General features: G+C 43.7%; 1 protein-coding gene and 1 long non-coding RNA gene across 2 annotated transcripts; one reads left to right on the top strand and one right to left on the bottom strand.

Moving 5' to 3' along the window:
- Nucleotides 1-33,308: 33,308 nt before the first annotated feature.
- LOC143784491 (uncharacterized) lies at nucleotides 33,309-33,962 on the top strand. Its single transcript, XR_013217796.1, has 2 exons — nucleotides 33,309-33,592; nucleotides 33,875-33,962. It is a non-coding gene; the product is annotated as an uncharacterized LOC143784491 (long non-coding RNA).
- A 3,142-nt stretch (nucleotides 33,963-37,104) lies between these two features.
- Nucleotides 37,105-142,712, bottom strand: PIK3R2 (phosphoinositide-3-kinase regulatory subunit 2). The gene is made up of 16 exons (XM_077272782.1): nucleotides 142,534-142,712; nucleotides 90,479-91,251; nucleotides 71,434-71,526; nucleotides 67,441-67,503; nucleotides 54,353-54,484; nucleotides 52,364-52,565; nucleotides 46,581-46,666; nucleotides 46,101-46,203; nucleotides 45,595-45,693; nucleotides 45,255-45,435; nucleotides 45,048-45,173; nucleotides 44,818-44,960; nucleotides 42,553-42,729; nucleotides 40,983-41,054; nucleotides 38,038-38,208; nucleotides 37,105-37,943 (listed from the first exon to the last, which is right to left on the bottom strand). Exons 2-16 carry the CDS (start codon nucleotides 90,807-90,809, stop codon nucleotides 37,754-37,756), a joined length of 2,169 nt encoding a protein of 722 aa, XP_077128897.1. The 5' UTR covers nucleotides 90,810-91,251; nucleotides 142,534-142,712; the 3' UTR covers nucleotides 37,105-37,753.
- Nucleotides 142,713-144,179: the final 1,467 nt, after the last annotated feature.

Here is a 144,179-nt window from a genome sequence, read left to right as displayed (position 1 = left end):
TGGTATAATGTGTAATTAGCATATTAGCATGAGAGCACAAGCTGACATGCCTCCTCCTGAATGTTACATGCTGCTCTGATGATCTGCAATGCAGAAGCATTGCAGAGTATTAGATCACCGATCCGTCATTATATAGTTAATGTCCCATTCCGGGACAATGTAAAAAAGAAAAAAAAAAATAGTTAATAAATTGTAAAAAAAAAAAATTTAAATCACAAAATAAAGAACAAAAAAAAAAATTAATCCAATAAATACATTTATTTATGTAAAAAAAAAGTACACATATTTGATATAGCCGCATCTGGAATGACCCGACCTAAAAAACTGTTCCACTAGTTAATTCCTTCAGTGAGCACCATTAGAAAATGAGGCAAAAAATTATGCTTTAGCATCATATTACAGAACAAAAAGTCGAATAAAAAGACCAATCTACAAAAACGTCATCTTGTCCCGCAAAAAACAAGCTGACATACAGCTCTGTCTGTGGAAAAATAAAAAAGTTATAGCTCTCAGAATAAAGTGATGCAAAAATAATTACTGACCTGAAGAATAAAGATGTCTTATCAATTTTACCACAAGTGGAAAGGCAAAACGAAAACCAACAGAAAACAACTCCTGAAATGCTGAATGTTTGTTCATTCTGCCTCCCAAAACTAAGAATAGACAGTGATCAAAAAATGTCATGTGCCCAAAAATGATAGCGATAAAAAGCATAAACTTGTCCTACAAAAAAAATAAGCCCTCACATGACTATGTCAACAAAAATATGGAAAAATTATAGCTATCAAAATATGACGATACAAAAGCAAGTATTTGCAATAAAAAGCGTCTGTCACGGGTTTACCATGACAGAGAGGAGCCAGAAGACTGCAGCATCTAATTTCTCCTACTTCTGCACTTTTTCGAAGCACTTCCCATTCATATGAAATGGTGTAGGTTTCTTTAAGCAGTGCAGGGGTTAATCTGCTCAGTTGAGAACTCCTTGACGCTTTCCTGCTTTAAGGCTCAGCTGTTCACTGTTAGCTACTCCCATCTCCTATATATTCTGGGCTGTTTAAAAATGGCGCCAGCGCAGTAGCAGCTAACGGTGTGTATAGAGATCCGATAGCTGCTATTGCTCGGGCGATCTCCGAGAGGCGCAGGCGGTGCTATCTACCGAAGCGTTTTTTGTTTTTTTCTTCAGTATGTACAGGTATTCATTATGCAAATTAGGGGGTAGGTTACTGAGGGATCAGCTAATAGGAATAGCTAATCAGAGCACCACATGAAACCCCTCCCCCCACAGGCGGCCTTGGGTACGAGCATATCATTAACACAAAACTAAAAATAAAGATTAAACAACCACAAGACAGATTTCATCAACCAAGGTATCATTTTTATCAGTATAATGGCTCCGACCTGACACTGTGTGTAGGTTACTGTTCACAATGCTGCTGACAGTTTCCCTTTAAATTGTGCCTCCAGTGGATCAGCCATGCTTGCTGGTACCTATGGTTCCTTGTGCAGTCTCCTTATTCCACTGCATAGTAAAGGGTTTGTAAAGGGCAACCTCCACTATTATTACATCACCGGACAGCCAATCACTGAAGCCCTGGAGACACAATTTTTATTAACGTTTACATACCAATACACCCCACAGTCAGTAAGGCATTTCTGATGCTGACTTGCCATATCCATTATGGTGATCTTATTAAAATACTGGTTATATTTTATTTCATATTCAGATATTTTGTATATTTTATAAAAAATCTTCTTATACACTTTCATGTACACATCTTTTTATACACTAATGTGTGTTTGTGTATGTAATTATTATTTATGTGCATTTGTATGCATATACACTTGGTAGCATGTACATTCCACTTACATATTCACTTATTAATATCCTTTTTACACATCTTTTTATATATAAGTTTTGTATACTTAATCACATTTATTCACTAATGTATTCTTTTGTCTGCTATACACCTTTTTACTTTTATTATTTTACCCATTATTTTATTTCATATATTTCTTTATTTCACTTTTCTATCTTTTTTGTTTTTACATTTTTATTCTTTCGTCTGTGTTATTGTGGCTTCTGCTCACATGATTTGCTATTACAATGCTGCTCCCTGCTTGCCTTTCAACCTGCGCTTTTGTATAATAGTCATATTTGTGCTGTGCGCCTGACGCCTTTTCAGCCATGCGTTCGCTGTCAGTCAGGCGCTTCGTCTGCAACAAAGGTGTTCTATATTTACACTGTACCTTCACTTTCCCAACAAAAGTGAATTAATCTTACTTTTGCAGAGAATAATAATACTGTTAGCAATTACAAGAAACATTGCAAATATAAATTGCATAAATATTACAGTCAATATCATATTCAGAATTACATTATGCATTACAATTAACAGTATATCTTCATGGGATGCTTCTTCTGCTATACTCTTACATACAATCTATGAACGATAGCATTGGTAAATCAAGCTAACATCTGTCTGCTGTGGTTGAAAAATAAATGTAGTAAACTTCAGTAGAAATCTGACATTCAGTTCCTCTAAATAACTGAAGAACTGACATTTTTGGTGTGGAAGTTCCCTAATAATGTGGAAAGTGACTTTTATATTAAATTAGTAACACACTTATCCTGTTTTGCCTTGTTTAATTTTACTTACTGTAACTGCAGCGTAAAATGTATATGTTTAACACAGTAAAAAAAAGGTAATTAATTGGTGATACTATCTGAAAATGTACTCTACTGCATTTTTGTTACTTACTCTCTCAACATTTGGAAGAGACATTTCTTGTAATTGTAAACATTTGTTCAGGAGCTGTGATTCGAGATGTAATTCTAATACGCCTCCTGAGGAAGTCTTGACGAAACGTGCGTTGGGGCGGTGGGGACCACTTGTCACCAGCACACTGCCTATTTACATTTTGTAAGTATATCATACCTCCTTATTATAGCTTGATTATGCACTTTAATGGTCTGTTGTGGACATGACAGCATGCACTATGCACTTTTTTTGCACTAAATTTAAGACTGCCATGTTTACATAGAGCTGCACTGACAGCCTTATACTGCCCATATTGATGATCACATTTGTGATTTTGTTATTTGAGAGGTCATGAAATAATTACTGTTGTTTCTATCTTCACTAAAGGCATTGATTTTGTGCTGGTCACATTTTGTCCTTTGATGAGTGGTGTCCAGAAGTGTTGTTTTTAAACAATTTGTGATTTTTTGTATTTCATTAATAAAAAACGTGAATCTAAGGATTATACTCATTATGTGGTCTCTGCGCACCATTCTTTTTGATGTAATATGTAATAGTGTGTAAGAAATGCTGCAAATTAAGAATGCTTTAAAAAATTTAACTGTTAATGATTTATTTTTATGAATTAACGAAATGCAAAGTGAAGAAAATTTTAGGAAGGTGGCGAAAAAAAATTGCTGTAACGTAAGAATACTTACAATAATAATTTGGCTCTTATCCTAATGTAGGGGTTCAGCCCCTGCCAAGAACTGAGTTACACTGTGACTTTAAGAGGCTCTTTTCTGATTTGTGTGCACTTGGACTATTCCTTTCCCACTGCAGCTTGCTGTGTGTTGGTTTGAGCAAGAAGCAGGAAGTTAGATTAACACACTGAATCATAATGATACTAAGCAACACTACCATGGATACTAAATCCCCACACAAGGCACAAACACTAAAATTATTGACATAGTAGAAACTTTGTTGTTATTCATATTTATAATATAAAGCTAAAAGACAAGCAGATATCCCAGAATGTAGCAAACAGATATCACACGACTTCACACACAAATGCACTCTCAATGTTAGCAAAAATGCACTTGACAGTGATAAATGGACTAAATAGCTCTATAGATGAAAAAATAAAGTCCAAATGCTATTGTAATTACAAAGGTTCCACTACCCGTTTGTCCAACAACATTAATTAGAATGGCAGTGTAAAGGTATGGGTTTGTAGGAGGTGCATAATCATTGAGAACAATCACATTACTACTTACTCTTTTAGAAAGAGAAGCCTGTGTGCACCTGGGCTAGCACCCTGATGTTTCTGTTTCGCCTAAGCTTTTTCCAAGGGGCGATTGTATGCACCTCCTTCAAACCCATACCTTTGCACTCCCATGCTAATTAATGTTTCTGGACAAACAGGTAGTGGAACCTTTGTAATTGCAATAGCACTCGCACTTTATGTTTTGATCTATAGCGTTCTACTTTAATAATATTACAAATCCCAAAATCATATTAATAGTCTGGGAGAAAACACATGTGTGTTATATGTAACCAGACACATCAAGTCCGCTCCATAGAATATGCATAAAAATAGGAGAACCCGGAGCATAAGGTAAGAATATAAACAACTTCTTTATTGATACAAATATTTAAAAGCCACATATCAGCAATATATTTAGTGCATATTTTCCAATGAATAACAAAGATAAGGGGGAAACCCACCCCTCTATAGTCCCCATACTAAGTAGTAACCATATAAAAGAAATGGAACAAGAGACACTTCCATGTGATATATCCTAGTAGTGTGGCAAGCCGGTCAATGGTAAATATCAGTCCTTGCAGCCAAAGCAAAATATCACAAACCAGCTTACCGGCACAGAGGGGAGACAGAAGAGGAGGGTCCCGCCGGAAAAAAGGCCCCAACGCGCGTTTCGTGGCTTTGCCATGCCGCCGCTATTTTATGTGGCTTTTAAATATTTGTATCAATAAAGAAGTTGTTTATATTCTTACCTTATGCTCCGGGTTCTCCTATTTGTATGCATATTCTATGGAGCGGACTTGATGTGTCTGGTTACATATAACACACATGTGTTTTCTCCCAGACTATTAATATGATTTTGGGATTTGTAATATTATTAAAGTAGAACTCTACAAGTGTCTCTTGTTCCATTTATTTTATATGGTTACTACTTAGTATGGGGACTATAGAGGGGTGGGTTTCCCCCTTATCTTTGTTATTCATTGGAAAATATGCACTAAATATATTGCTGATATGTGGCTTTTAAATATTTGTATCAATAAAGAAGTTGTTTATATTCTTACCTTATGCTCCGGGTTCTCCTATTTTTATGCAGAGTTCTACTTTAGCCCATTTATCACTGTAATGTGTATTTTTGCTAATGTCGAGAGTGCATTTATTTCTATGATATCTGATATGCTACATTCTGGAATATATTTGCTTGCCTTTTAACTTTATTTTATAAATATGAAATAACAATAAAGTTTCTACCATTTTAATGATTTAGTATTTGTACCTTCTTGTATGGGGATTTAGCATCCCTGGTAATGTTTTTAAGAAGCAGGAAGTGTCTGATCCGAAAGTGGGGACCAAGAGAGACTCGTGTCTGTGTCAGGAAGACAGAACAATAAGGATGTTGTAACAAGCTGGGTAGTAGAACCGCTGTGCCAAAGCCCTAGGAAAGAAGGAAAAGTATGGCTGATTAGGGAGCTCAGACTAAAACAGACACTTGTTTTAGATAGAAAATAAACTTCTTTACTTGGTCATTATCTCTTCACAAAGCTTTTCAGGACCTGATGAAGGTGGATTCACCACCGAAAAGTTTTGTGAAGAGATAATGACCAAGTAAAGAAGTTTATTTTCTATCTAAAACAAGGTCTGTCTTGGTCTGAGCGCCCTAATCAGCCGTACTTTTCCTTCTTTGCATTTTACACTCTTCTGGGTGAGCAGCATGGTGCAGCACGGACCCAGCAGTCTATCAACCTTCCAGCAGGACCTGAAAGATAGAGGACCTACAGTGAAATCAGCATCATGTGACATTCCACGTGACTGGCTACCCTCCGAACCGAGAAGCCGGGACCGTGAATGGTGCACGATAAGAACCACAGGCTCTGCAAACATGGTTATACCAGCAGTATAACCACGTATATACCAGTAGTATAACTACGGCAGGTTAGTGTACTTTGTTCTTAACCTCCTCCAGTTGACCACCGGGTACCACACCAGGAGAGCCCCCTCCTCTCTCCTATATTGTTTCTACTATAAAGCCCAAGGAAGACCTGGAGAGGCGTGACTAGGAGCTTCACCCAATCTGACCACGGACATGCAGCAGCTAACGACACCGAGGTCCGTGGAGAGACAAGGGAGGTGATACAGGTGCTAATCCAGGACTGACCTTGGGTAGATGGCAGCTGATCCCTAGGAACGGGTAGCTGGGATGGCCTGGGGGAATGTCCAACAGATGCAAGCAGGCAGAGATGACAGGAACAACAGGTGCAGACAGGACAGTCTGATGGAGAGATGAGCACTGGCAGTTGCAGCAGGCTCGGCTGCCATTGAGGTGAGCACTGGCGGTTGCAGCAGACTCAGCTGCCATTGAGGTGAGCACTGACGGGTACAGCTGGCTCAGCTGCTGTTGAGGTGAGGACTGGGGGGTGCAGCTGGCTCGGCTGTCATTAAGGGAAGCTCTGGCAGGTGCAGCTGGCTCGACTGCCATTAAAGAAACAACTGGCGGGTGCAGCAGGCTAAGATATAAGTACTGGGACCTGAGAACTGACAAGCAGGTTAGGAATAAACTCACAACATTGCACAGGCACCTCCATGTTGTAGGAGGTGCTTTAAATAATAAGTGACCTCCAGCTATTGGCTGGGGAAACTTAAGAGGAACGTGTGCGGCCCCTTTAAGAAAGAGGGCATGTGCGCACGTGCACTAAGCACACTGCCTGGAGACCTGCTAGGAGCACACGCACCTCAGGCAGCAGCAGACCCGGAAGGAGCAGGACGGGAGCCTCGGTAGTGAGTACACTGGTGACTCTGAAGGCAGACATGTGGGCGCTACAGATGTCTGAACACTAAGAGACTGTTAAACGAATTAGAATTAAGGGAGAAAATAGTGCCCAGTTGCCATATGATCGGCTAGCAGGACTGTGTCAGAAGGAAGGATTCGCATAACACAGCCAAGTCAGTTTTCCCCAAGCACCATAACCTGGAGAGAGAAAACAACGCTGTGGTACCAGTGATTCCTCAGCATTGAAAGTGGGACGATACTTGCCCAGACCCAGAAGAAGACGGAACCATTAACCTGAAGGAGAAGTGCAACACAGCAACAGACTTTCTCCTCAGCACTCAAGGTAATTTTTTAAAAAATCAGTAATTCAGTAAAAGAGCGAGAATATATTTGCGTTGCCAATAAAGTATGTTTAGCACTTTGGCTAGTATAGTGGTGGTGTATGATGAGCAGGAGGTGTGTGTTTGATGAGGGTAGGGGGTGGGGAGAGCTCAGAGGACCATGCCTGTAAACTTTTTTTTGCTTTTCTAACTTATGTGTGCACATTTCGGCTAGCCAATCAGGGCTCAGGAAACATCCACAATGTCCAGACACAATGGTTTGTGCCATTGGCTGCTGAAATCACATGTCCCTCGCTATATAAAGAGCAGACATTTTGTTTTAGCACCATTTTGTCAGTTTAACAGCTCAGAGAAGTTGCTCGTGACGCTGGTCCTGGGTGCTGATAGATTTTAGCTAGTTAGCTAGACACTATCTTCTAAGTAAGATAGTTGAGATAGCTAGTTTCCTGTGTGGCTGTGAAATCAACCTTCCAGCAAAATTTTTTTTTTTCTTGTGCCATTAGTGAGGTCCACAGACAAAGACAGCAGGGCACATTTCATAGAAGTGTGTTGTGCACTGCTTCTATTGTGCTCCATGCACAAGTAGACCTTTCACAATCTATTTTTTTTCAGTTGCTAAATGTGACTCAGCACACCAGATCTGTTGCAGAGTAAAAAGGACTATTTTTACAAACGTAATATAGCATGCCATATCCCACCTTGTCATTTAGTGGCAGTGAAATTCATTTTTGTGCACAGCTGTTGCAGAGTAAAAAAAAATATTTTTTTCTGTTACAAACGTGATGCAGCACACCATATCCCACCTTGCAATAAGGGGGTGTAAAATTCATCTGTGTGCCCAGATGTTGCAGATTAAAAAATATATTTGTTTCTGTTACAAATGTGATACAGCATGCCATATCCCACCTTCTAATTTTGTAACGTTGAAATTAATCTGTTTGCACAGCTGTTGTAGAGTAAAAACCCATATTATTTTCTGTTATAAACGTGATACAGCACGTCATATCACACCTTGTCATTTAGTGGCGGTGAAATTCATCTGTGTACACGGCTGTTGCAGAGTAAAAAAAACCTATTTTTTTCTGTTGCAAACGTGATACAGCACACCATATCCCACCTTGCATTAAGTGGCTGTAAAATTCATCTGTGTGCACAGCTGTTGCAAAGTAAAAAAATATTTGTTTCTGTTAAAAATGTAATACAGTATGCCATATCCCACTTTATCAGTTAGTGGCGGTGAAATTCATCTGTGTGCACAGCTGTTGCAGAGTAAAAAAACTATTTGTTTCTGTTGCTAAACACTTTGACTTTTAGTGGCAGTGAAATTCATCTTCCTGCAGAGTTGTTGCACAGTAAAAAAAAAATTGCAGTGGCTAACGTGATTCAGCACACCATATCTCATTTTGCGATTTAGTGGCGGTGAAATTAATCTTTGTGCAGAGCTGTTGCAGAGTAAAAAAAAACTATATTTTGATGTTACTAACGTGATACAGTAGGGGAGATCTCAATCTGAAATTGTTTGGCACATATAGTCTATGTTATAGAGGCCTCATCAGCAGTGAAAAAAAAAATACTAAAATACTTTCTTCTGTTAGCAACATCATACAGCAGGCCAGATGTCAGTTTGAAATTTTTGGGTGCTGATATTGTTCTCTATACGGGGGTGCACATGATAAAATCGAAATTGGTTTTCTCTCTATTGTGCTACCTAAAGCAGGCTACATTTCGTCTTTTCATTGCTTGGTGCAGATATTGTTCTCCATACAGGGGCACACATGCTAAAATATTAATTTGTTCTGTTACTACCGGGCTCCAAAAAGTTGGCCACATCTGAGGTTGTAATTCTTTTCTGCTGTATCCAAGGCTCATCCAGAGTAAAAAAAATCTATTTTTTTTTGTTACTACCATGCTACACAAAGCAGGCCACATTTTATCTTTTAATTATTTTGGGTTGGTATTGTGCTCCAGCCAGGAGTCTACATTTCACAATATAAATTCTTTGTACTAATAGCGTTGTCCTGAAACCATACCACATTAACCCCTTTTTGACCTCGGACAATGACCTTTGTACTAATAGCGTTGTCCTGAAACCATGCCACATTAACCCCTTTCCGACCTTCTCACAATGAGAAAATGCTCTTTTAGTGAGTCCACGACAGCACCCACATGAGAGAGGGGATCTGCCCATAGGAACAGGAAACCTACAGAATAAAAGGAGGTTGTCCCTCCCTCCTCCTCAGTTTGGTTTTCAGAGTACGAGAGGAACCATAAAGTGTTAGTTCTATTCTCATCAGACAATACTAATAACTTAAGTTAGATACTTTATACACCGACGCATTACTGAGTGATCTTTGTAAAAAATAAATAAAATATATGTATATATATATATACACCAGATTTTCTGGTGTATAAGACGACTGGGCATATAAGACGACCCTCAACTTTTCCATATAAAATATGGAATTTGGGATATGCCCGCTGTATAAGACGGGGGTCATCTTGTACGCCCAGTCATCTTATACGACGTGTGGTTCCCAGGGTCTGAAGGAGAGGAGACTCTCCTTCAGGCCCTGGGATCCATATTCATGTTAAAAATAAAAAATATGTATATACTCACCCCTCCGAGAAGCCTGGCTGTCACTGCTGCAAGCGTCTGCCTCCGTTCCTAAGAATTGCAGAGCATGAAGGACCCTCGATGACGTCGCAGTCCTGTGATTGGTCCGTGACCGCTCATGTGACCGGTCACCTGACCGTGACGTCATCGAAGGTCCTTCACGCTCTGCAATTCTTAGGAACGGAGGCAGACGCTTGCAGCGGTGACAGCCAGGCTTCTTGGAGGGGTGAGTATATACATATTTTTTTGTCCATTAAGAGAAACAAGCGATCCGCACCACTAATCCGTAACGCTGTGAGCATGTGAATAGGTTAACCCTCGCTGGTCTGCAGAGTATCGGGTGCTATAGCCAGAGGAATACGCTGTAGTGCATATGATCAATGAAGAACGCGGCAGCACTCACCAATCTTCTGTGCAGATCACTTTATTATACCGACATCTTCACGGCACGGGGGTGTATGTACAAGGTAATGTGGCAGCTGAACGACGGCCGTTTCGCACCTGTCCGGTGCTTCAACGGGTTCGATAGGCGAGCGGACGTGACGCCTTAAGAAGAGCACACAATCCGTGTACCTCCCTGCAGCGTCACTCCGCCGCCCACTCACGGCACAAAACACATTAAAACACATTAAAAACAACGTATTAAAAACAATACTCACATAAAGCATAAATGTGCATATTGAACTCGTCTGTGCATCTTATCATAACTGAACTATAACCAAACTATGGGAGCAAGATAGAATTTGCTATCCTCATGTGTTCCTTTTATATAGATCAACTCACGGCTTCAATGGACAATCCCCATCTACTAGTGGAAGATTTGGATGGAGTACGTACATTAACTATTATCCACCCTCACATAGCTGAAACTATGTACTCGTTAATTGGCACTGGCTCTAAATGTATCCATATATGAAAATAGGAACGGATCGCTATTTTGTCAAACCTATGCGTTATTATAAGAATATTGACATATCTATTTTTTCGTTTAACCCTGCCGGGCTCATCGCTCTTGCTCGCATAATCCATGTTGCCTCACACCTGAGTAGAGCATTGTGATGGTCACCCCCTCTTCTAGATCCCCTTACCTGCTCTATACCAGCAAACGCCATAACTGTTGGATTTCCACCATGTGTTTCACGTATATGATAAGCCTTGGCACCCCTTTTCCTGTTATCACTGATCTACAGTGTTCCCTGAAACGTATATACAGACACCTGATGGTTTTGCCTATATAATATCTCCCACACGGGCACCAGACAACATATACTACATTTTTAGTACGACAGGTAATGAGCTGCATGACTTTGTGCTCAATGGGCCCGATATGTAAGATCCTATCCGTGACGTGCTTTCCACATTGTGAGCAGTGCCCACATCGATGGTTACCTAGAGGGGTAACCCGCTCTAGCCAATTGTTGGTTCTATCATCCGTGATTCGATTCTGCACGATTATGTCCCTTATCCGGGTGCTCCTTCTATTCGAGATTAGGGGGCCCCTAGCCACTACTTCAGCCAACTCCCTATCCCTATCTAGTAGGTGCCAATTATTTCTAATTGCTGCCCTGATTTGTTGATCCATAGGACCATACTTAAAACAGAACGTGAATCGTTTATCTATGGAGTTGTCTACATTTCCCGCTCTGCTACTCTGGCTACCCATTTTTCTCCGAGCTTCCTGCCACACATGGTCAGGGTACCCCCTATATTTCAATCTTTGTTCCAAATCACTGGATTGTCTAGCAAACCCCTCCACCGTATTGTTCGCTCTTTTTGTTCTTATTAGAGATTATGTCACCACCGAGTCTGATTCGAGTCAGAGTGAGGGGGCGGCCGCTCCAGTAAGTTCGGCGGAGGGCCACAGCACAGGAGCGCTTGATGAAAGTTTCCCTTTAGGAGGAGACGGACGCGCCGAGGAGGCAAGAGGCGGCAGATTCATGCAAGAGCGCAAAAGGAAATATGTGTCGTGGAGGCAGAAGCGTTAAGAGAACATCACGAGCAGCATGTGGTGAATCTTACTAGCCACACATTGAATCATGCACACTTGTCATTACTTGCGAAGGGCCTTAATTTTTGTATCCCTAATGAGTTTGACTTTATTGAATTTAAAATAGATTTATTCAAATCAACTCGCAAGATCCATTTGTTCAAACATTTTTTGAATAGCCCGATGGCTGAGAACGTTTTGAAAGGAGAACAACCGTGTAGGATAGGTCCTTTGGGCTTCATGGCGGGGGAGGGGCTACAGAGACTAGCGGATGCCTACAGCGGGGCAGAGCTGCTGCTTAGCCTCACTGGGGAGGTATCAGATGCACCCACCCAACACACAGCTCCCATCGAGCCGTTCACAGGAGGCATAACGTCCAGATATATGCCCCTGGTATCCCCTGGTAATGCCATTGATCTATTCGAGGCACAAGTACTTAGAGATGTAGAAGCCCTGGTGTATCCTAAAGCTCCATCAAATCTCACATCCCAAGAGAATAAAGCGTTAAAAGAAAAAGCTAGTTGGAAGGACACTATAGTCCGACCCGCCGATAAGGGGGGCAAGACTGTACTTATCCCCAGAGAAATGTATGTCAATGAGGCTCATAGGCAATTGTGCGACGGCAATACTTATAAGAGACTAGCAAGTGACCCCACTAATAAGTTTAAAGATGAATTAAGATCGCTGCTTCGGCAAGCAGTTGAGATTGGGGTTCTTTCATGTAAAAGAGCGGAGAAATTGCTGCCGGAGTTCCCCATGAAGCCACATTGGTACCACGTCCCAAAGATTCATAAGGCTATTGACAACCCACCTGGCCGACCCATTGTGTCGGGGGTGGGTTCTCTTACAGAACCGCTCTCTAAATATATAGATTGGCTACTCCGTCCGTTATTAGTACACATTCCGTCATACATCAAAGATACCGGTGCGTTTTTAGCACAAATTCAGCAATTTACTTGGCAACCTACGTTCAGATTGGCATCCATAGATGTCACAAATTTGTACACGCGGATTCCACAAGATCAGGGAGTCGATACGTCAGATCTTGCAAACCACACAGAAAGAGAGTAATGTTGTAGAGTTCATTTGTAGTAGCCTTAAATTCATTCTAACGCATAATGCGTTTACATTTATAGACCTCTTGTACCTTCAGGTAATTGGCACTGCCATGGAGACTCCGGCAGCATGCACGTTTGCAAATTTATATTTGGGTCATTTTGAGGAGCTTTATTTATATTCAACCAGGAACATATTTCTTAAACATATTAGGTTATACTTACGCTATGTCGACAACATGTTTCTGGTATGGGATGGGTCAGAGGAAATCTTTGAAGAGTTCGTTACTCTCTTAAACGACAACACCATGGGGATGGCTTTTACTTCAGTATTTGGAGGCTTACACTTGGATTTTCTAGATGTGGCCATCGATATAGTGGATGGAGAAATTAGAACGTCATTATATCGTAAATCAGTAGCCACTAATGCACTCATGCACTTTGATAGTTACCATCCTGGTCATACTAAGCGGGCATTACCCTATGGCCAATTAGTCAGAACAAAAAGAGCGAACAATACGGTGGAGGAGTTTGCTAGACAATCCAGTGATTTGGAACAAAGATTGAAATATAGGGGGTACCCTGACCATGTGTGGCAGGAAGCTCGGAGAAAAATGGGTAGCCAGAGTAGCAGAGCGGGAAATGTAGACAACTCCATAGATAAACGATTCACGTTCTGTTTTAAGTATGGTCCTATGGATCAACAAATCAGGGCAGCAATTAGAAATAATTGGCACCTACTAGATAGGGATAGGGAGTTGGCTGAAGTAGTGGCTAGGGGCCCCCTAATCTCGAATAGAAGGAGCACCCGGATAAGGGACATAATCGTGCAGAATCGAATCACGGATGATAGAACCAACAATTGGCTAGAGCGGGTTACCCCTCTAGGTAACCATCGATGTGGGCACTGCTCACATTGTGGAAAGCACGTCACGGATAGGATCTTACATATCGGGCCCATTGAGCACAAAGTCATGCAGCTCATTACCTGTCGTACTAAAAATGTAGTATATGTTGTCTGGTGCCCGTGTGGGAGATATTATATAGGCAAAACCATCAGGTGTCTGTATATACGTTTCAGGGAACACTGTAGATCAGTGATAACAGGAAAAGGGGTGCCAAGACTTATTAATCATATACGCGAAACACATGGTGGAAATCCAACAGTTATGACGTTTGCTGGTATAGAGCAGGTAAGGGGATCTAGAAGAGGGGGTGACCATCACAATGCTCTACTCAGGTGTGAGGCAACATGGATTATGCGAGCAAGAGCGATGAGCCCGGCAGGGTTAAACGAAAAAATAGATATGTCAATATTCTTATAATAACGAATAGGTTTGACAAAATAGCGATCCGTTCCTATTTTCATATATGGATACATTTAGAGCCAGTGCCAATTAACGAGTACATAGTTTCAGCTATGTGAGGGTGGATAATAGTTAATGTACGTACTCCATCCAAATCTTCCACTAGTAGATGGGGATTGTCCATTGAAGCCGTGAGTTGATCTATATAAAAGGAACACATGAGGATAGCAAATTCTATCTTGCTCCCATAGTTTGGTTATAGTTCAGTTATGATAAGATGCACAGACGAGTTCAATATGCACATTTATGCTTTATGTGAGTATTGTTTTTAATACGTTGTTTTTAATGTGTTTTAATGTGTTTTGTGCCGTGAGTGGGCGGCGGAGTGACGCTGCAGGGAGGTACACGGATTGTGTGCTCTTCTTAAGGCGTCACGACCGCTCGCCTATCGAACCCGTTGAAGCACCGGACAGGTGCGAAACGGCCGTCGTTCAGCTGCCACATTACCTTGTACATACACCCCCGTGCCGTGAAGATGTCGGTATAATAAAGTGATCTGCACAGAAGATTGCTGAGTGCTGCCGCGTTCTTCATTGATCATATACATATTTTTTATTTTTATTCTTTTTTACATGAATATGGATCCCAGGGCCTGAAGGAGAGTTTCCTCTCCTTCAGACCCTGGGAACATCCAGGATCGCTCCCTGCACATGCCGTACCTGGCGTATAAGACGACCCCCGACTTTTGGGACAATTTTTAGGGGTTAAAAAGTCGTCTTATATATACCGTATTTTCCGGCGTATAACTAGGGAGGGTAATTAGTGGGTGCTGTCGTGTACTCTCTAAAAGAGCATTACTGGTAAGTAATCTGGCTTTTTATTTGGGTCCGCTGCACCCTGTTTGTGCATTTGTATTGAGGCCCATTTAGACAGGTAAGCATCTCTGCCTGTTTTTGGTGTTTTCATGTCTCCATACCACCTAGAGGTAATTTACATGTGGCTACAGTTTTATCAATGATCAGCTAGTAGCAAAACAATTGTTTGTACTATATCCTCTGATCACTCACTAGTTTTTGCTGTCCAAGTCTTCAGTAACTCTGCACTTGTACCTTATTCCTACTGTGTACCCTAAGGAAGGGCCGGCTCCAGGTTTTTGAGGGCCCCGGGCAAAAGAGTCTCAGTGGGCCCCCCTTTAACACATACCACGATTCATGATCGCATATAACACAGCCATGTAGTATATAACACAGCCCACATAGTATATAGCACAGCCACGTAGCATATAACACAGCCATGTAGTATATAACAGCCCACGTAGCATATAACACAGCCACGTAGTATATAGCACAGCCCACGTAGCATATAATAGCCCATATAGTATATAGCACAGCCACATATTATTTAACACAGCCCACGTAGTATATAGAACAGCCATGTAGTATATAGCACAGCCCACGTAGCATATAGCACAGCCCACGTAGCATATAACAGCCCATATAGTATATAGCACAGCCACTTATTATATAACATGGCCCACGTAGTTTATAGAACAGCCATGTAGTATATAGCACAGCCATGTAGTATAGCACAGCCCATGTAGTATATAACATGGCCCACGTAGTATATAGCACAGCCATGTAGTATATAGAACAGCTGTGTAGTATATAGCACAGACATGTAGTATACAGCACAGCCCCCCTCCCCCCAAGAATGGCCCCATAGTCCAGTACTCACGGTTATAGTTACAAAAAAAAAAACACTCCTCACATCTCAACGTTCCCACGCCGCGCTGCTCCCTCCCTGCTCCAGTCTTGGCGGCTGCCGCTTCACTGCCTGACACACAGCGAGTGCGCGATGATGTCATCGCGCACTCGCAGCGGCAGTGTCAGAGGCAGAGTGGGGAATGATGGGAGAGGGAGCATCAGGTGACGCTCTCTCCTCCATCATTTGCTTTGAACTTTACCGGCAGACGCCGGTAAAGTTCAAAGCGGCGGCGGGGGAGTTGGCACTTGCCACAGGCGGGCCCCCCTGCCTCACAGGGGCCCCATAGCAGCTGCGTGATGTGCCGCTAGCTGAGGGCCCCTGGGGGAGTGGGGGCCCTAGGCACTGGCAGCTGCCCCTAACGCCGGCACTGAATGGGCCCCCGTCTAAACCAGGGCCCCGGCACTTGCCCGGCCCTGCCCTTATGTACATGCTTGCTGCATCATTCCTGTGTGTATTTATTTTACTATTGGTGGCATGTATTCATTTATTTATATCTCTAATCTATTTATTCTCATGAGTCACCACAGTATATTGTAAGAATATTTTTCCGTCTCCTGGCTTAGTGCCTCTTTTTCTGGAATTCCCCCCCACCTTATGGTGTACCACATCTTTAATAAACATTATCATTCAATATAATTTGGGCACGAGTTTGGTCTTTTTGTTCTTCTTTCCTTGCTTATAATTGCGGAGTTGTCCATCATTTTGTCCATGTTGGTATACATAGTAGTCGTGATTGAGTAATTTTGTCTCTTTATATATATATTTTTTGATCGATTTACTTGCATGTATACCTCGCCTTGAGATTTGTGTTTAATATATATTAATGTTGTAGATTCTTTTCTACTTAGCAAGAGTGTATTGACAAGATCAAGAGAGAACCCCCTTGATCTTAATAGCTGCCTCTCAAGTTCCATGCCATTAAGTGTAGGCCCTTCTCCTGAGGATGGAAGAATGGACCTTGAGAAAGCAGCTTCGGATCTGATGGAAGGATCCAGGGGTCGCATAGTGACATGGCTCGGAGACAGGAGAACTAAGGCCTCTTCGGCCAGAGGGGCACGATCCGGATCACCCTTGCTTTTTCTTTCCTGATTTTCCTGACCACCAGTGGCATTAGCGTGATCAGTGGAAAAGCATATGCTAGATCGAACTTCCAGGGAAACTGAAAAGAGTCCACCAAGTCCGGTGGATCTATTTTGTTTAGGGAGGTGAATCTTTGTACCGGTCTGTTTTCCCTGGTGGCAAACAGATCTATTTGTGGGAGACCCCATAAGTCCACTATCTTTTTGAATATGTGGCCATTGAGAGTCTATTCCCCCTGGCGTAGCATGCTTCGACTGCGAAAGACGGCTTTTGAATTTTCCACTCCTTTGATATGGAGGGCAGTCAGAGATAGTAGATGAACTTCCGCCAACTGAAAAATATCCTGTTATGGACATTAATTTTTGCGATCGCGTTCCACCTTGATGATTTACATATGCTACTGTGGTGGTATTGTCGTAGAGGAGTCTTACGTGGGACCCTTGAATCTATGAAAGGAAATGATTCAAAGCATGACTGACTGTTTTTAATTATTTCCAATTAGAAGAGTACTCTAATTTCTCAGAGTTCCAGCAATCCTGTCCTAGGCTATCCCCCATATGGGCGCCCCATCCTGAAGAACTGGCGTCAGTGGTAATTATTTTGGAAGGCTCTATTATCCATGGCACTCATCTGGAAAGATGGTCTCTATCTAGCCACCAGGCCAGAGAATCTAATACACTGTGAGAAAGAATTAACTTCCTCTCCAGACGCCCCTGTAAATATTCCTGTGCACATAAAATTTCATGCTGTAAGGTCCTAGTATGGTATTGGGCCCATTGGACTGCTGGAATACATGAGGTAAGGGATCCCAGTAGAGACATGGCCTCCCTTAGTGACATCTTAGGGTTCTTCCTTGCTGACCTAACTTTTGATATTGTCATTTTTTTGGATTCTGGGAGAAGACACCTCTGACTTACGGAGTCCAGATGTAATCCTAGGAAGGACTGGAAGGTTTCCGAAACCAGTCTGGAGTTTTTGAAATTGACGATCCATCCTAACGGCTGTAAGGATGAAATCGTATTACACAGGCAATCCTTACATTGGGAGACAGACTTTCCCACCACTAGAAAATCATCTAGGTAGGGTACAATTAGTGTATCCTGTTGATGTAGGTAAGCCATCACCTCTAGCATTACTTTTGTGAATACTCGAGGAGCCATCGAGAGATCAAAGGGCCTTGCTGTATATTGGAAATGACAGATTTGGCCTGCCAGGTTGATTGCCACCCTCAGGCACTGTTGGTGCTTGGTGTGTATGGGAAGATGGTAGTAGGCATCTTTCAAGTCTACTCCTGCCATGACACATCTGGGAAACAAAAGTTTGATAGTGGACCTGATGGGAGTGCCAAATTGCTGCAACACATATATGCATAGTGCCTGCTGGCCAGTCCTAGTAGTCCCAAATAGGACATTCACCGGATTTTTTTTTTTTTCCTTTTCCCCAATCCGGTGAATGTTTGTTCTATTTGGGACTACTAGGACTGGCCAGCAGGCACTATGGATATATGTGTCGCAGCAATTTGGCACTCCTAAAGAGGGCCACTTGGACAAGGTGATTTACACTTGGACAAGGTGATTTACACTTGAATGCCTGTGCATGTGTCCGGGTTGCTGTTACATTGGCTGACAGCCTTGCCAGCACCATAGCCCTAATGGACACATTCCCACAAGGGATGTATATTGGTGATTTTGTAAGTTTGATTTGGATGATATCCATGCAGGCTTAAGTCGCTCAGTGGGCATATTTCTTTTTTTTCTTTTTCCAGATGTAAAGTGGTATTAAAGGTTGCCAAAAACATTGGAATATCTAGATTTAGATTCATGCAGACGTAATGATAAGGGAGCCTCTATTAGATACTCATCTTTATCTTGTACCACGGTGCGCATGCGCAATGTGCCTTTTGATTCTTGGAACGCAGCCTTGACACGCACGGTGACCGGCAATCTTGCTGAATGACGTATTTCCTTGGACCACTCCACGTGTTTCCGGAACGCCAACGCAGATGTCGGTGATCTAGGTAACAATGTAAGTGCACTTACACAGTATTTCATCTCCCCTGACGAAGCTGTAAGGCATAGCGATACGCGTAGGGACGCGGCATGTTCTATCCTACACTGGCCTAGGTATGTATAGTCAGCCTTTTAATAAAAGAAAACAGTTCATTTTGTGAGTAGCTGGGCAACATGGGCTTATTGCGGCATTGTTGGTTTTTTCCTTCTCCTAGTACTTTGTATAAACTTATGATCGGTTTAACCATCTGTATTTTATGATGGTAATACTTTATTATTATTATACATTGTTATAGCGCCATTTATTCCATGGTGCTTTACATGTGAACGGGGCAAATTTAGACAAGTACAATAAACATGAGTAAAACAAGGCACACACAAGTACAGGAGGAGAGAGGACCCTGCCTGCGAGGGCTCACAGTCTACAGGGGATGGGTGAGGATACATTAGGAGAGGGTAGAGCTGGTCATGCGGAGGTTCAGTAGACTGAGGATCACTGCAGGTTGTAGGCTTGTCGGAAGAGGAGGGTCTTCAGGTTCCTTTTGAATGTTTCCGTGGTAGGCGAGAGCCTCATGTATTGGGGTAGAGAGTTCCAGAGTATAGGGGAAGGATGGAAGAAGTCTTGGATGCAGTTGTGGAAGAGATGAGAGAGTAGTAGAGAAGGAGGTGAGACGATCAAAGGTTGCGTGTAGGTAGGTACCGGGAGACCATGTCACAGATGTATGGAGGAGTCAGGTTGTGAATGGCTTTGTATGTCATTGTTAGTGTGTTGAACTGTAGACTCTGGGCAATAGGAAGCCAATGAAGGGCCTGGCAGAGAGGAGATGCTGGGGAATAATGAGGAGACAGGTGGATTAGTCGGGCAGCAGAGTTTAGGATGGATTGGAGTGGTGCCAGAGTGCTAGAGGGGAGGCCAGAGAGTAGGAGTTTGCAGTAGTCGAGGCGGGAGATGATAAGGGTATGTACTAGTGTTTTTGTGGTTTTATGGTCAAGGAATGCACGGATCCGGGAAATGTTTTTGAGCTGGAATTGACAAGAGGAGGCAAGGGCTTGGATATGTGGCTTGAAAGAGAGGGTAGAGTCAAGGATCACCCCGAGGCAGAGAGCGTGTGGAACCGGGGAAAGTGAGCAGACATTGACATTGATGGATAGGTCGGGTGGAGGGGTAGAGTGAGGTGGGGGAAAGATGATGAATTCTGTTTTGTCTATGTTCAGTTTTAGAAAGCGAGCAGAAAAGATGAAATAGCAGACAGACATTGTGGGATTTTGGTCAGTAAGGTAGTGAGCTCAGGTCGAGATAGGTAGATCTGCGTGTCATCAGCATAGAGATGATATTGTAGACCATGAGATTCTATGAGCTGTCCCAGGCCAAAGGTGTAGAAGGAGAAGAGTAGGGGTCCTAGAACTGAGCCTTGGGGAACACCGACAGAGGGCGAGATGAGGAGGTGGTGTGGGAGAGGGAGACACTGAATGTCCGGTCTGTTAGATATGATGAGATCCAGGATAGGGCCAAGTCTGTGATGCCAAGAGATGAGAGAATCTGTAACAGGAGGGAGTGGTCCACAGTGTCGAAGGCAGAAGACAGGTCCAGGAGGAGGACAGAGTAGTGTCGCTTGCTCTTGGCGGTTAGTAGGTCGTTGGTCACTTTAGTTAGGGCAGTTTCAGTTGAGTGATGTAATTGGAAGCCAGATTGTAACTGGTCAACGAGGGAGCAGGAGAGGTGGGAAGACAGTTCAAGATGGTCATGCTGTTCCAGTAGTTTTGAGGCATAGGGAAGAAGGGATATCGGGTGATAGCTGGACACAGAAGATGGGTCGAGGGAGGGTTTTTTGAGGATAGGTGTGGTTGATGCATTTAAGTGAGAGGTTGAAGAGTTGTGTTAGGGTTGGGATGAAGACTCTTGCGATGTTAGGGATGAGATGGGAGCGGGTCAAGCGTGCAAGTGATGAGATGTGATCTTGACAGAAGGATGGAGAGCTGATCGTCTGTCATGGTGGAGAAGCTTACACCATCATTTATTTTTGTAAGGAGACAGAGAGGAGAGTCATTCAATCCTCATGAGCATGTATATATCGATTTAGGCTTGACGTATACAACTACATGTCTAGGATACTTGGGCTATAGTATAGAAACTATCAGTGTTTATTACAGTATATTCTGTTCAATCTATGTATTTGTATTAGTGGTCCAATTTTAGACATACTTTTGTAGGCATAAGCTGCACTCTTTGTAAGTATTTATATATTATATATAACGAACTACTAAAACTACTAATATGCAGTAGTAGACACACGCTTTGATAATACAGTGTTATAGCTTTGACCTACACAGGCCAGGAGAGTTATTGTACTTTTTATATGCCCTATTGTGAGTCATTTATGTGTCACCCTTGTGTGAATTTTAAATGTTTTTAATTGTTTGCACGGTTTGTTACTTAATAAAGCTTTTTTACACTATATTCAGTGGTGTGCACCGTTACTTGCGTCTTCTTTTCTTGTCATAGCATTCTCTGGGCGCAATGGTAGCACCCCGGTGGTAATATCTTATTTTTAGTGGTGCCCGCTGTTTTTCTATATAGCCATACATTTCTTTCCCTTGGTTTGGGAATGATAGGTGCTGGCCACAAAATGCTGTACTTGTATTATTTCGCAGAGGCTCTCCATCAGATCGGACATTAACTGGGTTCCCTGATCGGTTAACATTTCCCTGGGGAAACCCATACAAGAGAAAACAGTCAGTAAAGCATCCGCCACTTTGTCTGCTTGGATGGAGGACAGTGCCACAGCTTCCGGGTATCGTGTAGCATAGTCCACCACTGTGAGGATGTACTTTTTGCCAGAGCTGCTAGGGATTGCAAGTGGCCCTATGATATCCACAGCCATTCGCTGGAAAGGCTCATCGATCACAGGCAGTGGTATCAATGGAGCTTTCTCTATATTCCCAGACTTTCCAACTCTCTGACAAACTACACATGATCGACAGTAATTGGCAATATCTGTTCCCATCTTGGGCCAATAGAAGTTATGTGTGAGGCGAGCTTTAGTCTTTTGTATTCCAAGGTGTCCGGCCAAAGGAATTTCATGGGCAATTCTCAATAATTGTTCCCTAAATGGATAAGGGACGATCAGCCGCCTTTCAGAGTCCCAAGATTCTGTAGTATCCGTAGGGAGGGTCTCTTTATACAGTCTGCCCTGGTCCCAGTATACTCTCTTTTTGCCAGAAGCAGCAGGGGGTTGGTCTGCAAGATATCTGAGCTCTTCCAGACTGACATCTGTCCGCAGGGCCTCCTTGAAGCTGACTGTCAGCTTGCAGGCCCTTTCCTAGTGTGACTGCCAGGCTCTGGTCTGAAGCAGAGTCTTCAGCGTCTGTTATCAGGGGCCATGTAAGGAGGCTCCGGGACCACAGTATGGGCCTCCTGGCAGTTCTGTCTGAGATTCATCCTCTAATCTCTTGGCCTGAGCCACAGCCTGACTCCGGGTCACAGCTGCCACATATTTACAGTCCTATGCATTGGGATATTTTCCCTCCTCGCACGGGATCTCAGGTGCTTCACTTTCTTCCTTCTCTGTATCATTTACTTGCAAGGGAGGAACACAGTGGGACACCATCCTCCCCTGGTCCGTGCCTAACAACACATTGGTGGGCATAAGCCTCTGATACTCCCACTTCTCTCAATCCTTTCCCTGCTCCCCAGTCCAGGTACAGACGGGCCATGGGCATGGCAAGGCTGACCCCTCCAATCCCGGTTATAGACATAGTCTTTCCTGGTATGATATCAGCAGGGGTTATCATGGCTGGATGTACCAGGGTCACCTCTGTCCCAGTGTCCCTGAGACCAATGGTGACTTTATTGCCAACTGTAACAGATTGAGTTTTCATTAGCTCTCGCATCAGTGCCAGCCACAAAGTGGACAGACGGTGAGGGCACAGATGGCTTTGTGGTTGTAGTTGGGCGTTTCTCCCTATCAGGGCTAGATAAGGAGAAATCATTAGATAGCGCTAACATGTCCCACTTTGTTTTACAAGCACCGGCGTGCATCGCCTAAAGAATGTCTATTCCCCGGGGCCCCATAGAAGGTGGGCTTGGACAGCACTGGTGATCGGCCGGCAGAGGGAGAAGGGTCCCCGTTTGGCTTACCTCCCCTCCAGCTGAATCCCGATGGCTTCCGCACCTCAGGCATCCTGTTAGCCACATAGCAGTCTGCAATCCTTGCAGCCTGATCCGCAGTTTGTGGCTCCAGATCACACACAAATTGTCGTACATCCGTGAGGCACATGTGAAGAAATTGATCCTTGACCATAAGATCCGTTAAGTCCTCAAAACTGTTGACAAAGTCCCCTGATCCATTGGTGGAACGTGGTCCTCAAGGTGCTCACAACATCTGCATAGCTGTCAGTTGATCCACGTTGTAGGTTCCGGAACTTTCTCCGATACACTTCTGGTGTTAGGTTGTATTTCCTGATCAGGGCCTCTTTTACGGCCTCATAGTTCCCATTTAGCTCTGGTGGGAGGCCAGCAAAAACCTCCAGGGCTTTGCCTCTCAACCCTGGGGTTAGGTACTGTGCCCACTGCTCACGGGGTAGATGGTATTTCCTGCAGGTTTTTTCAGACCCCCGAAGGAAAGTATCTAAGTCCATATCCTTCTCCATCACAGGGAAGTTTTCCAGATGTGGTCTCCTTGAATTTATGTCCTGGGAGGGGGTTAGCTGAGGATTGATACCCTTTGAGCCATCTGAAGCTGGAAAGCTGTCCTCCCGCCATTCTGCAGCCTCTCTCAGCCCAGCCCGCTGCAGCCTCTCTCTCAGCCTGTCAGTCCCGGTGTTTTGCAGCCTCTCTCTTAGCCTGTCGGTGCTGTAGAATAAGCTGCATGCACAGATTGGGATCACTTGTTCCCAGCCGTTGTAAGTCCATTTGCAAAGTACAGGCCATAGGCTCCTCAGCACTGGCATTACTGGTATTTCCATAAGGTATCTCCGGAGCAAGAGCTGGCATTGCTGGGTCTCTCTGAGGTGGGCTCTCTCCCACTGGTGTAGCTAGAGCTTTTGCTGCCCGGGGCTGATTCTGAGTTTGGCGCCCCCCCCCCCCATTGCCGTCACTCAACACCGGGCACCGCTCCCTCAGCACTGTTTACCCATGAAATCAAGCGCCTGCGCTGTGTATCGCTGTTTGGTGCAGGCGCAGAGAGCTCTGGCCGTCTGACGTCACAGCCAGGCTTGCAGACTGCGCCTGTGCGGCCACCCACCTTGGTAATCCCAGCCCCACAGTGTGTTATGCATTATGCAGAGTGCGGGGCTGGGATTCACAAGCAGGGCGGCCGCACAGGCGCAGTGTCCAGCATTGCCCCAGTGTGTCCAGCATTGCCTTAGTGTGTCCAGCAATCTGCCCCAGTGTCCAGCATTGCCCCTAGTGTCCAGAATTGCCCCCAGTGTCCAGCAATCTGCCCCAGTGTCCAGCATTGCCCCCAGTGTGTCCAGCAATCTGCCCCAGTGTCCAGCATTGCCCCCAGTGTGTCCAGCAATCTGCCCGTGTCCAGCATTGCCCCCAGTGTGTCCAGCAATCTGCCCCAGTGTCCAGCATTGCCCCCAGTGTGTCCAGCAATCTGCCCCCAGTCTGTCTCCAGCAATCTGCCCCCAGTCTGTCTCCAGCATATTGCCCCCAGTCTGTCTCCAGCATATTGCCCCCAGTCTGTCTCCAGCATATTGCCCCCAGTCTGTCTCCAGCATATTGCCCCCAGTCTGTCTCCAGCATATTGCCCCCAGTCTGTCTCCAGCATATTACCCCCAGTCTGTCTCCAGCATATTGCCCCCAGTCTGTCTGAGTCAGACATAAAGAAAAAAAAAAGTAAAATCCTCACCTCTCCCGTTCCCAGCGCAGGTCCCGTGCACTCAGCGTCTCTCTGCCTCTGCAACGCTCAGGACAGAGAGGCTGAGCGCGCAGTGATGACGTCATCGCACCCTCTGCCCTGAGACGTCGCAGTCAGAGGGCGCTGAAGACGCTGCAGCTGCCGCAGGAACCAGGAGAGGTGAGTATTAAAGGGGGGCCCAATGCCAGCGCTGGCACCGGGAGGGGGGGGGGGGCCTGGTCGTGGCGGCGGTCGGCGCCGCCCGAAGATTTAAAGGGCCCGCGTCTTTTTTTTTTCTTCTTCCTCCTCCTCTCTGGGTCGGAGCCGCCCCCGACATTGTGCCGCCCGGGGCGGCCCGTCCCCCCCGCACCCCCCTTCCTACGCCACTGCTCTCTCCGTGCCCAGATGTTCCAGCACTTTGCTCTATGTCCTGCTCGACCAAGGCGCGTATCAGAAGCTCCCTGGATCTGTCGGCCGTCCCTATTCCTCTCTGCTCACAGAGGCCAGTCAAAGCCTCTTTGTTCTGCTTCTTGTACTGGGCTGCCATATCGATGAACAGCCTTTGCCAAATAAAAGATAGAAAAGAAAAACAGGGAGGGGAAACTGTTTGCAAGTATGTCTAAGTAAGCACTGAATTGAACCTTGCAGAACTTATGCACTCCTCGCAAGGATACCAATTCATTAGTACAGGGAATAATTGCTTAAATCATGCGCTAATGCTCTAATAGAATTCTATCCCACCGCTCTGCCACCAATTGTCACGGATCCCCACTCCGTGGTGTCACTAATTCGTCACGTGCCGGCGCTCAGCACGTGACTTGGGGTTGTGCCTGCAAGGGTTAATCTATCTCCCCAGTCTCAGTCCAGCATTCAACCTCTGTCCTATGCTGTAATGGGAGCATAAATCACACACCGACCCAGACCACACACCCGCTCATACACGCTGCCACCACTCATCGAACACACGGGCGATGAGTCCCGGAAATATTAATACTAATAATGTCTAACACTCATAAGGCTCACACACCTTAGGCTATGGATTCTTTTACAACATTCAATGTTCAACTTGTTAAAGTTTTGTACTTTAATACAAAAAGGTTCAGTGCTTACAGTAAGAAAAAGGTATGAAAATATGATAATAAAAAGACATAAAACTTATGCAAAACAGTATAAAAATAAACAGGAGAAAACTTACAGAAATCATCTAACTGGTAGTTTGCTTTCTGCTCCCTGAGGAAGGGGTGAATGGAGTTGGTGGAACACATCAGCGTCTCAGGCTGCCCTCACATGTGTATGCGTTTTTAGGTATACAGGTCTAATTTATAGCTTTGGTCTGGAGGTCAGGTTTCTAGACCAGCCCCTCAGATTAATATCACAATTGCCTGTTTTTTGATTGGACCACGGCCGCGGCCCCCAATAAATATATTATTTTCTCTTGAGATCCTTTGTGTAAAAGTTCTCACAGAGATACTATCAGGCCGTAATTATCATCTCTCTTCCAAGAGCTAGGAGGTGTCAAATGTTACCTTTCTTCTTGGCTTCCAGCAGGACCCCCTGGTGAGATAGGAGACAGAAGTCTACTTGTCTCAGGAAAATACATAAACACCTGGGTGCGACCTGCAGCTTTTCAAGACAGATGTTACATTATTGCCAGTGACACAATAAATCTATACATAGTCCACTGCACACACACTATATATATATATATCACACACACACATACACACACATACATATTTCACCACACCAATTATTACAGAAAATTCATAAAGATTTTTTTTTCTGTGATCGCTAAACCTATAACTGATCTCACCAAGAAGGGTTCCAATACTGTTCAATGGTCCTCTGAGGCCGGTAAAAAGCTTTTGAGCATCTCAAGGAGAGGATTAGCTCTGCTCCTGTTTTGATCCAGACGGATGAGACCAAGCCATTTCTGGTAGAGGTTGATGCCTCTTCAGTAGGGGTGGGGGCAGTTCTGTCACAGGAGGGAGAGGATAGGGTGCATCCCTGTGCTTTCTTTTCTAAAAATTTTTCAAGGACTGAGCTCAACTATGATGTTGGGAACAGAGAGTTGCTGGCTATTAAATTCGCGTTTGAGCATTGGCAACATTTTTTGGAGGGGGCCAGACATCCGATACAGGTTTTTACTGATTATAAGAATCTGATATATCTGAATGCTGCTAAACGTTTAAATGCCCGTTAAGCTAGGTAGGCACTGTTTTTTGCCCGGTTTCATTTCTCCGTCACATATATCCCTAGGACAAAGAATGTTAATGCGCATGCTTTGTCTCGTAGTTTCTCTCCAGCAGTTAATACTGAAAAGGAGGAATGTATTTTGCAGAGAGGGGTGGTGGTGGCAGCATTGGGTTGAGTTGGAGAGTAGCATCCTAGAGGCCCAGAATGCTGCACCAACTAACGCTATGTATGGTAAATTATTTGTGCCTAGAGCCTTATGGAGAGCTTTGTTTGCTGAACGTCATGAGTCTCGGTTGGCGGGTCATCCAGGGATTTCGGAAACTAGAAAGTCAATCGGTTGAAGTTTCTGGTGGCCAGGGTGGCAAAGAGAAATCATCAAGTGGGTGCGTCAGTGTACTGTGTGCGCTAGGTCGAAGGCTTCACATGCCCCGGCTGCAGGGTTGCTGTGCTCTTTGGAGGTTCCTAGTTCGCCATAGTCACATCTTGCTATGGATTTTATCACCAATCTGCCACTCTCTGAGGGTTTTTCTGTCATCTGGGTTTTTGTGGACCAGTTTAGTAAGATGTGTCATCTGGTCCTGTTCAATAAATTACCCTGCGCAAGACTCTAGCTAAGGCATTTGTGAAAGAGATTGTCAGGCTCCATAGGGTTCCCACGGACATTGTTTCCGATAGAGGACCACAGTTTGTGGCTCGCTTTTGGCGTGCTTTTTGTGACAGATTAAAGGTTCATTTATCATTTTCGTCAGGTTATCATCCGGAGTCCAATGGCCAGACCGAAAGGAAGAACCAGGACGTCAAGCAGCTTTTGAGATGTTTTGTAGCAGACAATCAGGATATGTGGTTGGAATATCTACCACTAGCTGAGTTTGCTCTTAATAATCATACATCTTCCTCGGCTGGGTGTTCTCCTTTTTTTTTGCTGTACAGGGAGGCATTCATCTTTTGGTCCATTTTCTAAGATTGGGGCAGCGGTGCCTGAGGAGAGTTTTTCTGGAAATTTGGACAGGGCTTGGACCAATGTACATCATAATCTGAAAGAGGATAATAGGAGGTCAAAGAAATATTTTGAGAAGAAAAGAAGGGAGGCGTTGTTTGCAGTTGGGGACATGGTCTGGTTGCCCTACAGGAATCTGCGTTTGAAGATCTCGTCTAAAACTGGGGCTTAAGTTTGTAGGACCCTTCAAAGTGGTTCAGGTGGTCAACTCGGCAGCGGTGACATTAGACATCCCCTCGTCTTGGAGAATTCAGTTTTCATGTATCTTTACTGAAGAAAGTTGACACACCAGATAAGGAGCCTATGCCGACTGTTCCTCCAGTTGATGAGGACGGCGAGTTTGAGATTTCATGCATTTTAGATTCCAGGTGGCACAGAGGAAGTTTGCAGTATCTTGTGTCCTGGAAGGGTTTCGGTCCCGAGGATAATTCCTGGGTAAAAGCTGAGGACGTCTCGGCCTCAAGGCTGATTAAGGCTTTTCACAGGAGATTTCCGAACAAGGCTCGGCCAAGAGGATCCGGAGGATCCTCATGAAAGGGGAGGTACTGTTAGAATCTGTTTTGTTTTGACCATTAGCCATCTTGTGGTTTTCTGGCTGCTGGTCCTTTTCCCCTGGTGCTGGGTTGTCTTGGTAAGGTGATTGTATCACCCTTTATTACCCAGCACCTGCCTCCCATTCCTTGCTGGACAACAGTGTTAATTCGCTAGAGTTCTCACTAGGTGCTTAGACAGCTTTCTGTCTTTGATATTTTGAAGTTCTGGGATCTCTGGTTCTGCTATCTTTTGTTTGTTTTCAGTTTGTTTTTTCAGCCTTCTCTGTGTTTCCTATTAGGAGGTGACCTGTTTTTTGTACCCAGTCCTTAGATCTGTTAGGGACCTCCTTCCCCTTATCTATAGGTCTTCGCTGAGTTTAGACTAGGATCATCGGTGGGTCTATTCGCAAGGAATGGGTCGCTCACTCCATCGTAGGGTTTCAGCCTAGTCTTAGCGCAGGGTCAGCTTTCCATCTCTCCTAGTTCTGTGCTGCAGTTTCGTAACAGGCTGATGGCCTACATTTATATGGGAAGGTAGAGACCAGGTGTGAACAAAAGCTTACAAAGAGTAGTCATCTCCATACACTAACAACTGTGAGTGCAACTCTGTTAGTTATACACATTTTGTTACTGTGCTAGTATATGTTGTAAAGCCTTAATTCAAATTCATTCTTCCATCGCGGTATATATATCAAACACCACAATTGTTTTCATCTGCTTTTATTTCTTTTTTTTTGTTGTTTTATTTGTTTTGAAGTACCATACAAAATGTCATTTTTGAGTACCAGTCTTGGAAACAAATACTGGGTTTACATTAGTACACATTAATAATCCGAAACATCGTTAAGAAAAAAAAAAAAGAAAAGAAAGAAAATCTCTGGTAACATTCAACGGGTAGCGTTAAATCTTCCCAATGTTCACTGGATAAAACAGCTTATGGTAAAAACATATGGAAAATTAAACGCACAACAATAAAGCCAGCTTATGTCAAAACTTTCAGCATTTGTGTCCAATGGCTTGTCGTGTTAAAAAGAAAAAAAAAGGCTACATGCTACAGAGCATCAGCTTACTCTAGGAACTAGCGGAAGTGATTCGCTCTACACGTCTTAGTAAAAGGGTACATATATGTAGAATTTTCACAGTTTGCTTTTTTTTCTCCTGCATAATCTACAGCAACAAAAGCTTAAAGGTAATCTAAAAGTGAAATGGAATACATCTATATATAAAACATGGTTAGGTATAAAAATCTATAACACTTTCCAAATTGTCTCTCGTCTGCATAGGGTATAAAGTATAAAAGAATTTAAATTCTCTGCCCTGAGAAACAATCATAGCAATGTCTCTGGATCAGGCACTAAAGAAGATGTGAAGCAAAACACACAGTGCATTCTGTACACACGCCTTGTGAGATGTACATCCAAATCTATGTCAACTCTTGCAGTCTTTTGTGCAAGCGGCATCATGTTTCGGAAGAGAAATGGAATACACTACTGGGAGAGACTACAAAAAAGAAATATCGGAAACCCAAGAATTGGTCTCCAAAAAGTCCTTCTTCACAAACTGAAGGATGATGGCTTCATATGATACAGATTCATACTGAGCTAGTAGATGTCCATAGTTTTTTTCTAATTGTGAATCATCTACTCCTTGCTACATGCTTCAAGTTTCAGGAGGAGCTTGTACACGAAGCAGCAAATCTGAAAAAGCAAAGCTGCAGTGTGAAGCATAGGAGAGAGCAGCGGATGACACAAGAGGTCGGTTTTCGACTGAGGTTTTGTGCACAAGGCATACTACTTCAAGCTATGGAAATTTTTCCATCTGGAAAGTTGGTGTAATCAAAACACTAATAGTGCATCTACATGGGCCAGTAATTGTTGATGGACTATAAACAGGTCGGCACTTCTTTAAAGACCCTTTAATAAAGCAAATACAAACTGTATGTTAAAGAAAAATCATTAATATGATCATTATATCCCCATACAGCACACGCATGTTGTCAGCACATCCCATTTACAAGGTAAGATCTGCTGCTGACAACAATGATTTAATATCTTGGATCCGAGAAGCTGGCAGTATTCGTACATGAGCCAATGATCAGGAGCAAGCATTTGGCCCATGTAAAGAGCTTTAACAGGAATCTTTCACCAGGTTTTTGCTATCCCTTACGAGAACAGAATGATGTAGGGTCTGAGACTCTGATTCCAGCGATGTATCACTTCCTGGGCTGGTTGCTGTAATTTGGATCTATCAGTTCTCTCAATACTGAGCTCTATATAACCCCGCCCACACCACTGATTGGCAGCTTTCTGTGTACACTGTGCATAAAAGTAGAAAGCTGCCAATCAGTGGGAGGGGCGGAGTTGAACTTAACAGTAGCAGGTTTACTATTCTTCTAGTAATAATCTCCGGCTGATAAAACTGTGATTTTATCAAAACTAAAGCAAGCAGCCCAGAATGTGATACATTACTGGAATTACGATCTCTTTCTCTACGTTAGGTTGCTCTCAGATTAAGTGGCAAAAAATTGGTGACAGATTCCCTTTAAAAGTATTCCTGATTTTTTTTTTTATAAGGCCTAAATTGGTAATATAACTAGGAAAAATTTCAATAGGGCAGTACTAACTGTTCTACCCCTATGCCTTCTTAGCAAAGACCTAGTCAGACAAAAAAGTACGTGAAGGTGCAGTCATTTATCATAGATCTGAACACAAGGCGATACATTTGTCATATTAGTTCATGGAACTAACATGATTGTGTACTGTTCCTACTCTATAGATTATGGATTAATGAAAACTGCAAATAAACATTCAGTTTTGCTCCAAATGTTCCTTTATATGTAACTCAAGGACGTGAACATTGCTCCTGACTGATTCAAGGGGCAGGTTTAGTCTAGTGCAATGACCCCTTACAAACCTACAGATTCATTCTAAACTGCAGAAAAAGCATAGTTAGAAAAATAGGCACACATTCTAAAATAAAAAACGTGTTACAATAGCTTATTTAAAATGTTAGAAGCTGAGGATAGGAATAAAGAATAGGGTACAGCTTAAAGGGCAGCATTATATTACTAAAAAAGCTTCCAACAGGTCATTCATGGAGCCGTCAATTAAATGCATACAGTAGGCTCCACTATAATTCAAGAGTAGATAGTAGTTTTCCACTAACCGTAGTTGGAGAAAGCGGTGTGCTAAGGGCACAACTTGCCTTTTGCAACATCCGAATACTACTAATAAATCCTGGTGTCCTCTATATTTAAGAAAATACATCATCTCCACCTGAAATCCCCCAAAAGCCAGGCCTCGGCATCAGTCAAACAAGGCCATACAGAATTGTGGGAGGCAGTATACGTGACGCTACTACAATGCTGTGAAGCATGTACCAGACTTCAAAAGACTAAAGTGCAACAGGATAACATGACAAACTGGCCATAGATTTTTTTCTTACTGCTAAGTCTGTAGAGACAACCAGACAGTCCCATGACCTTCCTTGTTAGGACAACCAGGGTCAGGCGGGTTGAATTTCTACCTGTCCGATCCTCTGTTTTAACCAAATGAGCAGGGCCAGATTATTTGGCAGATCCCCAATTCAAAACAACATACCAAACATGTCGACAGAGGTGTCTGGGGAGAATTTCTTTCAGCTAGTCTATGGTCAGCTTTACTGTGAGGTATACAAGCTCAATAACATCAAGTTTTAGTGTTTTACCATTTGGTCATGATTGCTTAGGAATGGGCAATTGCGTTTTCTCCATTAGGTCAAGTTTCGCTAAAAAGAAAACAGTTCTGCACCTTCCAAACTTTCATTAAAGTCATTAGCACGCTGGTGCTCAAGTTGTAAGCGGACTGTGCATTTATCTTTAGAGGGCGACAATATCAAGCCCGGCTTGTATACAGTGTCGTCCAGTCTTGGGTATACTGAAGTATACAGCAAACAGCTTTATAGTCACCCTTAATGCATTCAAAATCTCCAAATCGTGCCCTATGTTACAGGAAAACTACTGAAGTCTCCATTGTATTTCATTTTCTAAGCCATCCGCCAAGCATTTCTGGCTTAATAAGTATGCTAAGTCTTCATGAAAAAAATGTATTGTGCTATTTATGTTCGTTTTCCATATCCGCATGTCATCCATGTATCTATTTTATGTAGTCGTATGTCATCCATGTATCTATTTTATGTAGTCGTATGTCATCCATGTATCTATTTTATGTAGTCGTATGTCACCCATGTATCTAATTTTATATAGCCGTATGTCATCCATGTATCTACCGTATTTTCTGCTTTGAAAGACGCACTTTTTCCCCCCCAAATTTGGGGGGGAAATGGGAGGTGCGTCTTACAATGCGGATATACCTTATTGTTGCTGCTGCTGCGGGTGTCCGATGCTTGCCGCCACACTATCCCCGATGCTGCCGTGTGCTGTTGCTGCCGCCGCGCTTTGTCACCGGTGCTTGCTGCCGCTCTCTGTCCCGTGCTGCTTGGGGGGGCTCTGCAGTTCCATCCATGTTTTCCTGCGCAGTGGATTCTTTCCGGGAAAATGGCCGCCGGGAGGTCTCGGGAGATGAGATCTCAGCGCTGACATCTCATCTCCCGAGATCTTGTTGCCGAGATCTCCATCTGTGCATGCGCCACCTCCCGGCGGCCATTTTCCCGGAAGGAATCCACCTCACAGGAAAGCATGGATGGAACTGCAGAGCTCCCCCATGCAGCATGGGACAGAGAGCAGCGGCAGCATTGGACAGAACATGGCGTCAAGCATCGGGGACAAAACAAGGCAGCATCACCCGGTAAAAGAGCGCGGCAGCAAGCATCAGGGATACAGTGTGGCAGCAGCACCCAGTAAAAGAGCGTGGCAGCAAGCATCGGGGACACAGCATGGTGGCAGCACCCGGCAGCAAGGGACAGTGTGCGATGGCAAGCTTCGGGGACACAGCATGGCGGCAGCATAAGACAGCGTGACGGCATCACCCACCTCCTCCAGCAGCAACCCTGAGACCCCGCTTCACCACAGCCACCCCCCCCCCCGGTAAGCAATAAGATGCATGGATTATAAGAAGCACCACCATTTTATTAAAAAAGTTTTTTTCCGATTTTTCGTATGTCATCCATGTATCTATTTTATATAGTCGTATGTCATCCATGTATCTATTTTGTATATCCATGACATCCATGTATCTATTTTATATAGTCGTATGTCATCCATGTATCTATTTTATATAGTCGTATGTCATCCATGTATCTATTTTATATAGTCGTATGTCATCCATGTATCTATTTTATAGTCGTATGTCATCCATGTATCTATTTTATATAGTCGTATGTCATCCATGTATCTATTTTATATAGTCGTATGTCATCCATGTATCTATTTTATAGTCGTAGGTCATCCATGTATCTATTTTATAGTCGTATGTCATCCATGTATCTATTTTATATAGTCGTATGTCATCCATGTATCTATTTTGTATATCCGCATGTTATCCGTGTATCTATTTTATATAGTCGTATGTCATCCATGTATCTATTTTATATAAAAAAAAAAAATTAGAATTGAGAGTCTCAGTGGTGGATACTAGACCCCAATCAGAGGACAATAAAACATTACTTATCTAAGAACTGGTCCAATATTTATGGACATAACTGTTAATCACTCACGGTAATTCTGCCTCATGTCACCTAGCTTAACCATGGTTTTTTCTTTTTTTTTCTGTGATGTGTTGTGCATAAATATATGATTGTACAGAATTTCTTTTAGACTACACAGGTCTCTTCATCAGGCGGAGTCTAAAAGAAATTCTGTACAATCATATATTTATGCACAACACATCACAGAAAAAAAAAAGAAAAAACCATGGATAAGACAGGTGACATGAGGCAGAATTACCGTGAGTGATTAACAGTTATGTCCATAAATATTGGACCAGGTCTTAGATAAGGAATGTTTTATTGTCCTCTCATTGGGGTCTAGTTCTGCTTCATGTCACCTGTCTTATCCATGGTGTTTTTTGTTCTGTGCTGTGTTGTGCATAAATATGTGATTCTCCAGAATTTTTTAATCTATGCCTGATGAAGAGACCTGTGTAGTCTCGAAAGCTTGCAATCTGTTACCATCTTTTCAGTTAGCCATTAAAAGGTATCAACCACTGAGGACTCTCAATTCTAAATATTTTTCTATCCACTGGCTAACACGGTACAAAGATATATATCTTTTCTGTATCTATTTTATAAAGTCGTATGTCATCCATGCATCTATTTTATATAGTCATATGTCATCTGTGTATCTATTTTATATAGTCGTATGTCATCTGTGTATCTATTTTGTACATACATATGTCATCCATGTATCCATATGGCATCCATGTATCTATTTTGTATATCCGTATGGCATCCATGTATCTATTTTGTATATCCGCATGTCATCCGTGTATCTATTTTGTATATCCGTATGTCATCCATGTATCTATTTTGTATATATGCATGTCATCCATGTATCTATTTTGTATATATGCATGTCATCCATGTATCTATTTTGTATATATGCATGTCATCCATGTATCTATTTTGTATATCCGTATGGCATCCGTTCACTTATAATGGGTGAGTGTAATTTAGAATATAAAGCAAACTAGTGTGTTGAGATTTTTTACATGCAGACCATCGGTCCATGTGTAAAAACAGTCATGTGAACTAAAACGTTGACCATATGCTCCTTGTTTTGCACATGGACAGCAAATGGATATTTAATACGCTCGTCCACCTACAGCCTGTAGGTGACAATAATGGATATCCACACTCTTATGGAGACATCCAGTGCTGCCACTCATTGTACCGAGGAGCTGGTATCGGCCACATCCGGTCTCATCTACAAGAGAGGGTGAAAAGTTAAAAGTATAGTAGGTCTAAGTAATATTGATCACTTATTGGAGTATTGCACCTTATGCCTGCGTCTACCTAGAGAATCAGCTGTAATCATTTACCACCTCTTGTTGAGGTTATATGGGTGGTGTAGTAGGGTTATAGTGCAATGTATTAGTATGCATCCAAACCTTAGAGTAAAGCATTCATTTCTGTTGTCTAGTTACATGGTCATTTGAACATAGGTTTAATTAAATGACACAAAGCATGAGCTACTTAGTCCTCTACCATCTGGTCTAAACAACCTGTGACTATTAAGATTGCTGCTCCTCAGTAAAAACCTATGTAGGTACTGAAACTAAGTGCTATGGCTCTTTCTCCATCAGGATCATTAACAGTCCCGGCAGTCACTAATCAGAAAGTGATGGTCTATAGCGATGCGCCATCACTTTCCTTGATGGGAACAAGGTGGAGTCTGATGACTAACCCAGCTAGAACTTTACCGGAGAACAGCAGCAAATACACTTCATCGAAAACAATACTTTGCTACATAAGAAATTCAGGAATGTAGGAACTTAGAAATGTTCTCCACTACTTTTATATTTATTTTATAGATCATCAAAACCAGATCTCTGAAAGCGAGACTGATCAAGTGTTCCCGATGTAGGACAGCTACAGTTGACAGAGCTGTGCAGCTCCGCAAGTGATCACATCTATCCGCCACCAGCACTGGGAACTGCTGAAAGGTGGGAGCGCTTGGTGTCTCACCCCCCACTGTTCTAATATTGATGACCCATCCTATGGATCGGCCATCAACATAAAAGTAGTGGCCAACCAATTTAACTATACTGAATACAAAGAGCTCACGGATTCATATTTCTATAGAATAAACAGGGAAAGAATATCAGCAATGTGAACAAAATCCTTATACAACTAGTCTACACATACAGGAATCATTTGCACAGGCATATAACACTAACACGTATATTCAGGCTCTTTGGCCATGCTGGTTTGTAAAGCCAGGAGACATGGGACACATGAATGTGCATACGCTGCCAGATTTTGGGGTGTTGTATGCAAATACAAGTGATTAAGTTTCTGGACACCTGTCTGGATGAGCATACACTTTAAATGTGACTGTCATGAACTACTTAAAATCTTAGCGGTGACATACCATTCCCACCAAGAGAACCATAATGGAAACTGAATATTGGTACGATATGAATCTGTTCTCGGACAGACAAATAATGAGTAGTGGTGAGCCAGCACCACAATTTGGTAAAAATATTGAATTTCAGCCCTAAAATCTTCAAAGAACAATGTTACCTATATATATATATATATATATATATATATATATATATATATATATATATATATATATATATATATATATATATATATCGGTCTTTATTTTCTACAGATACGGAACCTTGCTGATCACAACACACAGCCCTTTCACAATGATGGTGTGATATTGCAGAATATGCGGCTTAAGAGTCACATTCTGGTGAGACCACTGAAATGATATCATAGGGAAGACATCTCACTGACCCCAGCAGAGGTATGATACATTATGAGCCAAGAGTCATTTTATAGAGCTGAGCAGAATCACCCCCCACAGTTTCACTGTGCCCACTAGAAGTATTAGTACATCCGCGAGAGCACCACTCTCTACTTCGCCTACATTTATAGACTGTGCATACGTGTAACGCAAAGAATAATTCACACAGGCAGAAAAACGCTGTTGCTTTTTTGGTGACTATAAAATAAATAGCTAATTGTTTCTAGTTTTGTGAAGCACACAGCAAAGTACTACAAATTGGACAAACTTGTTCTGTTCGCCTAGGAGTAGTTCACATGCCCAGAAAGGCAGCGCTTGTGACAAGATTCTGATAAGACTCCTCTACAAAGAGGCGCATTGCACGTGACTACTACAAAATAAGATTAAGTAGCTGATAATTGAAGGTGTAAGGTCTTATGTAAAAGGTATCTTGCCTAGGTTTAATTAAACCCCCCACAAAATATGATTAAACACCTCTAAGAGAAGATCAGTGGCAGAGATCTAAGTGCAAGTTTTAACATTAGACTTCCAATTACTACTGTATATGGTATATGCATTTACCAAAAGCAATCGATGACACGGTGCTACTGATAGGACTGCAATATATCAACACATCCAAGTTCACAACGGCAATGCTCAAAACAGCAATTTTTTCTAAGGAAAGACGTGATGTTCTGAAAGGAGATAACAGCCTTAAAAAAGTGACCTACAATGCCATTACCGTCCTAGAGATTATTCTAATAGGAGTTGATCAAAGTTAGAAGCTCCTACGGCCAAACCAACTCAAAACTTTACTCCAAGGACAAATTCCTATGTGGTATTAGATGCCATTGATAAAAGATTCATCGTGATGGTGGTGCCAGCACAGGGTGCATCAAAGTGACATTCAGGGCATCATTGTGTTGCACTAGTGATGTGTGCTGGTAATGTAGCACTAGCTCTTTTAAAGAGGCATAAAGGTAATAGGGTTCAGCAAAGCCGAAGCCGGTGGCCGTCTTGTAGATAACGCAGTGCTTGGTGTCCCCATCAACCCTAAAAAGGAGAGATGTCAAGTGTTAATTCAAGTAGAGGAACATATACCGTATATATCATCTCGATACCTTCATTAGACAGAATTTCTACTTACACAACTGAGCACGCATAGCAACCTTTCTGCCTGCTCTCTCGAATCAAAAAAGTACCATCCGGTTTCCCAGTAAGCATTTCTTCAGCCTGCTCACGTTTCATCTTTCCCATGTACCAGGTTCTTTCTTCATGGTGAGGGAGATCTTCATCATCATCCATCATAGAGTATGGACTTAAAAGGAAGAAAGTAATGATGTATCATCTTGCTTATCACCAAGTTGTCAGCTCTTTTTGCAGTCCCACCATAAGGAAAAGTACAGGGGCATTGGATAGTTGTAGATATGTTACAGCCCTACATGACTTGATCAATAATTCCCATTCATGAGCAAGCAAAATAAAGATCTGGGAAGCACTCCTCTTCAAGGATCTGTTTAGGAGGAGTATTGCATAGGTCTTTATTACTTGCAGACCAGGTATCCACTTATAATTAAACATATTTTTTAATTAAAAATATCTCACTAACACGCTTGTAAATGGTTAGACATCTTTTACATGCTTGTCAAATTTTCATCTAAGAACTGTGTCTACTTTTTATGATGCAATTCTATAATAGATGCATAGGTACAAACATGCTTAGTATATGTGAAAAAGACATACAAGTAGGTAATGATAAATAGTAGCTTTTTCCCAAGATAAAAAATATTTTTCTCTTCTGGTAACCCGTCACATTCCTCCTGTTCAGGGTCAGTATTATATGACAATTCATCCTCCTCTGAACTTGCCTCCATCTCCCACTGCAGCCTTTAATGCCTAGGTGCAGCATGGGAGGACTTAGGGGAAACTAACTCTGTAACGTAATTTTGAACCTATTCTCTTATTATGGCCCTCATATCAGTCATGAAGGAGGAATGTTCTTCCTATACCACTTTGCCAATACACTCTGGACAGAATTGTTTGCCATATGTGTCAGAAAGTTTCATGTTCCATGTGGCACATTTTTTCCCTTTCTTCTTAAGATACCGAAGGGGTCATAGATCTTTTAGGAACATCTTTATCCTAAAGGGATAAAGTATATATGATATAGCACTGATGTCAGGTGGAACAAAACCTGTGTAAGTGTGCTAAAACTTCAATATCGCTCACTTGCACCAGGAAATCAGTAGGGATATCAGAATGGCCAGTGTTTTGACCCTTCATTGCTGGCTGTCTCAATGCACTGGTAACTCGGCTCCCCTTTAGTAGTTTAATAATTACTACCATCTCATCGGTCTTGCATCAGAATCGTCTAAAAGGGCTTCCCTTTAATTAGGTGGATCTTGGTACTCTTTTTTTCCAAATCCCAGAAGTGCGGTCCACGCTGGAACGCACGCCGGGCACTAGAGGCTTACTTGTCATCCCCCTGAAACCGGGAATGCTCTCCGCATGCCAGCGTCTTCGGCCATACTCCTGCCATGCCTCCAGGGATGGACAGAGCCAATAGCACCCTGAGGGGGAAGCGGCTCAATCTCAGGAGCTCCAGCTCTACTGGCAGGCTGAGGAATCTCTTGTTCAGTGAGGTGTTGGCCTACAGACACTGTTGCAGGAGGATGTAGAGAGATGCAAGGTCCCCCCTCCGATGTCTGGCAATCAGGAGCTCCCGCTCAATTGAAAGGTAATTCCTGCTGCTTCTACGCAATGAGTGCCCCTCCTATGCGTCTGTCCCGGATAAGGGCAGGGAAAACACTAATGGGTGGTGGAGGAAGGGACCTTTTAACCTATTGTATGCTCCTGTCCCTATCAAGGATACGAAGGACTACCGTCTGATGGTGCTGTCAGGAGGGACGTCCTGGAAAAAAGCATAAAGGCCATCCCACCAGTGCCAAGGTGTACACTTGGCATTGGAGGAATGGCTTTTACACTTTTTAAATCAAAAACAGTATTTATAAATTAACCTATGTTATTTATATGCACTACTGCTTTATACTTCGGGTACATATTCCTTTTTGTTTCTATCTTAGGTTTTGTCTGTTCAATGGCCAGTGTGAACATGCTCCTACAAATATACCAACTTCTACTGCAGCTCATTTCTTTCAGTTTTGTTTAATATTTCTAAAATTGTGATTAAGAAATGTTAAAGGGAATCTGTCAGCAGGTTTCTCCTATGCAACCTGAGAGTAGCATGATGTAGGACCGATACCCTGCTTCCAGTAATATGTCACTTACGAAGATGTTCTTTAATTTTAATAAAATCAGGAGATTATCATTACAGGACTAGGTGTCTCATGCCTCCTAGTCCAACCACACCGCCCGCACCACCAATGAGCTGTCAATATACAGAGTAAACAAAAAGCTGCCAATCATTGGTGTGGGCAGGGTTACAGATGGCTCAACATTCCAAACACTACTAGATCTGCAGCAGAGAAAACTGTGATTATATAACAACTGCTGCATTATATTGCTGTCAGATTACGTAACAAAAACCTGCTAACAGATTCAGGTAAAGGGATTGGAGCTTTGGCAAAAAATAACAGTGTCTTTTTTTGCAGGAAATGTACTCTCCTCACGCCCCCACAATTCTTATATTGTTCTGCAAAAACTCAATGATGTAACCAGCTTTCAAATTGTTGATCGCACGCCATATTCGCCTGATTTGGAACTATCTGATATTACCTCATTCCAAAACTCAAAAAAATCATTGCAAGGATGAAAATCTATGACAAACAAGATGGTTGATAGTTGATGCTCTGGAGTTGTGGTTTGCAGAACAAGATCATTTTTCCCCTAAAGAATAAGACCTATTTTTTGCTAGATGCATTGAAAATATGTTGAATGAAATAAAATAGTATTACTTTGAAAACTTAGCTTTTTTTCTAGACTAGACCAATTATATATCAATACCCCCTCGTACATCCACCAAAATACAATTTAGTGGTTTCATGTATCTCAATTCCACAGTACATAAGAATTCCACAGTGATACATATACAGAGAATGTAAGATTTTTGTTAATTATCTTGTTAACACTTACTCTTCAGGCTCATTCTTCAAGTCCAGCCACTCGCTGATATCTTTCTGTCGAGCACCTTTCCCAACCAGCCAGCTAAAACAGCAAATTAAATAATCATTAATCAGAAATTGAAAAAAGTAAAAGTTTTCAACAGTTTACTCCCTTGAGGTAAAGTGTTAGTATCAATGAAGAAAAGAAAAATGGAAAACACACAACAAAAAGCATGCAAGAAAACAAACTGCAAAACAAATGTCACAATATTACACAATATTATAGGGCCTCCTTAGTTTGGGATACATTTATCAAGGAGTCATTCTAAGCAGCCAACCAGATTTCAGCTATTATGTGCAAAAACATCACTTTTCCTTTGATCCTCTTTGGATAAATTTAGTCTGAAAAAATCACATCCAAAACTGGCCACAGATGAGAACATTTGGCTTCAATCAGATGTATAATGCAAAAAAAAAAAAGGGTGTGTAGTCCAGTGTCACGACAAGAAAATGTTTATGCAACACAATACTGTTGTCTTTCACCATAACTCTACCAAAAACCAAGCATCCCTCAGCAGGGCATATATGTTTCCATCATTAGGGTCTAGGGAATAAGCCAATGTCACACCCCTCTAGAGGCAGATAATCTTTGGTGGGAAAAATGGACTAGACATGTTGAAATCCAATATTGCCAATTCTCCTTTCCCTAACCTTCTGAAATGGAAGGAGAGTTAGAATGCCCCCCCATACATATTAAAGGGAATCTGTCACCCCAAAACTCGCCTATAAGCTAAGGCCACCGCCATCAGGGGCTTATCTACTGCATTCTGGAATGCTGTAGATAAGCCCCCGATGTTACCTGAAAGAGGAGAAAAAGAGGTTACATTATACTCACCCAGGGGCGGTCCTGCTGCGGTCTGATGGGCGTCGCTGTCTGGGTCCGGTGCCTCCTATCTCCATACGATGACGTCCTCTTCTTTTCTTTCTGCTGCGGCTCCGGCGCAGGCGTACTTTATCTGCTCTGTTGAGGGCAGAGCAAAGTACTACAGTGCGCAGGTGGTGGGCCTCTCTGACCTTTCCCGGCGCCTGCGCACTGCAGTACTTTGCTCTGCCCTCAACAGAGCAGATAAAGTACGCCTGCGCAGGAGCGGCGGCAGGAAGACAAGAAGAGGACTTCATCGTAAGAAGATGGGAGGCCCCGGACCGCGACGCCCATCGGACCGGACCGCAGCGGGACCACCCCTGGGTGACTAATCTAACTTGTTTTTCTTCTCTTTCAGGTTACATCGGGGGCTTATCTACAGCATTATAGAATCCTGTAGATAAGCCCCTGATGCCGGTGGCCTTAGCTTATAGGCCTAAAATGGGGTGACAGATTCCATTTAAATTGTTTGCTTCGTTCAGGCTCATTGTTATTAATAAGTACAGGTACTTAAAGAACAGTTCAAAGGGACAGGTACAATTGGGGCTTCATGTCAGCAAGTCTATATAAATTGGCTACATGTAGCCAAACTAAAAAATGATACCAACATTACGAAAGAGCGCATGGATCAAGTTTTTAATTTATTGAGGCAGAAAAACTACTGAGCCAAGCCACTTACACCAGATACTGATCTCTAAGTTTCCGAAGCTGCATCAGGTCCGGCTTCAAGCTATTCATTTTCTTATCAATCTCTCGGTTTTCATTTGCCTGCTTCCGTAGGTCCTGCTCCAGTTTCTTTTTGCTGTCGTGGATCTCTGTTACCCGTGATTTTAGTTTTTCAGCATTTATCATGACTCTGTGCAAAATTGGATAGAAAGAAGTACAGTGAGACAAGATCAAGAGATATTACATACATAAATATGTTGAATTATCCCACAACAAGTCTAACACTAATGACTCCTATAATATACTGATAACTAAAAAATCATGGCGCTCCTCTTCTATTACAAATGTACCTTCATTCTAGAGATTAGTAGCTGATATCACTAGTGATGAGCGAACGTGCCCGGATAAGGGGTTATCCAAGAATGCTCGTGTGCTGACCGAGTGTCTTCGGTGTGTTCGAGTTCTCACGGCTGCCGGTCTCGCCGCGGTTCGATAGCTGCAACACATGCAGGGATTGTCTAACAAACAGGCAATCCCTGCATATGTTGCGGCAGTAGAACAGCAGTGAGACCGGCAGCCGCGGGAACTCGAACACACCAAAGACACTCGGTCAGCACACGAGCATTCTTGGATAACCCCTTATCTGGGCACGTTCGCTCATCATTTGTTATCACATGTCTCTGATCAATTTTCAAATGAACTGAAGGCAAGAATGCATGGCTTACACTAGGTGGTCACAATCATACAGGAGCCCTATGTTTCAGGCAATGTTCATATTTCCCTTGGAGGGAATTCCTTCAAATCTGAGTTGAAGCATTGAATTGTGACCTGTTCAAGATGGCAGAAATCTTAACAGAATTTCCCAGTGTCTGCACAACATAAAAGGCAAAACATAGCAGCAAGCCCTGACCCGTGTGAACAGAGCCAAAAACAAGACAGGACTGAACATAGACAGAACAAAGAGAAATACTGCATGTGAATGAGCTTGAAAGCTATATTAAAAAAGTTGAATTTAAAATAGTCCACTAAATGAAATAAATAAACCTTAGGCCTCATTCACATATCAGTATTTCTATTCCAAAACCAGGATTCAATCTTTAAATTATATTTTTTTCTGTAAGTTCCACTCCTGGCTTACAAACATGGATGCAAAATACTGATGTGTGAATAAGGCCTTAGCCTCACCTCCCACATTGGTGTTATTCCAGTAATGATGGGTCTCGCATCACTCACGTGACAGTGTCACACAAGCTCCGGGAGACCCAACGCCACCATTGCTGGAATGGCGCCGGTGTGGGAGAGGGAGTATAATTTTTTTAAATTTTACTCATGGAACTATTGCATTTAAGGAGAGGATTGTCCAAGTAGTGAAGGACCACTCCAGACTGCATAGGCAGCATCAATAGTAAAAAGTTGGTCACACTTGTCAAACACTATGTTTGACAAGTGTGATCAACCTGTCAATCATTTTTCCAAGCGATGCTACAGATCTCTTGGAAAACGCTAGCATTCTGCAAGCTAATCATGCTTGCAAAACGCTAGTGTTTAGCGGGAATACGCATGCCAATTCCGCATGCGTATTTCCCATGGCAGGGAGTCGCGGAATTGCTGTGTGCACATAGCCTTAAACAGACAGTTGTTCTTAATTTTGAAGTCATATGACCCAATTGCTTAGCTCGGCATATGACTCAATACACGTTAGATTCAGTTGCACTTATAATTATGTTTCTTAAGCATGTACGCTGATTTTTATTTATTTTTTACAGATCGCATTCAGATGCCTATTTTTTTATTGCAGAGATGACTGCTAGAGGGGGTCGAACAGTTCAATTCACTGTTACTAGCCTTGCCTCCATTGAAAGAACAAGGCAAAACTGTGTTGGATATATAAAAATGATTGTTATCAAAGGGGAACAAAATGTAACATTTATGTCAGTGGTCCTTTGTACATCCGACTCAAGTATGACCCCTGTGTAGGATGATCAGATGGTCAAAAAACAAAAACAACTAATACTCCCTTCTCTGGTAGTCCAAAGGACCAGGCAGAAAAAAAAGGACCAGCCTGCAAGCGGAGACAAGGAGAGGTAAGTGACGAGGTGAGGTTTGTTTGTTTTTTGTGGGCCAAGTTCCAACTTGCATACCAATTCTGAAAAAATTGTCAAAAAGGAAAAAACAACAAAACTGTATTCAAGGATGTACGTTGCAATATGGCAACTGTGAACCAGCATAATTATTAATTAAAATTTGACACTTGAAAAAAAGCTGAAAATCTCCTAACCTTTCTATCTCCTGATTGTTGCCCTCCCTGCGACACTTCTCAATATAGTCCTTTGTAAATGCTTCTTGGGTCTGACACTGCTCCTCAAAGATTTTGATGGTTTCTTTGAAAGCCTCAATAGCAGTCCGCTTCATTTGCAATTCCTGGTAAAAACAGAAGGTTGGGTGTGATTTATAACTTGTGAAAAGCAGAATAACCAGCTGAAAAGCTAAGTACTTGTGAAGGATTACCTGAGTTGTCCTGGTATACTCTTCATAAAGAGAATCAAACTCCCGGCTTTTATCTCTGTACTGCTGGCTGTAAATTTTAAGCTGCTCCCCGACAGCCTCCACACTGTCTTCCTTCACGATCTGGTCCTGAATTGCCACAGATTAAAATGAAAAGTTAACTAGATGAAGACAGACACACATAGCAATGAGACCCACCCCACAGCTTACCTGCTGGTATTTGGACATGGGGTAGAGAAGCTTGGTGTCCAGTTTAGCATTGTACTGAGCTAGAGACTCATGTCGATAATGTGCAATTAGGGACACCACAGATGTGAAAGTCAGAGGTTCCGAAAAACCATACATGTTATCCCGGTGAAATATTTTGATGAGCTTATTATTCCCACCCTTCCTAAAATAAAAATGTCAACATTAGTTAGCACTGAAAGTAGCAGAAGAACATGAACATCGATCAATTTGGAAAAGTGCAGATTTTACCGCCATCTTTTGAAGGGATGGGTAGACTATGACAAAACCACAAAGTTCATGCAGTCATGAAGATCTAGATTACCTTAGAGTAAGGGTGAACTCCCCTGGAATTTTGCTAGAAGCATCCCTCACCAAAAACGTTCCATCTGGTGTATCCCGAAGTTTATCATTTACTTCCTCCCTAAAACCATACATTAGCAAAACTGAGAAATGTAATGCTTGGGATTTATACATATGGGATCATGCCCGCACGCACGCACCCTTACTCAACACACATGGACCTGCTAAGAAGTTGCTGTATGGCGATTTGTGAATGAATATATGTGATGTAGGTATATATATTATACATATCTATATCTCACACATTTTATGCAGATTTAGGAGCACTTTGGTTCTATAATGACCCATAGACCTTTCTATGGACTATGAAGGTCCTCTAAGCTACTTACTTCTGACACCAATTTACACTGCACAACCCCAGTAAAACTGAGCCCTGGAAGATGAAAATTTTGTTATGGCCATTATTTATATCCAGCTCCAATCTGACAAGCTGCATAAATGTAATATAAAGAAAAATACCAGCCTCACCTAGAGATGTCTCCCCAGTACCACTCGGCCTCCTGCAGCGTTCCTCCGACTCCATTGATTGAACAACCTGGCAGTTTGGGTTTTGTTGGTTTGGGAGGGAGAGCTAGAAAAGCAGCCAGAAATTAAAAAATCTTTATGATGAAAAGCATAGAAACATAAACCTCATTAATCGACTTTTACGCTAAGCTTGCGGTATATGTTTGCCATACTGGCTAGGAAAGCTCCTGGTGTACATGCTGAAAACGTTTTCAGAACTGCTCTTAACCATCAGAGGTCAAAACGTCCTTCTGACCATCCTCAGGCTTGCAGTATATAAAAAGCGCACTCTGCCAAGAAATGTTATTATTTTGTATTATTTTTTCTTTTTTTTAACAAGGGAGCCTATGGTAGACAGATTCTAGCTTTATATACTGCAATTTGGCTACAACAGTACAGGACACATTGAACTTTTAGCAAGATACTGTTCCAATGAAGTTTTACCTGGGGGAGGCTGATCTTGTGGAACTTCCACATCCTGAAGCAGAAGCTCCAGGAGCAGAGCAGGATAATCTGGCAAAGCTTCCGCTCTAAAAGGATTAAAAAAAATAAAATAAACATGATAGAAATGCGCTTTCTCCCCTGTATGTGCTAGAGATAAATGACTTGGGCCATACGCAGAGTCTACCAAACCATCATTCTGTGTAGCAGGTAAGGACTCCATGGAAATGATGAGTGATGAGGACAGCTGCTGGCCGACGTGTATAGGAAACTACAACGCGAAGGCAATGCTCTCCTATGTGTGTCCTTCATACATGAAATTTAATTCCATATTATTTATTGCTTATTTAGAGCAAATGAGAACTACATATTTATATATTTTTTTTTTTATATCAGCAGAGAAACTTGATTAAATAAAATTCTTAAAAGGCATTTTTGACTTAAAAAAAAAAAAAAAAGTGTTCCCCAAGCGATAGCACCCACAGACAATTACAAAACCAGACAATGCTCACCGACATTGCTCTAGTCTCTGTGCTTTGGCTGCAGCTATGATCTCACACTAACAGCACACAACACCGCTGCAGCCAATCACTGACTCAGCGACTGGTTGTAGTGGTGATTGATGCGACGTCAGCGCTGAATCCGAAATACAGACAGGGGCAGTGGTGTAGAGGCGGTGTTTGGCCTGGGCAAGGTGAGTACAGTCTGATTTTGTTATTTTACATGAGAGCAATCATTTGGTGGACATATTGTTTTTGAAGGGGGTTTCCACTTAGAAAAAACCCCAACATATATTATATATATAAATTAGCCCAGTTGTATGTACGAGAGAATGATTTGGCTGAAAAACCCTGCACATGCCAAATTTCATAAAGAAATTCCACACTTAACCCCTTAGTGACGGAGCCAAATTTTTGAAATCTGACCAGTATCACTTTATGTGGTAATAACTCTGGAACGCTTTAACAAATCCCAGTGATTTTGAGACTCTTTTTTCGTGACACATTATACTTTATGATAATGGTAAATTTAGGTTGATATGTTTTGTGTTTATTTATAAAAAATATCAGAAATTTTAGAAAAATTTAAATTTTTTTTTGCAATTTTCAAACATTGAATGATTATCCCTTTAATCCAGGTGGTCATACCACAACAAACCATTAATAAATAACATTTCCCTCATGTCTGCTTTACATCAGCACCATTTGTAAAATGTTATTTTATTGTGTTAGCATTTTAAGAGGTTTAAAAATGTAGCAGGAACTTTCAATTTTTTCAAGGAAATTTACAAAATTTATTTTTTTAGAGCCCTGTCCAGATTTGAAGTGACTTTGAGGATCCTATATATTGGGAAACCCTCAAAAGTGATACCCTTTAAAAACAGCACCCCCTCATATAATGAAAACTGCGGTCAGGTAGTTTATTAACCCTTCAGGTGATTTTTAGGAATTAATGTAAAGTGGCATGACAGAAATGAAAAATCGTATTTTTACCACCTAAATGTCACTAACGTCTGAACAGGTTACAACAGCCGGCAGACTCTAAGGCCGCTATTTGGCTGTGAATTGCCATGGCAAACATCAGGACCACACAATCATGATCTCTGGGTGCCGATGAGGTTAAATAGGAAGCCCCCACACTCTGCTAGCCATTTATATGATGTAATCATTATGCAGCAAGTTGTCAGCTATAGTGTACAGCTGACAGCTGCTGGATTGTCACCTGTATGGGGGATGCTATTCTCTTATATCTCAGGTCACAAAAAGACGTATTGGCGGTCATTAACCAGACCCAATATTAGACTTCAGATTTCTAGTGAACATGGACGTCAGACCCTACAGGATTGAAGTGAAGTGTTAAATGAGCAAGTGTGAAAGGAGAAGGCAAGTTGTAACATCAGCTATTGTGAATGGTGGACCTTGTGTTATCTTTTGTGTAAATCCTGCTGAAAAGTCTCCGGCACAGAACAGGAAGTGCAAGTATAGGATATGTCCAAGTGGTCAGTGTGAAAATTACGAGGTTTCCTTTTTTTTCACATAGATAGAAACTATTTCATTAGATTATCTGGCGACATTCCCTTTGGTTGGCCTTAAGCTCATGGCTCTAGTGCTGCAGCCAAGTCCTTGCGTGACACTCCCCAATCTGCCCGAGGTTTGGCTGCCTGGAGTCTAGTACGGAACATTTATGTGTGTGCTTAAAAAACAAACAAAAAACCCCACAAAAATGACAGAAGAAGACAAACTCCAAAACGCACAGCAGATTCCTAGTATAATGTACTGCACACATGACCTGACTGGAAACTCTCCAGTAAGTTCCTCGTTTTATGTGTGACTAGCCCGGTATCTGGAATACAAAACTCCACATCTGCAAAACACCTTGTGTGAATCTGGCCTTACAGTCTCGTTTCATAAGAAGATAAAAAGAGAATTTCAGAAAACCTTTCACAGTGCTGGATGTCTGGCAGCCATTGTCATGTGTGGCGACTTCAATACCCAGAGGACCAGGAGCATCATGATCTGGGGTGGAGTATATCCGAACGGCGGTTAGGGCCACAGGGTGTAAACATGCACAGTCACGTAGATCCCTGCTATCAAAAGTCAAATGCCAGATCACTTGCTGCGTGGCCGCATATGAGGTTTGCGGTGAAGGAGAGGATGTTTGTGTTAGGAAAAAGCAGTATCAATTGTGGTGGAATAATAGACAATCTCACCATACAGGTAACTAAAAGAGTCATGTATGTGGTTACCGGTGTCTATAGTTGTGTGAGGAGCGCACTCCGCATGCTTTTTCCAATTCTTGAGTATCGGCAGGGATATAGAAAAAGTACCGTATGGTATAAATACGGTGTAGAATCACTGAGAGCTAGTTGATTCGTGCGGTGAAGAGATCCTGGAAGCATGCGAGGTTAGCACAAGCCGTGATTGAGCCTTACAAAAGCTAAACAGGTTAAATGGTAACAAGTGGAGGGCCATGTAAGGACCCACCTGACTCCTCCACTATGTGCACCAGGGTGCGCTAAGGTATAGCGCACTATAGAAAATCAGTCTATACAATACAGTTTAAATATCCAGAACCTGACAATACAAATCCTTAGTCATTAAACCCCTCAAACAGAATGAGGATTCCTGTAAGGAAATAGGGGTAAGGTAAATGTGAAAGTATCCCAGAAGTAAGCCACCCAGTCACTTCCTTCACACACTATGACGTGACCGGGTGGACTTTCTATGACGTCCGAGGTCAGATCCCCTGCTTTGATGCGGGCTCCAGCGGTGAGCCCGCATCAAAGCCAGGACATGTCAGCTGTTTTGTACAGCTGACATGTGCTCGCAATAGTGGTGGGTGGAATCGCGATCAACCCGCCACTATTAACTAGTTAAATGCTGCTGTCAAACGCTGACAGTGGCATTTAACAAGCACTTCTAGCCATCTGGCTGGAAATGAGTGCACCGGTGACCCTCGTCATCGTGCGTTGGCATAACAACCAGAGGTCTCCTGAAGACCTATATGGTTGTTGATGTGAGACTGCTGTGAGCGACACCCTGTGGTCGGCGCTCATAGCAATGATGCAATTCTAATACATCGGAGTGATCAGAGCATCGTTCCTATGTAGCAGAGCCGTTCAGGCTATGCAAGCTTCTAGTCTCCTATGGAGGCTATTGAAGCATCACAAAAAAAAAAAAAAAAAAATGTTTTAAAAAATATGAAAAAAACGAAAAAAAAAATATAAAAGTTAAAGCCACCCCCCTTTCAAAATAAAACAATAAAAAATGTCAAACCTACACATATTTGGTATTACCGCGTTCAGAATTGCCCGATCAATTTAAAAAAAAAAGTAAGTATTAACCTGATCGTTAAACGGCGTAGCGAGAAAAAAATTCCAAAAGCCAGAATTAGGTTTTTTTGCAATAACGGGCGATCAAAAGAACGTATTTGCACCGAAATGGCATCATAAAAAACGCCAGCTCGGCATGCAAAAAATAAGCCCTCACCCGACCCCAGATTACGAAAAGTGGAGACGCTACGGGTCTCGGAAAATGGCGCTTTTTTTTTATAGCAAAGTTTGGAATTTTTTTCACCACTTCCATAAAAACTAACCTACCCATGTTTGGTATCTATGAACTCGTAATAACCTGGAAAATCATAGTGGCAGGTCAGTTTTAGCATTTAGTGAACGTAGCAAAAAAGCCAAGCAAAAAACAAAACAAGTGATTGCACTTTTTTTGCAATTTTACCGCATCGGGTGAACCGGCAGTGAATCCTTTGTGCTTGCCACCGGCCGGGGCAGCGTGAATCTCCTTGAACCACTGCACAGCAGTTTCATCTGAACTTTCACATCCCACAGTCCTGGGGGCTATTGTAACTGGGATCAATTCATCACGGTACTAACCACGGCATCTCCGCAGATGTCCCACCGACTGACTATTGAAAGAGCACAGTATTCATCAACCTTTGTGTGAAGCTCCAGCAGCGGTCACTGGATGGCGGAACTTCACCCACGTTGGAGGCTCAATCACGGCTTGTGCTAACCTCGCACGCTTCCAGGATCTCTTCACCGAGCGCATCAACTGGCTCTCAGGTATTCTACACGGTCGGTATTCATACCATATGGTACTTTTTCTATATCCCTGCCGATACTCAAAAATTTTACTCGGAGTGCGCGCCTCACACAACTATAGATACAGGTAATTACAGTACATACATGACTCTCTTAGTTACCTGTATGGTGAGATTATCTATTTTTCCACCACAACTGATACTACTTTTTCCTAACACAAACATCCTCTCCCTCACCGCAAACCTCTATACATATGAGGCCACGCCGCAAGTCATCTGGTATTTGACTTTTGATAGCAGGGAGCTATCTATGTGACTGTGCACCTTTACACCCTGTGGCCCTCAGCGTTGTTTGGATATACTTTTCTATTTCTCGGTTTTAGATTTTTTGACAACAGGTGGTAGTTGTCCACCAAACTAGGCAGCTACAGACAACATCCGTCGGTACGTCGGGCCGACAGTTGGCGACGGCCCCATACCGACGGAAGTGTGAAAGTAGCCTAAGAGGTGTTTTATCTCCATGGATTCAGCACTTTTTGAAAAATGTAACTGGATCTTGGAAAATTCTCTTTTTTAGAGTTGCAAGTTTAATGGTGGAAATGTATCTGTGCAATGACAATTTTTCTGGTGTCACGGCATAGGCCCTAAGACACAATGGATAGTTTAGGTTTGTGTTTGCAGTCACTGTTGAACAATCCGGTAAAACCTGACAGCGTCAGTACTGTACATACCAGGCACTAACTGTGCTGGTGACTATACTGCACAGAGGACCAGTTCTTCATATTCTGCACAGAGCTGATCCTTGTAAGTGTGCATCATCGATAGGGATGTTTATATTATCTAATGACCATGGTAAAGATCAACTCATTAAAGGGAATCTCTCACCAAGTTTTCGATACCCCATCTGAGAGCAGCATATTGTACAGGCTTAGACCCGGATTCCAGTGTTGTATTACTTACTTTACGGAGATGTTGCCTGCAGTTTAGATAAGATCACTGTTTTATCTGCTTTCTGTGTACACTGTGCATAGGCAGAAAGCTGGCAATCTGTGATGGGGGTGGTGGTATAAAAAGCTCATGGATATGGAGGACTACATGGCAGCAGGTTTACTCTAGTTAATCATCACCTGCTGACAATACAGTGATTTTATCAAAACTACAGCAAGCAGACCAGAAAGTGACACTGGCATCAGAGTTATACTAATTTCAGACTAGGGGACACAAGAACTCACCCTGCAATGATAGGTCGAAACAGCAAAGGTCCAAAAGTGTCTACAGCAAACTTGACTGTGAATCCATTGAAGTTACTGAGGGTGCACGCTTTCCTGATGTGCTGGAGGACACACTGGAGAGTGAGAACGTGTTGTATGGGGACAGTGGGCGGTTGTAGGAGTGACACAACGTGGGTCCTCTTCTGCACATCTTCTCTGCTGTCTGCAATGGAGAGCAAACATTGTAAAAACCATACTGGACCTCGGAATATCCAAGGGAGGGAGACCATAATATATAACAACATTAGATTTATTTTACACTAGATTATAGGGGTTGTCTGGTCTTGTGGTGAAAGTATGCAAACAATCTACATGACATCTGAGCCCTTGCGATATGTGCCCAGCGCCATGTCAGGACTGTCCGGTATTGCTGGTGGATTGGGTGATGTATGTGATTTGCATACATGCGATCAAATGACGACTAGACGTGCTCGGCCTTCCTCAATGCAAGTGAACTGAGCGAGGTTGAGCATGTCAAGTTGGAATGTGCAAATCACATGCTCAAATGACTGCTCCCTCTCACGGGGAATACCAGAGAATCCTGACAGTGTGCAGTGCGCGAGCTGTGAAGATTCAGCGAGGTCACAGAGTAAATGCAGAGCTACAAGACCAGACAACCCTTTTATCTGTACATTGAAACAGCAAGCTATAGTAATCAGGGATAGGGCAAACTGATGTGTGCTTATTTTGGAAATGTCCGTATGAAACTAATTCACATTGCCAAGCTGAAGTAGGATTTCCTGCAAAGATACTAATCTCTCCCCATTCGGGACAGAACTATATGTAGGAGGTTTACACGCTTATATGACCCGCTTTTTGCTGGAATAGTATGTGGGTGTCATGTCACTCTGGCAGACCACCAAGACCCTGAATAGTACAAACTACGCAGCTTAATTAATTCATCTATAGGTGCAATGAGCATGTTGACACCACAGGTGTCACATTTTATATCACTGGGATGTGAAGAAAAAAAAACATTGTATCATTAACACGTTGCTGCAACCCCAGATTTTCATTTTCACAAGCAGTAATAGGTGAACACGGACTATAATTTGTTACGCACGCTCTCCCGAATGTGGCCTGAAAAGGAAGGCGCGCTATTTGACTTCTAGAGCACAGATATTCCTGAAATAGTTTGTGGGAGCCACTGAGGTGCCAGATCAGGAGAAACCCTCAAGTAACCCCATTTTGGAGATCACATGCCTCTAGAAAATCAGCAGTGGGGACAGTGACTATATTGGCCCCACAGGTGGTTTCCACAAATAAAGTTGTCAGAGATACCATACTTCTTTACATATAACTCTTTATCTGTTTTTTTCCCCACTTTTTTGTGCAGTGGAATGATGAAAAAACAGCATCTTCGCTGTTATTTTTTCACGTGGGTCACTTTAGGAGATCCAGACATGACGATACCAAATAGTTGTATATATATTTTTTTTTTACATAAAAACCATTTTGTTGTGATTTGTACATCGGGATAGTTTTTTTTACCTCCCGTTGTCCCTCTACAGGACTACACTGACAGGCGGCTGTTGGACCCTGATTAAGGTAAGACTTGCCATGCAGACTTGAATGTTATTCTTCGACTTCCAGTAGCAAAAACAGCCATCTGCACCCTGCAACTGCGTTGTGTGCGAGGGGGAAAAAGGTGGGATGAGAGAAGGGAGCCCCCTCCCATTCATTGCCAACCCGCTGCATGCCGTAACTGGCCGCGGCATCGGGAGGCTTAAACAGCCAGGACGGTATGGACACTGGCCCTAGAGGTTGCTGGCAGTTACGCCAAGCTCCTGTTGGTGATCTCACTAGTTTCCCAACATAATCTGAGCCCCTCCATTACATGTGTGGTATTTGTGGCACTAGGACACAGTCCGCTGTGGAACAGACCACCGGACCCCGCACTGCATTGCACCATTTGAGAAGCTTGTCTAATTCCAATGACAGGTTCCTTACCTAGCAGGGCCTGAATGAGGTCTCGGTGGACATGCGCTGGAATTACAGGACTAGGCAACTCTTGCAGGAATGACTTCACCATATCTGTAAGGAAATGAATATCTGCCACTTCCAGGTCTATCGCAGAGATATCTGAAATTAGAAATCCAAAAATGAAAGCAATGACTAGGCAAGAGGAGTCTAGCACTTATAAGTAGTAGTTTCCATTCTTTTTGGGTACGGTTCAGATTCTACACTGCAAAGAATATGGACACCATCAGAGGCATATTTTTTTTTTTTAAGACTTAAATGTATTTATTTTGAGCAAACAAATAATTAAGGGCTTAATGAAAAATCTAGAAAGTGTTTTCCCTGCACATTGCTTACTGCAGAATGAGTTAACTAAGAACCAATCAGCGAGACTGTCCTGACAGAACAGTTTCTAAACGGCCTTTCACAAGAGCTGATAATTGGCTCTTGCTCCAAATTTTCTGTCAATGTAAGCAAAATGCTCAGATTTTGAGTAATTAGATTTTCATGTGTGCATAGAAATCATGGTCATCAGCACATCACCCATGTGAGGCCGATAATGTAATACTGTATATGAGGACAGAACAATCTTATTAGCAGTAGTTCTGCCCCCATCATTACTCGTCACAGTGCAGACTAGCCAGTAACCGAACAATGCGACTATGGTCGATCATCGCTCGTTTACTGGGCGGACATTGGCCAGGAGAAGATAAGTTCTCCTTTGATGTGATTTCTGGTCATAAATCATCCGAGAGGACCTTAGTAAATGACAGACACGAGTTACAGTGCTCCCATCAGAATGAGCTCACTGATGGATTCCTAGTTAATTCTGGGGCCAGCAATAAGAGGGGAAACAAGCAGTTCTAAAAATCAAACCCTGCAAACTATGAAGCCCAATTGTAAAAATTATTTTCTGGCCAAAATTCTTGCATTTAAAAAAATATGGAGCCTGAAGGTGTCTATATCCTTTAATGGGCTATTCTCAAATCACAATGCAGTCTTATAATAATGTGTGCCAATATTATTTGTTTTAAATCTACTCCACACTTAGGGAAGGCCCCTCCAGTGTATAGTCATGGTCTAGCTGCCATTGGAACCATCCTGCTGGAGTTCCAGGGCACCAGGTCAATCTCACACAGTGCTGTCTCTCTTAGCTGGCTTCCTACATGCTCGAGTAACGCGCTATCTGAGCATGCTCGGGTGTATCTGGTGCGTGCAATGCCCGCATGTGTTGCAGCTGTCAGAGAGCAGCAAAACAAGCAGCCGCAGGGACTAGAATATAACACTCGAGCATGCCCAAGGTACTCAGATAACGTTATCTCATCACCATGCAGCACAGCTCTGTTCTGCCTCCACCTCTGACAGCGTATTCTACATTTATTATAATATTCTCTATGCTCCTGGACAGTACTCCCCTTGTTCTGAAATCTACAGGAGTATAGCTGCCTGTGTGGTTTTACATAAGTAATCAGTTTCTAGCAGAGCTCAACTGTCCTGCACTATGACATATTGGGGCAAATAAGAAACAGTGCAAAGCTGGGCTGTGTTTGTTGCCAGCTGCTGACAGATCAGTGACATAAAACTGCAAATGCTGCTCTGTTAATACACATGGCAAAAAACAATCATGCATGGCTAACATCCTGGCAGCATTCCTTTTTTCTTCCGGACATTCACAAAAACATGGTTAACGACGAGCACAAAATTGCGATTCCTGACGTAATACAGTCTTTTGGGAAATCTAGCTTAACATTAATGTAAAAATATACAGGCAGCTATAAGGATGCAGATGGCAGAAGATAAAATCGGCATTGAACTGTTCAGGAGCAGAGATTGCACAGAAACATAGCTGAACACTACACGTAGAGTAACTTGCTGATAACTCAGGTGGGTGGGGTTAGTTAAGAGTACCCAGAAGATGAGAAGGGGTCTGCAGCACTGAGGAGAAGCAAGCTGCTGATGGGAAGTAAGTACACTCTTTGTGAAACTGGAAACTCAGACAGGCAGGTAAAGATGAAAAAAAAAAGTCAAATTCACAAGAAAGAAATATTACGTTGGGCTAAATTTGCATATTAACAATAGGCATGCATAATGAGATTGTAAGAATCACATATTTGCTTTGTTACTATTATATATGATGTAAGAGAACAAATGTTCTTTTATTTTTAGTTAAATATAGTGATACAAGTACAACATAAATTTGGGGCGATATCCCATGCCCCTACGCTTGTCGGTATTTTCTACTCACATAATTAATGGCGGACTGTTTGCCATTATTTATTATACCCTTTTTCTTTGTGGATGATATTGATTTATTAGAGGTGGTGAAACCTAAGAAAGGGTGGGGAAATGGGTTTGATTTGTCTGATTCTTATTATTCTATTGTAAAAAGACAAAAATATTTTAACAAAAAAAGTTAGTTTGCGATAGCTTTCCAGCTATGACACAATCCTTTGTCTTTACATGGGGCTGCAAATTGTCATGGCAGTCATGTTAAAGATCATTTATGTATTTCATTTTCTAATCGGTTAACATTTTCTTATTCTATTTTCTTTACATGATTATAGGGGAAACAATCAGCCTTGACGAGGGCTTTTGAAAGATTGTTTTGCAGCAGATTCATGGGTATAGGAAACTGGTGTCTGTAGAGCTTCATTTCTGTGGGGGAATCTTTGAGGGCATGCACTGTTATATGCGCAGGGAGAGGAAGAGGGTGCACTGTGGTCATCACCTATTGTCAGTCGTATCATAACAGGAAGGAAAAGGAAAAAAAACAATTCAGAGGGAAAGTGGTGAAGATTTTTTTTCGTTCTTTCTGTTCTGCTGTTCTTTTCTTTTTGTCCATACGATAATGGGGCTAGTCACCAAAATGGTATTTGAAAATGACTGGTACAAACCAGTCTGTGACATATGAAGAGATAAGTAAGGCGACCAGTCTGTTATTGTTGGCAACTGTATTGTCTGCCTCTACATATAGATAAAAGGAGTTTGCAGTCATTAGAATCCTTACTGGGATTATAATTAGGGAGGGCGCAAAGAGGAGAAGAGAGGGAAACACAAAAACTTGGTTCAAACACTTTCTGATGACAGAAGAGAGGATGAGGGAAAATTTGTAACACTAGCTCGAAAGGTTGCGAAAGCTATGTATAAATAGCAGGGATTTATATGCTCCTTTTCTGTAAAAAGCAGATGTACCTATGTGAAGAAAGCAAGCAACAAGAACGCTAGGATGTTTACTCCCCTGCGTGTTTCTGTAGCTCACTCTAAGGTTCAGACTGTGGCACTAAAACTCAGGCCAGTCATGTCTGCAACTGCGGAAGCGACTGGCTCCGTGTGCTTGTCTGCACACCGGTCTGCTCTTTCCATGCACTAGCCGCTACATTGGACCAGAATAGTGCATGCTGTGATCTTTTTCCATGCAAACCATTGGTCAGTGTGTAATATCGACCACGTACAATAATTGGCGTGATCGGTTGTGCACAGATACAGCATACGTCTGCATAACACGATCATCTGATTGAGCCCTTAAAATGATACTCGTTCTCAAGAAGAACTGACACAAGTTAGTAATTTATTCTTCAAGCTCCTACAGTAAATGCTCTATTGTCATTTGCAGATTCTTTCACCAATTTAAGCAAAAATATCCCAGCATGATGAGGAAAAGCTCATTTATGTAGATTTTTAACACTGTTTATGTTAATGGAAAATAAATCTTTCCCAAGGAACACAGCAGCCATTTCCATGTAGTGATCCATAGAGCCGGACAAGGCTACATACAGTGGGGCAAAAAAGTATTTAGTCAGTCAGCAATAGTGCAAGTTCCACCACTTAAAAAGATGAGAGGCGTCTGTAATTTACATCATAGGTAGACCTCAACTATGGGAGACAAACTGAGAAAAAAAAATCCAGAAAATCACATTGTCTGTTTTTTTTATCATTTTATTTGCATATTATGGTGGCAAATAAGTATTTGGTCAGAAACAAAATTTCATCTCAATACTTTGTAATATATCCTTTGTTGGCAATGACAGAGGTCAAACGTTTTCTGTAAGTCTTCACAAGGTTGCCACACACTGTTGTTGGTATGTTGGCCCATTCCTCCATGCCGATCTCCTCTAGAGCAGTGATGTTTTTGGCTTTTCGCTTGGCAACACGGACTTTCAACTCCCTCCAAAGGTTTTCTATAGGGTTGAGATCTGGAGACTGGCTAGGCCACTCCAGGACCTTGAAATGCTTCTTACGAAGCCACTCCTTCGTTGCCCTGGCGGTGTGCTTTGGATCATTGTCATGTTGAAAGACCCAGCCACGTTTCATCTTCAATGCCCTTGCTGATGGAAGGAGGTTTGCACTCAAAATCTCACGATACATGGCCCCATTCATTCTTTCATGTACCCGGATCAGTCGTCCTGGCCCCTTTGCAGAGAAACAGCCCCAAAGCATGATGTTTCCACCACCACGCTTTACAGTAGGTATGGTGTTGGATGGATGCAACTCAGTATTCTTTTTCCTCCAAACACGACAAGTTGTGTTTCTACCAAACAGTTCCAGTTTGGTTTCATCAGACCATAGGACATTCTCCCAAAACTCCTCTGGATCATCCAAATGCTCTCTAGCAAACTTCAGACGGGCCCGAACATGTACTGGCTTAAGCAGTGGGACACGTCTGGCACTGCAGGATCTGAGTCCATGGTGGCGTAGTGTGTTACTTATGGTAGGCCTTGTTACATTGGTCCCAGCTCTCTGCAGTTCATTCACTAGGTCCCCCCGCGTGGTTCTGGGATTTTTGCTCACCGTTCTTGTGATCATTCTGACCCCACGGGGTGGGATTTTGCGTGGAGCCCCAGATCGAGGGAGATTATCAGTGGTCTTGAATGTCTTCCATTTTGTAATTATTGCTCCCACTGTTGATTTCTTCACTCCAAGCTGGTTGGCTATTGCAGATTCAGTCTTCCCAGCCTGGTGCAGGGCTACAATTTTGTTTCTGGTGTCCTTTGACAGCTCTTTGGTCTTCACCATAGTGGAGTTTGGAGTCAGACTGTTTGAGGGTGTGCACAGGTGTCTTTTTATACTGATAACAAGTTTAAACAGGTAATAAAAATAGTGGTAAACACTGGCGCTGCACTATTCAGGCAATGAAACAAACAAGGAAGGGGGAAGAAAAGGGGAAAAAAAGTAGGAAATTGTGGCTGCTGGTGTGGTGGCAAGGTCTGTGCTATACCCTGTCTAAAGTAAATACAATAAAAATTAAAATTAAAATTAACACACCTGCGCTCTAGCTAATGACAAGATACAGTAAGAAGGCTGTGCAAATAAGCCTAGCACTATCACACCTGCATGCGCGGTAATATATAATTGCAATAGGCAGACTGTGTCCGTCATACAGATATAACTGTTTAGGGTAAAAGACTTCCAATGAAGGAATGCCTGTTGGTGCACATACACTTACTATTTGTAGTGGTATTGATGGTCAGGGGAGTCGGAGAATGTCCAAAAACACTTCTTACTTGACGTGATGTGCTGCACCGTGCGGCTGGGGAAGGAGGTTACTCGCGCCAGCTAACCCCAGATGGATGGCTCACCACTGGGAGTCCGGATGAGCAGGAACTGCCAACTCCTAGCGTGCCCCGGCCGGAAGCAACGCCGGAGCAGTAGCGGTGTGTGCGGGGGGCATGGCTAAAAAAGTGACGTCACAGAATGGGTGGGCGCGTGTCAGGGGAACCAATCCAACGCGTTTCGAAGGAGGTACTCCTTCTTCGTCAGGGCACTGACATCCGGACTCCCAGTGGTGAGCCATCCATCTGGGGTTAGCTGGCGCGAGTAACCTCCTTCCCCAGCCGCACGGTGCAGCACATCACGTCAAGTAAGAAGTGTTTTTGGACATTCTCCGACTCCCCTGACCATCAATACCACTACGAATAGTAAGTGTATGTGCACCAACAGGCATTCCTTCATTGGAAGTCTTTTACCCTAAACAGTTACCGTATTTTTCGGACTATTAGACGCACTTTTTCCCCCCCAAAAAAGGGGGGAAAATGGGGGGTGCGTCTAATAGTCGAAATGCAGGCTTACCCGTTTCGGCAGAGGTGCAGTGGCAGAGGTGCGGTGGCAGAGGTGCGGCGGCAGGCGTGCGGAGATGAGGAGGCGCAGTGAGAGGGGTCCCTTTCCCCGGTAAGGTGATGCAGCAGCCCGGTAATGCAGCAGAGCCGGGTGAATCCTGTTATTACCGGTGGTGGCGGCCATCTTGCGGAGTCCGCGCGTGCGCAGATGGAGCCTCTGCAGCCCGGGGCTTCAGGAAAATGGCCGCGGGATGCCGCGCGTGCGCAGATGGGGATCACGGCGGCCATTTTCCTGAAGCCCCGGGCAGCAGAGGCTCCATCTGCGCACTCGCGGCCTCCGCAAGATGGCCGCCACCACCGGTGATAACAGGATTCAGATACTCAGAATGAACACCGGCGCTAAAGTGAGACTGTGCTATCCTAAGGTGAGTTACCTTGTGGCCGTCACTGATGTGTCCCCGTAAGGCAGTGGGCTACTGTGATAACTGTGCCGGCACTATCAGCAGCGTGCGCGCAGGGGTTTCTACAGACTGGGAGGACGCTCCCTTGTCTGTGTTGTCTGAGGAACGTTGCTCTCATCAGCACGGAGAACACAGTTATTACAATAGCCCACTGCCTTACGGGGACACATCAGTGACGGCCACAAGGTAACTCACCTTAGGATTTGTTTATTGCATTATTTGTGTTGCTCTACGAAGTAGTAGCATCCCCTTGTAGCGCGGCATCTAAGTTTGATGTTATTAATAACAGGATTCACCCGGCTCTGCTGCATTACCGGGCTGCTGCATCACCTCACCGGGGAAAGGGACCCCTCTTACACTATACCTCCTCATTCCAGCGCCTCCTCATCCCAGCGCCTCCTCATCCCAGGACCTCCTCATCCCAGGACCTCCTCATCCCAGGACCTCCTCATCCCAGCGCCTCCTCATCCCAGCGCCTCCTCATCCCAGCACATCAGGCCATGGCGTCAGGACTGGACCCTGCTCAGGTGCACGCCGTACCGCATCACCCCACCTCTGCCGACACCATGCCTCCTGTGACCCTGCTCTGCCACCGCCAGCCCTCAGGTAAGATACTGTAAATTCGGACAATAAGACGGACCCCCATCTTATAAAAAAAATTTTTTTTCTGCAATTTTCACCCCAAATTTGGGGTGCGTCTTATGGTCCGGTGCGTCTTATAGTCCGCGAAATACGGTATATCTGTATGACGGACACAGTCTGCCTATTGCAATTATTTATTACCGCGCATGCAGGTGTGATAGTGCTAGGCTTATTTGCACAGCCTTCTTACTGTATCTTGTCATTAGCTAGAGCGCAGGTGTGTTAATTTTAAAGTTTAAACAGGTGGCATTACTACAGGTAATGAGTGGAGGAAAGAGGAGACTCTTAAAGAAGAAGTTACAGGTCTGTGAGAGCCAGAAATCTTGATTGTTTGTTTCTGACCAAATACTTATTTGCCACCATAATATGCAAATAAAATGATAAAAAAAACAGACAATGTGATTTTCTGGATTTTTTATTTCTCAGTTTGTCTCCCATAGTTGAGGTCTGCCTATGATGTAAATTACAGACGCCTCTCATCTTTTTAAGTGGTGGAACTTGCACTATTGCTGACTGACTAAATACTTTTTTGCCCCACTGTATATGTCCTTACAAGACGCCTGTACAGTAACTGCTAATGATCTTTACAATGGTGTGATCAACGAGAATCCCATAATAGTTTTATAGTTTATCACTAGTGATGAGCGAGCGTGCTCAGAAAAAGTGTTTTCGTGTACTAATAAAGTGTCTTCGGTGTGCTCTAATACTATGTATGAGTCCCCGCGGCTGCCAGTCTCGCTGCTGGTCGACAGCCGCAACTCATGCAGGGATTGTCTAACAAACAGGAATGAGATGCAGCCATGGCGACTCAAACATGGTATTTGAGCACAAAGATACTCTAATAGTAAACGAGCATGCTCACATAATACCTTATCCAAGCGCGCTCGCTCATCACTAGTGATAACACCTTATCCGAGCACGCTCGCTCATCACTAGGTATAACACGTTATCCCAGCACGCTCGCCCATCACTAGTGATAACACCTTATCCAAGCACGCTCGCCCATTACTAGTGATAACACCTTATCCAAGCACGCTCGCCAATCACTAGTTATAACACCTTATCCCAGCACACTCGCCCATCACTAGTGATAACACGTTATCCCAACACGCTCACCCCATCACTAGTGATAACACCTTATCCCAGCACGCTCGCCCATTACTAGTGATAACACCTTATCCCAGCACGCTCGCCCATTACTAGTGATAACACCTTATCCCAACACGCTCGCCCATTACTAGTGATAACACCTTATCCCAGCACGCTCGCCAATAACTAGTGATAACACCTTATCCCAGCACGCTCGCCAATAACTAGTGATAACACCTTATCCCAGCACACTCGCCCATCACTAGTGATAACACGTTATCCCAACACGCTCACCCCATCACTAGGTATAACACGTTATCCCAGCACGCTCGCCCATCACTAGTGATAACACCTTATCCCAACACGCTCGCCCATTACTAGTGATAACACCTTATCCCAACACGCTCGCCCATTACTAGTGATAACACCTTATCCCAGCACGCTCGCCAATAACTAGTGATAACACCTTATCCCAGCACGCTTGCCCATCACTAGTGATAACACGTTATCCCAACACGCTCGCCCATTACTAGTGATAACACCTTATCCCAGCACGCTCGCCAATCACTAGTGATAACACCTTATCCCAGCACGCTCACCCATCACTAGTGATAACACCTTATCCCAGCACGCTCGCCAATCACTAGTGATAACACCTTATCCCAGCACGCTTGCCCATCACTAGTGATAACACGTTATCCCAACATGCTCGCCCATTATTAGTGATAACACCTTATCCCAGCACGCTCGCCCATCACCAGTGATAACACCTTATCCCAGCACGCTCGCCCATCACTAGTGATACACCTTATCCCAGCACGCTCGCCCATCACTAGTGATAACACGTTATCCCAACACGCTCGCCCATTATTAGTGATAACACCTTATCCCAGCACGCTCGCCCATCACCAGTGATAACACCTTATCCCAGCACGCTCGCCCATCACTAGTGATAACGTTATCCCAACACGCTCGCCCATTACTAGTGATAACACCTTATCCGAGCACGCTCGCTCATCACTAGTGATAACACCTTATCTGAGCACGCTCGCTCATCACTAGTGAAAACACTTTATCCGAGCACGCTCGCTCATCACTAGTGAAAACACCTTTTCCGAGCACGCTCGCTCATCACTAGCGATAACACCTTATCCCAGCACGCTCACCCATAACTTGTAATGAGCGAATATACTTGTTACTCGAGATTTCCTGAGCATGCTTGGGTGTCCTCCGAGTATTTGTAAGTGCTCGGAGATTTAGTTTTCATCGCCGCAGCTGAATGATTTACAGCTACTAGCCAGTATAAGTACAGGTCCTTCTCAAAAAATTAGCATATAGTGTTAAATTTCATTATTTACCATAATGTAATGATTACAATTAAACTTTCATATATTATAGATTCATTATCCACCAACTGAAATTTGTCAGGTCTTTTATTGTTTTAATACTGATGATTTTGGCCTACAACTCCTGATAACCCAAAAAACCTGTCTCAATAAATTAGCATATTTCACCCGTCCAATCAAATAAAAGTGTTTTTTAATAACAAACAAAAAAACCATCAAATAATAATGTTCAGTTATGCACTCAATACTTTGTCGGGAATCCTTTGGCAGAAATGACTGCTTCAATGCGGCGTGGCATGGAGGCAATCAGCCTGTGACACTGCTGAGATGTTATGGAGGCCCAGGATGCTTCAATAGCGGCCTTAAGCTCATCCAGAGTGTTGGGTCTTGCGTCTCTCAACTTTCTCTTCACAATATCCCACAGATTCTCTATGGGGTTCAGGTCAGGAGAGTTGGCAGGCCAATTGAGCACAGTAATACCATGGTCAGTAAACCATTTACCAGTGGTTTTGGCACTGTGAGCAGGTGCCAGGTCGTGCTGAAAAATGAAATCTTCATCTCCATAAAGCATTTCAGCCGATGGAAGCATGAAGTGCTCCAAAATCTCCTGATAGCTAGCTGCATTGACCCTGCCCTTGATGAAACACAGTGGACCAACACCAGCAGCTGACATGGCACCCCACACCATCACTGACTGTGGGTACTTGACACTGGACTTCAGGCATTTTGGCATTTCCTTCTCCCCAGTCTTCCTCCAGACTCTGGCACCTTGATTTCCGAATGACATGCAAAATTTGCTTTCATCAGAAAAAAGTACTTGGGACCACTTAGCAACAGTCCAGTGCTGCTTCTCTGTAGCCCAGGTCAGGCGCTTCTGCCGCTGTTTATGGTTCAAAAGTGGCTTTACCTGGGGAATGCGGCACCTGTAGCCCATTTCCTGCACACGCCTTTCCACACCAGACTCAGTCCACTGCTTCCTCAGGTTCCCCAAGGTCTGGAATCGGTCCTTCTCCACAATCTTCCTCAGGGTCCGGTCACCTCTTCTCGTTGTACAGCGTTTTCTGCCACATTGTTTCCTTCCAACAGACTTACCATTGAGGTGCCTTGATATAGCACTCTGGGAACAGCCTATTTGTTGAGAAATTTCTTTCTGGGTCTTACCCTCTTGCTTGAGGGTGTCAATGATGGCCTTCTTGACATCTGTCAGGTCGCTAGTCTTACCCATGATGGGGGTTTTGAGTAATGAACCAGGCAGGGAGTTTTTAAAAGCCTCAGGTATCTTTTGCATGTGTTTAGAGTTAATTAGTTGATTCAGAAGATTAGGGTAATAGGTCATTTAGAGAACCTTTTCTTGATATGCTAATTTATTGAGACAGGTTTTTTGGGTTATCAGGAGTTGTAGGCCAAAATCATCAGTATTAAAACAATAAAAGACCTGACAAATTTCAGTTGGTGGATAATGAATCTATAATATATGAAAGTTTAATTGTAATCATTACATTATGGTAAATAATGAAATTTAACACTATATGCTAATTTTTTGAGAAGGACCTGTACATGTGGGGGTTGCCTGGTTGCTAGGGAATCCCCACATGTAATCAAGCTGGCTAACAGATGTAAATCATTCAGCTGCTGCAAGGAAAACTAAATCTCCGAGCCCTTACAAATACTTGGAGGAGACCCGAGCGTGCTCAGGAAATCTCGAGTAACGAGTATATTCGCTCATCACTAGTGACAACACCTTATCCGAGCAAACTCGCTCATCACTAGTGATAACACCTTCTCCACCATGACCGAAGATCAGCTCTCCACCCTCCTGTCAAGATCACACCTCACCACTTGCACGCTTGACCCGCTCCCGTCCCACCTCTTCCCTAACTTCACCAAGTCTTCATCCCAGCTCTAACACACCTCTTCAACCTCTTACTTACAAATGGTGTCTTTCCCTCATCCTTCAAACATGCCTCGATCACACCCATCCTCAAAAAGCCCTCCCTCGACCCATCCTCTGTGTCTAGCTATCGCCGATATCTCTTCTCTCTTATGCCTCAAAACTACTGGAACAGCATGTTCATCTTGAACTGTCCTCCCACCTCTCCTCCTGCTCATTCTTTGACTGGTTACAATCTGGCTTTCGACAGCATCACTCAACTGAAACTGCCCTAGCTAAAGTTACCAACGACCTACTAAACGCCAAGAGCAAGCGACACTACTCTGTCCTCCTTCTCCTGGACCTGTCTTCTGCCTTCGACACTGTGGACCATTCCCTCCTGCTACAGATTCTCTCATAACTTTGCATCACAGACTTGGCCCTATCCTGGATCTCGTCATATCTAACAGACTGGACATTCAGTGTCTCCCTCTCCCACACCACCTCCGCACCTCGCCCCCTGCCTGTCGGTGTTCCTCAAAGCTCAGCTCTAGGACCCCTACTCTTCTCCATCTACACCTTTGGCCTGGGACAGCTCATAGAATCCCACGGTTTGCAGTATCATCTCTACGCTGATGAGACGCAGATCCACCTATCTGGACCTGACTTCACCTCCTTACTGACCAAAATCCCACAAATGTCTGTGTGCTATATACTACGTGGCTGTGCTATATACTACGTGGCTGTGCTATATACTACGTGGCTGTGCTATATACTACGTGGCTGTGCTATATACTACGTGGCTGTGCTATATACTACGTGGCTGGCCGCAAACAATCAGCGACAGGCACACTCCGGCCGCGAATTGGCGCGGGATTTGAACCACGCTTTGCTAATTGGTTGCGCCCGGCCAGCCGAATCCTGTGTATTCATTGTATTATTCTAAAATCTACATAAATAAACTACATACATATTCTAGAATACCCGATGCGTTAGAATCGGGCCACCATCTAGTTAATAAATAATAATAATAAATCCGAGCACGCTCTCTCATCACTTGTGAGAACACCTTATCCTCGCTCATCAAGCTCGCTCATCCCATTTATCATGGATCTTTAACTACATTCATATTGACCAACTATAGCTGAAGGAAAACAAACTAACAATTTCTGGCCTGTTTTATTTTGCTTTTCTTTTAACTGGATAGAATGTGCAGAATGATGGGATCAAAGAGTTGGAAGCGATAGCACAAGTGTGAACTGGATACCTAGGAACCAGGTCTATACCAGTACCGGCTAGTAGAATGGGATCTGCTTTTTCCAGAGTTAACAAAGCAGAAACACTGACTAGCTCTGCCAAAGTAAAACAAAAAAATGCTAAGTATTGCAGTGTGTACCAGCCACAGTGTTTATTCACTTTCATGCTTCCACCCAGCACTGCTTGTAGGATATGTAGGATACATTACACCTAACTACAGAATTGACTACAAAACCAGTATACAAAGTGTCATATGCAGAGTAAACTCTTTGCACACCATGCCCTTGATATATCTGCTGCACAGAAGGAGCAGGCCTCCCCACGGCTTGCTATACAGACCCTTGTGAGAACTGGTTCTTACCGGATTTTACTGTGTGTCTACACTCCGAGCCAGCGGTCCTGTAAAGCATTTCACTGTCCAGTCCTACAGAGGGGGAAAGAAGGCATACACATTTAATTTACATGGCACCCGAGAAGCCAAATCAGCTACCAGCCCCCACGCCATATGCCTGCTCCGAGGGCCTTCATCACCTTACACTTGCACTAGCTAGCTGCAGGCATCACACACACTATACATATATTAATGAAAGACACAATCCATAAACAATACTTAAAAGCTGACATGAAACACCAATAATGAAAACGACCAAAAACTATCCATGAGGACTGCATAATACAGCTACAGGACAGGACGCCAAAAGACACACAGAATTTCACAGATATGGAGAGAGGAAGTTTGTGTCTCCAATATCAGCCATTTCCCCTGCGCTGTGGCGATGATCATCACTCTGGTCACCGATTTTGGCATAAAAATTATTATTTTTTCCTAACAATGTTGAATTGAGTCCGCCAACGTGTGTATAGGTGATAATTGGTGTTTGTGTGACAATCACTTTAAAGGGGACTTGGCTCATTTTCCTCTATCCTAATAACTTACTGGCAGGTAGTTGCTATCTACCCAACGCCGATCTCTCCTGGCCATTCTCCTGCTTTTGCAATATTCTAAAAAAGCAGGATACTGCCTGATCTAAGAGACAGTCACAGGCTGATCTAGAACAGGCCTGCACAACATACAGCCCGGCCCACGGAGGATCGGGAGATACTAAATGCCTTCCTCATTTGAACACTTCAGCACGGAGACCGGAGTAGAGCGGCACTCATCAGTCCCCGACGGTCAGGCTTCTGACCTCATCACACTGCTGCTGTCCCCGCAGGGGTGGCGAGGACACAGCAGCCACAGCTTGGGACGGGAAGTGCTCCATGTAGGAGCCAAAGAGTCAATGTACAGATTAGTATTGTAATGGGGGAGGGGTGCTATTGTTTGCATACATGGGGGATGTGGGGGGAAGAATGTGAGAACAGGAGCAGTGGCAGGGGATAATCTAGAGCAGGGCAGTGTGGGGGACATAATACGGAGAGGGGAAATGCAGGGGGGGATATTTTTATTTAGGAACATAATAGTGACACTTATTTCTAAGGGAATCGTGTCAATGTGTTGCAGAAGAGCTGAGAAGAGGGTAGCCTGCAGAGATGAGCTGTGGATTTCCAAAGGAGTCTCTAATACATCCATACAAAAGGGATAGGAAGAACTTCAGAGAAGAGGTCATTTTAATGGTTCCTTGATCTAAATATTTATTTGTGATACTGACTGTATCTCATCAGTACTGTAGTTCCTGCATATTTCAATGTCTTTTGGTGGCTGTTAACAACAACTCCAGGTAGTTACAACATTACCATTGGTAAAACATGCTCAGAGTTGGAGGTTCATGCAATACAATTGTATATATGGGTGACCTGACATTGCAATTGGGCTTGTACTAAGCTTTGTGCTGTAATCATGTACTGATTATTGTTCTGGTGACGCACTCATGTACCAACAGTGGTTCTGGTGCTACATTCATATACTGATAGTGGTTCTGATGGATTCATGTTCTGACAGTGGTTCTAAACTTCGACACATGTAGCAATCCATAGCTGGTCAGATGATGTGCTATATGGCCATGTTAAAACTCGAGAATCCTCAAAACTTGGGAGTTTCGAGATTATGAGTAGGTTTAGTTGACACTGATTTTTTTGCAGTGGTAACTGAGGACAAACGGTCCAAATCCTCAAAACGTGATTTTATGGTGGATCTATGTACTCACAGTGGTTCTGGTGACGAATACATTTAACTACTACTTTAAAAAAATGTGTGCAACCTTTGGGATTAGTTTAGTATGACAATGTGGCCCTCAGACCAAAATATATTGTGCAGCCCTGATCTAAAAGATTCTCAGAAAACTCATGGTTAATCTGCCAACATACTAAGTAACAATGTAACAGGCCTCTGCTGGCTGTTGTTAGAGGCAGATGATGGCCAAGTAAGGCTGGTTTCACATTTGCGTTTTAAAACGCAGCGTTTAAAAAAACGCAGGTGGTGAAAAAACGCATGTAAACGCGTGCAAACGCTGCGTTTTTTAGACGCATGCGTTTTTGCATGCGGTAAAAAAAACGCGCCGTTTTGACGCGTTTACATGCGTTTTTTCATGCGTTTATGTTTTTGAAACGCATGCTGAGAAGTGTGTGACAGCTGCCAATCATCAAAATCAACTAGAAAACCCACTATTAATAGAAATAGGTAGGGTTAGGGTTAGGATCCCTAGGGTTAGGGGTAGGGTTAGGATCCCTTTATCACCTTGATGGTGGGGGGTGGCTTATCAGGGTGTATTCTTGTTTTTTTCTATAAAAACGCATGCGTTTTTAACGCAAGCAAACGCATGTGCTTAAAAACGCATGCGTTTACATAGACAACAATACGTTTTTTTGCGGCAAAAAAACGCCTCTAGAAATTACTACATATTGTGTTTCTGCGACAGAACGCATGCAGCAAAAATGTTAAACATAGGGAAAAAAACGCATGCGTTTTTTTCTGTACAAACGCTGCAGATCAAAACGCAAGTGTGAAACCAGCCTAACACAGCTAGCATCTGCTGGGACAGATGCTGGCTAAGCTCCTGCAAAGTCAAGGATCTGATATTGGATGGGACCAATAAACACAATGTCGGTAAGGTGTTAAGGCCCCGTCTCACTAAGCGATTTACCAACGATCACGACCAGCGATACGACCTGGCCGTGATCGTTGGTAAGTCGCTGTGTGGTCGCTGGGGAGCTGTCACACAGACCGCTCTCCCCAGCGACCAACGATCAGGGGAACGACTTCGGCATCGTTGAAACTGTCTTCAACGATGCCGAAGTCCCCCTGCAGCACCCGGGTAACCAGGGTAAACATCGGGTTACTAAGCGCAGGGCCGCGCTTAGTAACCCGATGTTTACCCTGGTTACCAAAAAAAACAAACAGTACATACTCGCCTTTCGGTGTCCAGGTCCCTTGCCGTCTGCTTCCTGCTCTGACTGAGCCGCCGTACAGTGAGAGCGCAGCGGTGACGTCACTGCTGTGCTCTCACTTCTCACTGTACGGCGGCACTCAGTGAGAGCAGGAAGCAGACGCCAAGGGACCTGACGGACATCAGAAGGCGAGTATGTACTGTTTGTTTTTTTTTACATTTACGCTGGTAACCAGGGTAAACATCGGGTTACTAAGCGCGGCCCTGCGCTTAGTAACCCGATGTTTACCCTGGTTACCAGTGAAGACATCGCTGGATCGGTGTCACACACACCGATTCAGCAATGTCAGCGGGGCCTCAACGACCAAAAAAAGGTCCAGGCCATTCTGACACGACCAGCGATCTCGCAGCAGGGGCCTGATCGCTGGTACGTGTCACACATAGCGAGATCACTATGGAGGTCGCTGTTGCGTCACAAAACTTGTGACTCAGCAGCGATCTCGCTAGCGATCTCGCTATGTGAGACGGGGCCTTTAAGAAGAGCTGTTAGGCTATGTTTCCACGGTCAGGAAACCTTCAGGGATTGCTGCGGATTGGACGCTGCGTACATCCGCAGCGTCCAGATGTTACAGCATAGTGGATGGGATTTTATGAAATCCCGTCTCCACTATGCGCGCAGGGTCACATCCGGCGGCCTTGTGTAACCGGACATGCGGCGCGTCTTTATAGACCGCAGCATGTCTATTTATCTTGCGGAGACGCTCCATCTCTGCAAGATAAATAACCCAGGCTATGAATAGGATGCGGTGATTCCGCATGTGTTCAATGAGCACATGCAGAATCACCGCGCATACAACAGGGGGCGGAGCGGGGTATTTGCTGACCGTGGAAACATAGCCCGAGTAGTATAATTTAATAAAAACTATTTATGAAAAGTTATATTATTTTTTAAAAGTCAAGTACAAACAGCACACTGTTTCATTGAGGTAAATAACCATCTGAACATGTATTAACAGTCTAAAAAATCTCACCTTTTTTCTCAATCGCTTTGAGTAACCTTAGAAGGAGAAGAGGAGCTTCTTCAGGAGGAGCAAACTGATCGACAAGTTCAAGTAGGAGGCAACCTAACAAAGATTAATGGAATGAGTGAGAATGGAGCACATATTGTAGTCATAATCTTAAAATATATAATAATAATTTTATTTATATAGCACCAACATATTCCGCAGCGCTTTACAAATTATAGAGGGGATTTGTACAGACAATAGCCATTACAGCATAACAGAAATCACAGTTCAAAACAGATACCAAGAGGAATGAAGGCCCTGCTCGCAAGCTTACAATCCATAATATATAGCTTTAAACAGTTATACTTACCTAAATAGACCTTAGGGGGCCAAATCCCACTCAGCATAGGGCCAGGAGGTTGCTGCAATACGGGTCTTACGACAGCAGCAGCAGGTTTTAACTGGATTATTAGCAATTAAGGGTAGCTCAAATGGTTATTGTTAATGGTCATGAACTTGTGCAAAAAATGAGGGCCATTAATAATAAGTAATCGATTAACCCTCAATTTCTAGAAATCCATTTCCAAGCAGCAGTAATTTTCATGAAACCGCAACATCACTACCGCTATAGGAGACTACCCAAAACTTGAAATACTGACTAGCCTCTTTGAAGAGAATTCTTAAATGTCCTAAGCCCTTGACTAGATCTTAGGTATGAAGCTTGGCCTGCTTATGATCTTCACCAAGTGTACCGCACCGAGGAAAATTATTATGGAATGACTAATAAATATTCCCCCTGATAAGTTATGATGGGTTGCAGCCTGGATCCTATCGGCAGTCTACAGACTGTTATAAAAACAAATGCCTGGCTGTGGAGGAACTTGGTGTGATCATACAGCAGCTCCTGGGCAGGGGAGGAAGCAAGAGAGGATACAGACAGGACAGCAGGGGATCACAGATGATTCTTTCTGTGAGGCAAAACATGTCACTGCCTGTTCTTAAGGCTACTTTCACACATCAGGCTTTTTGTTTCAGGCACAATCTGGAAATTTTTTGGAAAAAACGGATCCTTTTTTTTTTACGCCGGATCCGTTTTTTTCCCAGAGTTGTATTAGCGCCGGATTGTGCCTGATGGCCAGACGTTTCATCCATTTTTTCCGGATCCGTCCAAATAGGCGTTTCCGGCGGATGGAGAAAACGTCCACTGCAACTTTTTTTGTCCGGCGGAAAAAAACGCACAGTGACGGAATTGGCCAAAAACACATGAAACGGAGATGTGAAACAATGAATCCGGCGCCCGGATCCGGTTTTCAATGCATTTCCCATACAAATCATGCAGTCAGTCAGTCTGTCTCTCCCTCTTCCCTCTTCCCCGGAACCAGGAAGTCAAAAAATCCATGCGCATTAAAGAAGACCGGATCCAGCGCATTTAACATCGGATCCGTTTTTTAAAAAAATTAGCCGGATTTAGCCTGAAAACATAAAACTGATGTGTGAAACTAGCCTAAGCAATGTTCTACCACTTTTTACCAACACATAGATGTTGCGGGCCTGAAACCTACAGTCGCATGACATGCTGACGTCTACAGGTGCCATACCTTTCCAGGCACAATGTAACCTGCATACAGTTTCAGCAGTGATTCCTATATTCTTCTATGGCAAGCTGTGTGTCTAAAGAAAGTCTAAACCGAGACCAATACGTCATATACAGTACAGACCAAACGTTTGGACACACCTTCTCATTTAAAGATTTTTCTGTATTTTCACGAATATGAAAATTGTACATTTACACTGAAGGCATCAAAACTATGAATTAACACATGTGGAATTATATACTTAACAAAAAAGTGTGAAACAACTGAAATTATGTCTTATATTCTAGGTTCTTCAAAGTAGCCACCTTTTACTTTGATGACTGCTTTGCACGCTCTTGGCATTCTCTTGATGAGCTTCAAGAGGTAGTCACCGGGAATGGTTTTCACTTCACAGGTGTACCCTGTCAGGTTTAATAAGTGGGATTTCTTGCCTTATAAATGGGGTTGGGACCATCAGCTGCGTTGTGCAGAAGTCTGGTGGATACACAGCTGATAGTCCTACTGAATAGACTGTTAGAATTTGTATTATGGCAAGAAAAAAGCAGCTAAGTAAAGAAAAACGAGTGACCATCATTACTTTAAGAAATGAAGGTCAGTCAGTCTGAAAAATTGGGAAAACTTTGAAAGTGTCCCCAAGTGCACTTGCAAAAACCATCAAGCGCTACAAAGAAACTGGCTCACATGAGGACCACCCCAGGAAAGGAAGACCAAGAGTCACTTCTGCTTCTGAGGATACGTTTATCTGAGTCACCAGCCTCAGAAATCGCAGGTTAACAGCAGCTCAGATTAGAGACCAGGTCAATGCCACACAGAGTTCTAGCAGCAGACACATCTCTACAACAACTGTTAAGAGGAGACTTGGTGCAGCAGGCCTTCATGGTAAAGACTGCTAAGGACAGGCAACAAGCAGAAGAGACTTGTTTGGGCTAAAGAACACAAGGAATGGACATTAGACCAGTGGAAATCTGTGCTTTGGTCTGATGAGTCCAAATTTGAGATCTTTGGTTCCAACCACCGTGTCTTTGTGCGGCGCAGAAAAGGTGAACGGATGGACTCTACATGCCTGGTTCCCACCGTGAAGCATGGAGGAGGAGGCGTGATGGTGCTTTGCTTGTGACACTGTTGGGGATTTATTCAAAATTTAAGGCATACTGAACCAGCATGGCTACCACAGCATCTTGCAGCAGCATGCTATTCCATCCGGTTTGCGTTTAGTTGGACCATCATTTATTTTTGATGGACAATGACCCCAAACAAACCTCCAGGCTGTGTAAGGGCTATTTGACCAAGAAGGAGAGTGATGGGGTGCTACGCCAGATGGCCTGGAATCCACAGTCACCAGACCTGAACCCAATCGAGATGGTTTGGGGTGAGCTGGACCGCAGAGTGAAGGCAAAAGGGCCAGCAAGTGCTAAACATCTCTGGGAACTCCTTCAAGATTGTTGGAAGACCATTCCCGGTGACTACCTCTTGAAGCTCATCAAGAGAATGCCAAGAGTGTGCAAAGCAGTCATCAAAGCAAAAGGTGACTACTTTGAAGAACCTAGAATATAAGACATATTTTCAGTTGTTTCACATTTTTTTGTTAAGTATATAATTCCACATGTGTTAGGCTACGTTCACATTTGCGTTGTGCGCCGCAGCGTCGGCGCGCCGCAACGCACAACGCAAACAAAAACGCAGCAAAACGCTGCGTTTTGCACCGCATGCGTCCTTTTTTTCATTGATTTTGGACGCAGCAAAAATGCAACTTGCTGCGTCCTCTGCGCCCGGACGCGGGCGCCGCAGGGACGCATGCGGCGCAAAACGCAAGTGCGACGCATGTCCATGTGCCCCCATGTTAAATATAGGGGCGCATGACGCATGCGGCGACGCTGCGGCGCCCGACGCTGCGGCGCCGACCGCAAATGTGAACGTAGCCTAAATTCATAGTTGTGATGCCCTCAGTGTGAATTTACAATTTTCATAGTTATGAAAATATAGAAAAATCTTTAAATGAGAAGGTGTGTCCAAACTTTTGGTCTGTACTGTATAATCACCGAGGATTGCAAATAAATCATCTTTTTTGTACATCTACTGAGTGCCAAGATCGTCAGATATTGTATATGAGGGGCTTTATGGAGATGATTTATGCTTTTTTTTTTTTTTTTTTTAGAAACAATACAAAGCACTCTCCCAATAAGTGTCCCCCTGTAGACATACACTTTGTGAACATTTATGATTATGGTGGGTTGGATATATACAAAATGTCTATGAAAAAAAAACCACTCAATGAAGACCACATGCAGGATGGCTCCAGTTTGGGATCTTTCCTTCTCTTTTCCCCATGGCCTGCCATATATTTGATTGTGCCATACTTACAACATTTTACCACACTGTGATCATGTGCGTGTATTTTCCATGATGGCAGAACTGAACCGTAGGAAATGCCACCATTTGTCACCCCTGAGCACTGCTTAGCAGAGATGGGAAAGGAAGGCAAGCTGCAGAGCCAGACTGCGAGCCTCCCCCACCCTCCTCCTGCACACAGCCTGGCTCTCTGCTTAATCCTCAGGCAGGCTGATTTAGCCTTGTCAGCAAATTCCAAGCTCTGTGAGCACATTAACTCTTTCCACCTAGCAACTGCCAAACCCAGAGAGATCACGGAATCTGCACCCCACAGAATCAACTAAGCTTACTTGTCCTGTTGTAACGTCAAATGCAGAAAAGACAAATACGGTCATAACATTTATGCTACTTGGGGAGCCGAAATAAAGTATTATTCATTAAACCTAGTATGTATGAGCTCTTCCTATAATATATAAAGTCCTCATTCCATAAAGCTTTCACACTTATGAGCCCCTAGCTGGCCACTCTCCACTTCCATACACATACAGTGATAAGGTAATCTGTCAGCAGGGTTTTGTTACGTAATCTGACAGCAGTATGAGGTAGGGACAGAGACCCTGATTCCAGCAATGCATCACTTAGTTTCCTGGGTGCAGCAGGTATGATAGAACCACAGTTTCTTCTCCTGCAGATCTACCAGAGTTTACATAACCCGCCTACAGCACAGCTTTCGTGTACAATGTATAGTGACAGAGCGCTGCTAATCAGTGCTGGGGGCAGGGTAGGACTAAGAGGCACGAGGCCAGTTGCCCTGTAGTGATAATCTCCTGCTGATAAAACACTGATTGTATTGAAACAGCAAAACCAGTGGGGAACGCAGACATAGAAGGGCCACTGTGCGAGAACAGTTGCAGGTCAATAGTTCTGTACATGACCGAAGCTGCTTGCTGTATTGGAGGCGACAGTGAGCCCCTTTACTTCTTGGGCCCCTGTGCAGTTGCACCAATGATATGTCTGCCCCTGAGCAACACACTGCCCAGTAAATGACTACACTGCAATCAGGGTATCTTTCACTATATCATGGTGCTCACACAGTTTACATAGAAAAAACCTGGTGATCGGTTCCCTTTAGTGATCATTTAGAGCTATAGGATATGATAGAAGGAATATTAAGTAGCAGTCTGTGCTTGCTGATGGATCGTCCAGTCACTACGCTCTGCTGGTAGACAGGATGGGATAGCTCCCCTTCCACAAGCCCCATGATGTGTACTATTCCCTATGTATAGAAACGTTTGTATCACTCCGTAAATTGTTAGCTCATCTTTCTCTGAAGCTTCCGGTAGTCCCACAATTCTGGAATCTTTTACACTAGTCACTGGAAACTTCACGTCCCCATGAAAATGCTTTCCGGTCCAGTGGGCGGTCCTATCAGTGACTGACAGCTTTCCTTGTATAAGAGTGCACACAGAGCTATATCCGTGACTGATAAGACTGCCCACCGGTCAGAAAATTCCAGGGTTCAGAGGTCCAGTGGGCGGTCCTATCAGTGACTGACAGCTATCTCTGTATTCACACATATAAAAAAAGAAAGCTATCAGTAACTGATAGTACCACCAACTGGACCGCTGCTCTTTCTGGGATTTTTGGTCCAGTGTGCAGTCCTAGCAGTGACTGACAGCTTTCCTTGTATAAGAGTGCACACAGAGCTGTCAGTCACTGATAAGACCGGCCACCGGTCAGAAAATCCCAGAGTTCAGAGGTCCAGTGGGTGGTCCTATCAGTGACTGACAGCTTTCTTTATGTACACTTATACAAAGAAAATGATCACCCCCCTTTGATAAAGCGAGCACGTGAAACTCATGTCAGGGGTCGTGGGGAGGCTGCTTTGGGTCCGGCCTGACGATGGGTACGCGTTCACCTCATTGTGTGTGGGCAGTAACTAGGTGTTTTGTATTTTCATATGGGATATGCTCTCTTGTGACACTATATTGGAGCTGGACTTTCTTTATACACATGACTGCCTACTCACTTTTTTGCTTTCCCAAGTCCTATTGTAGACCTGCAACCCTCCCTTTGTGTACCTGTCTGTTTCCTCCATTCCCCTATTGGTTTTGTGGTTACATACTTCTTGTGTTGTATTTGAATTAAAAAGGTGCAGATTCTGACCTGCGTTTTCTGCCAAGAAATGCAGAATCTGCACAGAAAATTCCACAGTCTAATCTGCAACATGTGCACATAGCATACAGGATACCTTTGGATTTTACTTTTAGTGGCTCTTTAGTTACTCCTTTTCTCTTGGTGTTTATCGTATTGCTGGAGTACTCCACTTTGGTTAATATATCTTTACTACTTGGGGAGAGTGTTAACGATCATGCTCTCAGCCTAATTACCTATAACGTGCTTTTTGATTATTGCACCTGCTTATACAAAGAAAGCAGTCAATCACTGATCAAACCGCGCACTGGACCAAAAATCCCACAAGAAGTAGAAGATTAAATAATAATAATAATTATATATATATATATATATATATATATATATATATATACACACCGGTATATATATATATATATATCTCTAATATAATAATGGACAGGTTATACCGAATCTGTTCTCACAAAACTATAGATCTGCTCAGCTCCCCCTGCTCTATACCATGGTGCAGCAGATTGGACGGCATTTTCATGGTGACGTAGTCAGGTACATCAAGGGAGTCGTGTCTGTACCAAGGTGCCGCACGAGTATGGTTGGATGGTTGGTTGTGCACACAGACAGAACCCTCATGAATTCATACAGGAGCTTACAGAAGAGACTGCATACATTATGAATTTGGGGGCACATGTAGGTACAGGGCCCCCATAGACGTCTAGGAGTTCTGGTATGGCTCCTGTGCTTGAAGCCTCAATTTGTACCATACTCTGGATGTGCTCGCCTGACAACGCAGGAACACATCAAACATGTCTCATGTACGCACAAGCAAGACATTCTCTAATTTCTTGTCTTTTACACACACAAAAAAATCACCCCGCTGGAAACTATGAGAAGAATACTCTCACGCTACAAGAGGGGAATAATTGCCAGAGACATGGAAAGCACTTCCCCCTCCTCCTTCCATGTTCCAGGGGGGATTTTTCCTCACTCTGCTTTGCTGCTTCCCATACAACCAATTGAATTTTTACCACGTGTCTCAAAAGCTCAAAAGGGAGGAAAAAAAAAAAATCAAATCTCAAACTGGTTTCAGCAAGATCAACTTGGAATGTCTGCAACACAGTGAACATCACACACATATATAATCCATCAGTCCCAAATAAAAGGATACCACTGTGTGGCACAACTCATCTGACATGTACTGCTCTACACAGCAACCACCGATAACATGGAACTCTTCGGAAATAGCCTTTTCTGTCACTGTAGGCCTAGAGTATGTTGTATACATGTTAGATACATGCAAAACTTCATATAAAAAAGGATTCCTGAGGCACAGAACTGCGACGAGCCCTAAGGAATCAAACCCACTAAGCAGAATTCCCACAATACATACAGAACCTTTTCATTTCACTGTTCCATGCTATAGTCGGTTTAGGAGCATAAGGGTTAAAAAAAAAATTTGGCAGGCTAAGAGCTGTACTCTATAGAAAATGTCTGTGACAAGGGACGATATCAGAGCTGGCGTGAGGACTGGAGAGGAACAAAAGAGGAATTATGTGCTCTGCTGGCCCTCCCTGGCCTTTCTTTGATGCCGACAGCTTGTGGGCCAGAGTCAGAGAACAAGCCGAGTTTCATGGCTAGGGCACACTATGCTATAGCAGCGGACTCACAAGAAGTGGATAGTTTCTGCGTGTGCAAGGAAATTCACCAGGGTAGACCTGCTTATAAAAAGCGATGGTCGACTTTGCTTATAAGTGTTGTACTCCAGGGCTCCAAATTAAAGAAACCTTTTTCTGGGCTTCAATAATACTGCACTGTATAGGTACTGTATTTGCCTCTGTTCTCAAAATAAGTATGACAGTGATCATGGGAGATTTTAACTATCCAGATATTTGTTGGGAATCGCTCACACCCAAAAGTAATAGGTCCAGAAAATTCTTATCTTTTCTCACTGACAATTTTATCTTTCAAAAGGTAGAAGAGAGAACAAGAGGATCTGCAACCTTAGACCGAATTCTTACCAACGGGGAGGAAATGGTTGAGGAAGTAAAGGTGGCTGGGAATTTAGAAGGCAGCGATCATGCTAGCCTCAAATTTTGGATTACAAGGAGGAAGACCAGTGAGGACTCAGACTTTAAGTTTGGATTTCAGAAAGGCAGATTTTAATGGACTCAGAAAGAGGGTAGGAAAGGTCCAATGGTTGGATGTTCTAAAGCACAGAAATGTCCAAGAAGGATGGGAGATTTTGCTAAGTGATATTCTCACTGCACAATCAATAACAATCCTGAGAACAAGGAAGAATTGGAAACATTTAAAGAGACCAGGATGGATGAACACAGAACTTAATCACTTGTTAAAATGGATAAAAGAGACCAAAAGCAGTAAGAAAGGATTTTGGGGGTATGTCAAAAGCAAAAAAAAGTAATTTTAACAGGATAATGGTGACGTGGTAAAAAATTATATTGAGAAGGCCGAACTTTTAAATTCCTATTTTGCATCTGTGTTCTCTAAGAAAACAATTGTAACATCAACTGATCTTTACGGTGCTGTTGAACAAATTAAACAGCATGTAAGTACTTGAATAAGAATACAGTCATTAACCAGAGCCAGCATGAGTTTGTAGCAAACAGTTCATGCCAGATTAATCTAATTCCCTTCTATGATGGAATCACTGACTGGGTGAATCAAGGAAATGTGGTAGATGTAGTATATCTCGACTTCAGCAAAGCATTTGATAAAGTATCTCATACTATCCTTATTGAAAAAATGAGCAAGTATGGATTGACAAGACTACAGTTAGTATCAAACACATTCTCCATCTGACAGGGAGAAAAACCGAGGAATCCACAAGATAATAAAATGTACAAAATTTATTAGAAAAATTATACATAAAATATATAGCAACAGATTCAAACAATACAGAGGAATCTCAATTAAAAACAAGCAGCAATGGGCAGAGATGAAAATACAGACACTTCAGAGCACCAAAAGTATATGAAAAATGCCAATGCACTTATGACCTTCAACACCCCAAAGTATAATGAAATACAACACTGCTGTGAACCTATAATGACCTAGGAAACATGTGAACTAACAGCAAATGTAATTACATAAAATGAACTAGGGGATCAGTAGATTGAGCCAAAAAGGACTGCCATCAAAGGTGTAAGAAAAAAATGTACAAAACCCGCAAAAAAAGTGCAATGTGCTAGAGATCAATTGTCATAAATAGACCAAATGATCACTCTTAGAGCGAGAAAAGGTGCGTACCTATATATACTACACCTAAGATCAGCTAGGATAATATGCTAAATACATGCCATAACTTTTAAAGATATATTTAAATTGCTCAACCCGAGCCAAAACACTATAGGGTAAGTGTAACTTACATAGTATATCAGGAGATGCAAGTGCTGCGCCCGTGCCGCTACCCCGACAGCGCCGTTTCGCCTACCAGGCTTCTTCCATATGGGGGCCAAATGTGTGTCTGCTATGTGAGCCTCTCATTATATAGTGTCTCATTACGTGTGGTCTAAAAATCAGCTGTGCAATTACGCTGCTTAGCGATGCCCTTTATAGCGCATGCGTCGCCCACATAGCTGCCCGTAATGAACTAACAGACTTCCGGATTCCCGCATCTGGAACGCAAGCATGGAACGCTCACGTCACCTCATGAGCGGGACCGGAAGTCATCGGAGGCTAAGGTACCGTCACACTAAACGATATCGCTAGCGATCCGTGACGTTGCAGCGTCCTCGCTAGCGATATCGTTTAGTTTGACACGCAGCAGCGATCAGGATCCTGCTGTGATGTCGCTGGTCGCTGAATAAAGTCCAGAACTTTATTTGGTCGTCCGATCGCTGTGTTTGACACCAAAAGCAACGATACCAGCGATGTTTTACACTGGTAACCAGGGTAAACATCGGGTTACCAAGCGCAGGGCCGCGCTTAGTAACCCGATGTTTACCCTGGTTACCAGCGTAAAAGTAAAAAAAACAAACAGTACATACTCACCCAGCGTCATACCTCCCCCAGCGTCTGCTTCCTGACACTGACTGAGCGCCGGCCCTAAAGTGAAAGTGAAAGCCGCTGTGCTGTTAGGGCCGGAGCTCAGTCAGTGTCAGGAAGCAGAAGCTGGGGGACGCTGGGTGAGTATGTACTGTTTGTTTTTTTTACTTTTACGCTGGTAACCAGGGTAAACATCGGGTTACTAAGCGCAGCCCTGCGCTTAGTAACCCGATGTTTACCCTGGTTACCCGGGGACCTCGGCATCGTTGGTCGCTGGAGAGCGGTCTGTGTGACAGCTCTCCAGCGACCACACAGCGACGCTGCAGCGATCGGCATCGCTGTCGCTATCGCTGCAGCGTCGCTTAATGTGACGGTACCTTAAGGGTGAGGCATGCGCAACTTGGATCACTAGCAACAAGAAATATCGCTGACTACAGGGGGCGTATATATGGTAAATAAAGGGGCGTGTCTATTACAAGTGTTATTACTGCCTATACAAGATCAAATAGCAACAAGAAATATCACTAACTACAAGGGACGTGTGTATGGTAAATAAAGGGGCGTGTCTTTGACAAGTGTTAGAACATCCTGCACGAGTAAATGTAAGCGGCAGTGTCATCGGCTCAAATCACCGGCGCCCTACATCCGTGCATAAAGAACATATATCAAAATTACCCACATAAATGAACCGCTAATGAACCACTAAAAAGCCGATAAAAAGTGCTAAAAAGATGCTCAACTATAAGTAGACAAATAGATGTGACAACCAAAATAAGTGTTATTAAGTAAAAAAAGATTACTAAAATCTAATATAACATAACTGTGATATACACATCATATGAAGACTAATATCATGAACACTCCAATTAAATCAAGATGCAATACATAGTCTAATACTATATATAAACATTATAATAAGTGAAAATAATAATAATATTATATAAATACAAAAAAATTATACCAATATATATGACATCCCCGTAATAATAAATCAAGACCTCACATATAAACAAAGACGATTATCAACAATCACATTTAAAAAGGACTGCAACCGATCTTCTTTAATGTTGATAGTAGAATATAAAGGTCCACCAAGATTTCAGTTTTTACAGCAGATCCAAAAATTCAATACGGCCACATGCAAAAACGATGAAGGAGGAACCACAAAAAGGTTAAAAAGACAATAAGAACCAAATAACAAAACACACATACATATAATAAAACCAGAACCAGGATGTGGAAAATGGCAAAATAAGAATACATAAGACCAAGCAGGCGAAGGTACAGAAGGAAGCTGGTGCACAATACTATGTCTATAGGAAAGAACTAAAACCCATGGTTTCATTAAAGGGCCACTGTCACCCCCTCCAGCCGTTATAAACTAAAAGAGCCACTTGTGCAGCAGTAATGCTGCATTCTAACAAGGTGGCTCTTTTAGTTTTAGGTTCAAGTATACCCCAAATAAAGCGTTTTTATACTTAGCCACAATTCCTGTCTCTAGCCAGGTAGGCGGGTCCTCACTCCCCAGCTTGGCCAGCTCCTCTGCCGTCACTCACATCTTCCTGCGCTTTCGGCGCCGCCCTCTCAGCGCTGTTATCGTTTCAAAACCGGCGCCTGCGCTGTGTACTGGTGTCCTGCACAGACGCAGTAAGCTCTGGCCGTCTGACGTCCTGGCCAGGCTTGCACACTGCGCCTGCGCGGGCATTGCGGCCAGCCACCTTTGGAATCCCCGCCCCGCACTGTGTTATGCATTATGCACAGTGCGGGGCGGGGATTGCAAAGGTTCCACCTATACAGAATATTCCGTGTAATGGCTGATACCAGAGAACAAAAGACATCCACAGAACACCAGGATGGATCTGCTGCACAGCAAATAGCTGTAGGACCTGCGATGACGTCACTGCCATGTGATTAGGGAAATTCTCTGGTATCAGCCATTACACGGAATATTCTGTATAGGTGAAACATAAATATATACTGATAAGAAGACGTTTTCCGGGGATTCCAAAGGTGGCTGGCAGGACACCAGTACACAGCGCAGGCGCCGGTTTTGAAACGATAACAGCGCTGAGGGGGCGGCGCCGAAAGCGCAGGAAGATGTGAGTGACGGCAGAGGAGCTGGCCAAGCTGGGGAGTGAGGACCCGCCTACCTGGCTAGAGACAGGAATTGTGGCTAAGTATAAAAACGCTTTATTTGGGGTATACTTGAACCTAAAACTAAAAGAGCCACCTTGTTAGAATGCAGCATTACTGCTGCACAAGGTGGCTCTTTTAGTTTATAACGGCTGGAGGGGGGTGACAGTGGCCCTTTAAGGCCCTGGGGTGCCAAGGTGCCTAGTTGGTATATCCACCTGCTTTCCTTCTATGCCAAGATTTTCCCTAAATTACCTCCTCTGCTATTAAGTACAACTTGGTCAATGGCTTGAATTTTGAGACCTTGTGAATTGGAATTATGATATAGTCTGAAATGTTTAGGCAAAGTTTTCAAAATACTCAACGTCATCTGCCGAGGCAGCCTTTTCAATATCAAGAATATGCTCTCTTGTTTGCACTTTTAACTCTCGTGTCGTCAATCCAATATATACCTTGTTACAGGGGCATTTAGCATGGTAAATGACCCCTTTTGACTAACAAGTTAGATTTTTCCATATTGAATAAATTTTTGTGCCGTGGTACGGTGGTAGAAGTAAGAAATATGCGGACATCTTCTCTAAGAAGAATGTCAAAAGAAGTAATGATCGGATGAAGGTAGTCAACCTATCGGATCATGTACTGTCTGATGCACAGATTAATTTATTAGAGAAGGGTCTAACTTTTTGTCCCTCTTCAAAATTAGACAAATTCACGGTGGTAAAAGATCTGCACCTATTTGCTCGAAAAATTATTTTACAATAAATGCATCATAAGACAGACTTGGATCTGTTGTTTCCAACGGAAATGGAGAGGGAGGCCTTGAGAGACCTTGAAGATCTGTTGGAGGAGAATGCGCAAACTGAAATTGGTAAGTTTCCCTCGCATTTGATTGCCAAATCTAAAACCTTTCCCAATCTTAGCGTATGCCCATCAATAGAGGTATTCACTAGGCTGGTTACAAGGGACATTGAGTCTATACCTGATAGTCCCAGCTGGATGTCCAATCTGAATAGAGATGAAAAGGTAGCATTAAAATAACTTCAGAGCCTCAGTGATGTAGTAATAAAGCAGGCGGATAAGGGGGGGGGGGGTAACACCGTTGTCTGGCCTATTCATTTATATGAAAAACAGGCTGATAAAATATTATCTATTAGATCATGCTATAAAAAATTATCATTCAATCCCCTTACACATTATCAACATGAATTGATTGCAATCTTGGAAGAAGCACATGAGAAGGGCATTATTCCTAAAAGATTGGTAGATCATTTTGTCAAGCTCAAACCTAAAATGGCTACTTTTTATCTTTTACCCAAATTGCATAAAGATCCGAGTGACCCTCCGGGTAGACCAATCGTTTCAGGAAATTATAGCTTATGTGAAACAGTGTGTATGGTTATCGATTTTTACTTGCAACCTCTAGTGTTGGCGCTTCCATCTTATATTAAGGATACAACAGCTGCCTTGCGGATGTTAGATTCAAGCCAATTGGATGACAATGCTATACTAGTTACAGCAGAAGTGGAAGCCCTATAGTCCTCAATCAAACATAGGGATGGGCTTCGGGCAGTTTCTCACTATCTATATGAGAGTAATTTGGATAAATTACTGATAGATTTAATTCTTACCTTGTTGAAATTCGTTCTTGAGCATAATGTTTTTGTTTTTAACAGAGACATTTTTCTCCAACAGCAAGGAACTGCCATGGGCGCTACATGCGCCCCGGCTTATGCCAACCTATTCATGGGATATTGGGAAAGAGAAATCTTTCAGAATGACCAGATGGAGCAAATTAATTTGATACAGGGATGGAGTCGATATATCGACGACATCCTTTTTATTTGGGAAGGCAACTGTGATCAATTGATGGCATTAATGAAAAGGCTTAATGAAAATGATTACAATATTAATCTTACCTATAGGAGTGGTAGATCATTGGAATTTTTGGATTTGAAAATTACAGTTGCTCCAAATGGTAAGATCATTACTGATGTGTATAGAAAGCCTACCGCTACTAACACTCTTTTACATGCTTCATCTGCTCATTTTAAGCCTACAATTGATGGTATCCCTATAGGGCAATTTTTAAGGGTAAAGAAAATCTGCACCACAGAAAGCGATTTCCGGGTCCAATCACAGGAGCTGGCCTATCGCTTTCAAGATCGAGGCTATAGCAATAGGCAGATAAAAAGGGGTTGCAAGAGAGCTTCTAAGGTATCAAGGGAAGATCTGTTATATGGAAGACGAGAGGCTCCTCTGAAGCATGATAAAAATCAAGTAAGATTCATCACTAATTATAACAAACAGTGGCCAGAATTGGCGTCAATTCTACACAAGCATTGGAATTTTCTATTGAGTGACCCTGTCCTTAAAAATATTCTGCCAAAACGACCATCTATAATACCTAAACGGTTGCGAAATTTCAAAGATATTTTGGTTCATAGCCATTATTCAAATACAGAGGCTACTTCTAAATCATCAATGCCAACTAGAAAAGGTTTCTTTCCATGTAATAGGTGCAAAGCATGTAATAATCATATCAGAAGTCAGACTTTTTCCAATCATGACGGCACAAAACTTTATTCAATATGGAAAAATCTATCTTGTTCATCAAAAGGGGTCATTTTACCATGCTAAATGCCCCTGTAACAAGGTATATATTGGATTGACGACACGAGAGTTAAAAGTGCGAACAAGAGAGCATATTCTTGATATTGAAAAGGCGGCCTCGGCAGATGACGTTGAGTATTTTGAAAACTTTGCCTAAACATTTCAGACTATATCATAATTCCAATTCACAAGGTCTCAAAATTCAAGCCATTGACCAAGTTGTACTTAGTAGCAGAGGAGGTAATTTAGGGAAAATCTGGGCACAGAAGGAAAGCAAGTGGATATACCAACTAGGCACCTTGGCACCCCAGGGTCTTAATGAAACCATGGGTTTTAGTTCTTTCCTATAGACATAGTATTGTGCACCAGCTTCCTTCTGTACCTTCGCCTGCTTGGTCTTATGTATTCTTATTTTGCCATTTTCCACATCCTGGTTCTGGTTTTATTATATGTATGTGTGTTTTGTTATTTGGTTCTTATTGTCTTTTTAACCTTTTTGTGGTTCCTCCTTCATCGTTTTTGCATGTGGCCGTATTGAATTTTTGGATCTGCTGTAAAAACTGAAATCTTGGTGGACCTTTATATTCTACTATCAACATTAAAGAAGATCGGTTGCAGTCCTTTTTAAATGTGATTGTTGATAATAGTCTTTGTTTATATGTGAGGTCTTGATTTATTATTACGGGGATGTCATATATATTGGTATAATTTTTTTGTATTTATATTATTATTATTTTCACTTATTATAATGTTTATATATAGTATTAGACTATGTATTGCATCTTGATTTAATGGAGTGTTCATGATATTAGTCTTCATATGATGTGTATATCACAGTTATGTTATATTATTAGATTTTAGTAATTTTTTTTACTTAACACTTATTTTGGTTGTCACATCTATTTGTCTACTTATAGTTGAGCATCTTTTTAGCACTTTTTATCGGCTTTTTTAGTGGTTCATTAGCGGTTCATTTATGTGGGTAATTTTGATATATGTTCTTTATGCACGGATGTAGGGCGCCGGTGATTTGAGCCGATGACACTGCCGCTTACATTTACTCGTGCAGGATGTTCTAACACTTGTCAAAGACACGCCCCTTTATTTACCATACACACGTCCCTTGTAGTTAGTGATATTTCTTGTTGTTATTGACCTTGTATAGGCAGTAATAACACTTGTAATAGACACGCCCCTTTATTTACCATATATACGCCCCCTGTAGTCAGCGATATTTCTTGTTGCTAGTGATCCAAGTTGCGCATGCCTCACCCTTAGCCTCCGATGACTTCCGGTCCCGCTCATGAGGTGACGTGAGCGTTCCATGCTTGCGTTCCAGATGCGGGAATCCGGAAGTCTGTTAGTTCATTACGGGCAGCTATGTGGGCGACGCATGCGCTATAAAGGGCATCGCTAAGCAGCGTAATTGCACAGCTGATTTTTAGACCACACGTAATGAGACACTATATAATGAGAGGCTCACATAGCAGACACACATTTGGCCCCCATATGGAAGAAGCCTGGTAGGCGAAACGGCGCTGTCGGGGTAGCGGCACGGGCGCAGCACTTGCATCTCCTGATATACTATGTAAGTTACACTTACCCTATAGTGTTTTGGCTCGGGTTGAGCAATTTAAATATATCTTTAAAAGTTATGGCATGTATTTAGCATATTATCCTAGCTGATCTTAGGTGTAGTATATATAGGTACGCACCTTTTCTCGCTCTAAGAGTGATCATTTGGTCTATTTATGACAATTGATCTCTAGCACATTGCACTCTTTTTGCGGGTTTTGTACATTTTTTTCTTACACCTTTGATGGCAGTCCTTTTTGGCTCAATCTACTGATCCCCTAGTTCATTTTATGTAATTACATTTGCTGTTAGTTCACATGTTTCCAAGTCATTATAGGTTCACAGCAGTGTTGTATTTCATTATACTTTGGGGTGTTGAAGGTCATAAGTGCATTGGCATTTTTCATATACTTTTGGTGCTATGAAGTGTCTTGTATTTTCATCTCTGCCCATTGCTGCTTGTTTTTAAAGGGAACCTATCACCCCGTTTTTTAAAGATTAGATAAAAATAGTGTGAAATAGGGGCAGAGCTGGGCTTTACATTAGTGCCTTTTTGGTGCCTTTACACCCCCGTTAGGCTGCCGAAATACCGTTGTGAAGTGGCCGTTTTGTCCTGTCACTCAAGTTGGTCAGGTCGGATGGGCGTGGTTACAGCGCTGTTTCTTCCCCAGATCAGGCTCATCATTACGTTGGTGGCGTAGTGGTGTGCGCATGTCCAAGGTCCCGAATCCTGCACGGGGGTGTGAAAATAGCAGCGATGTCCGTTATTTCATTGGTGGTCGGTGGGCGCGGCCATCTTGCTTTGGCCGCGCGTGCGCAGAAGCGGCGCTCTGCTGGCCGCGGCTTCAGGAAAATGGCCGCGGGCATCCGCGCGTGCGCAGATGGCTATCGCGGCGGCCATTTTCGTGAAGCCGAGATGCGAACTCTGCTTCACGAAAATGGCCGCCGCGATAGCCATCTGCGCACATGCGGATGCCCGCGGCCATTTTCCTGAAGCCGCGGCCAGCAGAGCGCCGCTTCTGCGCACGCGCGGCCAAAGCAAGATGGCCGCGCCCACCGACCACCAATGAAATAACGGACATCGCTGCTATTTTCACACCCCTGTGCAGGATTCGGGACCTTGGACATGCGCACACCACTACGCCACCAACGTAATGATGAGCCTGATCTGGGGGAGAAACAGCGCTGTGACCACGCCCATCCGACCTGACCAACTTGAGTGACAGCAGAAAACGGCCACTTCACAAAGGTATTTCGGCAGCCTAACGGGGGTGTAAAGGCACCAAAAAGGCACTAATGTAAAGCCCAGCTCTGCCCCTATTTCACACTATTTTTATCTAATCTTTAAAAAACGGGGTGATAGGTTCCCTTTAATTGAGATTCCTCTGTATTGTTTGAATCTGTTGCTATATATTTTATGTATAATTTTTCTAATAAATTTTGTACATTTTATTATCTTGTGGATTCCTCGGTTTTTCTCCCTGTCAGATGGAGAATGTGTTTGATTTATGTTGTTATTGAGGTGTATATATGTTAAATTTAGGATATTGGTTATTAAGACTACAGTTAGGTGGATTCATAACTGGCTCAGTGATCATACTCTAAGTGTGGTAATAAATAGTTGCACATCCAATTGGAAGAGTGTTTTAAGTGGAGTACCACAAAGGTCTTCTCTGTTAAACATTTTAACAAATGATCTATATAAGGGAACTGAAGGTAAACTAATCAAATTTGCAGACTTTGCAAAGCTAGTAGGAATAGCTAACACTAGAGAAGACAGAGAAAGGATTCAGAAGGATCTAGATAAGTTTGAACACTGGACAGCGACAAATAGAATGGTATTTAACATTGAGAAATGCAAGATTCTACATCTGGGAAAGAAAAACAAAAATTACATCGAAAGAATGGGAGGAGCAGAACTAAGCAACAGCACATGTGAAAAAGACTTGGGTATACTAACAGATCACAGACTGTACATCAGTCTAAAGTGTGATGCAGCAGCAAAAAAGGCAAATATGGTTCTAGGATGTATTAAGAGAAGCATAGAGTCTAAAAGTAAGAAGTAATTATCCCCCCTTTACTCCTCCTTGGTCAGGCCTCACTTTGAATACCGTGTCCAGTTCTGGGCACCACATTTTAAAAAAAAGACATTTAAATCTGAAGGGATGTCACAGTAGAGAGGGATCATCATTATTCTCATTTGCACATAGAAATATGAGAAGCAATGGAATGAAACTGAAAGGGAGAAGATACAGATTAGATATTGAAAGACAACTTTTTTACGTGAGGGTTATCAATAAGTGGAACAGGCTTGCCACGACAGATGGCGAGATCTCCTTCAATGGAAGTCGTCAAACAGAGGCAGGACAGACATCTGTCTGAGATAGTTTAGTGAATCCTTCTAACTAACATTCTATGATTATAGGATATCAACAAGCACAGGGCAAGGTCTGAACAAATGGGTCCCAGTCATATCTAAAAAGTTCAATGGTCAAACGACACCAATACATTCAGCTCCATCAATAGATCGCAGAGGAAAGCAAGGGCAGACCATTTTTTTCCCCTACTAAGATTATATTTACTGGGGAATCAACACTTTTTCTCAGAAGATTTACATATAAACCACAGACAATTGTACGTATAACTGGCAGAAAAATGCAAAGGTAACTTACTTGATGAGCTGGATGGGTCTATCCTAGATGTAGTTGGCGTTGCAGGCAGTGGTCGCTGCCCACGTGGACGATGGGCTGGCAATGACATTCGTATGGGTCCAATAAATTCAACATAAGTTCCTGGAAAGTCTCCCTTCTGCTTGGTTCTTTCGTTGACCCCCAAAATCCAACCAATACGATGTGGGTCCCTCACATCACCATCTTTACACCCTAATGCTATTAAAGATGCTCTACTGACTGTTAGGACATCATCAGGCAAAAGGTCTATGTCTTCCTCTCGTTCTCTCTGATAGGGATACAGTGCTCGATACTGGAACCCTTCGGCTGACATTTGTACAGAATGTTTCCCGTTACGACCTCTAAATGTCCTAGAAGTCTCCGGTGCACTATAATGGTCTTAGCGCATTATGGCACCCAAGAAATTTTGGAGAAAAAAAAAAAAGAATTAAGCTGTAAGAGCAGATGCGCTTTCCATTAGCATTATTTTACACAGCGGATCCAGGGAGCCTTCGTCAAAAGTGAAATTTTGATAGTAAGTAGAGAGAAAATAGAGAACGTAGTGTGACTAAGAAAACTATGTCTTTAGCTGCCCCTTATTCTGAGCTTGAAACCTCTATTCAGCCAGATGATAGAGCACAGGAAAAGTGCGACAAACATAATCCAGGACTTTTCGGGGATCATGCGGCAAATGGAAGAAAAACAACAAAATGAACGAAGGATCGTCTTTATGGTTGCCAACGCTTCCTCGATCAACGCTGTTGAAGGTTTCAGATCTGAAAGACAAGAAGAACATTTGCTTGAGAAAAGGATGAGAACTAGATGATTTGTCAACAAATTTCACTATAAAGTCAGCATCAATTATGAAATAGATTTCTTAGACTTGATGAGTCTGGAGTACTTGAACGTATCTTGAAACACCATGTCAGAATGGGTGTATAATACAGATATTATAATGAGTCCATCTAAATTGAGAGAGCTTCTGAGTACAAATGTATTCAGTCTCCAGACAGCTAGCCTGACTGATAGTTGCAGTTTGTACTGAGCAGTATTAGGCTATGTGCGCACATGGAGTATCTGCTTACAGAAATTTCTGGAAGGTTTGTGCATCTCTCGGAAGGAAAAACGATGCGGAAAAAAACCGCGCGATTTTGCAAGCTTTTTTGCATGCGTTTTTGTACAGCAATGAATGCTTTTTTGAGCTAAATAAAAATATATTTTTTAAAAAGTTGTGTGATGTAATTTCTTGGTTCAACACTACATTTTTCATGCTGATGCAGTAGCATCAGAGTAATGGGATTACGGCTTGGTGTCAGCAGCTGTCATTGACACCTAGCTCTAGGCTTAAGGCCCCGTCTCACATAGCGACATCGCTAGCGATATCGCTGCTGAGTCACAAGTTTTGTGACGCAACAGCGACCTCAGTAGCGATCTCGCTATGTGTGACACGTACCAGCGACCAGGCCCCTGCTGTGAGATCGCTGGTCGTGTCGGAATGGCCTGGACCTTTTTTTGGTCGTTGAGGTCCCGCTGACATCGCTGAATCGGTGTGTGTGACACCGATCCAGCGATGTCTTCACTGGTAACCAGGGTAAACATCGGGTTACTAAGCGCAGGGCCGCGCTTAGTAACCCGATGTTTACCCTGGTTACCAGCGTAAATGTAAAAAAAAAAAACCGTACATACTCGCCTTCTGATGTCCGTCAGGTCCCTTGCCGTCTGCTTCCTGCTCTGACTGTGAGCGCCGGCCGTAAAGTGAGAGCAGATCACAGCAGTGACGTCACCGCTGCGCTCTGCTCTCACTGTACGGCGGCACTGTCAGAGCAGGAAGCAGACGGCAAGGGACCTGACGGACATCAGAAGGCGAGTATGTACGTTTTTTTTTTTTTTTACATTTACGCTGGTAACCAGGGTAAACATCGGGTTACTAAGCGCGGCCCTGCGCTTAGTAACCCGATGTTTACCCTGGTTACCCGGGTGCTGCAGGGGGACTTCGGCATCGTTGAAGACAGTTTCAACGATGCCGAAGTCGTTCCCCTGATCGATGGTCGCTGGAGAGAGCTGTCTGTGTGACAGCTCCCCAGCGACCACACAACGACTTACCAACGATCACGGCCAGGTGGTATCGCTGGTCGTGATCGTTGGTAAATCGCTATGTGAGACGGGGCCTTTAGTAATGAAAAAGTGTCAGCCTGACACCCTCATTACCAACCGATAAGTAAACACAAACACACACATACAGTCACCAGCCTATGTAAGAGCGTTAAAAGAACAAACATACATAGGCTGTAACCAGACAGCAACTGTTAATTTTAAAGAAAAAAAATATGAAAAAAAAATTGCGTGGGCTCCCGCATAATTTTAATAACCAGCAGAGGGAAAGCCGACAGCTGATGTTAACATTCTGGGAAGGAGCTAATAGCCATAAAGCTTCCCAGGCTATTAATATCAGCTCACAGCTGTTTGCTTAGCCTTTACTGGCTAGCTTACTGTGGAAAAAATAGACGTACGTTCCCCCTATAAAATCTAACCAGCAAAGGCTAGGCAGACAACTGAGTGCTGATACTAATAACCTAGGAAGGGGCCAGGGATATTTTCAGTCTGGGAGGGACCAGACTTTGTGACTGCTCTCAAAGACAGCCGGGGGATACACTGACAGGAGGTAATTGCTCCTGCAGTGTATCAATGAGCTGCCGTGAGAGTTCACCGGAGTTCATCAGCTCCGATGCTCTCCCTTATGGCACCACTGTTGCGTGGGAAACTTCTCACGCAGCGGTGCTGTACGTGAGAGCACCTGAGCTGATGACAGCGTGGGAAACACCAAAGGAAGCCGGTAAAACGCAAAACAAAAACTGAGCAAATCCGCAAACATTTTTATACCTGCGTTTTTGCTGCGGATTTTACTGACTCAATTGAAGCCAATGGGTAATAAAACGCTGCAGAAACACAAAAAGAATTGACATGCTGCAGAAAAAAAAAAAACACATTGCAAATACTTGAGGAAAATTACTGATCATGTGCACAACACTTCAGGATTGTCACTGAATAAGCTTGCAAAGGGATTCCATAGCGTTTTTGGCCCATTTCTGCGCGGAGGAAACGCATAAAAAACGCACTGTGTGCACATTGCCCAAGGTGTCTGCAGTAGGTAGGAGGGATACTGAGAAAATGTCAATTAGGCTAGATAGGAGATTCAGTGTAAACTTTCAGAAATAATTATATATGGTAATTATTCAAAAAGATTTTCAAAGTATACCAGCCTAATCAGGCTCAATTTAACAATGTGTACTTAACAGTGTAGCATTTGTTACTCTGACACAATATTGGTTTATGCAATTTTGTACTGCATTACTCAAGGGTCACATTGCCTAAGACGGAATTTACTACTGCTATAACAATACATTACAGTGGATTAGTGGAAAGAAACAGGGCAGGATGCTGTGCAATGAATAGAAGGTAGATGTTCAACAAGATGCAGTTTGTAGGTCACATCTGCTAGTTGAAAATTCCTACTCCTGTCTCTGGAGATGAAGAAACTGAGAATTTACAGCAATTTAGCCCTGAATGAAATCCTCTCCCGACAGTGGTCTGACAGGAAAGGCCTTAACACTTTAGTGGCCCGGAACAGTCAGACAGCAGAATTACTATGTCATGCAGTGAAAGGTTTGCGCTAAAGGTACGTTCAATGGCCTTCAGTGGACAAATGACAATCACTGTCCACCACACATGGTCTCTGGCCAGAGTTGACTTGAAGAGGACTTGCCACCACTCATGCCCATTTTAAAGAGTACCTGTCCTTCTAAAAAAGAAGAAAAGTTCCCCGGCACCTCTTTTTCGTGCTTTTGCTTTGTCATGTTCCTCTGTTACTCCTATAAGAAACTGAGGAATAGCTTAACAACAGGGTATAACCAATTGAAGTTGTGTGCCTGCACAATCCGACTGTGTCCAGTCAGTGGGGACAATGAAAGACATCCCTTCGGCAAAAGGAATGGTAACCCAGTTGGCAAATTATTTGTACATTTCTAGTAGGAGTAACAGAAGAACAGCAAAGTGCAGTGATCTAAGAAAATAAGCTTCTGAATTGTTAGTTCATAGAGAATACAAGTATTACGGTAACTAAAAATCAACAGAGATGACCCATTCACTTGATAGAGGCTGCCCAAATTACTACAGCTTCTCCTGGCAATACCAGCTGACCGAGAAGGGCTTCAGCAGCCGGGCTTGCATTAATCAGCTGATTTTTGGGAACGGAGGTCTTTGGAGGAGGGGATATTATTATTAAAAAAAATAGAAAAGTCCATTTTCTATGTATTTTAACAATGCAGTGGCAATAAAAGAACCCTATGAAGGGGTGAAAAAAAAGCTGCACAAATTTTATATTTATCCTAAGCAACATTGTGTGGCGTTGTGCAAACACTGTATTCCCTTACTCAAGTCTTCAGATGAAAACATTGAAAAGACATGCATACTCCATGCAGATGCAGCCCTATGTCAGGAACCAGACTCTTGGGCTAACCACTTAGCTACCCTACTGCCAATAGACGACATCTTGAAGAAACATGAAGGCTTTTGGTAATTCCACAAAGCATTGTGAAAAAAAGTCACACACACCGAGGCTTCCACCCACACAGTACTAAAATGGTTAACGATACTGGAATTATTTATTTCACCCCCTGAACTGACAAGTCTTTCAAGTTGAATGTTCCCATGGAACACAGCTCTTGGTTTCTTGACAGATGTGACCTATGGCCCAACAGTTTACAAAAGGTGTCACATGGCCACAAAAACAAAATTGATAGTGATGTCTTACTAATTTATAGCGGGCCTGGCATATTTATTAAATACCTTTCTGCCAGGACGGACTGCATTAAGTGGTTAACCACAAGCTACACATGACCTAGCTCTGAAGGGATGTAACAAAAAGAATGGCGTGCAGATAACACAACATATATACGGATAACCCAACAGTTCTTCCCAGCAGGACCGCATGCAAGGAGAGGGAAAGTATATCCATGGGAACAGAACATGGATGCTGCAGAGAAATGTATTAGGTGCCGAAGGACGTCCCCGGCATAACACACACCAGATGTCTGCACTCCAAGACAGTTTCTAAATGACCAAATCCATTTAACCTCTACAAGACCAGAGGCACTTACTGCAAGTCACAGAAAAAGAAAGCTATGCACTCGCACTAACAGACAGTGAGGGCCCCTCGTAGCGTCCCCCTCTCCAAAGCTGCCACATAAGAAGCTAATGAAACGATGGGCATATATGCCGGATGGCAAAATGGTCGAATATACAGGTGCCAATTTGGGCTTGAGGTGGTGACAATTTGACAGCTGTAACCTTAAAAATGTACTAGTTGGGCAGTCAACAGCTTCGTGCAGAAATAGATGTATACAACCCTCACCTAATACCCATTCAAATGCCACAGACTCTAGAACAAGATCATCCAGAGATTGGCCATTCATTTGGGAATACAATCATCTGCTGCGTCCAAACTGCTAAACATCCTGAAAACAACACATTTTAGATAGGACTGCAAAATGCCAGATGCACAATACTCTGCCCCTTCCAAGAACACCCAGGAAACATACAGGAAAGTGACATGTAACAAGCTATAGGCCTGAGATACAAGGAGGCATTTTGTCCTGCTGTCTACAAGATTGCACAAGCTGAAACATAAACCTATAGATTGCAGATGTAGCTGCAGATAAAATGGGTGTTCCCAACATGGACCTTTTATGCACAGAGATTCCCACCTATCCCTAGAATGCCATCCGCAGCCCACCTCACTCCATAACCGCACTGATTAGGTGTGTGAATAGAGCGAGTCAAACATGCGCCCAATTGCTCTAGCCAACTTATATGGGACCGTTGGAGACTGACAAGTATGGTGTTCGTCTGTTTCTCTACAGCCCAAAGATACTAATCAAAGCAGCACATATGCCCGACTACCACTCCATTCACACCCATATTAAGCGTGGTCATGGAGTGAGGAGGAACATGGCCTTGAGATCCCGGATTTAGTCACTGTTTTGGGACCAAGAAATTGGGTGCCTCAGCAAACACTCTGCGAATAGGTGATAAATGGCCATCTCAGGAAAACCTTTTAAAATCCAATAGCAAAGCTGGAGAAAATATATCAGAATGACCACCTATCTAACTAATAACCTTACATAAAAGTGAAAACCCTCTAGAATAAAAAATGTGTTTCTTAGATAAGTACCGTCTGGGCACTCTGTATTCCCAGTTCTACTTTATAGTTGGACATCTAGTTTAGTTTTTTTTTAGTTGGATTTTGAAAAAAAAAAAAAAAAAAAAAGCTTAGGAATATCTTTAAAGGGAACCTGTGAGCAGGATTGTGCACAGTAACTACAGACAGTGTCAGGTCAGCACCGTTATACTGATTAATATGTTACCTTGGTTGATGAAATCTGCCTTGTGGTTGTTTAACTGAAAACAAAGATTAAACAACCACAAGACGGATTTCATCAACCAATGTATCATTTTAATCAGTATAACGGCACCAACCTGACACTGTCTGTAGTTACTGTGCACAATCCTGCTGACAGGTTCCCTTAAGTTGCTACAGATATTGATCCTACACTGTAGCAAGTCTTCTGTAAGGAACTTGCAGCATTCTATGTCAGCTTACAGTGTTTGTACATTTATTCCTGGATGGAAAAGTAAAAACTACATGTTTGCTGCAGAAATATTTCTATAGTCTAAAAAAAAAAAAAAAACACCAGTTTTTAAATTTCATCAGGGTGAGCTAATTCATCTTGATAGGATTTTAGATTGTTGAACTCTAAAGGCATAAATATATTAAAAGGAATTTCTCAATACGATCAACCCTCTTAAGCCGTCTATTGTAGGTCAAAGGAAGCTGGATAAAATGATACCTGCGATCCAATGTTCTTTTCCAGAGAAATACTTGTTTTTCTTAATATGTAAATGAGCTGTTAAGATCTGTGGGCAGGACATAGATCTCTTTGAGAATCTGCCTCCAGAGCTTATTTTACATGAAAGGGGAAGTTACCAGTGTAAGACATACAGGAGAACAGACTGTCGGTCATTACATGTCTCTCTCCCTTTCATGGAAAATAAGCTGTGAAGACAGATCATCAGGGAGATTTGTGTCAGGCCCATAGATCTTAACAGCTCATGTACACATTAATAAAAACTCGGATTTCTCTGCCATAAAATATCAGATCTCAGATATGAAGGTGTCAAAGGGACGCAGCTGAAAGAGTTGGTAAAGTGGGGGTGTAAGACGCAGATCTCACTGCTGCCACCAGTTGTCTGAGATGACACGGGGGAGATCACGCAGATCCCACTGTTACTAGTTTGGCATGGGGGATGGACATCTGCTGCATCCAATCGTCAGGACAATTAGCAATTGACAGACGATCTATGGAGGTGGCCGCTTCCACTACTAGGCCAGTTATTGGGGAATTCACAGTGAGGGTATGGTATATACACCTCCGTTTCCAGCTCATAACAAAACAATACAGTATATACAATTACATAAGACAAAAGGAAATTACTAAATCTAATGTCACGGAAATGGGTCAGAGCTTAGTGTAGGGTGGTACTCCTTAGGAAAGCGGACAGAAACCACAGCAAGCTGTACCGTCCAGGACAGACAAATGACCAGACCCAACTTCTGCTTTTTATTTGATCAAGGTTACTCTCACATACCTTCCCTTGGTGAGCTCATGTGGGGGCTGGTTCTGGGTCTTCCCGAATTTTATGAGATCCCCAACTTACAGGATATCTTCGCCCCCAGAGGCTCCATGTGGTATATATTGTAGTCATGTTTCTTATTGCGATTTTACTGGTCTATAGAGATGAAACATGGCATGGACAGCACCATCTATTGGACAAATGTTAAGTTGGAGGGGTTCTCTTGGCTTTCCGGTGATGTGAATGAATGTGTTATATTCGTCACTTCGCTATGACACCGAAAATATATCTCCTATAAATATCGGATCAATGGAAATCCCAATATTCATCAATGACTACTGGCCTCAAAAGGCCTGGGGAGCCATGCTTTGATCAGATGAAGCCCTTGTATTTCTCTGGCTCTGTGCATATGAATTTTAGTATTTTTGGCAGGTTTCCTTGTAATTGCATGTACACTGCAGGAGGCCCCTATTTCAATGTCAGCCCCCTCCCACTTCCCCAGTTAGAATTATCTTTTTCTATTCCCCACCGATAATAATCTCAATGTCCAATGTGAGGGTGATATGTCCTTCTCCAGAGATGTTTTATGGATTCAAATTTTTCTTTATGATACAAGGTATCATTTTATTCAACTTTTTATGACCTACATGGCTACATAGATGGCTTAGGAGGGTTGAGTCTCCCGACAGACTTCTTTTAATGTTCAGTGTCCATAATACAAAAGGGTTCAATCCTAAACTACAAAACGTATCGCTTACTGTAGTTATAAGAAATAGCCTACGGCATTTAAGACAAAATTGCAGAATGATGTGGTGAATTAATAATCAAATCAATGGGAATTATAAGGGTATGTTTCCATGGGGCGTATTACACCAGGATTTGCTGTGGATTGGACACAGCGTCCAGATGTTTACAGCATAATGGAGGGGATTTTATGAAGTTCCGTCTCCACTATGCGTGCAGGGCTGCATTCCGCAGCCCTGTGTATCCGGACATGCGGCGCATCTTTACCGACCGCAACATGTCTATTTATCTTGCAGAGATGCCCCGTTTCTGCAAGATAAATAACCCGGTCTATGAATACGATGCGGTGATTCCACGTTATCAATGAACACATCTGGGATCATCGCGCGTACAACAGGGGGGATGCTTTGGGCGGAGTGGGGTATCCGCTGTGTCCAAAGCGCAGAGCTTCCAGACCGTGTAAACATACCCTTAGTCTTTGTAGATAATGTAACTCAGAATTCAGAAGTTGACACATCTCATTGGTTTATTATTGATAAGCGCTTCATTCCCATCCAAACAAGTTAACAGGTTACATAAGGCGGGACAGAGAACCACCATACAGAGCCCAAAGGGGCAGATTAATCATTTGCGGAGATATGACAATACAGTTGTGCTCAAAAGTTTACATACCCGGGCAGAATTTTTGCTTTCTTGGCCTTTTTTCAGAGAACATGAATGATAACACCAAAACATTTTTCTCCACTCATGGTTAGTGGTTAGGTGAAGCCATTTATTGTCAAACTACTGTGTTTTCTCTTTTTAAATCATACTGACAACCCAAAACATCCAAATGACCCTGATCAAAAGTTCTACCCTGTTTATACCCTGGTGATTTTGGCCTGATAGCATGCACAGAAGTTGACAAATGGGGTTGAATGGCTATTTAGGCTATGTGCACACGTCAGGATTTTGTCAAGATTTTGTCAAGATTTTTCCTCAGGTTTTGTAGCCAAAACCAGGAGTGGGTGATAAATGCAGAAGTGGTGCATATGTTTCTATTATACTTTTCCTCTAATTGTTCCACTCCTGGTTTTGTCTACAAAACCTGAGGAAAAAGCCTGACAAAATCCTGACGTGTGCACATAGCCTAAGGCCATGTGCACACGTTCAGGATTTTTAGCGTTTTTTTCGCGTTTTTTCGCTATAAAAACGTGATAAAAACTCGAAAAAAACGCTAACATATGCCTCCTATTATTTACAAGGTATTCCGCATTTTTTGTGCAAATGTAGCCTTTTTTTCCGCGAAAAAATCGCATCGCGGAAAAAAAAGCAACATGTTCATTAAAATGCGGAATTGCAGGGGATTCCGCACACCTAGGAGTCCATTGATCTGCTTACTTCCCGCACGGGGCTGTGCACACCATGCGGGAAGTAAGCAGATTATGTGCGGTTGGTACCCAGGGTGGAGGAGAGGAGACTCTCCTCCACGCACTGGGCACCATATAAGTGGTCAAAAAATAAGAATTAAAATAAAAAATAGTCCTATACTCACCCTCGATGTCCCGCGCAGTCTTCCCGCCTCACCGCTGCACGCTGCCGTTCGGTTCCTGTAGCTGGTGTGCGGTGAAGGACCCTGCCGATGACGTCACTGCCCTGTGATTGGTCGTGAGCCGTGACGTCACGCTAGGTCCTGTGTGCACAGACCAGCTATAGGAAGAGGAGCCGGACGCCGGTGAGGAGATGTCTGGGTGAGTATAAGCATTTTTTTATTTTTTTTATTATTTTTAAACATTCTATCTTTTACTATAGATGCGGCATAAGCTGCATCTATAGTAAAAAGTTGGTCACACTTGTCAAACGCTATGTTTGACAAGTGTGACCAACCTGTCAGTCAGTTTTCCAAGCGATGCTACAGATCGCTTGGAAAACTTTAGCATTCTGCAAGCTAATTACGCTTGCAGAATGCTAAAAAAAACGCGAAAAAAACGGAAAAAAAACGCAAAAAAAAAAATGCGGATTTCTTGCAGAAAATTTCCGGTTTTCTTCAGGAAATTTCTGCAAGAAATCCTGAACGTGTGCACATACCCTAAAGGTATCATCCTCACCTGTGACCTCTTTGCTTGTAATCAGTGTGTGTGCATAAAAGCTGAGTGAGTTTCTGGGATCCAGACCTTCTCTAAACTTTTGAATGCACATGTCCAATTGTTAACCATTTCAGTTCGTTTTGCACAACTTATTGTTCTCTAACAAGGAGCTTAATGGCAAAATTCACAAGTGCTTGATCCATGAATCGACCAATAAGTTTCGGGGTTCCATTAGAATAGTATTTAAACAGTCCTCCACATCATGCTGTTCACATTTTGACTTCTTACGACCGAGATGACAACTAGTAATTAATCAACAGTACCTTGCCATTGCAAGGCTTCAAGCACGAAGCTCTTCACAGAAGTGGCCTCTGAGCTTAGGCTACTTTCACACTTCCGTCTCTATAAAGACGTTGCAATGCGTCGTTCTGTGCAAAAAACGCATCCTGCAAACTTGCCCGCAGGATGCGTTTTTTGCACATAGAGTTGTATTACCGACGCATCACGAAGTATGGACACACGTTCTATACGTCATGGCACTGGATGCGTCGGTAAATGGCGGACAGTCGTCACAAAAAAACGTTCAATGTAACTTTTTTTTTTTTGTGCGGCGAGTATGCTATTTTCGACCGCACATGCGCAGCCAAAACTCCGCCCCCTCCTCCCCGAAACTCATAATGGGCAGCGGATGCGTCTTAAAACTGCATCCGCTGCCCATGTTGTCCACTATTTGCACAACATCCGTCGGGCCGACGGTTTGCGACGGCCCCGTACTGACGGAAATGTGAAAGAGGCCTTAGAGTATCACAGAGTGTCATCATTGCGTTGCAACAGAGATACAGAGAGACTGGAATAGTCACGGAAAGGAAGAGAAGGAGATGTCCTTTGGCCACATCCGACACTGTTGACCATTTCATTTTGAACAATGCCCTTTGAAACCGGATGATGAATCCCACACAACTCCAGGGACATTTAAGGGTAGGCAAAAGCTTCCCTAATGTCACATCAGACCATTCGAACAGTACCTGATCACACCACCAGGGACAGGCATCATCGTCTTGCATGGGCCAGGAAGCATCTACGCTGGACAAGGGACCAGTGGAACTAAGTGCTATTCACTGATGAAAGTCTATTCACTGCAAGCAGAAATAATGGCCGCCAATGATGTTGGATACGTCAAGGAGAGCGCTATGTATCAGCCACTGTTGTCACCAGATGAGTCCTCGGTGGTGGTACAGTGTGGGCAGGAGTGTCTAGTCAATACATGACTGCCATACACTTTGTGAAAGGTACAGTGGCAAGCCCCTACTACTTGCTTATCATTAATCCTGTCACTGTGCCTCTACAAGAACAACACAGGCCTAATTTCATCTTCATGGACGACAATACTCCAATTCATCGAGGTCATATTATCAGAGAATGGTGGGTAGAAATTGGGATACCAGAAATGGAGTGGCCTGCACTTTCTCCAGACCTGAATCCCATAGCAAACCTATGAGTATCAGCTGAGTCACCATGTAGAGGCACGTGACTAATGCACACCTCAATGGCCTGAGGGCCAGCCTTTAAGAAGAGTGAGATTCTACACCTCAGTAGACAATAACTCGACATGTGAACAGCATGAGATATCGTTGTCAAGCTGTAATTGATGTTCAAGGCCACATGACAAGTTATTGAGACATTGACATTTTTGTTGGGGTATACTGACCACTGTTGTTGGCTTTTGAATCAAATTGTTTGAGATGAGGAAGTCACCATTGCATGCTTCTACTTATATGCCCTACTTTCATGATAAAATATCACTGTAGCCTAAACTTTACATTTTCCATAAATTTAGCTCAAAAGCCAAATGGATGGGAAAAAAAGAATTTGATACGCTGCCGATTTTGAAAGTTCTCCCACCTACAAAGAATGGAGAAGTCTGTAATTCTTATCATAGGTACACCAACTGTGAGAGACAGAATCTAAAAGTAAAAACCAGAAAATCAGATATGTATGATTTTTAAATAATTATATTGCATTTTATTGTATGAAATAAGTATTTGATTACCTACAAACCAGCAAACCAAAGAGCTCTCTAAGGACACCAGGGACACAATTGAAGACATGCACAAGGCTAGGATGGGTTACAGAATAAGCATTTGCGATACACCTTTCATACTTGCCTACAGCATGTAATATGGATCTGGTTGATTGTTATACAGTGAGTATCTGCAGCCCCTTACAAATATGGTACTCGGTGAGTGACATGGCGGGCATAATTAATCCCGGCAAGTCAGCAAAATGGTGAGTGGTGGTGCTAAATTACAGAGGCTCACCTTTCTGCTGACTCACCGGGATAAGAGCAACTGTGACTTCAGAGCTTCCAGGGCCGATTACACCCACCTGTGGCACGCACAGAGAGTAGGTAACGACCAGCTTAGGAAGCGGACAGTCCATTGAGGTACAAGGCCAGTGACCGGTGGGTCCCAATCCTAGTTTCCTCAAAAGCATGCATGGGGCTCAGGCGACCGGTGGCTCCACATCCTGACCTCCTCAAATGTATCCATGGGTTCAGTGATGGGTGTTCTTCAAGCCATTATTCAGATGTCAAGGGGAAGGGGTGATGAGTTTAACTTGCATTGTTTTATTATTTCGTTTATCCTTCAATATTAGCAAGTCAACAAACTGCATGGTCTGGTATACTGTGTAATCAACAAATCAGCAAATATTGTTCAGTGACCCTGCATCCCTATTTTGCAAAGGTAACAGTACAATAACGCGTAGGAGCTGATATAAGAGGTAAAGAACAACAATTCGTCAATTTACAAATATCAATTCAACCTACAAGAAGAGTCAACATAAAGATAAAAGTCTATGCCTCCTCATTTACTAAAAAATTAAGATAAAATGTTGTGTTATCACATGGAAGAAACACAGGATGACTGTCTATCTTCCACTTTCTGGGGCTGCATGCGAGAGCTCGCTTCATGGAGTAAGGATGATTCTGAGAAAGGCAAGTAATCAGCCCAGAACTATGGGAGGCTCTGGTCAATGACCTGAAAAGAGCTGGGACCACAGTCTCAAACATTTCAATTAGTAATGCACTACGCTATCCTGGATTAAAATCCTGCAGGGCATGCGAGGTCCCCCTGCTCAAGCTAGCACATGTTTAGGGCCATTTGAAGTTTGCTAATGACCATCCGGATGATCTAGAGAAGGCATGGGAGAAAATCATGTGGTCAGATGAGACCAAAATAGAACTTTTTGGTATCAACTTCACTCGTCGTATTTGGAGGAAGAAGAAGGATGAGTACAACCCCAAGAACACTGTCCCAACCGTCAAGCATGGTGGGTGAAACACTATGCTTTGGGGGTACTTTTCTACAAAGGGGACTGGATGACAGCACCGTTTTGAAAGGAGGATGGATGAAGAGTGGCCTAATGAGTTTCCAGACCTGAACCCAATAGAAAATCTTTGGATGTTGCTCAGCTACAGCACTGAAACCTGAAAGATCTGGAGAAGATCTGCATGGAGGAGTGGGCTATAATCCCTGCTGCATTGTGCACAAGCTTGGTCAAGAACTACAAGAAACGTCTTATTGTAACCTCTTATTGTAAACAAAGATTTCTGTACCAAATATTAAGTTTTTTTTTCTTCTATTGTATCAAATACTTACCGTATTTCATGCAATAAAATGCAATTTAATTATTTAAAAAATCATGCAATGTGCTTTTCTGTGTTTTTATTTTTAGATTCTGTCTCTCACAGTTGAAATGTACCTACGATAAAAATTACAGACCTCTCTATTCTTTGTAGGTGGGAAAACTTGCAAAATCAGCAGTGTATTAAATACTTATTTTCCCCACTGTAGATAGTTAGCTGAAGACCATTCTGTCATGTTCCAATGTTGCAGTCTTATGCAACAACTTCTTCAAAATGGCAAGCACGGGTTGATGATTTTGCGCAACATTAAAGATGCTCTTTTTTTTCCTCATTTCTCACCGTTATTTCCTTTTTTTTTAGTAATATGTCCACACAAAAATCAAATTACAGGTTTTGTCTTCCAATATGTTATAAATGTGCAAACATTTTGCAAATAATTACGAATGTCACAATTGATTTACTAGGCGAAAACATCTGGATTCCCAAAACCATGCCCATAATAATAATAATAATTAAAAAAAAGATATAAAGTGAACTTAAAAAAAAGTGCAAATAATGAATAAGGCACAAATAAAGTCTTTATTTCTACTTCAGAAAAAAGTGCAAAATCAACAATAAATCTGAGCTACTGGTCCTGATTTATCATGGTGTTTAGGCCAGAAATCTGCCCTAATACACCTTCAAATGCAAAGTTGTGCAAAAAAAATTGCAACTTTGCCATTTAGGCCCCTTCCACACATCAGTTTTTTTACCATCAGTCACAATCCGTCAAATTTTGAAAAAAAACGGATCCGTCGCAGATTGTGAAAAACTGATGCGACGGATCCGTTTTTTTGCCTGATCCGACTAGCTGATCCGGCTAATTGGAGAGTAAAAAAAAAAGGAGCATGTTCAGTTTAAAAAAACGGAATCTGTCTCCGGATTCCGTTATTCGACAGATCCGGTGCCCATAGGCTTCCATTCTAGAAAATGATGGATAGCGACTGATCCGTCGCTGTCCGTTTTTTCGACGGACACAAAAAACCCTACTATGTCCGTTTTTTCACGGATCCAGCGAAGGATGGATGAAACGTGAGGCCATCCATAACAATCCGTTGCTAATACAAGTCTATGAGAAAAAAACGGATCAGGCGGCATTAGCCGCCGGATCCGTTTTTTTTCCAAAATTCTACGGATTGCGAGTGATGGCAAAAAACTGATGTGTGAGAGATCACTGCCCAGAAGTGGATTTCTTTGGAATATGACCTATATACCAATACAGACGACTTAAAACCGGTGATCCTACTGACAGATTCTCTTTAAAGAGAACTTGACAGCTGATACATGCTGCCTGATCTAGACAGATAGGCAGAGACCTGTCAAACCAGGCCAGCGGGTAGTGAGAAGCCACCAGGGACCAGCATGTTCGACTAGTATACAGTGCGGCTTGGTCCCAGGCAGCTTTTTAAGTACGGTATGTTGTTCTTTTTTGAGGAGCAGCAGCGTTTTAGAGAGTCAGACATACCTGGTTGAGTTCATATTGCCCGATACGTGCTGCGCCTGGATCAGGCAGCATGCATCAGATGTCAGGTTTTCTTTAAGACAAACGTTACTCCAGTCTCTGACTGGAGCAACATTTCTGTCGAAGTAAGAAACGCCACTGACAAGATGCGCTGAATTCATTAATACAGGTGTACAAAATGCCAGTCTTTAATTTATTTAGCAACCTGATTTAATTATTTTGAAGGTGCCAAAAATCTCAATAGCTTTGGCAGTGGCCTATTACTGAACTTAAAGGGAACCTGTCACCAGGTTTGACCAATATAAGATAGGGCACCCCCTTTCAGGGCTTATCTACAGCATTCTATCGTGCTTTATATAAGCCCCCCGATCTGACCTGAAAGATAAGAAAAATACGTTTTATTATACTCACCCGAGGGAACAGTCCGGTCCGATGGGTGCCGCAGGTCCGGCGCCTCCCATCTTATGATCGCCGCCCTCCTGCTTGCTTCATCGCTCCCCAGCATCGTGCTCCTACGCAGGCGCAGATAAGTACGCCTGTGCAGGAGCACGATGCTGGGGAGCAATGAAACAAGAAGGATGGCAGCGATCAGAAGAAGATGGAAGGCGCCAGACCTGGACCTGCGACACCCATCAGACCGGACTGCCCCTGCAGGTGAGTATAATAAAAGTTAATTTTTCTTATCTTTCAGGTCAGATCGGGGGCTTATCTACAGCATTATAGAATGCTGTAGATAAAGCCTGAAAGGCGGTGGCCGTATCTTATATCGGCCAAACCTGGTGACAGGTTCCCTATAACCAAAATGTTTTATCTTGTTAATATCCATGAGATTGTTCCCAATGCGCTGATTTTACAGAAAAGAAATGTAACTTTGGATATTACAATTCGTCTGTACAACGTGGCCTCCTCTCACATGGCTCCTTATAACAATGCACAGAGCCAGAAGCGGGACTCTTGATCATGAGTCTAGCAGCTTGCCATAGATTTAAAGGGTGGAAATCTATGGCAAACTCAAGAGGCTACACTTTGCAATGAGAATAATCCTCTGCCAGGCAATCAGCCCGCATACTTACTGGATGTAATCTGACATGGTAATAATTATTAACACTGTTGCAAAAATATGAATTTGAATTTGTTACCGTCACATTCATTTAAATAAATAAATGCATCTAAGTGTTTATCATTTTTGGAAACACTTCAGCATTTGGGTGCACTGTATTTCAAATTCTATTCCTCTAGCATGGGATTTTCAGATGTAGGAGCCAAAAAAGCTGGTCTGTTTGAAAGAACACAAAACTTATCTTAAATTTGTACTACAAAGTGGATGGCACTGGGTACAGCGAGGCATTCTTGTTGCAGAAAGGACATGTACCCACACATTAGGTCACGTTTCAGAGAAACACACCCTCACATAACCTAGTTCACAAGCAGTAAGAATTATTCTACCTAGCATACGTGGTAAAATGATATTCACCCTTGTATAATTTCCAAACGGTTCCATGCAACGGAGAATGGGATCCAGTCTATGCCAGGCGTGGAAGCAAAGTGCATAAGTAAAAGATCTGGCTTTCAAGGCTTTACTAGAACATTTAAAACAATGGCATTGCCGTGACATATCATGTAGGCATAGTTGGAGGTTTGGAAAGTGCAGAGGAATGTGAAACACTGAATGAGTAGAGGAATGTGAAACAGTGATCGAAACGTGCTAAGCGTTTGACATTCCTCTGCACCTTCCAAACCTCCAACTATGCCTATATGGTATGTAACGACAATGTCATTGTTTCATTGTTTTAAAATTTTCTAATAAAGTCTGGATTTTTTTTTTTTTTTTTTTTACCAGAGCTGGATCTTTACTTCTACTTGTGCACATTATTCTACCTGGTCTACAGAAGTATGGCAGCACGTCCTGAAACAAGCCTAAGGCCCGTTCCACTTTCCAACTTAGAAAGTCCGCTGCTTGATTCCCTGAACTTTTCAGAGGAACTGCTGAAGTAGAAATAGCAGAATCCTGGTCCAAAACAATATTACTTTTGCCAAGATTTCAAGATGATAATATGTTGCGTCTCCTTAGTAGAGCTGCTTTTAGAGTCTCCAGCTCTGCCCTCAGCTCCCTGTAGTTTTAAGTCATCCTATGAAACGCTGGAGACCAGACCTTCCAGCCTGAATGACTCACATATACTGTATATTGATCAGAGTTCAAAGGGGGTGGTAATCTTGAATCAAATTGTTGTCCTAGGGCAAGGGTCCCCAACCTGTAGCTCAGGAGCCACATGTGGCTTGCGGTCCCATGCCACATGTGGCTTGCGGTGCCATGCGAATTGTGGCTCGCGGCTGTCTGCCAGCTTGGTGCATTAGCTCCAGATTTAGTAAACGGGTATGAAGAGCACATCTCAAAATGGTGAAATTTGTGAGTAGCTCTGCACAGAAGAGCAGATTTGGGTACACTTCTACTGGTCTTGGGGGTTTAGAGATAATTTAAGTACGGTACGCTAGAGACATGATGATACTACCGGTCAGAGGAGGTACTTGAAGCTGAATGTGATTGTGTTGGGAGTGATGGAAGAATGCTGAATGGGGGTTTGGTGGGAACCCCTGGATCTTGGTATACTGATTCAGGGTGATTTGTGTGGAAAAGCTTTGTTTATCAATATACCCATAATGGGGGCTTGGTTGCCACTACTGTGAGGGGAGCAAGAGCTGGATGTGGCTCTCGACCCTCTTGCAGAGCTGAATGTAGCTCTCAAGGTCAGAAAGGTTGGGGACCACTGCCCTAGGGTAACCAATCACAGACTAAATCATAATATACCCCATACAATAAATTTTACTATTAAATAGTTAAAAGCTATTAACTATTTAATAATAAAATTTATTTTATGGGGTATATTCAAAGGGGGTGGTCCAACAGACCCTGGCCATTAGGCAAGTAGTAGCTTAGAACTTGTCCCCTAGCCCACTCCTTGGCCCATCTACCATGAGCACTGGTAGCACAGCCACAAAGAGCAAGGCCCTTAAATCAAGCTCTGGTAGAACAGAAGATCCCTAAAAGCCAGGCATATAAAATAGTTTTTCCAAAAGTGGTTGAAGAAGACCAGAAGGAAAGCCCCTCTCTACATCGGTCATCTCTAGAAGAGGGTAGAACACTGCAGGGTGGTGGTGTCAACAGTCGGGTCCTGTTACTGTTTGTTTCTTTCCTTATATAGGTCATGAGGGTAACCTGTTATGGTGCTACTAAAGGGATTCGATAGCTGCTATTGCACAGGTGCCGGCGGCGCCACCTTGGAGGAGGAAATTTTTTTTTGTATTCTCCAGCAAGATGGTGCCGCCGGCACCTGAGCAATAGCAGCTATCGGATCTCTATACCAGAGGTCCCCAACCTTTTTTGCACCAGGGACCGGCTTTAAGCAAGGCCAGTTTTCCATGGCCCGGTGGAAGTGGGGCAGAGGCGGGGCTTTGGTCATATGGGGGTGGGGTTATGGAGGGATGGAGCTTAGTGCATACTTATCATATAATTATGACATTTATAATGAGAATGTGATTCAACTTACCATAGGTTCAGAATGAGTGGGAGCACCATGCTTGTTTCCCTGGTGCTCTGCACCATTATTGCCCCATAGCTGTGCCATATAGTGCTCTGCACCATTATTGCCCCATAGCTGTGCCATACAGTGCTCTGCACCGTTTATTATTGCCCCATAGCTGTGCCATACAGTGCTCTGCACCGTTTATTATTGCCCCATAGCTGTGCCATACAGTGCTCTGCACCGTTTATTATTGCCCCATAGCTGTGCCATATAGTGCTCTGCACCGTTCATAATTGCCCCATAGCTGTGCCATGTAGTGCTCTGCACCATTATTGCCCCATAGCTGTGCCATACAGTGCTCTGCACCATTATTGCCCCATAGCTGTGCCATACAGTGCTCTGCACCATTATTGCCCCATAGCTGTGCCATATAGTGCTCTGCACCATTATTGCCCCATAGCTGTGCCATGTAGTGCTCTGCACCATTATTGCCCCATAGCTGTGCCATACAGTGCTCTGCACCATTATTGCCCCATAGCTGTGCCATACAGTGCTCTGCACCATTATTGCCCCATAGCTGTGCCATACAGTGCTCTGCACCGTTTATTATTGCCCCATAGCTGTGCCATATAGTGCTCTGCACCGTCCATTATTGCCCCATAGCTGTGCTGCTGCAATAAAAATAATAAATGACATACTCACCTGTCTTGCTTGCAGCTCCTCAGCGTCCGGTCCCGGCGTCTCTCCGCACTGACTGATCAGGCAGAGGGCGGCGCGCACACTATATGCGTCATCGCGCCCTCTGACCTGCACAGTCAGTGAGGAGAGACGCCGGGAAGATGGAGACAGCGCCCGGCGTGTGGAACGAGGACAGGTGACTATGTAATACTTACCTGCTCCCGGCGTCCCGCTCCTTCCCCCGGACAGCTGGTCTTCGGTGCCGCAGCTCTTCCTCTGTCAGCGGTCACCGTTACCCCTGATTAGAGAAATGAATTATGCGGCTCCGCCCCTATCGGAGGTGGAGCAGCCTATTCATTTCTCTAATGAGCGGTCCCACGTGACCGCTGTACAGGGGAAGAGCTGCTGCACCCGGAGACCGTGGGACGGGCAGGGGGAGCGTCAGGATCGCCGGGACTAGGTAAGTATGCCTCAGCGCCCTCTCCCCCTCACCCGCCGACCCCACCGCCGACCGTGACTCGAGTATAAGCCGAGGGGGCACTTTCAGCCCAAAAATTTGGGCTGAAAATCTCGGCTTATACTCGAGTATATACGGTAGCTGTCAGCGGCGCCGCGGACCGGCTGAAAAACCCCAACGGCCCGGTCCTGGTCCGCGGACCGGCGGTTGGGGACCTCTGCTCTATACACACCGATACCTGCTACTGCGCAGGCGTGACAGGCGCCATTTTCAAATTGCCTCCCCCGCCCTGCTCAATTATATAAGCAAAAGGGATTAAGTCCACAGAAGCCTGCGATTATGCTGCAGCGTAGCTGCCACCTGCCTGCAGAAGCATTTTTTTTTTATTCAGTCCTTCCATCCAGGCCCTTCACCCCTCCTCCTAGTCAGGTGAGAGAAAGACATTCAATTATGGTACATTCAAGGAATAATTTAATGACAATTTCAATTCATGGAATATTTTCCTATAGGAGCCTTCTAATGGAATAATATGACCCAATATGTTTCTGAGCGCATTTTTGCCGTCAAAAACACACCAAACATCACTACGGTATATATTCAAAATTCAAGTGAACATTACATTTTTGCAATCTGAAATTAGATTATTGTACAGATGACATTGAAATATTGCATTTTCACTCTGTCACCATGCTGTCCCTGGTCTGAGTTGGAGATGGCTAGCCTATGTTAGGGGCGATTATCTTTATCGGTTAAATAAAAATGTGAAGGCACACCGAGAAGACATTTGGTCTTCATGTGCTTTCGATTCCTCGCTAATATAGCTACACAGCAACTTTGCCAGCGACACCTGTTACCAAACCAAAATTCGTTATGTGTCACTGTTGCACCCTGACGGCGCTGCAACCACGACAAACAGGTCGCAAAAAGTAAAATCATGTCTGATTTTTTGTGACTTGCTTGTTGAAATATCCTTTCCACCTGAATTTCTCTGCAATGTAGCAGCAACACCTAGTGAACTTTGGTTGCACGACAAGCGTCGTGGCCAAAGACGCCGTGTAGCCTCAGCCTTAAAAGGAATTCTAAGTCACCCCAAATTCGAGCATTTTTTGTTAATAATATGGGAATACAGGTTGTATCAAGCTGTAACTCGTCATACCTGCATGCCTCCTTGTTTATGCCTTGTTCATTACAAATCATCTTTTTCATTGTGATCTTCAAGGCTATGGGACGTAGGTTGCCCGGAAGATAAGACTGCCTCCTCCTCTCTCCAACCCCTCTCTTCCCTGCTTGCCTTTGACGTCAGGTGGGTGGCAAGAAATCCCACACGTGCGAGTTCTGCCTGCAGTTTCTCCTGTGCACAGTTCTGCTCTTCTCAGGGCAGCAACTAATTTCCTTGTGAGCAAGTGCCAGAGTCATTGTCACTTACGGTCCCCAGTGTTTTCCGATGCTCGTCGGGTGTGAAACTTTTCAGAGCACTGGAGAAAAAACGATTACCTTTTAAATTTGGAGTGCTGCCTTATTTCTATCCACAACAAGCACACCGACAAAAGAAAAAAATACTCAAGAAAAAAAAAAAACTATGCTGCAAAAAAACTATGCTGCAAAAAAACTATGCCATTGTTAATCACTCCCGTGTTCAGCAAAATATAAAAACTGCATTATTGTTTCTAGTGCTCACATAATTAAAAGTTAAGTTATAACTTGTAGAGTTCGACTGCACCCAATTGAGGCTCGGTATGGCCGTGATTTCTCCATCTTATTATTATATATAAAAATTATTGAATTTACTCTGCAAATTTATTAGAAATTAATTCTTGCGCCTTCTCCTTTTCTCTACAAAGCTTCTCTTGATACCTTTTCTTTGATAGAAGGCCTGCAGATCTTCTCTGTGAAGCATCCAGCAGTAGTCCGCCATTATGTTCCCGTTCCATCTCCTTGATATACTGATGAAATCTTTTTCCTTGCTCGTTGCTAACAGCACCAAGGTTTTCCAGAAAGTAGTCCAAATGGGAATGTAAAAAATGTAACTTCAAATTCATTAGACAACCCAAGGCTTTGAAACGTTTCTGCAAAATTCTCCACCATGGGACTTACCATTTTTGATGTTACCTAGAAATTTTGTCACAACTTCTTTAAAGAGACGCCCATTGGACCCGAACAGCACCGGGACTGCCCCGGGAGAGTATAATAGAGCCTGTTTTTCTTTTCTTTCAGGTGACATTGGGGGCTTATCTACAGCATTACAGAATGCTGTAGATAAGCCCCTGATGGCGGTGGCCTTAGTTCATAGGCCAATTTTGGGGTGACAGATTCCCTTTAAAAGAACCCCAAGCTTTTTGCTCAACAGCTTTCATTTTTGTTTAAAAACATCGCTCCTCATGAGTTTGCGAATATCTGGATGCACAAAAATGCCTTCCTTCAGTTTTGGTTCAAACAGTCGCTAAAACTTGGTACACAGTCTTCTTCTTTTGGTAGAGCTTTCACAATCTGCTGCATCAGTCCAAGCTTAATGTGGAGTGGTGGCAGGAGAACTTTCCGCAATTACGTTCTTGATTCAAGGTTGCAAAGATGTTTTAGCTGGCCAACTCTTTGTGCTCCAGTGACAAGTCCTAACCTGGCTGTCCAATTTCACACAAAAAGCATGGGTACTTCATGTATCCCCCTTGATGCCCCAGGATCAAAGCGAGAACTTTCTGATCACCACATATTGACCAGCCTTGATCCTCGTACTTAAGTTTCTACAGAATAAAGTCTAAATTCTCATAGCTTTCCTTCAAGTGCACAGAATGTCCTACAGGCACTGAAGCATGCATGCTGCCATTGTGGAGTAGCACAGCTTTCAGACCTTTTTTGGATGACTCTACAGTCTCCACTCGCTCACATTGTACTCAGTGTTACATTTTTACATCAGCCCAAGAACATCACAATACACTAAAGCACCGTCTTGAGAAAAGTAACAAAACAAGAACACTTATGAACGCCGTGTAAAAAAAAACCTGCCACTGCTCCCCATAGCAACCACAGTGCAGCTTTTAGGTCTTATACTGCTGAGGTAAAATGAAAGCTGTGTTCTGATTGGTTGCTATGGACACCACCATATTCTTTGGAAGGTGGGTTAAGAAAAATTTGAACCTCCTTAGACTGCAATACTTCTAAATTGTAGTGTATTATGTCTGTCAGCATTACTATGGCAGACCTGGGGGCCATTGTTCGGTCCCTGGCTGCCAAGACAACTTATCGGCATCCCATGATCGTGTTATGAGGGGTGATGGACCTCTGGCACACCACACTTGTATTCTAACCTCTTTGCAACATCTGTACTATTGCATTGCTAGTGGTTAAATGGTTAAAATTGTGCAAGCCCACCTGTTTAGGATTCGCCAAACATTTTTGGCCAGTAGAATGTGTTTGCACATAAGCCTCCTGTTGTATTTTATGGACCAGCTTCTTTCGGCCATACCCAGCCAATGAATGGTCTCGCACTTGTAAAGCAATGTTCCGTACGGATGCTCTGCGCCTCATTCACAGCAACACAGCTGGAGGGATAGTCAGCTCTGCTTCTAAGTACAGATATGTAAACTGGAGAGCAGGAAAGAAAATACAACTCTACTACAGCATGAAGAACACTTCCGTTCTGTAGAGAATCAGCAGCATATCCAGGCCAGCTTAGATCCTTCTGAAGGGCTTGTAAAACTGTGGGCATCCAAGCATGGGGGGGAAGGGACATACTTATTGAAGCTGTGTAATCTGCTGAACAGGAAAAACGTACAGTGAGCAGTGGACATGAGGAAGTGATCAACACCTCGCTCTGAACCACACTGGGAAGGGATTCAAGGAACCATCATGGCATCAGGTTTCATATACAGACAGAGGCAGACACTGACATGGATCAGCTGTGAGGTAGACTGCACATACATTTAGGAGTAGGATCAAACGTCAGGGGAAGGGGCAAGGCACCCCCCCCGTGGTACAGATATATGTAGTACCAGGAGGTGCCACCCAATAATGAGATCCCCATGCAGTACAGATATATGTAGTACCAGGAGGTGCCACCCAATAATGAGATCCCCCTGTGGTACAGATATATGTAGTACCAGGAGGTGCCACCCAATAATGAGATCCCCATGCAGTACAGATATATGTAGTACCAGGAGGTACCACCCAATAATGAGATCCCCATGCAGTACAGATATATGTAGTACCAGGAGGTGCCACCCAATAATGAGATCCCCATGCAGTACAGATATATGTAGTACCAGGAGGTGCCACCCAATAATGAGATCCCCCTGTGGTACAGATATATGTAGTACCCAGGAGGTACCACCCAATAATGAGATCCCCCTGTGGTACAGATATATGTAGTACCAGGAGGTGCCACCCAATAATGAGATCCCCCTGTGGTACAGATATATGTAGTACCAGGAGGTGCCACCCAATAATGAGATCCCCCTGTGGTACAGATATATGTAGTACCAGGAGGTGCCACCCAATAATGAGATCCCCCTGTGGTACAGATATATGTAGTACCAGGAGGTGCCACCCAATAATGAGATCCCCCTGTGGTACAGATATATGTAGTACCAGGAGGTGCCACCCAATAATGAGATCCCCCTGTGGTACAGATATATGTAGTACCAGGAGGTGCCACCCAATAATGAGATCCCCCTGTGGTACAGATATATGTAGTACCAGGAGGTGCCACCCAATAATGAGATCCCCCTGTGGTACAGATATATGTAGTACCAGGAGGTACCACCCAATAATGAGATCCCCCTGTGGTACAGATATATGTAGTACCAGGAGGTGCCACCCAATAATGAGATCCCCTCTGTGGGTCATTCCATGTCGACGATTCGATAGTTGCTTATGCGCAGGAGCCATCTTGGTGGAGACAAATATTTTTTCCCTCTAGCAAAAGGGCGCCTGCACTGTATCATCTATCAGAATTTTTTTTTCCTGAGTACATGTATATCACCAAATAAAATAATTAAATAGACATTATATATACGATCATGCTACAGCGCAGGTGCCTGCTGAATGTGAATTTTTTTTCCAAAACATATTATATTCAATATGTTAAACAGGGGGCAGGTCAGTGAGGGATCAGTGACCTGTCATAAGGCTACTTTCACACTTCCGTCTTTTGCCCTCCGTCGCAATCCGTCGTTATGGGCAAAAAACGGATCCTGCAAATGTCCTTGCAGGATGCGTTTTTTGCCCGTAGACTTGAATAAGTGACGGATGGGCACACGTCGCATCCGTCGTGCGACGGATGCGTCGTGTTTTGGTGGCCGCGACGCACAAAAAACGTTCAATGTAATGTTTTGTTGTGCGACGGATCCGCCATTTTCAACCCCGCACGCGCGGCCAAAACTCCGCCCCCTTCTCCCCGGAACTCACAATGGGCAGCGGATGCGTTGTAAAACTGCATCCGCTGCCCACGTTGTGCTACATTTAGCACAACGTCCGTAGATACGACGGTTTGCGACGGCCCCGTACCGACTGATGTGTGAAAGTAGCCTAAGCCATACAGGTGAATATCTAATCAGAGCACCACATGAAGCCCCCCCACACACAGGCCGCCCCGAAGAACAGGAATCTCATCAATGGAAAACTACAAATAAAGATTAAACAACAACCACAAGACAGATTTCATCAACCAAGGTATCATTGTAATAATGTTTTGAACAGCTGACATGTGCCCGTAATACGCGCAAGCAGAATCGCGATCTGCCCGCGCCTATTAACTAGTTAAATGCCGCTGTCAAACGCATTTAACTACCGTTTGACTTTTTTGCTAGGTTCACTAAATGCTAAAACTGACCTGCCATTATGATTCTTCAGGTCAGTAGGAGTTCATAGACACCTAACATGACTAGGTTATGTTTTATCTAAGTGGTAAAAAAAAAAAAAAAAAAAAAAAAAAACACAGAAATTTTCCAATACCCGTAGCGCCTCCAATTTTCTTTATCTGGGGTCAGGTGAGGGCTTATTTTTTGCGTGCCGAGCTGGCGTTTTTAACCCCTTTACCCCCAAGGGTGGTTTGCACGTTAATGACCGGGCCAATTTTTACAATTCTGACCACTGTCTCTTTATGAGGTTATAACTCTGGAACGCTTCAACGGATCTTGGCGATTCTGACATTGTTTTCTCGTGACATATTGTACTTCATGTTAGTGGTAACATTTATTCGATATAACTTGCGTTTATTTGTGAAACAAAACGGAAATTTGGCAAAAATGTTGAAAATTTCACAATTTTCCAACTTTGAATTTTTATGCCCTTAAATCACAGAGATATGTCACACAAAATACTTAATAAGTAACATTTCCCACATGTCTACTTTACATCAGCACAATTTAGGAACCCAAATTTTTTCTTGTTAGGGAGTTATAAGGGTTAAAAGTTGACCAGCAATTTCTCATTTTTACAACACCATTTTGTTTAGGGACCACATCTCATTTGAAGTCATTTTGAGGGGTCTATATGATAGAAAATACCCAAGTGTGACACCATTCTAAAAACTGCACCCCTCAAGGTGCTCAAAACCACATTCAAGAAGTTTATTAACCCTTCAGGTGTTTCACAGGAATTTTTAGAATGTTTAAATAAAAATTTACATTTAACTTTTTTTTTTTTTTTTTACACAAAATTTATTTCAGCTCCAATTTGTTATATTTTACCAAGGGTAACAGGAGAAAATGGACCCCAAAAGTTGTTGTACAATTTGTGCCGAGTACGCCGATACCCCATATGTGGGGGTAAACCACTGTTTGGGCGCATGGCAGAGCTCGGAAGGGAAGGAGCGCCATTTGACTTTTCAATGCAAAATTGACTGGAATTGAGATGGAACGCCATGTTGCGTTAGCCCCTGATGTGCCTAAACATTGAAACCCCACACCATTTTGGAAAGTAGACCCCCTAAGGAACTTATCTAGATGTGTGGTGAGCACTTTGACCCACCAAGTGCTTCACAGAAGTTTATAATGCAGAGCCGTAAAAATAAAAAATCATATTTTTTCACAAAAATTATCTTTTCGCCCCCAATTTTTTATTTTCCCAAGGGTAAGAGAAGAAATTGGACCCCAAAAGTTGTTGTGCAATTTGTCCTGAGTATGCTGATACTCCATATGTGGGAGGGAACCACTGTTTGGGCGCATGGCAGAGCTCGGAAGGAAAGGAGCGCCATTTGGAATGCAGACTTAGATGGATTGGTCTTCAGGCGTCACGTTGCATTTGCAGAGCCCCTGATGTACCCAAACAGTAGAAACCCCCAAAAGTGACCCCATATTGGAAACTAGACCTCCAAAGGAACTTATCTAGATGTGTTGTGAGAACTTTGAACCCCCAAGTGTTTCACTACAGTTTACAACGCAGAGCCGTGAAAATAAAAAATCTTTTTTTTTCCCACAAAAATAATTTTTAGCCCCCCCAAAATTTTATTTTCCAAGGGTAACAAGAGAACTTGGACCCCAAACGTTGTTGTCCAATTTGTCCCGAGTACGCTGATGCCCCATATGTTGGGGTAAACCCCTGTTTGGGAGCACGGGAAAGCTCGGAAGGGAAGAAGCACTGTTTTACTTTTTCAATGCAGAATTGGCTGGAATTGAGATCGGACACCATGTCGCGTTTGGAGAGCCCCTGATGTGCCCGAACAGTGGAAACTCCCCAATCCTAACTGAAACCCTAATCCAAACACACCCCTAACCCTAATCCCAACGGTAACCCTAACCACACCCCTAAACCTGACACACCCTTAACTCTAATCCCAACCCTAATCCCAACCGTAAATGTAATCCAAACCCTAACTTTAGCCCCAACCCTAACCCTAACTTTAGCTCCAACCCTAGCTCCAACCCTAGCCCCAACCCTAACCCTAACCATAGCCCTAACCCTAGCCCTAATCCTAGCCCTAACCCTAATGGGAAAATGGAAATAAATACATTTTTTTTAATTTTATTATTTTTCCCCTAACTAAGGGGGTGATGAAGGGGGGTTTGATTTACTTTTATAGCATTTTTTATAGCGGATTTTTATGATTGGCAGCCGTCACACACTAAAAGATGCTTTTTATAGCAAAAAAGTTTTTGCATCTCCACATTTTGAGACCTATAATTTTTCCATATTTTGGTCCACAGAGTCATGTGAGGTCTTGTTTTTTGCGGGACGAGTTGACGTTTTTATTGGTAACATTTTCGGACACGTGACAGTTTTTGATCGCTTTTTATTCCGATTTTTGAGAGGCAGAATGACAAAAAAACAGCTATTCATGAATTTCTTTTGTGGGAGGCGTTTATACCGTTCCACGTTTGGTAAAATTGATAAAGCAATTTTATTCTTCGAGTCAGTATGATTACAGCGATACCTCATTTATATCTTTTTTTATGTTTTGGCGCTTTTATATGATAAAAACTATTTTATAGAATAAATAATTATTTTGGCATCGCTTTATTCTGAGGACTATAACTTTTTTATTTTTTCTTTGATGACGCTGTATGGTGGCTCGTTTTTTTGCGGGACAAGATGACGTTTTCAGCGGTTATTTATATCCGTCTTTTTGATCGCGTGTTATTCCACTTTTTGTTCAGCGGTATGATAATAAAGCGTTGTTTTTTGCCTCTTTTTTCCTACGGTGTTCACTGAAGGGGTTAACTAGTGGAACAGTTTTATAGGTTGGGTCGTTACGGACGCGGCGATACTAAATATGTGTACTTTGTTTTTTTTTTATTTATTTAGATAAAGAAATGTATTTATGGGAATAATATTTTTTTTTCTTTATTTAGGAATTTATTTATTTTTTATTTTTTTTTTACACATGTGGAAATTTTTAATTTTTTTTTACATTTTTACTTTGTCCCGGGGGGGGGGGACATCACAGATCGCTGATCTGACAGTTTGCACAGCACTCTGTCAGATCGGCGATCTGACTTACAGTGCTGCAGGCTTACCAAGCGCTTGCTCTGAGCAGGCACTTGGTAAGCCACCTCCCTCCCTGCAGGACCTGGATGCCGCGGCCATTTTGAATCCGGGGACTGCAGGGAGAGGAGGTAAGAGACCCTTGGAGCAACGCGATCACATCGCGTTGCTCCGGGGGTCTCAGGGAAGCACGCAGGGAGCCCCTCCCTGCGCAATGCTTCCCTGTACCGCCGGCACACCGCGATCATGTTTGATCGCGGTGTGCCGGGGGTTAATGTGCCGGGGGCGGTCCGTGACCGCTCCTGGCACATAGTGCCGGATGTCAGCTGCGATAGTCAGCTGACACCCGGCCGCGATCGGCCGCGCTCCCCCCGTGAGCGCGGCCGATCGCGCTGGACGTACTATCCCGTCGGTGGTCATACGGGCCCACCCCACCTCGACGGGATAGTACGTCCAATGTCAGAAAGGGGTTAATGATACCATTTTGGTGCAGATACGTTCTTTTGATCGCCCGTTATAGCATTTTAATGCAATGTTGCAGTGACCAAAAAAAGTAATTCTGGTGTTTCTAATTTTTTTCTCACTACGCTGTTTAGCGATCAGGTTAATGCTTTTTTTTTATTGATAGATTGGGCGATTCTGAACTCGGCGATACCAAATATGTGTAGGTTTGATTTTTTTTTTATTGTTTTATTTTGAATGGGGCGAAAGGGGGGTGATTTAACCCCTTCCCGACCTGTGACACAGCGTATGCGTCATGAAAGTCGGTGCCTTCCCGACCTGTGACGCATATGCTGTGTCACAGAATGATCGCGTCCCTGCAGATCGGGTGAAGGGGTTAACTCCGATTTCACCCGATCTGCAGAGACAGGGGGAGTGGTGCTTCAGCCCAGGGGGGGTGGCTTCACCCCCCCGTGGCTACGATCGCTCTGATTGGCTGTTGAAAGTGAAACTGCCAATCAGAGCGATTTGTAATATTTCACCCAAAAAAACGGTGAAATATTACAATCCAGCCATGGCCGATGCTGCAATATCATCGGCCATGGCTGGAAAACCTAATCTGCCCCCACCCCACCCCACCGATCGCCCCCCCAGTGCTCCGATGCGCGGTCCGCCCCCCTAATAAGTTCTGTCCGCTCCTCCGTCCTCCTGTACGCTCCCCCCGTGCTCCGGTGCCCCCTCCCTGTGCTCCGGTCCCCCCCCCTGTGCTCCGGTCCCCCCCCCCGTGATCCGATCACCCCCCCCTTCATACTTACCGGGCCTCCCGATGTCCGTCCGGCTTCTCCATGGGCGCCGCCATTTTCCAATATGGCGGGCGCCTGCGCACTGCGCCCGCAGAGTCTGCCGGCTGGCAGATTCATTTCAGAAGTATTTTGATCACTGCGATATAGCCTATCGCAGTGATCAAAATGAAAAAAAAGTAAATGACCCCCCTTTATCACCCCCATAGGGACAATAATAAAAATAAATAAAATATATTTTTTTTTTTTCTGCTAGGGTTAGGGTTAGAACTAGGGTTAGAATTAGGGTTAGAATTAGGGGTAGGGTTAGGGTTAGGGGTAGGGTTAGGGCATGTGCACACAGTGCGGATTTGGCTGCGAATCCGCAGCGGATCGGCCGCGGATCCGCAGCGGATCGGCCGCGGATCCGCAGCGGATCGGCCGCGGATCCGCAGCGGATCGGCCGCGGATCCGCAGCGGATCGGCCGCGGATCCGCAGCGGATCGGCCGCGGATCCGCAGCGGATTGGCCGCTGAGAATTCGTAGCAGTTTTCCATCAGGTTTACAGTACCATGTACACCTATGGAAAACCAAATCCGCTGTGCCCATGGTGCGGAAAATACCGTGCGGAAACGCTGTGTTGTATTTTCAGCAGCATGTCAATTTTGTGTGGATTCCGTAGCGTTTTACACCTGTTCCTCAATAGGAATCCGCAGGTGAAATCCGCACACAAAAACACTGGAAATCCGCTGTAAATCCGTAGGTAAAACGCAGTGCCTTTTACCTGCGGATTTTTCAAAAATGGTGCGGAAAAATCTCACACGAATCCGCAAAGTGGGCACATAGCCTTAGGGTTAGGGTTGGAATTAGAGTTAGGGTACCGTCTCACAGTGGCACTTTGATCGCTACGACGGTACGATCTGTGACGTTCCAGGGATATCCATACGATATCGCTGTGTCTGACACGCAGCAGCGATCAGGGACCCTGCTGAGAATCGTACGTCGTAGCAGATCGTTTGGAACTTTCTTTCGTCGCTGGATCTCCCGCTGTCATCGCTGGATCGTTGTGTGTGACAGCTATCCAGCGATGCGTTCACTTGTAACCAGGGTAAACATCGGGTTACTAAGCGCAGGGCCGCGCTTAGTAACTCGATGTTTACCGTGGTTACCAGCGTAAAAGTAAAAAAAAACAAAAAACGTACATACTCACATTTCGGTGTCCTTCAGATCCCTTGCCGTCTGCTTCCCGCTCTGACTGTCTGCCGGCCGGAAAGTGAGAGCACAGCACAGCAGTGACGTCACCGCTGCGCTCTGCTCTCACTGTACGGCGGCACTCAGTCAGAGTGGGAAGCAGACGGCAAGGGACCTGAAGGACACCAAAATGTGAGTATGTACGTTTTTTTTTTTACTTTTACGCTGGTAACCACGGTAAACATCGGGTTACTAAGCGCGGCCCTGCGCTTAGTAACCCGATGTTTACCCTGGTTACCCGGGACCTTGGCATCGTTGGTCGCTGGAGAGCGGTCTGTGTGACAGCTCCCCAGCGACCACACAATGACTTTCCAACGATCACGGCCAGGTCGTATCGCTGGTCGTGATCGTTGGTAAATCGTTATGTGAGACGGTACCCTTAGGGTTGGAATTAGGGCTAGGGTTAGAAATAGGGTTAAGATTAGGCTTGTGGTTAGGGTTAAGGATAGGGTTAGGGTTGTGTTGGGGTTACAGTTGTGGGTAGGGTTGGGATTAGGGTTAGGATTAGGGTTGGATTTAGGGTTACGGGTGTGTTGGGGTTAGGGTTGTGGTTAGGGGTGTGTTGGGGTTAGGGTTGTGATTAGGGTTATGGCTACAGTTGGGATTAGGGTTAGGGGTGTGTTGGGGTTAGTGTTGAACTTAGAATTGAGGGGTTTCCACTGTTTAGGCACATCAGGGGTCTCCAAATGCAACATGGCGCCACCAATGATTCCAGCCAATCTTGCGTTCAAAAAGTCAAATGGTGCGCCCTCCCTTCCAAGCCCCGACGTGTGCCCAAACAGTGGTTTACCCCCACATATGGGATACCAGCGTACTCAGGACAAACTGGGCAACAACTATTGGGGTCCAATTTCTCCTGTTACCCTTGCAAAAATAAAAAAATACTTGCTAAAACATAATTTTGAGGAAAGAACAATTATTTTTTATTTTCACGGCTCTACGTTATAAACTTATGTGAAACACTTGGGGGTTGAAAGTGCTCACCACACATCTAGATAAGATCCTTTTGGGGTCTAGTTTCCAAAATGGGGTCACTTGTGGGGTGTTTCTACTGTTTAGGCACATCAGGGGCTCTGCAAATGCAACGTGACGCCCGCAGACCATTCCATCAAAGTCTGCATTTCAAATGTCACTACTTCCCTTCCGAGCCCTGACGTGCGCCCAAACAGTGGTTTACCCCCACATATGGGGTACCAGCGTACTCACAACAAACTGGGCAACAAATATTGGGGTCCAATTTCTCCTGTTACCCTTGTGAAAATAAACAATTGCTTGCTAAAACATCTTTTTTGAGGAAAGAAAAATGATTTTTTATTTTCACGGCTCTGCGTTGTAAACTTCTGTGAAGCACTTGGGGGTTGAACGTGCTCACCACACATCTAGATAAGTTCCTTGGGGGGTCTAGTTTCCAAAATGGGGTCACTTGTGGGGGGTTTCTACTGTTTAGGCACATCAGGGGCTCTGCAAACATAACATGATTCCCGCAGACCATTCCATCAAAGTCTGCATTCCAAACCGTCACTACTTCCCTTCCGAGCCCCGCCATGTGCCCAAACAGTGGTTTACCCCCACATATGGGGTATCAGCGTACTCAGGAGAAACTGGACAACAACTTTTGGGGTCAAATTTTTCCTGTTACCCTTGGGAAAATTAAAAAATTCTGGGCTAAAAAAATATTTTTGAGGAAAGAAAACACATTTTGTATTTTCACGTCTCTGCGTTATAAACTTCTGTGAAGCACTTGGGGGTTCAAAGTGCTCACCACACATCTAGATAAGTTCCCTTGGGGGTCTAGTTTCCAAAGTGGGGTCAATTGTGGGGAGTTCCTACTGTTTAGGCACATCAGGGGCTCTGCAAAGGCAACGTGACGCCCGCAGAGCATTCCATTAAAGTCTGCATTTCAAAACGTCACTACTTCCCTTCCGCTCCCCGATGTGTGCCAAAACAGTGGTTTACCCCCACATATGGGGTATCAGCGTACTCAGGAGAAACTGCACAACAACTTTTGGGGTCCAATTTCTCCTGTTACCCTTGGGAAAATAAAAAATTGTGGGTTAAAAAATCACTTTTGAGGAAAGAAAAATAATTTTATATTTTCATGGCTCTGCGTTATAAACTTCTGTGAAGCACTTGAGGGTTCAAAGTGCTCACCACACATCTAGATTAGTTCCTTGGGAGGTCTAGTTTCCAAAATGGGGTCACTTGTGTGGGAGCTCCAATGTTTAGGCACACAGGGGCTCTCCAAACGCGACATGGTGTCCGCTAATGATTGGAGCTAATTTTCCATTCAAAAAGCCAAATGGCGTGCCTTCCCTTCCGAGCCCTGCCGTGCGCCCAAACAGTGGTTTACCCCCACATATGGGGTATCATCGTACTCAGGACAAACTGGACAACAACATTTGGGGTCCAATTTCTCCTATTATCCTTGGGAAAATAAAAAACTCCGGGCTAAAAATCATTTTTGAGGAAATAAAAATATTTTTTTATTTTCATGGCTCTGCGTTATAAACTTCTGTGAAGCACCTGGGGGTTTTAAGTGCTCACTATACATCTAGATTAGTTCCTTGGGGGGTCTAGTTTCCAAAATGGGGTCACTTGTAGGGGAGCTCTAATGTTTAGGCACACAGGGGCTCTCCGAACGCAACATGGTGTCCACTAACGATTGGAGCTAATTTTCCATTGAAAAAGTCAAATGGCGCGCCTTCCCTTCCAAGCCTTGCCGTGCACCCAAACAGTGGTTTACCCCCACATATGAGGTATCGGCGTACTCAAGAGAAATTGCCCAACAAATTTTAGGATCCATTTTATCCTGCTGCCCATGTGGAAATTAACAAATTGAGGCTAAAAGAAATTTTTTGTGAAAAAAAAAGTACTTTTTCATTTTTACGGATCAATTTGTGAAGCACCTGGGGGATTAAAGTGCTCACTATGCATCTAGATAAGTTCCTTGGGGCGTCTAGTTTCCAAAATGGGGTCACTTGTGGGGGAGCTCCAATGTTTAGGCACACGGGGGCTCTCCAAACGCGACATGGTATCCGCTAAAGATTGGAGCCAATTTTTCATTGAAAAAGTCAAATGGCGCTCCTTCGCTTCCGAGCCCTGCCGTGCCCACAAACAGTGGTTTACCCCCACATATGAGGTATCAACGTACTCAGGACAAATTGGACAACAACTTTTGTGGTCCAGTTTCTCCTTTTACCCTTGGGAAAATAAAAAAATTGTTGCTAAAAGATCATTTTTGTGACTAAAAAGTTAAATGTTCACTTTTTCCTTCCATGTTGCTTCTGCTGTTGTGAAACACCTGAAGGGTTAATAAACTTCTTGAATGTGGTTTTGAGCACCTTGAGGGGTGCAGTTTTTAGAATGGTGTCACTTTTGGGTATTTTCAGCCATATAGAACCCTCAAACTGACTTCAAATGTGAGGTGGTCCCTAAAAAAAATGGTTTTGTAAATTTTGTTGTAAAAATGAGAAATCACTGGTCAAATTTTAACCCTTATAACTTCCTAGCAAAAAAAAAAATTATTTCCAAAATTGTGCTGATGTAAAGTAGACATGTGGGAAATGTTATTTATTAACTATTTTGTGTCACATAACTCTCTGGTTTAACAGAATAAAAATTCAAAATGTGAAAATTGCGAAATTTTCAAAATTTTTGCCAAATTTCCGTTTTTTTCACAAATAAACTCAGAAATTATCGACCTAAATTTACCACTAACATGAAGCCCAATATGTCACGAAAAAACAATCTCAGAACCGCAAGGATCCGTTGAAGCGTTCCTGAGTTATTACCTCATAAAGGGACACTGGTCAGAATTGCAAAAAATGGCAAGGTCATTAAGGCCAAAATAGGCTGGGTCATGAAGGGGTTAAACTTTTATATATTTTTTATTTTTTTCATATTTTTTTAAACTTTTTTCTTTTACTTTTGCCATGCTTCAATAGCCTCCATGGGAGGCTAGAAGCTGGCATAGCCTGATCAGCTCTGCTACATAGTAGCGATCAACAGATCGCTCCTATGTAGCTGAATTACAGGCTTGCTATGAGCGCTGACCACAGGGTGGTGCTCACAGCAAGCCGGCATCAGCAACCATAGAGGTCTCAAGGAGACCTCTGGTTGCTATGCCGACGCATCGCTGACCCCCGATCATGTGACGGGGGTTGGCGATGCGTTCATTTCCGGCCCGATGGCCGGGAGAACCCGGTTAAATGCCGCTGTCAGCGTTTGACAGCGGCATTTAACTAGTTAATAGCGGCGGGTGAATCGCGATTACAACCTGTCCTGACATGTCACGGTTTTGATGCGGGCTCACCACCGCAGTCCGCATCAAAGCGGGGGTACTGACCTCCGCAGTAATAGTACGGCGGAGGTCGGTAAGGGGTTAAGGTTCTGTTTATATTACTCACTTCTTATGACGATTTGTTTGAGAATCCCAGTGCATGATATGATACTCAAACGAATCTCAGGGGCTGGTCTCTGTGCTGTCTCCCTTGTGCAGTGTCTCCCCCGGCGCCCTGTACGATGAGCGCAGCATCCAGTCTGCTTAGATGAATAGTAATAATCCGGCAGCAGAGTGGTGTCACTATACCCAGTGTGCAAGAGGAGTAGCGCCACCCCCGCAGGTGATGTCACTGGTCTCTGTCGGGCATAGTGACACCACACTGCTGCCGGATTATTACTATTCATCTAAGGAGACTGGACGCTGCGCTCATAGCACAAGGCACTGAGGGAGACTGCACACCGAGTTTCAGGGCGGCAAGCAAAGGGGAGTGTCGTAATATCACGGAGTCCCCCACTACTCGCCATGACGCTTCGTTTCAGGGCAGCAAACAAATCAAGGGGAGCGTCGTAATATCACAGACTCCCCCACTACTCGCCATGATGCTTCGTTTCCAGGCAGCAAACAAAGCAAGGGGAGCGTCGTAATATCACGGAGTCCCCCACTACTCGCCATGACGCTTCGTTTCAGGGCGGCAAACAAAGCAAGGGGAGTGTGGTAATATCACAGACTCCCCCCACTACTCGCCATGACGCTTCGTTTCAGGGCAGCAAACAAAGCAAGGGGAGTGTTGTAATATCACGGACTCCCCCACTACTCGCCATGACGCTTCGATTCAGGGCGGCAAACAAAGCAAGGGGAGTGTGGTAATATCACAGACTCCCCCACTACTCGCCATGACGCTTCGTTTCAGGGCGGCAAACAAAGCAAGGGGAGTGTGGTAATATCACAGACTCCCCCAGTACTCGCCATGATGCTTTGTTTCCGGGCAGCAAACAAAGCAAGGGGAGTGTCGTAATATCACGGACTCCCCCACGACTCGCCATGACGCTTCGTTTCCGGGCGGCATAGCAAGGGGAGTGTCGGAATGACACAGACTCCTCCCCACCTACACCCCGTGACGCTTTGTTTCAGGGTGGACTATCCCTTAAAACACACATTTATATCTCGCCAACAGTCGGACTACTACAATCACCTCAAGAAAACATCAAAGTGAGGCAGTAATAAGCTTAGACCTTTCAGGGAATTGTTCCTTTGTTTAGGAGGAAGGACAGTCAGAAATAAAATACAAAAGTGTAATTATGTTATCTGAGTGCTTACGTCATGATTCAATAGCTGTTCATTTGTTCCACAAAAAAAATTGATTTCAGCCATAAAAACTGACATCTTACCAAGTTTGTGCAAGGTCTACTGCTTCTCAGATGGCTTTTCTGCACAGCATACAAACAGGAGAAACTTTATAAATGTCTGCCATCACAAGATTTTGGAGTGGAAGCTGAATGGCACTTTAGGTATAGGAGGCCCCGTGAAACGCCTTGCAGCTCGAGCTAGCCTCCAGAGGAAAAATTTCAAACCAAACCTTAACACCCATGCAACTTTTCAACTGGAGTGAGAAAAATATCCCTAATATCCAGTTCATGTACTGTACACATCAGGACTACGAAGAGGAGGAGTTTTTGTTAAAACTTCGGTTAAAGGAAGCCAAACCCATGAAAGGGACTCAGCTATGCCATACTTTCATTCCATGTAGTTAAACAGAAATTAAAACAAAGATTTTTTTCATTCAGCAAAGACAGTGATGTCCATGAAGTGATTGAAGGTGGCACAAGATTGGCAATGGATGACAGAACTGGTGATGTGACCTGTGAATAGGATCGGCAATCGTGGCTCGTTTTTTTTTGCACTTTCTGGTCTATCAGCGCTATCCTTTGTGTATCCAAGAAAACCAGACATTTTAAAAGTAAACAAACATTAGATATTAACTCAGGTGGACGCAACCCCATAACAGCCGGACATACTCTGACATAAGGAAATGGCCATTGTTAGTAAGAGATTGTGGGCAAGATTACATTTCACCCAGCAGAACTGGTGATAAAAGGTCAGCGTAAAGACTTAATGGTTTAAGGCTAGTTCATATTGCTTTATTTTATAGCTTGATGATTTCACTACTGCACTATTCTTTTACAACAAAAAAATTGAATAAGGCCATGTCTAGGGACATAATAATAGAAAAATTGTTACATGTATATTTAAAAAGGTGTTAAATATTCATTCCTTTAATTTAAAATTACGCTTCGAAATATTATCCTATCCCTGAACAAATGGAATTAAGAACACAAGCAAAACTTGTGCATTTTTCAAAAAATTTCTAACATACAGTTTAGCCAAATTCACCCATCAAAATTTAGAACCTGACTCCTCAAAATCAAAATATCAACAAATACAATCTTGAGACATATCAAATTAAAGTCTGGGGAATCCTGAACAAAATGGTGCCTCTCCTATCTTAATTCTAGCCTGAGATGATAAAAAATATAAAATCATACAAGCCCAAAATTCAGACTTTCAAAACTTTAGAAATCTATAAAAAAAAAAAGTTAACTAATGAAGATAAAAATTCAAAACGTATTTTTAATACACAAAAGTAGCACTTCAAAAAAACATGATGTCAGGTAAAAAAAAAAATAGAATTATTCTTACCGTTAATTCGGTTTCTAGGAACCTTCCACGACGGCATATGGAGGTTGTCTCTTTGCCCTAATGGGGAACAGGAAACACAGAGGTTAAAAGGACCTCCCACCTCCCACTTGCCAGTGACTTACAACTGAGACCATTGCACTGGTTTACCTTTAAAATCCCAGAACTAATCCAGGAATATATATTGGGCGGGAAATTAGTGCCGTCGTGGAAGGTTCCTAGAAACCGAATTAACGGTAAGAATAATTCTATTTTCTCTAGTCACCTTCCACGACGGCATATGGAGGAATACCAACTAATTTGGCACTAGGGAGGGACAACGGCCTGGAGTACTTTACGGCCGAAGGCTAAGTCCTTATTGGACAATACATCCAGTCTGTAATGTTTAGAGAAGGTATGGAGTGAAGACCACGTTGCTGCCCTGCAAATCTGCTCCGGAGATGCGCCTGCTCTTTCTGCCCAGGAAACCGATGTAGATCTGGTTGAATGGGCTTTGACCCCTACTGGAGGCAATTTATTTTGAGCGACGTAGGCTTCCGTTATAGCTTTCTTGATCCATGTAGCGATGGTACTTTTGGCTACTTTTTTCCCCTTGTTTTGTCCTGAGAGATGGACAAATAGGTTATGATCAATTCTGAACGTGCGGGTGTGGTCCAAGTACTGTAGAAGGATGCGCCGGACATCCAAGGTGTTGAATCTTCTTTCTTCCAGGTTTGCTGGATTGTGGCAAAAGGTTGGTAGAAAAATCTCTTGAGAACGATGAAAGTCAGAGATGACCTTCGGAAGAAAGGATGGATCAAGTCGAAGCACAATTGAATCATCTCTTACTAGAAGATAAGGTTCTCTTGTAGACAAGGCCTGTAATTCACCAATCCTTCTGGCTGAAGTAATGGCTACCAAGAACACGGCTTTATAAGCTAGGTTTTGTGGAGAACAAGAGGATAGCGGTTCAAAGGGTGGACCTGTCAGACCTTGGAGAACTACATTGAGATCCCATGGGGGAACTATGATTTGTTTTCTAGGATTCATTCTAGTAGCTGATGTCATAAACCTTTTAATCCAGCGATGACTCGCTAAATCTTGATCAAAGACCGAGCTAAGTGCCGAGACTTGTACCTTGAGGGTACTAGGCCTGAGACCTATTTCCAAGCCTTTTTGTAAAAAGTCCAATATGATAGGTATATTAGGCTTGAGAGGGTCTGGAAGGTTAGGCAGACAGAATGAAGAAAACTTTTTCCAAATTTTATTGTAGATGGCGTTGGTTACAGGTTTCCTTGATTTTTGTAGCGTAGCTATGACCGGGATTGATAGTCCTTTAGCTCTTAAAACCTGGGTTTCAGCAACCACGCCGCCAAGCTCCACTTCTGAGGGTCTGGGTGGAGAATGGGACCCTGAGAAAGAAGATCGTGCTTTATCGGCAATATTACTGGTCCATCCACTTGTAGATGGATAATCAGGTTGAACCAACTCCTTTTGGGCCACAATGGAGCTATCAGGATAGTTGGAGTTCTTTCTAGGCGTATCTTCCGTAGAACCTTGGCAAGGATTGGGATTGGCGGAAAAGCATAAGCTAGATGAAACGGCCAATCTTGGGTTAGAGCATCCAACCCCCTGGGATTGCCTCTTGGGTTCAAGGAAAAAAAGGTTTCGACCTTTGCGTTCTGGTGAGAGGCGAAGAGGTCGACGTCTGGATGACCCCATCTGTGTACCAACATGTTGAATGTTTGAGGATCCAGGCTCCACTCGCCAGGATGGATTTCCTGTCGGCTTAAGTAGTCTGCCTGAATATTTGTAGTTCCCTTGAGGTGGATTGCTGTCAGGGATAGTAGGTGCTTTTCGGCCCAAGAAAAGATTCGAGCGGAGATCTTTATTAGACTGAGGGTTCTTGTACTGCCCTGGTGCCTGATATGGGCCACCGTGGTCATGTTGTCTGAGTATATCTGTACATGTTGACCCGAAATCTGACGACTTGCCGCTAGCAGGGTCTCTTCCACAGCTTTGAGCTCCCTGAAATTTGATGATTTTTCGGAAATCGATTGACTCCACTGGCCCTGATAGGGGACATGGTCTACTATGGCTCCCCAGCCCCTCTTGCTGGCATCTGTTTTGATGGTGGTTAGAGGGGACTGAATCCAGGATACTCCTTTCAGAAGGTTCCTGGGTTTCATCCACCATGTTAAAGAGGCTTTCACTCTGCCCGGAGTGTGGATCCTCTTGGTAAGAGTGCCAGGTCGACCATCCCAGTTGTCTAGAATGTGGGCTTGAAGAGTCCTTGAGTGAGCTTGAGCCCAAGCCACCGACTGTATGCAGGCTGTCATGGAGCCCAACAGCGACATTCCCTCTCGCAGAGTAGGGGACCTCATTTCTTTGAACTTCCTGATTTTTGTTAGGAGGGGAAGTCTGTGATCGTCCGGGAGGAAGGACATTTGTCTTGCTGAGTCTAGCATTACTCCTAGAAATCTCCTGGTTTTTGCAGGTTGAAGCTGAGATTTTTGTAGGTTTGGAATCCAACCTAGGGATCTCAGAACGTCTAGGGTGGTAGACACATGGGATATCAGGGTTGTCTCGGTGGAAGCTACTATCAGAAGATCGTCCAGATAGGGCACTATACAGACACCTTGTTTTCGGATGAATGACACTACTTCTGCCATCACCTTGGAGAACACCCTCGGTGCTGATGAAATGCCGAAGGGAAGGACTCCAAACTGATAGTGCTCCACCCGATGACTCCCCTGTATCGCAAACCTGAGATATTTCTTGTGTCTCGGGTGAATAGGGATGTGGAAATACGCATCCTTGAGATCGATGGTAGCCATAAAAGAGTGATGTTCTATCAGAGGAATCGCAGATCTTATGGACTCCATCTTGAATTTGCGATACTTCACGTGCTGGTTCAGACCCTTTAAGTTTATAATAATCCGGACGTCTCCCGAAGGTTTGGGGACCAGGAAGAGTCGGGAGTAGTGACCTGTTCCCCACTCTGATTGTGGGACTGGGGAAATTACATTTGATTTGATCAGGTCTCTGAGACCTAAAGACAATAGGCTGCGATCCCTTGATGATGGAAGGGAAGTGACTTTTAGACCCTGAGGTGGGGGAGAAATTAACTCTATTAACAGGCCCTCCTTGATGATATTGAGAACCCAGTGGGAGCTGGTGATATCCTCCCACTGATCCACATATCTTGAGAGTCTTCCCCCCACCAGGTCGGAGTCATTGTTTGTCCTGCTGGGACTGTTGTTGCTGCTGCTGTTGCGGGACAAAAATATTCTTTCCCCTACCCTTTGCATAGCTCCACCTGCTGGTTTTTCCTTTGCCTCTTGCTTGAGAGGGCTGAGGTTGTGGGCCACGAAAAAAACGTTTCCTAGGCTGTTTTTGCTCGGGGAGCGCTTTCTTTTTGTCGGTGGCTTTATCGAGAATATCGTCTAGGGCAGGACCAAAGACGTAGTCTCCTTTAAAGGGTATGGTGCAGAGTTTAGATTTAGAGGTAATATCCCCACTCCATAGTTTAAGCCAGAGGGCTCTTCTGGCAGAGTTGGAAAGTACCAGGGATCTGGCGGCGACTCTTACAGATTCCAGAGAAGCGTCCGCCAAATACCCTGTAGCTTTGTGCAGAATGGGTAGGGAATCCAATATCTCGCCTCTTGAGGTACCTTGAGATACGTGATTCTCTAATTTTTCGAGCCAGCAGGAGAGGGCTCTTGCCACACAGGTGGAGGCGACGTTAGCCTTAAGGACAGATGCAGAAGTTTCCCATGATTTTCTGAGGAGACTTTCAATTTTTCTATCCATGGGATCCTTCAATTGAGAAGAATCCTCAAAGGGGAGTGCAGTTCGCTTGGCGACTCTAGCCACCTGCACATCGACCTTGGGAATATCTAATTTAAGGTCGTCCTCAAGCAGAAATCTGTGCTTCATTTCTGAGGGGGTTCTGAGACGCCTCTCAGGTAGTTCCCATTCCTGATTAATCATACTGATAATATTGGGATGAACTGGGAAGCCCACTCTCTTCTCCGATGAAAGACCACCAAACATCTGATCCTGTATGGACTGCGGTACAGGTTCCTCTTCTAGTCCCATGGTATTACGTACGGCAGAGACTAGATCCTCAATATAGTCTGAGGAAAAAAGGTACTTCCTGACCTCAGCTTTAGGTGATCTTGGATCCTCCCAGCCCACAGATGAGGCATGAGAGAGGTCCGAATCAGAGTCGGATTCCACAACCTGAATCTTCCTCTTCTTAGCCGGGGAATGAGGTTGTGGTTGCGGAGATGGAGGTGGGGGTGGAGGTGTAAAAGCTGCCAGAGAAGATTGTACCTCCTGTTTCACCAGTGAGCGAATCTCATCCAGCAATGATGGCTGCTCAGCTCTTATTATTCTGTCGGTACATGACTGACAGAGTTTCTTGTCCCAGTTAGGAGGACATTTAGTGGAACAGATAGGGCACTTTTTCCTATAGGCACCTTTAGGGGCAGGTTTTTCTCCCTGAAATATATAAGGGAGAGAGGGGTGAGGACTTCAAACCCCTGCTACACTCCTCCCGGATCCCATCCCTGCAACACTTACAGAGGCAGGGGTGGCGCTGGGCTCCGCAGATACGGGGCATGAAGAACCATCCATACTGAAGGAGATAGCCTTACCTCAGTGGTGGTTCAGCAGGCTTTTATGGACGCCGTCCTAGCACCTGCTCCAGCGATTAATCCCCCTCCCCCTCCAGGATCCAGGTGAGGGAGCTATGCGGTCCGACACGCCGGCCGGCGAAACCCGGAAGTACCGGCTTCTGAGTGTATGAAGAAACCGGAAGTGACGCGCGCGAACCGCCGTCGTCACTTCCGGAACGCTGAGCCGGCAGCATGGAGGAGGAGGACGCCGGGCAGCTCCAGGAGGAGCCCGGTCAGGGAACCCAGGCCTGCTTTGCCCTCGTGGGGGCGCGGGAAGGCCGGGAGGGGGTCCCGAGGACCTGCGAGCAGGACGACGGGAGCAGCACAAGGAGGAGGCCAGAGGCGACCATCTGCTGCCCGGCTAGACAGGCAGCGCCTGCAATTAAGGTACCGTAGCCACCGGCCACTACAGCACATGAAGAAAACCTCTCCCTGTCCCATGGGGAACAGGAAAGACACTGGCAAGTGGGAGGTGGGAGGTCCTTTTAACCTCTGTGTTTCCTGTTCCCCATTAGGGCAAAGAGACAACCTCCATATGCCGTCGTGGAAGGTGACTAGAGAAAATTCAGATTTGGATCACTTGAAATGGAATGACCCAAGTGGGTGTCAATGACAAGTATAAAGGGGCTGGCTATTCGGCTCTGGTCACTACCTATGCGAGCCCCTACAGACATGGAGGGATGAAGCTCCCTGCCACCTGAGGCCGTCACAACACATCACTGATTCTGTCCCATGATGCAGTGGGTGAAATCAGACATTCCATAAAGTTTTCGGAATTAGAGTAAGTTGTTTTATTTTATGTACGCACAGCACAGAACGTACAACTTTGCATGAATTGTAAAGTGCTGCAGAATATGTTGGTGCCATGGACCAATTGTGGCTTATGTGCTAGTGCACGAGCGAGCAGCTCTCCTCACAGACCCCAGGACATATCAGTCTGCTCCGATTTATGGGCCAGACTAGGGTATGTAAATTACAGGTAGGTGCTGCCCCCGGACGAGCACACAGAGCTGCACACAGCCAGTCAAGTCCATACTAGACGTGTGTGACTGGTCTACAACGTTCAGCACTAATGTGAACTAGGCCTAAGTCAGAAGAAGACCATGAGTTATATCTACTATGCACTGCCCAGCAAAAAAGGTTTTTTCATAGAAAATCAAAGCGCCACATTAATATCAGTCATCAAAATAAAGCTTGCAGGAATCCAAACTAATACTTTACAAACAGCCCCAAGAAACAGCCCTCAAGAAAACGACTGTCAATTTCTACAACAAGTCCTCCATGGGTGAATTCACTCTAATATTCCATGATAGGCCGCCCCCTGATGATTAGTCTATGGGAAGCTCCAACTTTGTCAGGGCATAATGGGGGACATCCCCAGAGATTTGTAGAGTCTGCGCAGAAACCATAGTTGCTGGTGCGGGCACAGCCCTCCGGAGATGTGACGCACCCACCTTCTCAGTGCACGCACCATAGCTACAAGGCAGGGTGTAACAGGAATGGGGAACTACGTGGAAATGATAATACTGAGATACTGTGCTCTTTCCTGGTCCTGCACACATTGGGCATTTCCCTTCACCTCTGCAGTACCCCAGAGTTATCTCATACCCTTTGTGACAACCAACATGGCTGCTGTCAGCTTCTGCTGGGATTGTCACCCAGATTCCTACTTGCCAAGCAGTGAGGAATATACTGCTGACCAATGAGGACTGTGTACTAAACACATGCAGGCCGCTTCAGTAGAACGCCAGGGGTAGGAGTGCCATGGTCCCTAAAATCTGCCAGCACTGTGTCTGCTCTTTACTCCTGGGCATTGCTGTGCAGAAGATCCCATGTCTCTTCTAAATTTAATAAAGATCACTCATTCAGTAATCACTGTGATACGTGTCCACATGACACCCCATAAGGTGCACTGCAACACGTGTCTACACGACACCTCATAACGTACACTGCGATACGTTTCCTCGCAATATCCCATAAAATACACTGCGATATGTCACCAAGCGACACCCTGTAATGTACTACACCGCGATATGTCACCACGAGACACCATGTAATGTACTACATTGCGATGTCACCACGCGACACCCTGTAATGTACTACACCGCGATATGTCACCACGCGACACCCTGTAATGTAATACACCGCGAAATGTCACCACGCGACACCCTGTAATGTACTACACCGCGATATGTCACCACGCGACACCCTGTAATGTACTACACCGCGATATGTCACCACGCGACACCATGTAATGTACTACACCGCGATATGTCACCACGCGACATCCTGTAATGTACTACACCGCGATATGTCACCACGCGACACCATGTAATGTACTACACCGCGATATGTCACCACGCGACACCCTGTAATGTACTACACCGCGATATGTCACCACGCGACATCCTGTAATGTACTACACCGCTATATGTCACCACGCGACACCCTGTAATGTACTACACCGCGATATGTCACCACGCGACACCATGTAATGTAATACACCGTGAAATGTCACCACGCGACACCCTGTAATGTAATACACCGCGATATGTCACCACGCGACACCCTGTAATGTAATACACCGCGAAATGTCACCACGCGACACCCTGTAATGTACTACACCGCGATATGTCACCACGCGACACCCTGTAATGTACTACACCGCGATATGTCACCACGCGACACCCTGTAATGTACTACACCGCGATATGTCACCACGCGACACCCTGTAATGTACTACACCGCGATATGTCACCACGCGACACCCTGTAATGTACTACACCGCGATATGTCACCACGCGACACCCTGTAATGTACTACACCGCGATATGTCACCACGCGACATCCTGTAATGTACTACACCGCGATATGTCACCACGCGACACCCTGTAATGTACTACACCGCGATATGTCACCACGCGACACCCTGTAATGTACTACACCGCGATATGTCACCACGCGACACCCTGTAATGTACTACACCGCGATATGTCACCACGCGATATCCTGTAATGTACTACACCGCGATATGTCACCACGCGACACCCTGTAATGTACTACACCGCGATATGTCACCACGCGATATCCTGTAATGTACTACACCGCGATATGTCACCACGCGACACCCTGTAATGTACTACACCGCGATATGTCACCACGCGACACCCTGTAATGTACTACACCGCGATATGTCACCACGCGACACCCTGTAATGTACTACACCGCGATATGTCACCACGCGACACCCTGTAATGTACTACACCGCGATATGTCACCACGCGACACCCTGTAATGTACTACACCGCGATATGTCACCACGCGACACCCTGTAATGTACTACACCGCGATATGTCACCACGCGACACCCTGTAATGTACTACACCGCGATATGTCACCACGCGACACCCTGTAATGTACTACACCGCGATATGTCACCACGCGACACCCTGTAATGTACTACACCGCGATGTCACCACGCGACACCCTGTAATGTACTACACCGCGATGTCGCTACGCGACACCATGTAATGTACTACACCGCGAAATGTCACCACGCGACACCCTGTAATGTACTACACCGTGATGTCACCACGCGACACCCTGTAATGTACTACACCGCGATATGTCACCACGCGACACCCTGTAATGTACTACACCACGATATGTCACCACGCGACACCCTGTAATGTACTACACCGCGATATGTCACCACACGACATCCTGTAATGTACTACACCGCGATATGTCACCACGCGACACCCTGTAATGTACTACACCGCGATATGTCACCACGCTACACCCTGTAATGTACTACACCGCGATATGTCACCACACGACATCCTGTAATGTACTACACCGCGATATGTCACCACGCGACACCCTGTAATGTACTACACCGCGATATGTCACCACGCTACACCCTGTAATGTACTACACCGTGATATGTCACCACGAGACACCATGTAATGTACTACACCGCGATATGTCACGAGACACCCTGTAATGTACTACACCGCGATATGTCACCACGCGACACCCTGTAATGTACTACACCGCGATATGTCACCACGCGACACCCTGTAATGTACTACACCGCGATATGTCACCACGCGACACCCTGTAATGTACTACACCGCGATATGTCACCACGCGACACCCTGTAATGTACTACACCGCGATATGTCACCACGCGACACCCTGTAATGTACTACACCGCGATATGTCACCACGCGACACCCTGTAATGTACTACACCGCGATATGTCACCACGCTACACCCTGTAATGTACTACACCGTGATATGTCACCACGAGACACCATGTAATGTACTACACCGCGATATGTCACGAGACACCCTGTAATGTACTACACCGCGATATGTCACCACGCGACACCCTGTAATGTACTACACCGCGATATGTCACCACGCGACACCCTGTAATGTACTACACCGCGATATGTCACCACGCGACACCCCGCAAGGTGCACAGCCATACGTTTCAGCATGGCACACTGTGATACATTTCTACTTGACACACAGTCGGGTAGACTGCGACACATTTGTACATAATACAGTTTTGGTTTGGGCCGTTGGGGAGAACTATTGCATGTTCTTGGGGCCTGAACAACTTTGGGGACAGTTATTTATGGGATTTAACAAGTTTTTCTTCGCCCCCCTCATCTTTAAAAAAAAATTTCCTTCCCCATTGTTTCACGTCTAGGTGACATGACGTGTGAGGTATACTGCTTCGTATTGGGGTAAAGAGGAGAAAATCACAGTTATTAATACACAAAAAAAAGTGTTGTTTTCCCTGCATAAGATTGGACACAAGGCCGAGGGGCTCACGGGCCCTACAGGGGAGATCTATGTATGGGCGTGTGTGATATATATATATATATATATATATATATATATATATATATATATTTGTGTGTATATACATATTGTCTGCGTCATATATGTATAGATATTTATCTATGTGGGTGTATGTAATATATAGATATATACACACGTATATAAGCCTCAAACACACTATATAAATACACATATATATATATATATATATATATATATATATATATATATATATATACACACAGGGCCGTTTCTTCAACAGGGCGGGCAGGGCGGCCACACGGGGCGCCGTGGGGCCGGGGGGCGCAGGAGAGGCCTCGGGCCCCGGTGGTCCCCTGCCCGCTGCTGCTGCTGTTTAAGGGCTGTCAGGGGCGCGGATGCCGCGCTCAGTGCTGAGCGCGGGCGCGCCCTGCCCGAACTCAGCTGCAAATCTGACAGCTGAGCGGTCAGATCATCGCCTCGCGTCGCATTATTAGCATATGGAGGAGCAGGTAGGACGGAGACTCCTGTGATAGTACACGGTGGGTACAGGCTCATGGCGTCACAGAGAGGACACGTGACACCTCTGTGCTACGGTATACAGCCCCCGGGCTCATCCTGCAGCCCAGCACATAGCCTCTGCAGCCTGCCGCTGCTCCTGTCAGCGATGATGTCACGGGAAGGGGCGGAGCCTCCACATACAGTGCTCTGCTCAGCTCATATACCAGGAAGCGGCAGGGCACGTGTGGCATACACTATACTGTGGCATACACTATACTGTGGCATATACTGTACTGTGGCATATACTGTACTGTGGCATGCACTATACTGTGCCATATACTATACTGTGGCATATACTGTACTGTGGCATGCACTATACTGTGCCATATACTATACTGTGCCATATACTATACTGTGGCATATACTGTACTGTGGCATATACTGTACTGTGCCATATACTATACTGTGCCATATACTGTACTGTGCCATATACTATACTGTGCCATATACTATACTGTGGCATATACTGTACTGTGGCATATACTGTACTGTGGCATGCACTATACTGTGCCATATACTATACTGTGGCATATACTGTACTGTGGCATGCACTATACTGTGCCATATACTATACTGTGCCATATACTATACTGTGGCATATACTGTACTGTGGCATATACTGTACTGTGCCATATACTATACTGTGCCATATACTGTACTGTGCCATATACTATACTGTGCCATATACTATACTGTGGCATATACTGTACTGTGGCATATACTGTACTGTGCCATATACTATACTGTGCCATATACTATACTGTGCCATATACTATACTGTGCCATATACTATACTGTGGCATATACTGTACTGTGGCATATACTGTACTGTGGCATATACTGTACTGTGCCATATACTATACTGTGCCATATACTATACTGTGGCATACACTATACTGTGCCATATACTATACTGTGCCATATACTATACTGTGGCATACACTATACTGTGCCATATACTATACTGTGCCATATACTATACTGTGCTATATACTATACTGTGGCATACACTATACTGTGCCATATACTATACTGTGGCATATACTATACTGTGGCATATACTGTACTGTGCCATATACTGTACTGTGCCATATACTATACTGTGCCATATACTGTACTGTGGCATATACTGTACTGTGCCATATACTATACTGTGCCATATACTATACTGTGCCATATACTATACTGTGGCATACACTATACTGTGCCATATACTATACTGTGGCATATACTGTACTGTGGCATACACTGTACTGTGCCATATACTATACTGTGGCATGCACTATACTGTGGCATATACTATACTATGGCATATACTATACTGTGGCATACACTATACTGTGGCATACACTATACTGTGGCATTTACTATACTATGGCATAGACTATACTATGGCATATACTATACTGTGGCATACACTATACTGTGGCATATACTATAATGTGGCATATACTATATTATGGCATACACTATACTATGGTATACACGATACTGTGGCATACACTATACTGTGGCATACACTATACTGTGGCATATACTATACTGTGGCATACACTATACTATGGCATACACTATACTATGGCATATACTATACTATGGCATACACTATACTGTGGCATATACTATAATGTGGCATATACTATAATGTGGCATATACTATACTATGGCATATACTATACTGTGGCATACACTATACTATGGCATATACTATACTGTGGCATATACTGTACTGTGGCATACACTGTACTGTGCCATATACTATACTGTGGCATGCACTATACTGTGGCATATACTATACTATGGCATATACTATACTGTGGCATACACTATACTGTGGCATACACTATACTGTGGCATTTACTATACTATGGCATAGACTATACTATGGCATATACTATACTGTGGCATACACTATACTGTGGCATATACTATAATGTGGCATATACTATATTATGGCATACACTATACTATGGTATACACGATACTGTGGCATACACTATACTGTGGCATACACTATACTGTGGCATATACTATACTGTGGCATACACTATACTATGGCATACACTATACTATGGCATATACTATACTATGGCATACACTATACTGTGGCATATACTATAATGTGGCATATACTATAATGTGGCATATACTATACTATGGCATATACTATACTGTGGCATACACTATACTATGGCATATACTATACTGTGGCATATATTATGGCATAAACTATAATGTGGCATATACTATACTGTGGCATATACTATACATGGCATACACTATACTGTGGCATATACTATACTATGGCATACACTATACTGTGCCATACACTATACTGTGCCATATACTATACTGTGGCATATACTATACTGTGGCATGCACTATACTATGGCATAGACTATACTGTGGCATATACTATACTGTGGCATACACTATACTATGGCATATGCTATACTATGGCTCATGTGTGTCTCTGCAAAGCTGATCAATTTCCCCATACAAGGCTATAGGTGCATGTGACACATCGGACTGCACCTGAATGTCATCCCTGTGCAGTCCCATATATATGTGGACTCCGACAATGGAGAAATTAAGACAGATGAGAGGTTATCATCTCTTGCTATTTTATCAATAGAAAATGAACTGGCAGAAAAGCTGAATTATTCGGAAGCTATTAATGCTTTTGCAGCGGCTAAATCTAGAAGAGTCAGTTTCTCATAAATCTGCAACCTACAATTTTTAGGATCTGTTTCCAAAATAATTAATAGATATTATTTACCTACAACTTTGTTCTCACCGTTAATAATTAGCATACTTGTCCCTTTTCCCCAAGTTCTATATAAGTTAAAGGCAAATTATAATTTATTAAAAAAAGGGAAGATACAAGCCTGCTCTCTATTTATTACTCAAGCCCACAAAAATAATGTTTATTATTTTCGGTGCCGGGGGGGGGGGGGGGGGGGGGGGGGGGAGAAATTTCCTACTCTCGCCCTGTGTCATTTTTGGGCTAGAAACTGCCCTGTATACACACACACATACCACCCACCCACACACCCATTCTGCAGATTCTCGGCATCGGCACTGGTCGCTCCTGACAAGTCGCACAGACGTCGCTCACCGCGCTGCTGCTGCTGCCGCACATATGGCGCACAGAGACAAAGCGCAGCCGCACGGCCGGAGCGGAGCCTGGGGCGCACGTGTGTGCAGGCCTGGGTACAGCTGGCACCGAGCTCCTCTAACTAGTTGCCGTGCAGACTCCCGGGCAACTTTGTGGCCATCAGCAGTAATGCCCAGTCCGCATCGTGCGCTCCGCGCCAGCTCCCGCCACGTCTTACCGCTCTGTGCTGCCCTCGCCAGCCGCGGTGCATGGCCTTCCCTCTGCTCCTCTGCTCTTCTCCTGCCTTCACACACCGAGGTTCCCGGGAGCTGCCATCATGCAGCTTAGCTGAGAGTGTGAGCCGAGCGATTCCGGAAACTCCCGAAGTGACGTATCATGGCGGAGACGAGGGCTCACGGAAATGACCGAGCGCTGGGGGACGACGAGGAGTCTGCATTGCCCCAGCGTCGCCCGTGGTTCAGTAGAAGCTGGCAGTGCCGTGTAGTCGGGTCGTCGTTACGGAGCGGGGCAGTCTGCCTCCTTGGAATTCCATGTGCATAACTTTATTTGTTGGCCTAGTTCTCCAGCAGGGATACAAAATATTGTATATTATCAAGGATCTCTATAACCCTCTCAAGACGTGGTGATGTTCAGTTCAAAAGCCATGACAGTCTTTACATTTTTTATGTCCACATAGAGGGGGAGGGGGGTTTCAGCTTTTTTTGTAGTTTTGAAAAACACTATATAATGCACTGAAAAACGGGGGGGAAAACACTCCACATTTCCACCATTGTTTCTGGGTTTTGTTTCAATGCTGTTCATTGTGCAGTAAAAATGACTAAGCAATCTGATTCTGCAGGTCCGTACAATTACAGCCAGGGCCGGTTTTAGACAAAGTGGGGCCCTGAGTGCTAACATTGTAAAATCACACATTTAGGTTACATTACATGAGCAGGATGCGGATACAGTTGGTGGAGGGGCCTGGAGCCAGTGCTCACACTGTGGCCCCCATATTTAGGGGCCTTATATCGGCCAACAGGTCTGCCTAGCTGTATGCAGGGGCGTTGCTAGGGTCAGAAAAGATTAGGGGCCCAAGACAAAGAGTTGCCCCCAACCCCCTCTTAATTTTTTTTTAACACCACAGATAATACAGTGCTAACTCTCTGAGTACAGATAATGTAGTAGATGTCACCTGCAGTCCTATGTAACACCACAGATAATACAGTGCTAACTGAGTACAGATAATGTAGTAGATGTCACCTGCAGTCCTATGTAACACCACAGATAATACAGTGCTAACTCTCTGAGTACAGATAATGTAGTAGATGGCACCTGCAGTCCTATGTAACACCACAGATAATACAGTGCTAACTCTCTGAGTACAGATAATGTAGTAGATGGCACCTGCAGTCCTATGTAACACCAGAGACAGCAGTGATAACTCTGAGTACAGATAATTTAGTAGATGTCACCTGCAGTCCTATGTAACACCACAGATAGACATAGCGTTTCAGAGTAAGACTATGTTCACATGCAGCATTTTTTTTCAGTAGTCAAAACCTGTTCTATTAGCAGTAAAAATGTTGCGTTCAAAGCACCTGTTTTTCAGCTTGTTTTGTGGTGTTCTTCACACTTTTTTCAGCTTTTTTTTGGAGTGAGGATGTTTGCTTTGTCTACAGTATGTTTAACCCCTTTACCCCCAAGGGTGGTTTGCACGTTAATGACTGGGCCAATTTTTACAATTCTGACCACTGTCCCTTTATGAGGTTATAACTCTGGAACGCTTCAACGGATCCCGGTGATTCTGACACTGTTTTCTCGTGACATATTGTACTTCATGTAATGGTAAAATTTCTTCGATATATCTTGCGTTTATTTGTGAAA

The sequence above is a fragment of the Ranitomeya variabilis genome, chromosome 1, assembly GCF_051348905.1.
Source record: "Ranitomeya variabilis isolate aRanVar5 chromosome 1, aRanVar5.hap1, whole genome shotgun sequence".
Lineage (NCBI taxonomy): Eukaryota > Metazoa > Chordata > Amphibia > Anura > Dendrobatidae > Ranitomeya > Ranitomeya variabilis.
This window is presented reverse-complemented; position numbering and strand designations above follow the sequence as displayed.

What these genes read in the sequence shown, in the direction of transcription:
- PIK3R2 (XM_077272782.1), bottom strand. Translation starts at nt 90,809, where the DNA reads ATGTCAGCCGAAGGGTTCCAGTATCGAGCACTGTATCCCTATCAGAGA. An exon ending in TACTGGGGAGACATCTCTAG is followed by an intron (nt 45,694 to 46,100) that starts GTGAGGCTGGTA and finishes GTATGGTTTTAG; the next exon opens with GGAGGAAGTAAATGATAAAC. An exon ending in CCATGTCCAAATACCAGCAG is followed by an intron (nt 45,174 to 45,254) that starts GTAAGCTGTGGG and finishes GTGGCAATTCAG; the next exon opens with GACCAGATCGTGAAGGAAGA.